We start from the raw sequence: 144,179 nt of genomic DNA, 5'->3' as shown, positions 1-144,179 counted from the left end.
CAAGGCCCTTCTCCCCCGATTGCTCAGTTTGGCCGGGCGGCCAACTCTAGGAAGAGTCTTGGTGGTTCCAAACTTAGTCCATTTAAGAATGCCTTAGGCCATTGTGTTCTTGGGGGCCTTCAATGCTACAGAAATGTTTTGGTACCCTTCCCCAGATCTGTGCCTCGACACAATTTTGTCTTGGAGCTCTACGGACAATTCCTTCAACCTCATGGCTTCGTTTTTGCTCTGACATGCACTGTCAACTGCGGGACCTTATATAGACAGGTGTGTGTGCCTTTTCCAAATCATGCCCAATCAATTGAATTTACAACAGGTGGACTCCAATCAAGTTGTAGAAACATCTCAAGGATGATCGATGGAAACAGGATGAGCCTGAGCTCAATTTCAAGCTTATGTAACTTATGTAAATAAGGTATGTTTTTGTTATTTTATTTTATTTTGTCATTATGTGGTATTGTGTGTAGATTGATGAGGAAAAAAAATATTTCATCCATTTTAGAATAAGGTCGTAACGTAATAAAATGTGGAAAAAAGGGAAGGGGTCTGAATACTTTCCGAATGCACTGTATTTCGGGGAATTACCAAGACTGTGAACACCACACAGTTTTGAATGTATATATTTGTTATGTTCTCAGTCCTTTTAATTTGTATAAAATATGCCCTCTGCTGCTCCCACTGTTTACAACTTTTTGGAAACCCACCATCGTGTGAAGTCTGGTTATTCTGCTTCACCGTGTTGAACTTTAGAGCAACCCCCAATCAACAGACAACAGACACGAGTTCTTGCTCACAAAAACACAAGTTGTTGTGTTGTTATACCAGCTTCATTGCATAGGATTGATTGCAACACTTTTCTCATCACATCTCAGTATATTACCAAATCAGCTGTACCAAACACAGTGATGTAAGAATAGGTTACAAATCTAATGGCATTAACAATCATGTTTCGAATTTAACTTTACCCCCATTGGTCTGTTTAATATCACTTTATTTTAACCCTTTGTCATACGGTCTACATAAAACTATCATAATGACGGCATAACAGATGTTATAAACAGTCAAGTTGGTTTCAGCTCATGGCAACTGGCTTTACACTCTCAGGACACAAACTGTTATCTATGTATTTGTATTTATTATGGATCCCCATTAGCTACTGCCAAGGCAGCAGCTACTCTTCCTGGGTTCCAACAAAATTAAGGCAGTTATACATTTTAAAAACATTACGATACATTCATAACAGATTTCACAACATATTAAGTGGGTGCCCTCGGGCCTCAAATCTACTACTACTTATCTATAACACAAAATACATGTGTACATGTGTAGTTCATATGTTATCGTGTGTTTGTATGCATGTGTCTGTGTTTGTGTTTGTCATCTGTATACATGGACACACTGGCTTTACTCAAAGCATGTCGTTAGTAAAGATTGTAAAAAGTAAGGGGCCTAGACAACTGCCCTGGGGAATTCCTGATTCTACCTGGATTTTGTTGGAGAGGCTTCCGTTAAAGAACACCCTCTGTGTTCTGTAAGACAGGCAGCTCTTTATCCACATTATAGCAGGGGTTGGAAAGCCATAACACATACGTTTTTCTAGCAACAGACTATGATCGATAATGTCAAAAGCAGCACTGAAGTCTAACAAAACAGCCCCACTATCTTTTTATCATAAATTTCTCTCAGCCAATCATCAGTCATTTGTGTACGTGCTGTGCTTGTTGAATGTCCTTCCCTATAAGCGTGCTGAAAGTCTGTTGTCAATTTGTTTACTGAAAAATAGCATTGTATCTAGTCAAACACCATTTTTTACAAAAGTTTACTATGGGTTGGTAACAGGCTGATTGGTTGGCTATTTGAGCCAGTTAAGGGGACTTTACTATTCTTAGGTACAATAGGGGAATTACTTTTGCTTCCCTCCAGGCCTGAGAGCACACTCTTTTTAGTAGGCTTGAATTGAAGATTGAAGGTAAGCTATTGAAAATTAAAGGTAGCTATTGGTTAGCAAGTTTGCTAGTCTAAACACTGTTTCGTGTCTTTACAGTGGTTGTAGGCTTTATCATCATTATAAGCAGTCCCTTATGATGAAGAGTTCAAGTAAAGTTTAGAAAGATATCTTATTACAGTGCAACGTACACACACACTGAGACACACACACACACACACACACTGAGACACACACACACACACACACACACACACACACACACACACACACACACTGAGAGACACACACACACACACACACACACACACACACACACACACACACACACACACAGAGAGACACACACAGAGACACACACACAGAGACACACACACAGAGAGACACACACAGAGAGACACACACAGAGAGACACACACACACACACACTGAGACACACACACACACTGAGACACACACACACACTGAGACACACACACACACACACACACACACACACACACACACACACTGAGACACACACACACTGAGACACACACACACTGCGACAAACACACACTGAGACAAACACACACTGAGACAAACACACACTAAGACACACACACACTGAGAAACACACACTGTGACACACACACACTGAGAAACACACACTGTGACACACACACACTGAGAAACACACACTGTGACACACACACACTGAGAATGTCTAATTTCCATTCCTGCCCATGTTTTTCAGTATGTCTTGGCCCTAAAGGATGTGCAGATTGATATGAGAGACAGGTGATATATCACTAGTTGTTACGACGGAGGCCTAAAAGGCCAGTCAAGGCAAGCATGACAGTGTCGAATCACCATATAACGTACAGCTGGTAGCATCCAGGGGTTATCCAGGCAGAACCAATTAGAGATGTGAGCCGAGACGGGATGATATTACTAGACTAGGCATTTTTTAAATGACTTCACAAAGAAAGGAGGACCAAGGCACTCTTCATATAATTAATTTAAAAAAACGCCTTTATTTATATGACATGTTCAACGGAAACAAAGATGAAAAAAAAACTCTTCGTCAGGGAGTACAATGATATGATAATACATTGTCCTCTTCTGAACAGCTTTTTCCAATCAACCCTGATTTGAAGAGGGAGTGGTTACATAATTAATGTTCATAGGCCCCATGTACATTACGAAATTCAAGTGTTGTAACGCAAACACATACAACTGTTTGGAACCATGCCTACAACTAAATATACCCTCAGTGCGCTGTCTTGTCTTCAATTCATCTGGTTGTTTAACGACTCGTATCGTCACATGACAAGCATGCCTGACACTGTGGCAACTCTTGAACGGTAAGAAAACAACAAAAGTACGGTAAACACCTTGAGCAAATCTTAACTTGACAGCATCTGGTTGGAGTGTATCACCTTACTCATCTGCTCCAGTGTCGACCCCGGCGCCTTGACAAGTAGAGACAGATATCTAGTAAATCACCATATCATATATATAATAACATATAATAAGGATCCAGGAGATAGCACAATAGGATTCTACCACCACCCATGTTGTAGCCATATGTTACAGTGTCTTTTGAAAACACCTACTGCTTCGACAGCTCTTTATGCAATGCTGGTTTGCATCCTTCCCCTCTAATCAGGGAATGATTTAGACCTGGGACACCAGGTGATGAGTGGACTCTCTGGCCAAGGTGTGTGGGTTCTAGTCAATCAACTACAGTAATATAATGAAATGGTAACCATTGTAACCATGGTGCCTGAAGTAACAAACCTAAGTAATTTATCACAGTATAGGCTTTCATTCCTAACAGGAGGGAAGAGATTGTGTGTGTGTGTGTGTGTGTGTGTGTGTGTGTGTGTGTGTGTGTGTGTGTGTGTGTGTGTGTGTGTGTGTGTGTGTGCCCTTGTCAAAAAAAGCATAATCCACCTTCTTATGTTTATACTACAGTCAAAAAATCCAAAGTACATGGCTGTCATCCTGGAGATTTTGGGGGATCTCTGAAATGAACTGTAAAATCAGTATATGAACAAAGGTGTCCTGAGAAAGTGTTCTTTTGGCATAGATCTCAGATGAATGGAGACTTCTGCTGAGAATAAAAGGGATTTCCTATGACTCATCCATTGTATACAGGTAGCTACATATACATCTTCATATATGACTAAAATCCCTGAGAAGTTGCATGAGGTTGTACGCACGCTGCAGGTTCAGCGAGACGCGGCAAAACACGCAAATGAGCACAATAGAATATCACCCTGCTTTGCAACCTGACGTCAACTGTGGTTTAACTGAAACCTTTATAAGCCTCTGGAGAGCAAACCGTTGCCAGACAGTTCTCTAAAACTACTCAGTGATAAGGAAGAAAACAACAAGCATCTTGAATTTAAGCGCCTGTTTGACATCTCACTAACAGAGAACAACTGTAAGTAAAATTGTCTGAACAGTTGGTCTTGTGTAGTGTTCTCAAAATGTATTAACATTTAAGATAGCAGATTTGAAATGTAAGTATTTTTGCATGTATTACTATAAAGTATCTACTTCATCATGCTGTAATATTTTATTTTTAATATTTAGTCAACATTACACCATGACCTATACTGTACTGTGTGTTATTTTCCTGACTAATTTGTTGTTTCTCTCCCATCTCTTTTCAGATGCCAGTTATAGGTGACATGGTGACTTCACCAATGGATTCAGAGGTAAACAACTTGTACACTATATATATATATATATATATTTAATTTTTTGTACTTTTTTATACCATATGTGTAAAATATTGGGTGTGTGTGTGTGTTATATCTGTATTAAATAGCAACAACCAAAAAATCACAACAAATTTTTCTTATTTTAATTCATAACAGTTAAATTACATGTATATCGTTTTTTTTTACGTGCTCTTATGAGATAACATGTTGGAGACCCCTGGTCTATATAAGTATGTGTACAGTATATTGGCACCCTTGCAATTTTCTTAAATAATTCCCGATTTCTTCTAAAAGTACTTGAAATTGAAAAAAACAAACATTTTGGTCTCCCCCCTTATTGGATGTTAAACATTGTAAACTTAAGTTTACCATTTTAATTTAGAAAATAAAGACACAATTATTGGCACTTCAGAGCTAGTACTTGGTTGCGCAGCCATTGGCCAAGATAACTGCCAACAAATGCTTCTTGTAGCCATCAATGAGCTTGCTGAACCTTTCTATTTTCAATTTGGCCCACTCTTCGGCAGAAAACTGCTCTAAATCTTCAATGTTTAAGGGGTCCCATTCACCAACTGCTGTGTTCATCTCTCGCCATAGATTATGGATGTGATTCAGATCTGGACTCTTCACTGGCCACTCCAGGACAGTCCAGTGTTTCTTCTAGAACCATTCCAGGGTGCTTTGGGGTTGTTGTCCAATGGAAGACCCAAAACCTTCAACAGAAACACCATTTTTTTGGACACTGGGTTGAACATTGCACTCCAAAATAACCTGCTGATTTCCTGACGTGTTGCACACATTCAAAGCCCCTAGTACCAGAGGAAGCAAAGCAAACCGTTAGCAGTATCAAACCTGATTGTAGAGGAAGGTGTTATTTTCTTTGAACGCTTCATTTGGTCGTTGGTAAACATAGGAAGACCACAATGCTGAAAGAAACTGATTGAACTTCTCAAAAACCCACTTAAACAAGCTTACATCCCACAAAAAAAAGTGTGGACCAATTAAACAAAATTAGAGCGCTTTGGCAATACAGATCAGCACTGTGTTTGTTGATGGCCAAACGAAGCATTCAATGAAAAGAACACCCTGCCTACAATCAAAGATGGGGGAGATTTAATAATGCTTTGGGGTTGCTTTGCTGCCTCTGGTATTGTTGGCCTTGAATGTGCACAAGGCATCATGAAATCAGCAGATTATAAGGTGTTTTGTAGTCTGATGTTCAACCCAGTGACCAAAAACTGGGTCTCCATTGACGTTTGTGGGTCTTCCAGCAGGACAACGACACCAAACACACATAAAAAAGCCCCTAGGAATGGTTAAGAAAAGATGCTGGACTGTTCTGGTGTGGCCAGGGAAGAGTCCAGATCTGAATCATATCCAAAAAGAGATCTGAAAACAACAGTTGGTGGAGGGCACCCTTCAAATATTGATGAATTAGAGCAATTTGCTGCTGAAAAGTGGGCCACATTTTCAGTAGAAAGGTGCAGCATGCTCATTGACAGCTACCAGAAGAGTTTGTCTGCAGTTTTGTCCAAAGGCTGTCTAACCAAGTACTAGCTCTGGGGTGCCAATAATTTTGTCGGACTACCGCATTCCTTTTTTAGGAAAACTGATTTCGCCATAGTGCAGAGAGAAACATTTTGAGTTTTATAATGCTATTCTACACATTTTGTCATGAGTCTAAGAAAACATTTATCATTTTCAAAGCTAATTTCCTGCAATGAAACATAGTTTGTTATCATATGCTATTTGGTGGCCCCCCTACCTCCAGGGGAGCCCCAACCCCCCTGCGTGCCTGTTCGGTAATCTGGCCCTGATTTAAAATTGCCAAGTTTGCGAAAATAAAATGTATTTTGCAATTTGAGAATCTGACAAAGTTATTATAATTAAAAAATATATATTTTACAATAAATAGGAAATTATTTAAGAAAAGTGTTCCGATATTTCTGTCCGCAACCGTATATTCTGCTCATATCATTTACTGGCACAATTTGTCCACATGTCCAACAAGCTATGTTGTCCTGTCTTACACACAGGTGTACGACTACGACTCCAGCTTCACCCCCACGGTTGGTGAGGATGGTCTGGATGACTTTATGTGCGACAAATCTGCCGTTAGGGCTTTCAGAGGCCAGTATGAACCACCTCTCTACTGGTCCATCGTCATCCTGGGAGGCCTGGGTAACCTGACCGTGGTGTGGATCTACCTGCACTTCCACCAGCGTCTCAAGACCATGACCGATGTCTACCTGTTGAACCTAGCTGTGGCCGACCTCTTCTTCCTGGGCACTTTACCCTTTTGGGCTGTGGAGGGCAACCAGGGATGGAGCTTCGGCTTGGGCCTCTGCAAGATCACCTCTGCCCTCTACAAGATCAACTTCTTCAGCAGCATGCTGCTGCTCACCTGCATCAGTGTCGATCGTTACGTGGTCATCGTCCAGACCACCAAGGCCCAGAATTCCAAGAGACAGCGGCTGAGCTGCAGCAAGTTGGTGTGCACCTGCGTCTGGCTCCTGGCCGTGGTGTTGGCCCTGCCCGAGTTCATGTTCGCCAACGTCAAGGAGCTGGATGGCCGGTTCTACTGCACCATGGTCTACTGGAGTAACCAGGACAACCGCACCAAGATCCTGGTCCTGGTGCTTCAGATCTGCATGGGCTTCTGCCTGCCTCTCCTGGTGATGGTGTTCTGCTACGCCGGCATCATCCGCACCCTGCTCAAAACCCGCAACTTCAAGAAGCACAAGGCACTGCGCGTGATCATGGTGGTGGTGGTTGTGTTTGTCCTCTCCCAGTTGCCATACAACAGCGTGCTGGTGGTGGAGGCCACCAAGGCGGTCAACAGCACCGGAATGGACTGCGATGCGGAAAAGCGTTTCGACGTGGTCGGCCAGGTGCTGAAGAGCCTGGCCTACATGCATGCCTCCCTCAACCCCTTCCTGTATGTATTTGTGGGCGAACGCTTCCGCAGAGACATCCTCAAGCTTATCCGCATCTACCACTGCTGGCCGGCCCAGGGGGTACTCAGCAAGATCCAGGGAGGACCTGGGCGCTCATCGGTCATGTCCGACACGGACACCACACAGGCACTCTCGCTTTGAAGGCACAGTCATAGTACAACCTTTTGCGTGCGACCAGAAGTCCCTCATAACAATTGAGTGGCTGTGCAACTACGCTCTGTTCCACAATGCAAGGTCTGGCAACGGAAAGACAAACCAATATGGCTAACAGTCCCAGTGAGAGAGGTTGTACTGTTGTCGTTGCCCCCCCCCCCCCTCCCCAGGTTGCCCAATCTTGCATCAGACTTAGACTTCTTTGGTTATCTGACCATGGCTGAGGCTGAGGCAGTGACATGGGGAGAAGAGGTCCCTTTCTGAGAGCTGGAGAAACTCTTGGCTCTTGTGTACGTTGCTAGAAGCATTGGTCATGATAGGACTCTTCTTTGGCTGGTCTATAAAGACCTTCTCAGTTTTAGCTGATGACCACAAAGGATGGACAGTCGAAGTCTGGTTTGGGGGTTTGTGTTTGACGATTCCCAAGTGATGGGAAAAGAGCTAACCATGACAGCATTGGGTCTGTACTGGTACAATGCATTTTCATTGGTCTTTATGGTTCTGTAAATTCAGCCAAGCTGTTTTGTGCCTTTTTTTTTGGTTGCATTTGTTTAGAAAGTATAGAGATGGGAAAGAGGAAACAAGTATTTTCTTTACAATGATGGATTCTGTGACAGCATAAGTATCTCCATTGTGATCAAGTGCGCCCTCTATCCATCTCTATATTATAAAGTTAATTGGCAATATTAACTAATATTAATATTATTTCATCAATCTCTTTGGTCGAACCGTATCAATAAGCTGATCAATTATTTGAGACACTTTCTAAGTAGGAAAGCACTTATTTGTAATGAGTATGTTTAGCTTTCACAGTGAGAGTGAACAAGTGTCATAAACAAAAAGTTGTATAAAATATCTATGATTGTGACTGCCCTGTTCACAATGACAATTGTGACTGTAATGACTGTAAATAAACAATGCATTTAAAAAATATATTTTTTAGGTCACTATTATTGAATTTTCCAAATTTGGTAACGATATACTTTGACTACATATCCACGTTTTAAATTGTGTATAATTGTATTTTCTGTATTGTTCCCAGGACACATTTGCAAATGAGACCTAGGTCTCAATGTGTTTTTCCTTGGTACATTTTTTAATGCGCTATTAGATATGCTTTGGATATAACTCATTAACCTGTAATAATGCAGTTACACATCTATAAGCGTCTCATGAACGTGTTATAACAGGTCCTAACTGCATTATTACAGGTATAACGTGCTTGGGTAGGGAAGGAGAGGAATTTCCACGCTTTAGCGCCTTAACTGTTTTCCAAAATGTAGATTAATTTATGTCATGCTATGCAAGAGCTCATATTTAGTTATCTTAATAGATGTATTAGTACAGTGACATAGTAGTTTTATCGTTATGGCTGTTTTCAAAATGTGTTTATGCCATACCAGTGTTAGTGAATATTCCAAAAGACCAAAGTCTGTTTTGAAAATGATGCTGATATATAGCCTGTACCAGCCCCATTTCCCGCCACCGGACTGTATAGGCCCGTGATTTACCTTCTTCTTCTTCTTCTTCTCATTGAGGTCAATGGTGCATGAAGATCCCCACAGGGTTCAAATCCTCAGGGTAAATATTACGGATCAAATGGTGGAGTTGAGGGTCACGTCGTAACTAATTAACAGCCCTCCTCCAAATAATCTACAAGATTAGAGTATTCGGTCTTCCCTGTGGCTCAGTTGCTAGAGCATGGTGTTTGCAGCACCAGCATGGTGTGTGCAATGCCAGGGTTGTGGGTTCAATTCCCACGGGGGGCCAGTACAACAACAAAAAAATGCATGAAATGTATGTATTCACTACTATAAGTCGCTCTGGAAAAGAGCGTCTGCTAAATGTATTTTTTGTATTTACGAGTTGGTGCTGAAATGGAGACGAGGATGCATTGATGGAATTCTTTCATTGATCCCTATATTCTGAACCCGTTCTCTACATGTATTCTATTGAGTCTGTCGACAAAATTATAACTTAAGGGGCTATGTGGGACGCTAGCGTGCCACCCGTGGTGCACCCTATCAACAGCAGGTGCATTTCAAGAGCGGCAAATTTGAAACCAAATAAATGTCAAAATTCACATTTTTCAAACATACAACTATCTTACACCCTTTGAAAGATAAACATCTCCTTAATCTAACCACGTTGTCCGATTTCAAAAAGGTTTTACGGCGAAAGCATAAAGTTAGATTATGTTAGGAGAGTACATTGACAATAGCTGTGTGTAATGTTTTGTCAATTCAAAGACGGGCGTCACCAAACCATAAAACCAGCTAAAATGATGCACTAACCTTTTACAATCTCCATCAGATGACACTCCTAGGACATTATGTTAGACAATGCATGCATTTTTAGTTCTATCAAGTTCATATTTATATCCAAAAACAGCGTTTTACTATGGCATTGATGTTGAGGAAATCGTTTCCCTCCAATAACCGGCAGTCAAGTCAGCACCACAAATTAAATAATTAAAATTAGAAAACATTGGTAAAATATTATATTGTCATTTAAAGAATTATAGATTTACATCTCTTGAACGCAATCAACTTGCCAGATTTAAAAATAACCTTACTGGGAAATCACACTTTGCAATAATCTGAGCTCTGCGCCCAGAAAAATATGCTTTGCTATACAGACAAACGGCCATGTTGGAGAGATCTAAAATCGAAAATACTATGTAAATAATCCATTACCTTTGATTCTCTTCATCGGATGTCACTTCCAGGAATCCCAGGTCCATAACGAATGTAGTTTTGTTCAAAAAAGCTCATCATTTATATCCAAAAAGCTCCGTGTTGTTAGCACATGATCTAAGCCAGCCGGACTTCTCGTCATGAACGTCAGGGGAAAAAATATATTTACGTTCGTTCAAACATGTCAAACGTTATATAGCATAAATCATTAGTGCCTTTTTTAACCAGAACATGAATAATATTCAAGGTGGACGAATGCATTCTCTTTTATAACGTATTGGAACGAGGGTACCCAACATGAACTCGCGCGCCAGAGTCTAATCGGCCATCACCGTTCCATGGCTCTTGTTCGGTCAGATCTCACAGTAAAAGACTCAAAACACTTTGTAAAGGCTGGTGACATCTAGTGGAAGCAATAGGAAGTGCCAAAACATGAATCAACCCCTGTGTGTTTCAATGGCATAGGCTTAAAGGTAATTCAACACATCAGGTATCCACTTCCTGTCAGAAAATGTCTCAGGGTTTTGCCTGCCAAATGAGTTCTGTTATACTCACAGACACCATTCAAACAGTTTTAGAAACTTTAGGGTGTTTTCTATCCATATATAATAAGTATATGCATATTCTAGTTACTGGGTAGGATTAGTAACCAGATGAAATCGGGTACGTTTTTTTATCCAGCCGTGAAAATACTGCCCCCTAGCCCCAACAGGTTAAAGGTACACCGTATTTAAAGGGATGGCTTAAGATAAATGTACTGAAAATCATATTGAATGAAAACACCTCAGCAAAATCTGTTGGCCAGCAAGTGGGAGGGTTTTCAGCGGTTGAATGAAATGTATTTAGAGAGCGCAAGATATCCACACCGGCAGAGCGTGTTACGTGACTGAATAAGGTAAGTCTGAATACCAAATACTGAGAAGTGCGTAGGAAAGGCGTGCGTAGGAAAACCCACCTTACTATATGCATATTTGTCTCAGTTTCAGTAAAAATTGGTAGATTAAAAAAATTCTCTGACCTTGTAGATTATTTAGGGTTAGGAAAATATTTATGAATCCATAAAAAAAACTGGTTTGGAGAGCCTTTACTCACAAAAGAAAGAAAACGGTGGTTTGATTCATTCTGAAAATTGACACATTAAGTTTTTTATTCCATGATAATATTGGAAGATTGGTGTACATAGAATTCTAATAGGGAGGATAGTGTACAATAGTGGGCTATACCCTCGTCTATTACCTACACTAACCATGGAACTGTGTGATGTCACAGCCAAGTATTTCACTACGCGTCGGGTTCCAAACTGTTACTGCTTGGTCTGTGTTCCCCTCCATAACAATTTATTTAGTTTACATGTTTTCTTTTTTATATTATCAACTGTTACAAATGACCCTCAGTACCAGCCACATGGCCGTGATGGCGTTTACAGAGGAAGCAAATGAAGGTAATTGAAGCGATGTAATTAAATGGATAATGGAGGCTATACCAACTCAAGGGAACTAACAGTAAATTGGCAGTTGAATAGGTGTTATTATTAAGCCTACTGTTGTTTGCTACTGATAGTGGTTAATATTTAACATGATAGAATTAGGAAACAGAGAAAGTCGGGTAGAATATAATTAAGACATTCTAGAGTGCCCGTCCCTGCAAGTTAAAAGGCTGTACAATTAAATTCTGCATAATGGCACAACATTTCATAAACTTTTCTGTGGGAAAGTAGATATGTTGATATGCTTCAGTTTGCTGCTGTATGACTGGTTTCACATTTTGTCTCCACTGGTTAGAAGGTCAAATATATCTAAAACAAGTGTCATTTACAGTTGAAGTCAGAAGTTTACATAGACCTTAGCCAATTACATTTAAACTCAGTTTTTCACAATTCATATTTAATTGCCTTAATTGCCACAATTCATATTTAATTGCCTTTAAATTGTTTAACTTGGGTCAAACATTTCGGGTAGCCTTCCATAAGCTTCCCACAATAAGTTGGGTGAATTTTGGCCCATTCCTCCTGACAGAGCTGGTGTAACTGAGTCAGGTTTGTAGGCCTCCTTGCTCGCACACTCTTTTTCAGTTCTGCCCACAAATTTTCTATAGATTTGAGGTCAGGGCTTTGTGATGGCCACTCCAATACCTTGACTTTGTTGTCCTTAAGCCATTTTGCCACAACTTTGGAAGTATGCTTGGGGTCATTGTCCATTTGGAAGACCCATTTGCGACCAAGCCTTAACTTCCTGACTGATGTCTTGAGATGTTGCTTCAATATATCCACATAATTTTCCATCCTCATGATGCCATCTATTTTGTGAAGTGCACCAGTCCCTCCTGCAGCAAAGCACCCCCACAACATGATGCTGCCACCCCCGTGCTTCACGGTTGGGATGGTGTTCTTCGGCTTGAAAGCCTCCCCCTTTTCCTCCAAGCATAACGATGGTCATTACGGCCAAACAGTTCTATTTTTGTTTCATCAGACCAGAGGACATTTCTCCAAAAAGTACAAGCTTTGTCCCCATGTGCAGTTGCAAACTGTAGTCTGGCTTTTTTTATGGCGGTTTTGGAGCAGTGGCTTCTTCCTTGCTGAGCGGCCTTTCAGGTTATGTCGATATAGGACTCATTTTACTGTGGATATAGATACTTTTGTACCTGTTTCCTCCAGCATGTTCACAAGGTCTTTTGCTGTTGTTCTGGGATTGATTTGCACTTTTCGCACCAAAGTACGTTCATCTCTAGGAGACACAATTCCCTTATCCAAATAAATAACTAATTACTTAGGTCTTATCATGTGCTCTTATGAAGTTGTAAATTACAGTGCATAGAGAAGGGTGTATTTCTAAACAGTAGGTTTGCTCAATGTTCTTCATGCAGTGGTAGAATATTTTTTATTTATTTAGTCAGTTAAGAACAAATTCTTATTTTCAATGACAGCCTCGGAACAGTGGGTTAACTGCTGTCACGTCCTGACCAGTTAAGGGTTATTTGTTGTTGGAGTTTGGTCAGGATGTGGCAGAGGGTATTTGTTTTATATGGTTCGGGGTGGTGGTGTAGGTAGTAGGTTGTTTTATTTATGTATTCCGGGGGTTTTGGGCACTGCTCTGTGTTTATGTATTTCTAGGTTTAGTTAGTTAGTTGTGGGTATAGGTTCTAGGTTTGTTTTCTATGTAGAGTTAATTGGGATTGGACTCCCAATTGAAGGCAGGTGTGTTGAGTTGCCTTTGATTGGGAGTCCTATATTAGTAGGGTGTGTTTGTCTGTGTGTTTGTGGGTAATTGTTTGTGAGCACTGCTTGTTTAGCCTGCCACACTGTTTGGTCATGAGTATCGTTTATTGTTTGGTTTTTCCTGTGGATGCTTTGTGTTTTTTTTCATTAAGAGAATGAGTATCCACATACCTGCTGCAGTTTGGTCAATTCAACATGGCACCTTTTGTGACAACTGCCTTGTTCAGGGGCAGAAAGACAGATGTTTCACCTTGTCAGCTCTGGGATTAGATGTCGCAACATTTCGGTTATTAGTCCAACGCTCTAACCACTAGGCTACCTGCCGCCCAGTTAAGGTAGACACACCTCCACTACACCTACATGTTTTTGATCTCCACCCAAAATGAATAGCAGGGGAATAGTGCGCTATTCGCATGTTTAAGTTTAAGGTAAGAATACGCATAGAGAATGACGTTCCATTTAGCTCGCTTAACTCTGGTCGGAATTCGGGCCCTAATGTAGCTAGCAGCTAGTTTAGCCCCTGGCGATGTCAACACGTTTCACAAGTCAATAAAATGTACAAATCAAAGCTATTGGTCACGTATACAGTTTAGCAGATGTTACAGCGGGTGTTACTAGCGCCTAACAATGCAGTAAATGTCAAACAGTTACACAAATAATAATTATTTTTCAAAGTACAACAACAAATCAAGACATTTCGGAATGAATACACCTAACAACCCAATAGCACTGTAACAGTAATCCAATCTATACGCATTTACACCAGATTAATTTACATAAAATATACTAGGAATGATATGTACAACAGTATATATATTAGAGTGAGCTATGTCAAGAATCCAGTCTTTAAATAAATATGTGGTGTGTATAAACGAGTGTAACTAAAATGCAATGTACAGTAGTAGACATATTAGAATGAGTTATGTCAAGAATACAGTACATTAAAACACAGTTGCTATCTCACGATTTTAAGACTTCCAATGTTTTTTCTTCTTCTTCTTCTTCACATTACGAACCTTTAACACGGACAAATGACGTTCTTTCCACTTTGGCTGCACCCAGATATGGGTAACTGCATACTTGGAGTGTGTCTGAAAGTGGGCGTTGAAAAAGATGTGGGTGGATCAACAGCAATGGGTGTAGCATCAGTGCTCGATTAGATTGGTTAGACCGTCCATAGCCAGGTGCACCGTGGGTCAGCTTAATGTTTACATAGCAGGTTAAGAGAATTAACATAGCAGGTTAGGATAATTAACAAGGCAGGTTAGGATAATTAACGTAGCAGGTTAGGAGAATTAACAGGGCAGGTTAGGAGAATTAACATAGCAGGTTAGGATAATTAACAAGGCAGGTTAGGATAATTAACAAGGCAGGTTAGGAGAATGAATATAGCAGGTTAGGATAATTAACAAGGCATGTTAGGATAATTAACAAGGCAGGTTAGGATAATTACCGTAGCAGGTTAGGAGAATTAACAAGGCAGGTTAGGAGAATGAGGTTAAGGTTAGGAAAAGGGTTAGGCTTAGCTAAACTGCTACAGTTGTCAACAATCGACTCATTGTGCAGCCCAATCAGCCACGCAAAACGGTCTTGAGTGGCAACAAAACGGCCCAATTAGATGATTTGCTTTCCATACACCCACTTCTGTTGATACGCCCACTTTCAGACACACTCCATGAAATCAGTTAACCATGCCTCCACCTATAGGAGGAGCATGTGAGAGGTGAGAGGATGTGTCACTTCCCGGTGACCTCTCGCTTATACAAAAATTGCCCACAAAACATTGTTAAACATTTTGTTCACCATTTCATGACTGAAAGTGTACATTTGTACATAAAAAAAGCTAATAAGAAGCCAGAAGAACGCTGGGCTGTCACCCGGAGGGATGCCACACTGACCTCTCGTCTGCCGTCAAACGGAGAGGAAGAGGCGAAGCATGAGGATTTACTCCGCTCCTAAATCTGTCCACATGAGATTAGCCCTTTTTTTTGTTGAATGGAGGTATATGAGAGAGCGTAGAATTACATGAGGCTTATTTGATTGAATAGAAGTTGTGTAATGTTTAGGCTGTTACAAATGGACTGATTAAAGGGAAGGAAGGAAGCATTCCGTCAACTTTGAGACAAATGACTTAGTTGTGCCTGTTGTTCACACGTGTATCTGCCCTCTCATTGGCTACAATGGTCCCACTTCATCTCGCCTGCCTTCAATCATTGAGGACATGTATTTCCATTGTTAGAGCGGTCACTTGGCTATCTTGTTGTCAATATAATAGATAATCTTCGAGTCAAAATGAAAGCAACTGGTTTCTGTCTGTCTCTTAATTTTGTCCTGGGTCATAACGTACAAATAGTGTAAATAGTGAAATTTAACTAAAGGATTTTGTTTTTGTAACGTATACTGACCGAGTTGTGAAATTTGTTGACAATGTCCAAGGGGCTTAGCTAATGTAGCTAGCTAGCTAACGTTGCATTACTGAATACTGAATAAGGGAGAAACGCTAGCTAACTTTAGTACTGTAAAGACCTGACTAGATCATAAAGGAACAATTGTCCAAACAGAGGATTGAGTTAACAAATTTACGGTTTATTAACCAAACTTAGCCCACGCCAAATAAATTAAGGATAAGTGAGGGTAGTTTAAAAATGCTTCATAAATGCAGAAATTACAGTTATATCGAGTATAGGCTTAACTGAATGAACAATAGAGACAGAATGCAATATGGCATTTTGTTAAATAGTTTGGTGTATGGCCTCCTCTCTGAGGAATACTCCTCAGAGCCAGATGCTGAGGACAGGTAGCCTTTTGCTGGGCGGCTGGCATCGAACCCCCCCCCCCCCCCCCTCCAAAATAAATACCTTACTCATCAGGGAGAAGGTACACAGCGGAGCAATGGTTAGATCTAAAGATTGAAAACAATAATCATTAGATGTGAAAGAGATACATGTGAAGAATAGAACAAAAGTGCAACTGTGCTGTAATGGAAAATATTTTATGAAATGTTTATTAATACGTCCAACGTTTCGACAGACAAGCTGTCTTCATCAGGGTATAATGACAAACACTGCGAGATGACTCATTTATATAGTGTCAAAAGACACACACGGGTGTCTGTAATCATGGCCGGGTGTGGCCTGATATCATTGGTTAATTCTCATATATTAAAATAGCATACAAAAAACATAAATGGATAGAGTACGATCATAGATACAATTTTGGCAACATAAGCCTACAAACATTTATAATAGCAAAATCACAATAATCACAAGAATGGCTTCAGATCAAAGTCTACGTTGAGACCGAAGGGAGCAGGGGTCTTTAAATTAAAGATCCAGGCAGCCTCTTGTTTTAACAATAAATTGTCGAGGTCACCCCCTCTCCTAGGGAGGGTGACATGTTCGATGCCAATATCGAGTGGTTTTCTTTCGAAAAGTGGGCCGCAACTGGGTAAGTTGAGTTTTTGCACCTAATGGTGCTACGATGCTCTGAGATACGTACTTTAAATTTGCGCTTTGTTTTACCCACATCATTTTTTACCACAAGGACAAGTTATAAGATAAATAACTGCCTTAGTGGAGCACTTGATAACAACATTGTTTGGGATCTGTTTCCCTGTTTGGGGGTGTTTGAAGGATCTACATTTATAAGTGCCATTGCATTGAGCACATGTAACAGTGTAGGTTCCGTCCCTCTCTTCGCCCCGACCTGGGCTCGAACCAGGGACCACACACAGCTGTTACACTTTTAGTTTCCATCCAGTAGAGGCGTAAATAGACGTTGTGCAGGGATATCTTTGGGTGGTAAATCGGAGTTTACCAATTGATTTCTGAGGTTTCTGCCCAGTGAGAATACAACCAAAGGAAGGTCCGAAAACATTACCGATACTATCATTGGATCTTAGAATGTGCCAATGTTTGAACGATTCCTTTAATATTTTTTTATTATTATTATTATTGATTATTTATTGAATATTCGAAACATACAATATACTTTCAGTGAAGCCGCTCAATAACTGCATCATACCAGTCATCCAACAGATTCCCATTCAGAGAGACACACAGAAGCATCCAGGGTCAATGCCCTGCTCAAGGGCATGTTGACAGATCTACCACCAGGCCAAAAAACGTGAACCCAAAACCTCCAAGATACCCCCCTCAGTTCCCCAATAGCTGTCCCTCAACCAATCGAAACCCCTACCACAGTCCCCCCCCAAGAATAAAAATTAAAAATACAATTCATTCCATTCCCCAACCCCAAGAACCCCCCCCCCCCCAATGCACCAACAACCAAGAGAATGAACTAAAGAGAAAAAAGGAAAAGACAGAAGAAAACAGCAAACAACAATGCAAAAAAAAATAACAAATTTACAAACAAAGGACATCAAGGACAACTAAAATCATAACCGCAAAGCCAACTGTATATGTTTGTGTGCATGTCTGGCACTATTACATGTATGTGTGTGTTCTTGTATGTGTTTATTTGAATGAGAGTGTGTGTATGTGCATGTGTACAAACAGCTGCACAGCATCAGCCTCAGGCAAACCGGCATTAGTTGTAGAAATACTGCCACTTCAAATGTACTTTTTATTATGATTTATTTTGACTTTATTTGACATTTTTTACTTTTATTTTTGACCATCATTCTATCTCTCACACAGCAACTCCACGCCCACTTGTCTCCAATTCCACATCCCAACCCTCAGCTTCCCTCAGCCCATCCCATCTATCTCTGCTGGCCACCCACTTCGGGTTTCTACGCACCATATATCTTTCAACTATACTGTGATGTTTAATGTACAATTTCAATCTATCTAATCGAATAGAATCCACAGATTGCGAGTTGAAGAGAAGTACTTTTACTAAGAGTGTTAGTATATTAGTAATCTCCTAACAGTACTATTTCTAGGGTCAATTTTAGATCAATGTTATGCATTTTGAGCCATTCCTGAACCTGAGACCAGAAACAGGCTACCTGAAGGCAACACCAAAATAAATGGTCTATTGATTCTGTATCCTCACAACAAAATCTGCAGAGCTTTGATGATTTTATGCCACAAATATTCAACATTTTGTTGGTGGCAAGAGTTCTATATAATAATTTTAGCTGATTCCCTTAATTTGTTCAGAGCACTTTGAATAGCTGGTAGTTAGAACGCAAGCATGCTTATTTTTTGCGAGACTGGCCTTGAAAAAGGTCATGTCTCGTTTCGTTTTGAATTTTCTCAATGGCAGGATTAATCTGACTGTTTTCGTACCCCCTCTTCTTGAATTTTCTTTGAGTCAGCCATATTTCTGTCGAAATCTGATTGTTTTTTTACAAATTCTTTTGATTCGACAGAATTGGCTGTAGGGCAACTGTTTTTCAAGGGAAGTGGTTGACAACTATCAGCCCTCAACAAACTGTTACGATCAGTGTACTGTAAACTGTAAAGATCAGTGTATAGAACATTATCTTCACACAAGATCAGAAGATCAAGAAAACTGATTTGACGTGTATCAGATTGCATAGTAAATCTCAAATGTTCAGAACAGGAGTTAAAAAAAGCATGGAATGCCTGGAGCTGTTCTGCATCACCCCTCCATAGAACAAAAATATCATCAATATACTGTTTCCAAATAATGATGTTAGGCAAGAAAAGTATTGTGACTATTCAAAAAATAAAGCAATTTTTCACTGACCAATGTAAACATTTTCAAATATATGCAACTTAAAAGTTTTACATCATGAAATTTCAACCTGAAAGCTTCTGGACATCACAGCAATTTTGAGGGAATTCTATTTGAGTCAGAAAAAGATACTCATATGACAGGTAAGATTTCCAAAATCTTGCGGAGAGCATATACAACTGACAATCGCTTAGGAAAAAATATTAACTATTGGAACCAAGACTTAAAAAGAACTGATATTTGCACAAATTGGAGGGAGTGTTGGAACATAATAAACTAAATTACAGTTAACTAAAATGTACACTTAATCCAATATAAACTAATATATAGAATTTATTATACAAGAGACAAAATTCACAAATTCTACAGCACAACCGCAGAGTCATGTCCTAAGTGTAAAACTAACAATGACACAATGATTCATGCCTTCTGGGAGTGCTATGAAGTCCTAAAGTTATGGGCAGAGTTAGAAAGATGGCTGTCAGATGTTTTACAATGTAAATTTACTTTTAATCCATCTATCTGCATATTTGAAGACATGGCATATGGGGGTGTGGTAAGATACCCATTGGGTTGGACAATATTATTTACGTCAATTACTGTATATTGAAGAAGCTATTACTTAAATACTGGAAGTCAAATTATAGCCCAAGAATGTAAGGATCAAATGCTTTATTATTTAATATGTAACTTTATGGGCAACCCGACCAAATTCACATAGAAATATGGGTTATAGATCTGTCATTCTCAGTGCTGGAAAAAGTACCTAATGTTCATACTTGAGTAAAAGTAAAGATACCTTAATTGAAAATGACTAAAGTAAAAGTGAAAGTCACCCAGTAAAATACTACTTGAGTAAAAGTCTAAAAGCATTTGGTTTTAAATGTACTTAGGTATCAAAAGTAAATGTAATTGTTAAAATATACTTAAGTATTAAAAGTAAAAGTATAAATAATTTTAAATTCCTTATATTAATCAAACCAGACAGCAACATTTTCATGTTTTTAAAATGTACAGATAGTCAGGGGTACACTCCAACACTCAGACATCATCTACAGATAGTCAGGGGTACACTCCAACACTCAGACATCATCTACAAACCAAGCATTTGTGTTTAGTGAGTCCGCCACATCAGAGTAGGGGTGGCCAGGGATGTTCTTGCTTGTTTTGTCACAAACTGAAATTAGGCGAACTATTCAAATTTTATCAACCAGGAAATGTCAAAGTGATATCTGCATAGTGCATCTTTAAATATTGAAAGAAATCTGGCTACAGACAGAAACGGCTCAACACAATTTGAAGTAAATGTTAAGTTGTCGGTTGTTTTTGTCTAGGTATGTTTTTGTTTATTGTCAAAGGAAGAAAAGGAGGATGTGAAATAAAATATTACAAAAAAATAATACGAGTGGGCAAAGATGGCATGAGACAATGCAACCAGGCTTAATGTTTGCTGAAATAATGTGATTTGCTTGGTGTGCGATGAGTTGAGGCCCACTATAGAATTACCAATGTTATGTAAACCAATGAACTGCAGACTACTGAGCCTGAAAATCCCACAAAAAGTATACGGATGGGAAGCATCCATAGTAAAACACATAATGAGTTCTGAGATCAGGCACTGCTTCGACAACCGTAGTAAAAGTGTTATGGAAACTGGGTGCTAACCAAGAACGTGCAGGTGCCAGATGAACCTTGCACACTAGCAATAAGGGAACCAATGTGGTGAAACCATTGCTGTGTAGCGTAATTTGCAAACAGAAAGTGGTTACCAAACTGTTAATTGGGTAGGATGTTAGAAGCTTGAAGAGAAGCATTTTCTCGAAACAGTTCAGGTAAGATGTAACCCAGTTCTTAGAAACAGAAGCTCCACCTGTAACAATGTACACATTCATTACAATGATGACAAAAACATGAAAGTAGCATTAATAGACTACAATAAGCTGATAGCCCTGGAGAATAGAAACATTACTTGAGATGGAACTGATCGTAAGGACTGGCTCAACATATCAAGTTATTGCAGAAGACATTTGTTTATGACGAGATGAAATACAAATTAAATAAAAATACCTAATGTGATGAGAATTAAGCTGACATTCCCTGAAATCGGGCACTAAAATTATTTAAAAAAATATGTACAGTACCTGTCAAAAGTTTGAACACACCTACTCATTCCAGGGTTTTACTTTATTTTACTATTTTCTACTTTGTAGAATAATAGTGATGACATCAAAACACATATGGAATCATGTAGTAACCCCCCCAAAAAGTGTTAAACAAATCGAAATATATTTTATATTTGAAATTCTTCAAAGTAGCCACCCTTTGCCTTGATGACAGCTTTGCACACTCTTGGCATTCTCTCAAACAGCTTCATGAGGTAGTCACCTGGAAAGCATTTCAATTAACAGGTGTGCTTTGTTAAAAGTTAGTTTGTATCGATCACATTTTTACTAATCCTGTAGAACTTTGTTCTAAAGCTGTATCCGTACGCACTGGATGCAATGATCACAATATAGTGGCTATATCCAGGAAAGCCAAAGTTCCAACAGCTCGGCCTAAAACAGTGTAGAAGAGATCATACAAAAGATGTTGCTGTGACTCTTATGTGGATGATGTTAAAAATATTTGTTGGTCTGATGTGATTAATGAGGAGCATCCAGACGCTGCACTTGATGAATTTATGAAATTGCTTCTTCCAATTTTTGCTAAACATGCACCTGTTAAGAAATTGACTGTTAGAACTGTTAAGGCTCCAGGGATTGATGAGGAATTAAAAAACTGTATGGTTGAAAGAGATGGGGCAAAAAGAGTGGCTAATAAGTCTGGCTGCACATCTGACTGGCTGACTTACTGCAAATTGAGAAATGTGACTAAACTCAACAAAAAGAAGAAGAAACTGTATTATGAAGGCAAGATCAATGATATAAGGAATGATGGAAAAAAACTTTGGAATACTTTAAATGAAATTATGGGCAGAAAGACAAATTCAACTCCATCTTTCATCGAATCAGATGGCTTATTCATCACAAAACCATTTGATGTTGCCAAGTATTTTAATTATTATTTCATTGGCAAAGTGGGCAAACTTACAAAGGAAAAGCCAACAACGAACACTGAGCAATTGTATTCATGCATAAACAAACAAATAATGAAATAAAAGCATTGCAAGTTTGAATTTTGTAGTTACAGTCTTGTTCCATCGCTGCAACTCCCGTACGGACTCAGGAGAGGCAAAGATCGAGAGACGTGCGTCGTCCAAAACACAACCCAGCAGCTTCTTGACATTTACAGCCATTTAGCAGACGCTCTTATCCAGAGCGACTTACAGTAGTGAATAAATACATTTCATGCATACTTAATTTTTTTGTACTGGCCCCCCGTGGGAATCAAACCCACAACCCTGGCATTGCACATACCAGGCTGGCGTTGCAAACACCATGCACTACCAACTGAGCCACAGGGAAGGCTAACACAATGCCCGCTTAACCCAGAAGCCAGCCGCACCAATGTGTCAGAGGAAAGACTGTACACCTGGCAACCATGTCAGCATGCATTGCACCTGGCCCGCCACAAGAGTCCTTAGTGAGCGATGGGACAAGTACATCCCTGCCGGCCAAACCCTCCTCTAACCCAGACGTTGCTGGTCCAATTGTGCACCGCCCCATGGATCTCCCGGTCGCGGTCGGCTGCGACAGAGCCTGGACTCAAACCAGGATCTTTAGTGGCACAGCTAGCACTGAGATGCAGTTTCTTAGACCACTGCGCCACTTGGGAGGCCGCTGTCATATTTTTAATCTGACCCTATAGGAAAGTCTTTGTCCTCGTTCCTGGAGGGAAGCCAAAGTATTTCCGCTACCCAAGAGTGGTAAAGTGGCCTTTACTAGTTCTAACAGCAGACCTATAAGCTTGCTGCCAGCTCTTAGCAAACTGTTGGGAAAAAAGGGTGTTTGACTAAATATGTCACAATTGTCGTAAGGAGTGGACCAAAACGCAGCGGGAAAATGTATACTTATCTTCTTTTTTATTTGAAGAAGGAAAACAAAATAAACACGTATACAAAACAAACGACTCCAAACAGTCCCGTCAGGTGCAATAAACACTAAACCAGGAAATAACTACCCACAAACCCCCATAGAACAAACACCCCTATAAATAGGACCTTCAATCAGAGGCAACGAGAAGCAGCTGCCTCTAATTGAAGGTCAACCCAATAAACACCACATAGAAATAGACTAACTAGAAATAACATAGAAATACACTAAGATAGAACATAACCCAAACAACCCCGAACCACACTAAACAAACACCCCCTGCCACGCCCTGACCAAACTACAATAACAAACAGCCCCTTTACTGGTCAGGACGTGACAAATTATAACATTATTTCTCTGTAAACAAATTAACAACAGACTTTCAGCATGCTTAACATGTACTGCACTGATACAAATGACTGATGATTGTTTGAAAGAAATTGATAATAAGAAGATTGTGGGAGCTGTACTGTTAGATTTCAGTGAAGCTTTTGATATTATTGACCATAACATGTTGTTGAAAAAACATTCATGGTATGGCTTTTCAACCTCTGTCATATCGTGCATTCAGAGCTATCTATCTAATGGAACTCAAAGGGTTTTCTTTAATGGAAGCTTCTCTAATGTCAAACATGTAAAGTGTGGTGTACCGCAAGGCAGCTCTCTAGGCCCTCTACTCATTTCTATTTTTACCAATGACCTGCCACTGGCATTAAACAATGCATGTGTGTCCATGAACTGTATGCTGATGATTCAACCATATACGCATCAGCAACAACATCTAATTAAGTCACTGAAGCCCTTAACAAAGAGTTGCAGCCTGTTTTGGAATGGGTAGCCAGTAATAAACTGGTCCTGAACATCTCTAAAACTAAGAGCATTGTATTTGGTACAAATCATTCCTTAAGTTCTAGACCTCAGCTGAATCTGGTAATGAATGGTGTGTCTTTGAACAAGTTGAGGAGACTAAATTACTTGGCGTTACCTTAGATTGTAAACTGTCATGGTCAAAACATATAGATTCAATGGTTGTAAAGATAGGGAGAGGTCTGGCCGTAATAAAGATATGGTCTGCTTTTTTGACACCACACTCCAAAAAGCAAGTTCGCCAGGCTCTAGTTTTGTCTAATCTTGATTATTGTCCAGTCGTGTGGTCCAGTGCTGCAAGGAAATGCCTAGTTAAGCTGCAGCTGGCCCAAAACAGAGTGGCACATTTTGCTCTGTATTGTAATCAGAGGGCTGATATAAATACTATGCATGACAGTCTCTCTTGGCTAAGAGTTGAGGAGAGACTAACTGCATCAATTCTTCTAGAAGAAACATTAACATGTTGAAAATCCCAACTTGTTTGCATAGTCAACTTACACACAGCTCTGACACACACTTACCCCACCAGACATGCCACCAGGGGTCTTTTTACAGTCCCCAAACCCAGAACAAATTCAAGAAAGCAAACAGTATTATATAGAGCCCTTTATTGCATGGTATTTCCTTCCATCTCATATTGTTCAAATAAACAGCAAACGTGGTTTCAAAAAACAGATAAAGTAACACCTCACGGCACAACTCCTCTCCCCTATTTTACCTAGATAGGTTGTGTGTATGCATTGATATGTAGGCTACGTGTGCCTTTACATTTTTTTTATGTAGTTCTGTCCTTGAGCTGTTCTCGTCTATTGATGTTCTGTATTATGTCATTCTGTATTATGTTTCATGTTTTGTGTGGACCCCAAGAAGAGTAGCTGCTGCTTTTGCAACAGCTAATGGGGATCCTAATAAAATACCAAATACCAAATCTCAGTGCAAGAGGCGTCACTACAGTACCTGGTTCAAATTCAGGCTGTATCACATCCGGTCGTGATTGGAAGTCCCATAGGGCGGTGAACAATTGGCGCAGCGTCGTCCAGGTTTGGCCGGGGTCGGGCATCATTATAAATAAGAATTTGTTCTTAACTGACTTGCCTAGTTAAATAAAGGTCGGATTATATATATTTATATATGTATGTATATGTGTGTGTGTGTGTGTGTGTGTGTGTGTGTGTGTGGGAAGTCATTCAAGATTGTTGGAAAACCATTCCAGGTGAAGCTGTTTGAGAGAATGCCAAGAGTGTGCAAAGCTGTCATCAAGGCAAAAGGTAGCTACTTTGAAGATTCTAAAATATATTTTGATATGTTTAACACTTTTTTGGTTAAAACATGATTCCATATTTGTTATTTCATAGTTTTGATGTCTTCACTATTATTCTACAATGTAGAAAATAGTAAAAATAAAGAAAAACCCTTTTGACTGGTACTGTATATGTTCACATGGCTTATTTTATTGATTTCCCATCGTTTTATAAGTCAGACGACAGCAATCCAGAACTTCCTAGGGCCATGCAAACGTCCTCTGTCGAATAAACTTGTATTTGCCTTCATCTGGTGGTCGGCTGCATCATTACATCGATTTATACAGTATCACTTCACTACAACGTCACGTCAAGAAAAACATTTATCCAGCTCGACTGCTTTATGGCACAGACATGGCAAAGCAATCCCTGAATTTCTCGAGCAGGCGGATCTACGATAAAGAATGTGAACTACACACTTCCTTAAACCTAAAATAAGTAAATAAGTAATTTGGTGTGGAAGTCAACATTGTTTTACGGAAGCAGACACATTGCATATGCTCAGAACGACAAAATCAATCCCTTTACATAGTCCATCTTCTCATGTCTATCGGAGGGATTTAGACGTTCACATATTTAACAGATAATGTCATGCAATATTTGGTAAAGTAATAAAGAAGGTGAAATATTTTGGGTAGATGTTCCTAAAACATAACTATATATGGACATATTATAAAATATGAAAAGGCTTATTCATTCACAATTGTATTTTATCATATCTTCATATTTGTACATGTTTTATTATTTACTTTTATTGTTTACTAGATCATATGGGTTGAAAAGTGTTTTTCTCAGATATACAGTACCAGTGAAATGTTTTTTTATTATTTTTTTTACTATTTTCTACATTGTAGAATAATAGTGAAGACATCAAAACTATGAAATAAGACATATAGCAACCAAAAAAGTCTTAGATCAAATATATTTTGATTTGTTTTTCAGACCAGGGGCGGAAATCCCGGGGGGGACACGACCCCCCCATCCTGGGAAAAATATGATTTGTCCCCCCCCAATATATAACTGAAACATAACTATGTAATTTAAATAATATTAATAATACGCAATGAAAGCAACTGTGCTGATTATAGACACTTAATAGCGCGTTTTTAAGTTTCAAAAGATTGCGACCCCCCCACCCTTTGCCTCACAATGGTTTGATCCACTGCCAGTTCCTTACAATGAACGTAACTGACGTGAGGTTAATCCAGTCAATCGCGCACACACACTAGCTGAATATGCAGAGCTAGCGCGCAAATATTAACTATTAAGCTAGCTAGTACCTATTCCATTTATGTGGCCTCGTCAAAGATGGAATCTTTGCTATCATCAATTTATTCCAAAATCAGCACGCAGACGATGTAAGTTAGTGCTTCAAAGTCCCTGTGATAAGGTTAGCGATAAACTGGAGTCCAAACTGAACAGAACTACACTCTCTTCTACCATTGTCTTAAATATATTTAATGGTCTCGTTGCAAAAGCTAAATTGTCGCAAGGGAACTTTTATTTATTTATTTTATTTCACCTTTATTTAACCCGGGTAGCAAAGATTATAGCAAACACCACTGAAACGGAATTGGTGCTCGCTAGCTTTGCAAATTCAGCTATTGTTGGAAGCCAGCTAATATGAAACTAACTATTAAAATTACAAAAGGTTGCAGCATATGTTGTGTAAATGGTGAACTCATACAGCTGTCAACTCTTGTCATTTTAATCCGTTTCACATTTGCTAGCTACCTTTTAGATCGAAGCCCAAATAGAATGATAAAAGATAAGATGATAGAAGCCCATCTCCTACTGTAAATAACCTACACACTGTGTGTGTGTGTGTAGCGGGCCAGCCAGGTAGAAAAATGGCAGAAAAATAAAAGACGGACATCAGAGTATTTTTCAATACACCAAAACACAAATTAAGAACCCTAGTAGCCTAATATCTCAAAGACTAGTTGATAAAATGTTCATAAGAAAGAAATGAAATTCAAATGGAAATGTTTCACAATGATGTCATTAGGCAGAGCAGGCAACAGATGGCACACAGACAGCAGAGTTGGGGACAGATATGCAGGGACAGACTGGCAGAGACAGGGAGTCTCAGGTAAGTTTGTTGAGTCTTTGTTTGGCAACATTATGAAAGGTTCTCAATTTTTTTTACTTGTAAAATAGGAACATAATTGGAAAATGCCATGGATACCCCCACTCTCAACTTAAACTGGTGACTGAACTAAGATTTGTTAAAGGCAATGGTATTGCTGTTATGATTAGTTGTGTAGTTTTGGGTACCGGTAGTTAGGAGTACGGCAAACACCTTATTTCTTTGGTTCCTCAATATACATTTACCATATTACAATGTAGGCTATGTGTTACAGCACTACTGTTGGTGTCCCCCTCAGGAATTGCTCTTGAGAAAATATCATGTAATTGTCCCCTCCAAAGTTGATATCAGATTTTCGCCCCTGTTTCAGACACTAGCTAAAAAGTTTAATTTGGCTCTATACTCCAGCATTTTGGATATGAGGCCAAATGTTTTATATGCGGCAACAGTACAGAATGTCACCTTTATTTATTTACCAGTACCAGTCAAAGATTGGACACACCTACTCATTCAAGGGTTTTTCTTTATTTTTACTATTTTCTACATTGTAGAATAATAGTGAAGACATCAAAACTATGAAATAACACATATGGAATCATGTAGTAACCAAAAAAACGAATCAAAATATTTAGATTTAGATTCTTCAAAGTAGCCACCCTTTGCTTGATGACAGCTTTGTACACTCTTGGCATTCTCTCAACCAGCTACACCTAGAATGCTTTTCCAACAGTATTGAAGGAATTCCCACATATGCTGAGCACTTGTTGGCTGCTTTTCCTTCACTCTGCGGTCCAACTCTTCCCAAACCATCTCAATTGGGTTGAGGTCAGGTGATTGGGGAGGCCAGGTCATCTGATGCAGCACTCCATCACTCTCCTTCTTGATCAAATAGCCATTACACAGGGTCATTGTCCTGTTGAAAAATAAATGATAGTACCACTAAGCGCAAACCAGATGGGATGGTGTATCGCTGCAGAATGATGTGGTAGCCATGCTGGTTAAGTGTGCCTTGAATTCTAAATAAATCACAGACAGTGTCACCAGCAAAGCACCCCCACACCATCACACCTCCTCCTCCATTCTGCACTGTGGGAACCACACATGCAGAGATCATCCGTTCACCTACTCTGTGTGTCACAATGACTTGGTGGTTGGAACCAAAAATCTCAAATTTGGACTCATCAGACCAAAGGACACATTTCCACCGGTCTAATGTCCATTGCTCGTGTTTCTTGGCCCAAGCAAGTCTCTTCTTCTTATTGGTGGCCTTTAGTAGTGGTTTCTTTGAAGCAATTCAACCATGAAGGCCTGATTCACGCAGCCTCCCCTGAACAGTTGATGTTGAGATGTGTCTGTTAATTGAACTCTGTGAAGCTGTAAGAACCGACGCTGGAGTAGAGAAGCAGGTATGGAGAGTGAACATTTAATTTTGCACAGACATGGAACAAGACAGGAACAGCGTCAGAACCGGGTAACACAACGACCTACAACAATTAATTCTGAATCGGGGAACAGAGTTGGGGATCAGACAGATATAGGGGAGGAAATAACACAGGTGATTGAGTCCAGGTGAGTGCAAAGAATCGCTGATGCACGTGACGAGGGGAGCAGGTGTGCGTAATGATGGCGGCAGGAGTGCATAGTGATGGGCAGCCTGGTGCCCTCGAGCGCCAGGGAGGGAGAGCGGGAGCAGGCGTGACAGAAGCATTTCTTTGGAGTCGCATTTAACTCTAATCAACGTATCCTCTGCAGAGGTAACTCTGGGTTATTATTGACTGACCTTCATGTCTTAAAGTAATGATGGACTGTTGTTTCTCTTTGCTTATTTGAGCTGTTCTTGCCATAATATGGACTTGGTATTTGAACAAATAGGGCTATCTTCTGTATACCACCCCTACCTTGTCACAAGACAACTGATGCAAACACGTTGAGATTGAAAGAAATTCCACAAATTAAATTTTAACAAGGCACACCTGTTAATTGAAATGCATTCCAGGTGACATGAAATGCATTCCAGGTGACATGAAGCTGGTTGAGAGAATGCCAAGAGTGTACAAAGCTGTCATCAAGGCAGTGGGTGGCTACTTTAAAGAATCTCAAATATAAAATATATTTTGATTTGTTTAACACATTTTTGGTTGCTACATGATTCCATATTTGTTATTTTATAGTTTTTTGATGTCTTCACTATTATTCTACAATGTAGAAAATAGTAAAAATAAAGAAAACCCTGCAATGAGTAGGTGTGTCCAAACCTTTGACTGGTATTGTAGATATTCACACCCCTGTGTCAATACATGTTAGAATCACCTTTGGCAGCGATTACAGCAGTGAGTTTTTCTGGATAAGTCTTAAAGAGCTTTGCAGACCGGGATTGTACAATATTTGCACATTACTCTTTTTAAAATTATTCCAGCTCTGTCAAGTTGGTTGTTGATCATTGCAAGACAGACATTTTCAGGTCTTGATGTGCAAGTCAATTTAAGTACAAACGGTAAATAGGCCACTCAGAAACATTCAATGTCATCTTGGTAATCAACTCCAGTGTAGATTTGGCCTTGTGTTTTAGGTTATTATCCTGCTGAAAGGTGAATTCATCTCCCATTGCCTGTTGGAAAGCAGACTGAACCAGGGTTTCCTCTAGGATTCTGCCTGTGCTTAGCTCTATTCCGTTTATTTTTATCCTACAAAACTGCCTAGTCCTTGCCGATGACAAGCATACCCACCTTGTATTCAGGACATAAAGTGAATTTCTTTGCTACATTTTTGGCAGTTTTACTTTAGTGCCTTGTTGCAAAAGGGATGCATGTTTTGGAATATTTGTATTCTGTACAGGCTTCCTTCTTTTCACAATGTCATTTAGGTTAGTATTCTGGAGTAACTACAATGTTGTTGATCCATCTCAGTTTAAAGGCTGTGATAGTTTTATCCTATGTAACTGTTTTAAAGTCACCATTGGAGAAATCCCTGAGCGGTTTCCTTCCTCTCCGGCAACTGAGTTAGGAAGGACACCTGTTTCTTTGTAGTGACTGGGTGTATTGATCCAAAGTGCAACTTCACCTTGCTAAAAGGGATATTCAATGTCTGCTTTTTTATTTTAACCCATCTACCAATAGATGCCATTTTTTGCAAGGCATTGGAAAACCTCGCTGGTCTTTGTGGTTGAATCTGAATTCACTGCTTGACTGAGGGACCTTACAGATAATTGTATATGTTGGCTACAGAGATGAGGTAGTCATTAAAAAATAATGTTAAACTCTATTATTGCACACAGTGAATCCATGCAACTTATTATATGAATTGTTAAGCACATTTTTACTACTGAACGTATTTAGGCTGGCCATAGCAAAGGGGTTGAATACTTATAAACTCAAGACATTTCAGCTTTCCATTTTTAATTCATTTTTAAACATTTAGAATTGACCACACATGACACCACTTACTAAAACATCTGCCCATTTTTTGTTGTTAGGTCTATCAATCCCATTTTTTTCCACGTTTATATTGTTCACATGTTGTGGAAGCCATCTGATGTGTTTCCAGCTCCAGTCATCAATAATTCACTTATTGTCAATGAAAAAACCAAAACTAAATGTAATTTTTTTTTGAAACGGTTACTTTGTGTGTGCTTGATCTTGTGTATTCTAAACCTTGTAACTCCTATCTATCTTCTGATAATTTCCTCACAATCTCCCAGATGTCTTCTTTCCAAAAATACCACGTTTTTGCATTTCAGAATCATGTAATTACACATGAAAAGCGTATGTCTATTTAGACGGAAATCTACATTTTGCCATTACATTTAAGAGAAGTTACCAACCTGCTCTGGACACTATTATGGCCAGTCTTTCATCAATACTTTTTACCATAGATAGCGAAGGTATCACAAATTATTTGTTTGAGCTTTGCATGGTAACAGAGGACAACGTTTCCAATCTACTATGCTTAATGAGCACAAAAAAAGCAACTGGGCTGGATAACCTTCCTGCAAGATTCATAAAGGATAGTGCCTTGTGTCACCGCTAAAATGATAACACATATTGTAAACCTTTCTATTAGTAGTGGTCCATTTCCCAAGGATCTCAAAACATCCCGGATGGTTCCACTCCACAAGAAGAGCAGTAAAACAAATGTAGGAAGCTACAGGCCAGTGTCAATCCTCAGCACCTTATCTGAAGTTGTTGAGAGATTTTTTATTTTTTTTTATCAACTTGGGGGTTACCTTCTTGAGCACAAACTTCTTTATGAACTACAATCTGGCTTGAGAACAGCTCATTCCACTGATACTTGCCTTATACACTTTTTTGACAACATCAAGCAGGAAAGTGGGAAGGGGAACTATACAGGTATGGTCATGTTAGACTTGCAAAAAGCTTTTGACACTGTGGACCATGATATTCTCCTGATGAAAGTGAAATGCATGTTTCTAAATGATGTAGGAAATCAAATCAATTTTTTTTGGTCACGTACACGTGATTATCAGATGTTATTGTGGATGTAGCGAAATGCTTGTGCTTCTAGCTCTGACAGTACAGTAATATCTAACAAGTAATATCTAACAAATTACACAACACACAAATCTAAGTAGGAATGAATTAAGACTACATACATATGGACGAGCGATGTCAGAGCGGAACGGACTAAGATACAGTAGAATAGTATAGAAAATAGTATAGAAAACAGTATATACATATGAGAAGAGTAATGCAAGATAAATGTAAACATTATTAAGTGAATGAGATACCGTAGAATAGTATAGAAAACAGTATATACATATGAGATGAGTAATGCAAGATAAATGTAAACATTAAGTGACTAAGATACCGTAGAATAGTATAGAATACAGTATATACACTACCGTTCAAAGGTTTTGGCTCACTTAGAAATGTCCTTGTTTTTTAAAGAAAAGCAATTTTTTTGTCCATTAAAATAACATCAAATTGATCAGAAATACAGTGTAGATATTGTTAATGTTGTAAATGACTATGGTAGCTGGAAACGGCAGGTTTTTTATGGAATATCTACATAGGCGTACAGAGGCCCATTTATCAGCAACCATCACTCCTGTGTTCCAGTGGCACGTTGCATTAGCTAATCCAAGTTTATTATTTTAAAAGGCTAATTGATCATTAGAAAACCCTTTTGCAATTATGTTAGCACAGCTGAAAACTGTTGTACTGATTTAAAGAAGCAATAAAACTGACCTTTAGACTAGTCAAGGTAGAGATATGATCCTTGACTAGTCTCTCAAAGCACTTCATAACGACAGAGGTGAGTGCTATGGGGCGATAGTCATTAAGTTCAATTACCTTTGCCTTCTTGGGTACAGGAACAATGGTGGACATCTTGAAGCATGTGGGAACAGCAGACTGGGATAGGGAGAGATTGAATATGCCCGTAAACACACCAGCCAGCTGGTCTGCGCATGCTCTGAGGACGCTGCTAGGGATTTTAGTCTGGGCCGGCAGACTTGCAAGGGTTAACATGTTTAAAAGTTTTACTCACGTCGGCCACGGAGAAGGAGAGCCCACAGTCCTTGGTAGCAGGCCTCGTCGGTGGCACTGTGTTATCCTCAAAGGATGTGAAGAATGTGTTTAGCCTTTCCGGAAGCAAGACGTCGGTCTCGGCAACGTGGCTGGTTTTCCTTTTGTAGTCCGTGATTATCTGTAGTCCATGCCACATACGTCTCGTATCTGATTCGTTGAATTGGGACTCCACTTTATCTCTATACTGACGTTTAGCTTGTTTGATTGCCTTGCGGAGTGAATAACTACACTGTTTATATTCTGCCATATTACCAGTCGCCTTGCCATGGTTAAATGCGGTGGTTTGCGCTTTCAGTTTTGCGCGAATGCTACCATTTATCCACGGTTTCTGGTTACGGAAGGTTTTAATAGTCACAGTGGGTACTACATCTCCTACACACTTCCTTATAAACTCAGTCACTGTATCAGTGTACGCGTCTTGATTATTTTCGCAAGCTACACGAAACATATCTCAGTCCACGTGATCAAAACAATCCTGAAACGTGGATTCCGATTGGTCAGACCAGCATTGAATAGTACGAAGCATGGGCACTTCCTGTTTGAGTTTCTGTCTATAGGACGGGAGGAGCAAGATGGAGTCGTGGTCAGATTTGCCGAAAGGAGGGCGGGGGAGGGCATTCCGGAAGTTTGAATAGCAACGGTTGAGAGTTAATAGCGCGAGGAGGACAGTGAATATGTTGATAGAACTTCGGCAGCTTAGTCCTCAGATTTGCTCTGTTAAAATCCCTAGATACAATAAATGCAGCCTCAGGATATGTGGTTTCCAGTTTGCATAAAGTCCAGTAAAGTTCTTTGAGGGCCGTCGAGGTTTCGGCTTGAGGTGGGATGTAAATGGCCGGAGGAGAATTCTCTTGGGAGATAATATGGTTGGCATTTAGCAGTGAATTGGTTTAGGTCTTATCTGACCAACAGAACACAAGTATGTAATGTTGGTGATGTTCTGTCAGAGGCCAAAGAAATATCCTGTGGAGTACCGCAGGGATCAATTTTAGGGCCTTTTATTTCTTATACACGTTAATATGCCAGATATTTTATTTTATTTTTTATTTTACCTTTATTTAACCAGGTAGGCTAGTTGAGAACAAGTTCTCATTTACAATTGCGACCTGGCCAAGATAAAGCAAAGCAGCGCGACACAAACAACACAAACATACAATCAATAATACAGTAAAGTGCAAACTCCTGCTTTATGCTGATGACCCAGTCGTACTGGTATCAGGGAAGGATACAGATAACAGAGAAGATCCTGAGTAAGGAATTGCATTTTGTTTGAGATTGGTTGACACAACAAATTGTTGCTACATTTGGGAAAAACTGATTTTAATTGGAACAAAACGTAGATTGCTTAGGGCTGACAAGACAAAGGCAAACTGTGCAGGGAAGGAAGGATATTGAATCTAAAACAAGTGTAAGTTATCTTGGTGTGTCCCTAGATCAATCCCTTTCTGGAGACCTGATTGCTGCTAAAATTCATTCTAAAATGGCGAACAAATCGTAACACTGGATATTTTAACATCAAAGTTAAGAAACTGCTTGTCTCAACCTTGATTGTGTCATTTTGATTATGCCTGCTCTGCTTTGTATATTGGGCTATCAAAAAAGCTGAAAAAGAGAATGCAGGTTATGCAAAATAATGTTATCAGGTATATGCTGAATGTCTCCACTAGGACCCTCATAGGGGTACCGGAGTTCCGGGAGGTGGGCTTGTTGCCTTTGGAGTCCAGAGTGGACCAACTTATACCTAATCATATGTTTGACATCTTAAATGATTGTGCCCCAGGTTATATGAAAAACCAAATTGATATTGTCTATAACCAACACAGATACAATACCAGAGATAGTGTTATGTCAAGGAAAATCCCAAGAGGAAACATGCATTTGTCTGTGGAATAGCCTACCTTTGGAGATCAAGCAAATAAAAAGTAGAAATAGCTTTTATAAAGCAGGCAAAGGTTTTCATTTGGAAAAGGTTGTCTAAGTAAGGGAAACCACTCCACTGACCCTTGTGCCCCCTACTGCTGGTAAGGTGTATTATTTGAAGGATCGGTATGATGTGCAATGAATATTGTTTTAACGTAAAATTAATGGTAGATTTTTAAGGTTAGAGAGAAGTGCAGCGAATAGTGCCACTTTTTAGGATGTCAATATAAACAAATGTATTTATGGTTGTTTGTAATTTTGTCTTGCCTATGTGTTATTGTTTTTACCATCGAGGACCACTTTGGAAACAAGCTTTTAATACCTTCAAGTGATATCCTCTGGGTCGACATTGTACAATTTGTTGTCTGTTACCCAAAATAAATTGATTCTTAAAGAAATGCCTCATGAGCTTAGTTCAACTGTAGTATCCCATCAGAACTGAAAATACAAGCTTTATTTTTTACTCCAATGTTTGTAAACAATATAAATGTCAATAAACACTGTAGGCTATAGCCTCAACACATGGTTAAAACTATCATTTTGATATCATGGATGGTCAGTTCTTGCATCCATAGCAGTCTATGAATTTGAGTGGCAAGTATCCTAGCAGTTAGGGCCAATAACTGAAAGGTTGATGGTTTGAATCCTGTTACGTACATCTCTTGGAGGGAACGCAACACCCTGCTACACTCAACTCCCATTTGGACTGAAAGAGGTATGTGACTGTATGTGGGGTAAAGATGACAGAGGCAGAGAATATTACCGTTAACAGGGAATTTATTCTTCCTTCGCACGGTAATTTGGGGGAAAAGGGGCTGGACGGAACCAAAGCAAAGAAAGTAAAAGTTAAAGAGGCCCCTTCTCCTTCCTTACCTATCCACTACTTATTCTTAACGCCACCTGGCCCGCTAACCAAAATACAGGGGGTGGTCAGCCCAGGTCTTACCTAGTGTGCATAGAGTACATACTACGGGTATATGTATGCCCGCAGGCCTCTTGCCTAAGCACTCCTAAGGTGCCTTCCCCTCCCCCCTGGGAACTGTGGTGGCTAATTTCTGCATTACCAAATGAGGAGAGTTACAAACTTTACACACACACACACACGTCAGTTATACTTAAAACTACATCTTTAATAATTAAGATGCTTTTGCAAAAGCTTTTGACCTTCAATGAACCATTGAAAAGTGATTACACAAAAGTACAAAGATCTTTTATACCCAAGACCCACCCCTCTCAACGTACATGACGAACAACAGATCTTAGGAACAGTTCAAAGGTTAAGTTTTGTATGAAAGATATCTATAAAACATAGCAGAGAGCAACTGCTGTATCAACAGTGTTCATTGTATAGACCAGTGTCTGGTCCTCCTACCCCAAACTGGAACTGTCTCTTCCTGGTACAGTATAGAACAGAACCATTAGCTCATCCAATGGCATAAATCAATTGACAACTCTAGATACTCCCATCTCAAGTAAACCCCCTCTTGACTCCACTCCTGGACAAGCTCACTGAGGGGAGTGACTTGCGCACAGACATTGTGGAGACAATTGGTTCCGCATTAATCACACCATCCCTTCACATGGTTTAACAGATACATTCACATATGAAGACAATGTTCCATTTTGTCCTCCCTGTCTGATATTCTGCATAGCAACAGAGATATGTCAAAGACAAGTCTGACCTCTCCCCTCTCTGGGCCCCAAGTGACTGAGCCCCAGCTAAGGGAAAAGTACAACTGTCAACACCAGAGTCCAAAGGGCACGCCATCCTAATGACAAGTATCTCACATAAGCATATTATACAAATAAAACATCTTAATTATCTATGTTACCCAACTAATTCTGATTCATCCGCCACAGAACAAAAACAGAATAATTACTAACGTAAAATGAGCAATTTCAATAATCAACAGTCCTTTTGACATTAACATACTTTACAACAAATTATACAGAGCCACAACAAAACACAGGACATACAAAGAAGCGATCTCTCCTAACAAAGGAACACTGGCTTTTCAAGCTGAAGAAGGAGTTTGTAATTGAAAACAGCTGTTTCCCCTGGTGAGAGGGAGGGTTCAGAGCTCCAATTGTCAAGGGGCCGACAAATCAGCTGCTTAGAATCCAGAAAGCCATTTCCTGAAATACACACATACAAACACATACAAACCCAAAACAACACAGAAACTGGGGAACGTAACACATTTTTTAAATAACAAAAAATCATCATGAAACTAATCAAAAATGTTTGATTAGGCTATTGCGTTTAGCCACACAACTATCTTTATATTTTTATTTAAACCTTATTTTACCAGGTACATTGACTGAGAACACATTCTCATTTACAGCAACGACCTGGGGAACAGTTACAGGGGGGATGAATGAGCCAATTGTAAACTGGGGATGATTAGGTGACCGTGATGATATGGAGGGCCAGATTTGGGAATTTAGCCAGGACACTGGGGTTAACACACCTACTCTTACTATAAGTGCCATGGGCTCTTTAGTGACCACAGAGAGTCAGGACACCCGTTTAACATCTCATCCCGAAAGACAGAACCCTACACAGGGCAATCATTGCCCTGGGGCATTGGGATATATATATATTTTTTTAGACCAGAGGAATGGGTGGCTCCTACTTACCCTCCAACACCACCAATGGGTTTTAGTCTATTTGAGGCGGATGTAAAACAGGCTACATTTCTAGTACTGGGAAGTTACCATAGTTCATGTGTTACCATGGTTTCAGTCACCATTTTCGTTTTGAGTCATGTAGCTAGCTAATGGAGCCCATTATCATGTTGTTGTAGAAGATCTGTCATGATCATATTGTAGAAGATCTGTGTCGCAATGACAGAAAGACAAACACAAATCTTAGATATTTTATTTTAAGATAACTTTTGGGCACGCGTTGTAACATTTGTATCTGGCTAAATCTTTCGGGGGGGGGGGGGGGGGAAATACAAGTCAATAGGCTACCTATGAAGCTACGAGGACAGAGAGTGTAGAAGAGAAAACGAACTCGTATTGTTACAGGTAGAGAGGTATGAATTGATATACTGTAGCTAACGTGTGCTGAAAATGATTAACGGAGAGAAAGAGGGATATCTGATCATGTCCAAATATTAACGACGTCTGGAATCCAACAGTTTCACTTGAATGATCAAAACGGCAAGAGTCAGACAAACGGCAACCCTCAACATGTCCAACCGGTACATGTCAACAGCTCGTAGACACGGTTTAGCTGAGGTGCATCTCTCGACGCCAGGTAGGTTAGCCTATCTTTTTTTAAATATATAATGAAATCATTATTTTCACCCGACTTATGCCCGTCATAACTGAAATGTTGCTCTTTCATTTTTTTTCTAGGAGCTGTATCTGGCCAAATAAACCAGGTGAGTGACAAAACAGGCTCATCACACCGCTTTTTCAATAAAGCAAATTAAAGGCAGTGTAAGCGTGTGACGTTAATCTTATACAATTAAATCTTAATTATGATTAGCATTTTCTAAGTGTGCTAACAATTAGGGTGCAAAATTAGGGTGCAAATTGGTAGCCAAAATGTTGCCAGTAATAAAAATAAAAAAGGTATGGAATGCTCCACAAACAATTAAATGGATCTCACAAATGTTTAGATCCAAAGACCAATAAAGGTCTATTGACTGAAACGTTGGTGTGCCATCTAAGTTTGTGGAGCATCCAACATCAGTGTGATGGACTTTCCATTTTATTTATACATTTGTTCTCTCTCTGTGCACCTGTAAACATAAGAGCTGTTTGTAGCCTATGTATACTTTCCATTGACCTACTGGTAAAGGCTACCAAAAGAAAAACGAATTATGGCATACTTTCTGTGTAATTACAATTTGACTATGTCATTATACCTACCATATAGGTTAATGAAGTGCTACTAAAGTCTGATTATAGCTTTCCATAACCTATATAGGTACATTGCCTTGAGAAACAGCTAAATGGGGAAAAAAGATCACATGGTTTAATTAATTAGAGAAAAACTAATTGGAGACCTTAATTAAAACTTGTATAATACATCAGTCTTTACTTAACATGTTTTTTCTATCGTCCAAACTTATCTAATGCTAATCTCATATTTAAAGTAGGGCTTTATAACATAATAAGAATGAATAGTTATTATTTCTCAGATCTTGCTCCTGAATTCAAATGGACAAAGTCTACCAAATGTCAGCTTTAAGAAAAGAATGAATGAACCGTTTATTGCCCACAGGACTTCTATATCTCTCATCTGATTCGTCAACTTGAAGACTTGGACATGTCAAGTGGCGTCAGAGCACAGAAGGTGATAACTGTAAAAGTACTTACTATAGTTTAGAGCATTTAGATGTACAGCGTGTATGAGCAAGTCTAATCCATTTTACGGTTCTGGAAGTTTCCAGACAAGGAATGGTTACCGGTTGTGTATGACCATTTTCAACAAATTCCTTTGCCTTTAGCATACTGTTTTTAATGCCTTTAATACATATTACTTTAAAATGCATTTAATACAGTCATCTTTTTAATTTCTTAGATATTTCCATCAACACTCAATTCAAGTATCTACCTGACCACCTGCCGTAGCCCATCAGAGTCTGTGTAAGTAGATAAATATTTTAAAATGCCTGCTTACTACCCTAACTTGGTGACAGCTGGGCTATTCACAGGCTGAATGAGATCTTCAGTGTGGGAATATTACCCTCTGTATACCAGTCACCTGTATAGAGGACAATGGGATATTAAACAATGGGCCAGCCATTACCTTGATGGAGGGAAAATCAATCAGAAATGTATGCCAGCCCGTCTGACAGCATTTGGTGTCATGTTTGTTCTGCCGTCGCCAAAATGCCGAACTTTAAATTGACTAGCTTTTCATTGGAATCCATTAAAAAAAAATGTTGTGTATCCAAACTCAAATATTAGGTTACTTCACCCCCATTTCTTGATTATCAAAAAGGAATATTCCACTGAAAATATAACCAAACATGATTTACCATTTACCTTGGCTGTAGTCAATTCACTAGGACAGTTTTTAGGTATCTGTTTTGCTTAGATAAGCTACTTAAAACACTACATTTGGTTGTCAGTATTACCAAAGGTGTAAATTAAAACACCTTTCAGGTTTATGGACTTCGAAATTAAAATACATGTTTTATGTAATTATTTATTAAGATCGCCATACTACTTAGCTCTATGCTATTTTTATGCCCTCTATCTTTAGCCAGAGCCAACCACAGAGAGCCCAGTTCAGGATGATCCACAGACGACCAACGATCAACATCCATCATCTCAACAGCAGGCTACGGCACCCGAGTTTCACCAAACATAACCAAGGGGAGGGCCGGGACACAAGCTCCAGTGAGTCTCTGAAAATCACACCTGTCCAGGCGGCTTACACTGTCAATTCGAGGGACAGGAGAAAGGGCAATGCAGAGAGGAGGGTAAAGACATTCTACTGTTGGGGCCCAATGAATGACAGAACAGGGCTTTGGTCAGGAACCAGCACTGATGGCTCAAAGCGAAACGGTAGCAGCACACCGGCGGACATCCACTCTGATGCCAGCGATCTATCCGACCAAGAGAAAGGGGGTGCCCAGGCCCACGAGTGGGTCACGCCCGAAGTGGAGCTCCGGTTGAGGCCTGAACCTTTCGACTTAGACCTGGACTCTGACTTGCACTTCTCGGAGTCGTCGGAGGCCCAGTCGCCATTTGCAGAGGTGCTCCCTGCATCTCTGAAAGTGTTGGATCTGACCCGGAGTCTGCCCAGCACGGCCGATTGGGAAAGTCGCCAGAGCCTGCACATGCGAGAGCCTTCATTGGTTGCCATCGTAAGCAGACTATCTGAGATGGAGGATCTGCAGGCGGCCACAGTACAGCGAGAGCTGACCAAAACGGGCCGGTGTCGGCCGGCTACGGCCGTCAGCTTGACCAGGAGCACTTCTCGCTTGAGGAAAGCAGATTCAGTTGTGTCCAGTGTAACGGAACTGAGCCTGTCTCGCGACTCACGCACTAGGCCGACTTGTGCTCCTTACAAACAGAATTGCATCAGGGTGGGCGCAAGGCCACATACAGTCTTTAAGAGGCCCTGTTCCAGCTCAGCCAAACTAAACAGAACAGAGACCCTTGTCCAGGTCCAGTCTTGGGGTGAGGGATCGACACCAAAACCTACAGGTTGCACCAAAATCAGAAAAGCCAAAGCGAGCAAGAAAGGCACATTGACCTCCTACAGAGTGTCACCACCAAGCTCTGCAAAAAATAAAACTAAAGCCAGGGACTTGAGAAAGGCTTAACAATTTGGAGACAGGGATTACACAGACTGTGCATTTAGAAAGCCTTTTCCTTTGACAGGGTGTTTCCTGATCACTGCACAATGTTCTCGAAGTAGAACATGACAGCTGAGTGAACTAGTGTACCAGTCAATGAATGTACAAAATATCTCGTCAGACCTTACCTGAACCCTTTGGTGTCATAACGATATAACATGTCAAAGTCAGGCAATGTTATCTATGTAGGTACTGGAAGCTAGTTGACTAGTGGGAATTAGAATGCCTAAATAACACTTTTTTGTTCAGGGTCCAAATTATACAAACTCTTAGGTGTGTCAAAATCTTGACTATTTTGAGTGTGTCCACACTGATGTTTAAGTTCATATTCTAGCACCCCTTAAATTCAAACCATGGTTGAGCCATGTTTATTTTAAGTCAGTTGTCATTAAGCAGACAGGCTAAGTCATGATTGTTTTGTGACAGCTTGTCATTAAGGCAACACGATTATGTAGACTATGACAGCATCCAAGTAAACTTTTATCAAAGAAACTCAAAATCTTCTGGTAGTCTGTGCCTGTTTTTATTATATTAATACACAAAGGAAAATGAACACAAGGTGTTACGTTCTCAATAAAGGACAGAATATGCACATTGATGTTATATCATAACGAAACAGTAGTGTACAGTCATTTGGGTTGGATTACATTGAAAAAAGTGAAGGATGTAGACAAATGTCTTACATACATTTAAAATAAAAATTAATAAAAAAAAAATATATATATATATTTCTGTTTTAACATTTTCTATCTGAGAAATATCCACTGGGCTCATTCATTGAACATCTCTCTGGTCTCGAGTCTTACATGGGCACCAAAGCAGAAAGAGGAGACTGAGGGAACCAAGGCAGTGAAGAGAAGTTCTGACTTACCCTGAAAAACAAAAACACAAAATTGCAATGTTACCAGTGATAACATGAATCTGGCCATATTTATCAATAACAAGAAAAAGTATTACCTTATTGTTGGTCACTTTGGCATAGATTTAGGCACATTATAACAAAAGTTCAATCGAACTAATACAATTTATCATGATTGCCATATACTTTCTCAGAATCCATAAGGAAAAACATTGAGTTCATGAACAAATCTCAAAAGTCTAATGGGTCCAAAATCTCACCCAACGTGTCTAACACTGACTCATTATTGTAACAACGTGTCTAACACAGACTCATTACGGTAACAATGACTCATTACGGTAACAACGTGTCTAACACTGACTCATTACGGTAACAACGACTCATTATGGTAACAACGTGTAATAGTAACTCATTACGGTAACAACGTGTCCAACACAGACTCATTACGGTAACAACGTGTCCAACACAGACTCATTACGGTAACAACGTGTCTAACACTGACTCATTACGGTAACAACGTGTAATAGTGACTCATTACGGTAACAACGTGTAATAGTGACTCATTACGGTAACAACGTGTAATAGTGACTCATTACGGTAACAACGTGTCTAATACTGACTCATTACGGTAACAACGTGTAATACTGACTCATTACGGTAACAACGTGTCTAATACTGACTCATTCAATAACAACGTGTAATACTGACTCATTACGGTAACAACGTGTAATACTGACTCATTACGGTAACAACGTGTCTAATACTGACTCATTACGGTAACGTGTCTAACACTGACTCATTATGGTAACAACGTGTAATAGTGACTCATTATGGTAACAACGTGTAATAGTGACTCATTACGGTAACAACGTGTCTAACAGTGACTCATTACGGTAACAACGTGTAATAGTGACTCATTACGGTAACAACGTGTAATAGTGACTCATTACGGTAACAACGTGTCTAATACTGACTCATTACGGTAACAACGTGTAATACTGACTCATTACGGTAACAACGTGTCTAATACTGACTCATTCAATAACAACGTGTAATACTGACTCATTACGGTAACAACGTGTAATACTGACTCATTACGGTAACAACGTGTCTAATACTGACTCATTACGGTAACGTGTCTAACACTGACTCATTATGGTAACAACGTGTAATAGTGACTCATTATGGTAACAACGTGTAATAGTGACTCATTACGGTAACAACGTGTCTAACAGTGACTCATTACGGTAACAACGTGTCTAACAGTGACTCATTACGGTAACAACATGTCTAACAGTGACTCATTACGGTAACAACGTGTCTAACAGTGACTCATTACGGTAACAACGTGTCTAACTGACTCATTATGGTAATAACGTGTCTAACTGACTCATTATGGTAACAACGTGTCTAATACTGACTCATTATGGTAACAACGTGTAATAGTGACTCATTATGGTAACAATGTGTCTAATACTGACTCATTATGGTAACAACGTGTCTAATACTGACTCATTATGGTAACAACGTGTCTAATACTGACTCATTATGGTAACAACGTGTCTAATACTGACTCATTATGGTAACAACGTGTCTAATACTGACTCATTATGGTAACAACGTGTCTAATACTGACTCATTATGGTAACAACGTGTCTAATACTGACTCATTATGGTAACAACGTGTCTAATACTGACTCATTATGGTAACAACGTGTCTAATACTGACTCATTATGGTAACAACGTGTCTAATACTGACTCATTATGGTAACAACGTGTCTAATACTGACTCATTATGGTAACAACGTGTCTAATACTGACTCATTATAATAACTGAAGTAGTTACTGATAGTATATTTGAAAATGTCAGGTCATGACATGTCTACTAATAATTGACATCATCATACATGCCCCGTCTTCCTGCTTACAGACATCAACGATGGAATAAAAATCTGCCAGGACTGCCACATTTGCCTCTTCCTAATTTGCACCCTCCCTTGAGCTTTGCCCACAAAGGGAAAAGCCACAAGTGTCAGTCTCAGAAGATTTGAATGCTGCTGTTGATTTCTGTATGCAGGAATTTCCCCTGCTTTGTATGATGATGTCATATTGATGAGTCCACCTTTGCAAATACAGTAACTCTCCAGAACAGAAACCTTTGTCCAGAGGAGGTTCCTTGCGAGACTCTTCTCTAAAAGGGCAGCACCTAGAACATATAGAGAACAAATGAACAAGTATCTTGGTTCAACTTTGACAGTTACAAGTCAAGCTACCGGATGCCTGGTGGTTCAACTTTGACAGTTACAAGTCAAGCTACCGGATGCCTGGTGGTTCAACTTTGACAGTTACAAGTCAAGCTACCGGATGCCTGGTGGGTCAACTTTGACAGTTACAAGTCAAGCTACCGGATGCCTGGTGGGTCAACTTTGACAGTTACAAGTCAAGCTACCGGATGCCTGGTGGTTCAACTTTGACAGTTACAAGTCAAGCTACCGGATGCCTGGTGGTTCAACTTTGACAGTTACAAGTCAAGCTACCGGATGCCTGGTGGTTCAACTTTGACAGTTACAAGTCAAGCTACCGGATGCCTGGTGGTTCAACTTTGACAGTTACAAGTCAAGCTACCGGATGCCTGGTGGGTCAACTTTGACAGTTACAAGTCAAGCTACCGGATGCCTGGTGGGTCAACTTTGACAGTTACAAGTCAAGCTACCTGATGCCTGGTGGTTCAACTTTGACAGTTACAAGTCAAGCTACCTGACGCCTGGTGGTTCAACTTTGACAGTTACAAGTCAAGCTACCTGACACCTCGTGGCAATCTGGAACCAGTTTAGAGCCATATGCGTAACCAAAACACACTCAGGTACATGTGCAGCTTGGAATGACACTTTGTTAACCAGAAAGTGTCTGTCATGTGTAGACGAATACAAGGATCAAGCCTTAACATCTTGTGAGAGGAAATATTTGGAACCACAACTTTTTAATGGTTGAGTGTGGGTGATAAATGCCTTCCCGGAAAACAGTAGGCAAAATTAATTCCCCATATTGTATTTTACATCACCCCCAGTGTTGTTGGCTTTTAGTATGTAATAAAAAGCTGGAGCATCCCCAGAGAACATTTGTGTAGAGGTGGTGACTAAGGGTGAATTAACTGGAAGCTATACAACTAAATAGAGTCGCTGGGAGTTATATATGAGTTTGCGACTATTTATTTCTATAGCTTACGGCTTTTAGTATCTACACATGCCATCAGAAATGACCTTGATAAGTGGCCTTGTGGAGGTCTTGTCTCTCTGAAAGTGGAGCCCGGGCTGGAGAAGGAAGTGCTGGACTGTCTCGCTCTCAGCCACCACAGGAAACATCATTGTGGGGAAAAACAGCACAAACATCAGCGTCAGTGAAACAGCACACAAAATGATGTCTTCTGCTCCTTTGGTTTGAACTAAATCTAGCATGTAAGGGCCAAATCCTAACTTTCGATCTGTACGCGTCAAGTTTTGGCGCACAGATCTCAAGTTTGGATTCCAGCCTAAAAGTTGCTGAACACCAAAGTATTCTTAGTTTAAGTTTGGTGGATTAGCTTTAAAAAGAACGCATTTCAGTTCATTGTTGACACTTTAAGGGGCCTGAACATTGGCATTTGTATGTAGGGAAGACATTTTATGGAAAAGGCATACATACTGCATTAGCTACTCATTTAGGCTGTTTTATTTCTGCTTTGGTCCTATAAGAACATATATAACACCAAATAAAGTAGAGGCAATTACCGCTCATAACAAGCAGACTCAAAGCTCAGTGCAGGAATATCCCTGTATCAAAAGACAACATGGTCATACAAAACATGAATACCAATGACAGATAGCATAGGGAAACAAAACACTTACATAGCCTTTTTTTTTTTTTTTGAGAACACACCGAGAAACAATTTCAACACATGCTTTTGTGTACATAGCAAGACTGCTATCCTCACAGTTTCTAACATCTTAACACCGTAAAGGGAGCGCAGGGGAAAAAAAAAAAAGGTATTCATTACACAGTAGAGCAAATAAAACGTAGCTGTTGCATTAAGAGAAGTACACTGAAGGTGACAGCTTGTTGGATAAAGCCCCCCCCCACCGATACAATTTTCTCTCTACAAATTTGGATGCGTGACTGATTTTTGATTTTTTTAAATCCAATATTTGCCATAGTGATTTGTTTTATGCTTAAGAAATATATAGTTGTCTTATAGAAACCATGTTTCAAGACATGTAAGAGATACCCTGGAGGAAGGTAAACCATGTCTACAGGGACATCTGGCTAAAACCATGTGTAATACAAAATAAACATATATGAGGTAATGACCAGTTGAAGTTGATGAGTTTAGTTTTTTTTCTAGGGGAGGGGGGGATAGCTTACCTTCAATGTACTGAAAGTGGTATACAACCTGCTTTAAACATGAGGGGCCATCCCTGCAGGTGTGCTCAAGTAGAACCCAAGGCCCCCTCAACCGTTTGGGTTTTCGGCACTGACAGACCTACAGGCAGCAGCAGAACGGGCATGCGGACCAGGGCCTGCACAGACACCAGGATGTGGGGACAGGGTGGGTGGGGGAGCGCTCTGGGCTTTCAAAACCTGGGGGAGACGCGGATATAGACATATATTTATGCTGGCCCTGCACCACATCACAGGTAACTGTAAGTCAATGGAGCTGCCAAGGTTGCAGGAGTTTAGTCTACTCACTGTACAAACATCCCATTGAAAAGGGTAAGGGCATTGGGTTACTCTCCCTGCTTGTCACAGCCTTGGCAACTCATGAATGACCGTTAACTCAAAAACCCCCAACAACCAGAATTAACATTTGACTAACCCAATCAGAATTAACATTTGACTAACCCAATCAGAATTAACATTTGACTAACCATTCCCAACAAATCAGAACTAACATTTTACTTAACCCAATCAGAATGTTTAAAAAAAATTAAAAATTACAGCAAAAAATATCATCCACCTTCAGTCACCTGCAAGGGGCCAATCAAAAAACGGAAGATCTGATTGGATGAAAGTCCAACTCTAGTGGCTTACTGTCCATGAGATAGTTCTGTCTCATTATAAGCCCTCTATCTGACTTACAGGTAGGCTGAGACTGAACATATGCTGTGCAGCAGGCATTCTGCTTGGAGCCCTACTACGGTTATTTAATACAATCCAGAAGACCGATGAAAAACGGGAGAGTGTGTGGTTCAAACGGGGGAAGAAAGATAATACTACTTCCTCTCCATCAGCAGTGCCAGATGGGATGTGGGTCCAACCACAGTCAAACTAAGGACTCAGTACTGGTTGCGGCAATCAATGCGTGACTGTGAGTGGATACAGTACAAAGTGGTCAGAAGATCTTCTCCTGGATGTAGGGGTGCTGCAGGGCCTGGTTGATGCTGATCCTCTTGGCCGGGTCCAGCATAAGGGTCTGGTCCAGCAGGTCCTTGAGCTGGGTCACCTTCTTGCGTTGGTCCTCGGGCAGACGCTGGCAGCCTACCATGTCAGCCAGCAGCTCCTTGGTGGGGTTGATGGTGCTCATCACTGTCACCTTCTCCTGTGAATGGGTGGGACAGAAGAAAAACAAGTGGGGGAGGGGGAAGAGCGAGGGAGGGAGGGCAGGAGGGAGAGAGCGATAAAGAGATGGGATGAGAAGCGGAACAGATAAGTGGTGTGGAGTTGTGTGGGGCGGGGCAAGAGATCAGAGTCGAAAAAGACCCAGGGAGGAAAACAAAACAGTTTTAAAAGAAGGAGAGAGAAAAGGAGAGAGGAAAACAAAACAGTTTTAAAAGAAGAAGAGAGAAATGAGTGAACAAAACAAAGATGGTAGAGAGAAAATTAGCAGAGATACGGAAGGGGGGTTGGAATAGGAGGAAAAGGAGAATGAAGAGGGGGAGAGAAAGAGGGAGAAAAAGAGTGGGAGAAAGAGGGGGGGAGAGATGTGGAAAAGGAGTAAGAGGACAGAAGGCAAGAGCAATGACACCATAGAGATGAGATGGAGATAAATCGATACATGACATCATTTGAGGTTCGTTTGACTTTTTTGCAGATCACAAGGTTTTAGAGTCATCCTCAGGAAAGTAGGGTCCTTAAAAATATAGACACATGACTTAGCTTACTATCTATCCTTCATTAACATTCCCACTGAGACAATATGAGAGAAAACAACAACCTCCTACCCTTTCAGTAACTCTGTCTACTTCGGTGTACAGGAAGTTGAGGTTCTGGTCAAAGTGCTGGTCCTTGAACACGCCTTTCCTGATCATCTGTGCAGGATAGAAAGATACTAGTTGGGGGTCAATTCCATTTCAAATTATTCCATTCAGGAAATAACCGGAAACTCAGATTTTAGATTCCTCCGATTTTTTTGAATTGGAATTTCAATAACACTTCCGAATAAATAGTTTTTCTGCTGTAAAATATCCATTAGTAGGGTGAAGGGAGAGTTTATGGATGGACCCTACACTACAGTTAAATATCCATTAGTAGGGTGAAGGGAGAGTTTATGGATGGACCCTACACTACAGTTAAATATCCATTAGTAGGGTGAAGGGAGAGTTTATGGATGGACCCTACACTACAGTTAAATATCCATTAGTAGGGTGAAGGGAGAGTTTATGGATGGACCCTACACTACAGTTAAATATCCATTAGTAGGGTGAAGGGAGAGTTTATGGATGGACCCTACACTACAGTTAAATATCCATTAGTAGGGTGAAGGGAGAGTTTATGGATGGACCCTACACTACAGTTAAATATCCATTAGTAGGGTGAAGGGAGAGTTTATGGATGGACCCTACACTACAGTTAAATATCCATTAGTAGGGTGAAGGGAGAGTTTATGGATGGACCCTACACTACAGTTAAATATCCATTAGTAGGGTGAAGGGAGAGTTTATGGATGGACCCTACACTACAGTTAAATATCCATTAGTAGGGTGAAGGGAGAGTTTATGGATGGACCCTACACTACAGTTAAATATCCATTAGTAGGGTGAAGGGAGAGTTTATGGATGGACCCTACACTACAGTTAAATATCCATTAGTAGGGTGAAGGGAGAGTTTATGGATGGACCCTACACTACAGTTAAATATCCATTAGTAGGGTGAAGGGAGAGTTTATGGATGGACCCTACACTACAGTTAAATATCCATTAGTAGGGTGAAGGGAGAGTTTATGGATGGACCCTACACTACAGTTAAATATCCATTAGTAGGGTGAAGGGAGAGTTTATGGATGGACCCTACACTACAGTTAAATATCCATTAGTAGGGTGAAGGGAGAGTTTATGGATGGACCCTACACTACAGTTAAATATCCATTAGTAGGGTGAAGGGAGAGTTTATGGATGGACCCTACACTACAGTTAAATATCCATTAGTAGGGTGAAGGGAGAGTTTATGGATGGACCCTACACTACAGTTAAATATCCATTAGTAGGGTGAAGGGAGAGTTTATGGATGGACCCTACACTACAGTTAAATATCCATTAGTAGGGTGAAGGGAGAGTTTATGGATGGACCCTACACTACAGTTAAATATCCATTAGTAGGGTGAAGGGAGAGTTTATGGATGGACCCTACACTACAGTTAAATATCCATTAGTAGGGTGAAGGGAGAGTTTATGGATGGACCCTACACTACAGTTAAATATCCATTAGTAGGGTGAAGGGAGAGTTTATGGATGGACCCTACACTACAGTTAAATATCCATTAGTAGGGTGAAGGGAGAGTTTATGGATGGACCCTACACTACAGTTAAATATCCATTAGTAGGGTGAAGGGAGAGTTTATGGATGGACCCTACACTACAGTTAAATATCCATTAGTAGGGTGAAGGGAGAGTTTATGGATGGACCCTACACTACAGTTAAATATCCATTAGTAGGGTGAAGGGAGAGTTTATGGATGGACCCTACACTACAGTTAAATATCCATTAGTAGGGTGAAGGGAGAGTTTATGGATGGACCCTACAGTTAAATATCCATTAGTAGGGTGAAGGGAGAGTTTCTGTGGTTGGTGGATTTTGGTCTGACCTTGTTGGGCATCTTGCCCTTGAGGTCCATGGCGAGCTTAATCATGTGGTTGTTGGTTTTCCCTGGGAAAAGGATCTTGCCCGTGTACAGCTCATACAGAGTGCAGCCAACGGACCACATGTCGATGCCGTAGTCGTAAGGCTTCCCGATGACTGCAAGGACAGATACAGGCTTTAGGGGACTTGGGACAAAACTATGGAAAATTAGTATGTTTGATGAGCATTGTGTTCATAAGGGTACACCATTTCAAAAATATTCTAAATGTTTTATAAACGGGGGAAAAAAGTTTTTCCCTTCCGTTTGGTGCGTACGAAACACGACAGTTGAATATTTTCCCTACAAGTTAAGACCTACAGCAGTGTTCAACAACTGGTCGTGGAGAGCTGCTGAATTCCACTAATTTAACCAATCAAGGACTTGATGAGCAGGTGATTAGTTGAATATAGCTAGGCTGGAGGAAAAAACCTGAACCCAGTAGCTCTCAAGGTCAAGGGTCGTGACAGGATAAAAAAAAAAAGAACAGAGGAAAAGAACACAAAAGAGAAGAGTAGGAAAAGACAAGAAAAGAGGAGTCTCACTAATCTCCGGCGCCCTGTAGAACCGGCTAACCAGGTAGGGAGTGATGTCATTCTCTGCCACGTGCGACGCTGAACCAAAGTCGCAGAGCTTGAGGATGGTTTTCGACTCGTTCACCTGTTGAAAACAAACCAATAAAAAAAATAAAAAAATATGCCACATGACCTATATAAAACTCCAGCCAACAGTTTTAAAAAGGTCAAAGGTGACATCAAAGCCCCGTCAGACAGCACATTATTCACACTGGGTGGGTTCAATTAGCCCCGTCAAACAGCACATTGTTCACACTGGGTGGGTTCAATTAGACAACCGTGGTCCATTGGGCTATGGCCCGTCATGTGACCGGGAGAAACTGGTAGGAGTAGAGTGCCCTGATCAGTGGGTTAGAGGTGACTGTGTCTCTCTGGGGACTATGGTGGGTTAGAGGACTGTCTCTCTGGGGACTATGGTGGGTTAGAGGACTGTCTCTCTGGGGACTATGGTGGGTTAGAGGTGACTGTGTCTCTCTGGGGACTATGGTGGGTTAGAGGACTGTCTCTCTCTGGGGACTATGGTGGGTTAGAGGACTGTCTCTCTGGGGACTATGGTGGGTTAGAGGACTGTCTCTCTGGGGACTATGGTGGGTTAGAGGTGACTGTGTCTCTCTGGGGACTATGGTGGGTTAGAGGACTGTCTCTCTGGGGACTATGGTGGGTTAGAGGACTGTCTCTCTGGGGACTATGGTGGGTTAGAGGACTGTCTCTCTGGGGACTATGGTGGGTTAGAGGACTGTCTCTCTGGGGACTATGGTGGGTTAGAGGACTATGGTGGGTTAGAGGACTGTCTCTCTGGGGACTATGGTGGGTTAGAGGACTGTCTCTCTGGGGACTATGGTGGGTTAGAGGATTATGGTGGGTTAGAGGACTGTCTCTCTGGGGACTATGGTGGGTTAGAGGACTGTCTCTCTCTGGGGACTATGGTGGGTTAGAGGACTGTCTCTCTCTGGGGACTATGGTGGGTTAGAGGACTGTCTCTCTCTGGGGACTATGGTGGGTTAGAGGTGACTGTGTCTCTCTGGGGACTATGGTGGGTTAGAGGACTGTCTCTCTGGGGACTATGGTGGGTTAGAGGACTGTCTCTCTCTGGGGACTATGGTGGGTTAGAGGACTGTCTCTCTGGGGACTATGGTGGGTTAGAGGACTGTCTCTCTGGGGACTATGGTGGGTTAGAGGACTATGGTGGGTTAGAGGACTGTCTCTCTGGGGACTATGGTGGGTTAGAGGTGACGCACCAGGATATTGTCAGGTTTGATGTCGGCGTGAAGGATGTTGCAGCGTTTGAGCAGCTTCAGGGCCAGAAAGAGCTGCTGGCTGTAGGAGCGCACTGCCTTGATGTGGAGGCCCACGTCTTTGCCATACTTCTTCAGCACCTCGCGCAGGTTCATACTGAGGAGGAGAGAGAGTAGACACCACATACAATATAGGGGTGAGTCACAAAATGGCACCCTATTCACTAAATAGTGCCGACATTGCTCGTCCAAATATGTATATATATTCTTAATTCCATTCTTTTAGATGTGTGTATTGTTGTGAAATTGTTAGATATTACTGCACTGTTGGAGCTAGAAACACAAGCATTTTGTAACCACAGAAGAAGAGGAAGTAGTGCACTACTTGTAACCACAGAAGAAGAAGACGTAGTGCACTACTTGTAACCACAGAAGAAGAAGTAGTGCACTATGTAGGGAATATGGAGCCATTTCAGACAGTTTGGTAACCCGTCTGCGCTAAAACCAATTGAGATCCTGGTTAGAATGAAAACAATATCTACTCAGCGCTAAAACATGGGACAGAGTTGGGCTGGAAATTGCCAGGGACCTCACGATACGTTTGTATTTTACATTACTCCATTGTCTGAATTAAAAAAATTACAAATAGAAAAGTATTGAGCCTTTTTACCTAATTTTACCCAAGACAACGCGCTGTGGGATGTTGGTACTCAGCCACGCGCTAATGTGTCTCTCTCTCTCTCCTCACTGAAAGAATGACAAATGGATGAACGGGAGATAATTGTGCACCTTACTTCACACAATTGATTTTAAATGAGGCCCGACTGAACGATGAGGGTGAAGAGGTTGATTTAATTTAGAACAACATTAGTGTAATGATGAGTGTGTGTTATGACTATTTATCAGCGTTGGCACTCAAGTTAATAATTTGAACGCGCACCTTGAGGCTTGATACCGTTCTCTTTTATGTAAAAAAATAAATAAAAAGCTGTTACAAGACTGTTTTATTTACTATAACTCTATTACTAATCAAATTAATTGTAAGGAAACGAAAACATGCTGTTTGTTACAGTGGGCCTTTAGAATAATGCTAAACATATCCTTGCCTCTAAGTTGATGAGCAGGAAACCAACGATGCCAGTCAGACGGCACAGCTGGCCCATCGAAACGACACCTCAACGATACCGAAACTAATTTCACACATAACCGTTATCCTATAGACAACATTCATTTGACAATAATCTGATGAGTGACAATATTAGGCCTATCAGCTGTCAAATTGTACATGAAGAAATGGACGAATCTTGTAATTTACAAATGCATGGAATGGAGAATCACAAATCCTCCTTCAGAGTCACATGCAGGATAAACATTTTTGATTTCTATACAGTATCAGAAAGAGCCTATTCTGCAGTTTCTATGACACATACATCTGTCAAATAACTCATCATTCAAGAGGTGCGACTCTATTTCCAAATGTCACATTTTCCAAGAATATATGTGCATTCAGCACATGACCACCCACGCAGCAGCATTGCTCTGGCTAACTAAGCAAAAACAAATAAACATTATAAACTTAAAAATATGCTATTTATTTAGGCAATTCATCCTTTACAATTGTTCATGCACTGGTGCCTTTTGTTTAGGAATATATAGCAAATAATTTCACCTGTGCACCTGGCTGGTTATATTATCTTTTTTTGTTTTATACTTTGTCAAAAGAAGCTTTAACTGGACTTTATTAATTACTATAACTCTACTACTAATTTAATCTACAAATAAAGTTGATACAATTAAAAACATTAGTGTAATCCATTTTAAGGGAAACTAAACTAGGCTATAGGCCTACATTTTTTTCCTAGGACAAAACATATCCTTGACTATCTAAACAAATAACTATTGTTGTTATTTTTGTTTGAAATTGATATAGTTCCACAAATATTTCTTCATGCAACTAATCCTTTACAATAGTTGATGAACTATTTATCAAGCGTTGGTGCTTATGTTTCAGCACCTTGTGGGTTGATATGCATCTGATGCTAAACGAGATGACCGGCAACATTCTCTAGCGGGTACCTGTAGGCTGAAAGGCTAGGCAGTTCTAGTGTTTAAAAAGAACAAGCTACAGGATGAGAAATACTGGGAGGTATTTTGCAGGTACAGCCGACTAGCGCTAGCTAACGTTAACTGCCTAGCAAAAATAATTTAATTTAATTTAAAAATTAAAAATAGATACTTGGGAGTCACAGTATTGATATAAAATGGGAAAAAAATAATATCACCATTCCATATCGATTTCCCCCATCCCTAAGACAGAGAGCAGCAGACTTCCTCAGACTTCAAACAGCCTCTTTGCATCAATAAGACCACCTCTTTTCAGACTCCATCTCCAGCAAAATGATCAATTGAAACCACATTCTTTAACACAGGGAGAGCAAACCTACGCGCAAGGGGCCCACCTAGGGGTGTTACGGTGACCGTATTACCGCCACACCGTCAGTAATTACCTTGTTTAGTCAAGGTAATTAGGCTTCTCCAAGCTCTGATGCCACTGCTGGTCATTAGTAGCCTACCAAACTTGCTAACTGCCTGGTACTCAGCACTCTACTGTCCCTCTAATCACTCTGACATCAATGCAAATGTAATCGAAACTCTAATTAAACACTTAAGAGCCCATGAGCTTATGTTGCGGAACATCGCTATAGGCTATGCAATTGTGCAAGAAAACAGAGTGATGGCCTCTACTAAAAAGAGGAGGATCATGCAGCATTAAAAATCAAAACATATAGCCCGACGTTTGTAGAACAACTAAATGTATGGTTAATTTAGAGTTAATGTATAAGAATACCTATTTCTTTGTTAACCGCTCAACACAACTCAGCACTCCCTCAAACCATTTGGAGAAAATATCCTTTATTTTATTCAATTTTATTCTTAATTACTATTAAAAAAAATAATGCTGAAATTCTAAGCAAATCTTGTCTGCTAAATGAACTAGTGTAGCCCACAGCCATTTGGCATAGCCACATCAGGACAACACAGAGTAGACCACATGTTCTTCAAATCATGCTTCTTTAAACCGGTCTAAAATAAATAATGGCTTTATTGTGAAGGTGTAGGCTATATTAAATGAATTTATTAGACTTTTTAAAATGTAGATGTTCAAAAGGTCTGCATCAATGGCTTGAAGCCAGGAGATGCTAAATGTGTTCATTAATTAAGCCAATTACCGTGAAACCGACAGTTACTTGCTTGACAATCACCGGCTGACAACATTTCGTGACCGTAACAGCCCTAGGCCCACCCTGCCTATACAATGAGAAGAGAAACACTGTTCTCAATCTAAGGGTGCCAGTAACCTGGAGGGTGTACCTGAGAGGCTCGAAAACCAGGCAGAGGTGCTGCTTGTGGTAGAAGTGTCGGAAGAGGCGCAGGCAGTGGAACTTGTCGTCAGGGTCGGCATCGTTGAGTTTCTTCAGGAACTCCAGCTCCTTGAGCCCAGTCTTCTGCCTTTTTGGGACAGAGAGACCACTTCGATGAGTCTAAAGTCATGGACACACTGGTGTGCCAGTAGGACAGGTCCCCCTGGAGAGCTATTGGGTGGACAGGCTTTTGGTTCCAGCCCTGTTATGACACACTTGACTCAGATAATCAAGTACAGGTTAGTGGAATCCGGCGTGTTCGAGCAGGGCTAAAACAAAAAGCCTGTACACCCAATATCTACCCACAATAGTAACTGACGTAGATATGTAACTAGGAATACAGTGACAGATAATACAGTAACAGCAGTGTATGTGATGAGTCAAAAAAAAAGAAAAGGGTCAACGCAGATAGTTAAATAGTTAACCAAACCGGACTAACTATTAACCATTAACTATTAACCAGTCTTATGGCTTGGGGGTAGAGAAGCTGTTCAGGGTACAGTTGGTTCCAGACTTGGTGCATCGGTACTACTTGCCGTGCGGTAGCAGAGAGAATAGTCTAGGACATGGGTGGCTGGAGTCTGACCATTTTTAGGGCCTTCCCCTGGTATTGGAGGTCCTTGATGGCAGGGAGCGCTGTACTGGGCTGTACACACTACCCTCTGTAGCGCCTTGTGGTCGCTACAACTGCCAAGCAGTTGCCATACCAAGCGGTGATGCAGCCAGTCAAGATGCTCTGAATGGCGCAGCTGTAGAACCTTTTGAGGATCTGAGGGCCAAAAGCCAAATCTTCTCATCCTCCTGAGGGGGAAGAGGCGTTGTCATGCCCTCTTCACAACTGTTGGCGTATGTGGACCATGATACAGTGAGGGTAGAAAGTATTTGATCCCCTGCTGATTTTGTACATATGCCCATTGACAAAGAAATGATCAGTCTATAATTTAAATGGTAGGTTTATTTGAACAGTGAGAAACAGAATACCAAAAAAAAATCTAGAAAAACGCATGTTAAAAATTGTATAAAATGATGAGCATTTTAATGAGGGAAATAAGTATTTGACCCCTCTGCAAAACATGACTTAGTACTTGGTGGCAAAACCCTTGTTGGCAATCACAGAGGTCAGACGTTTCTTGTAGTTGGCCACCAGGTTTGCACACATCTCCGGCCGGATTTTGTCCCACTCCTCTTTGCAGATCTTCTCCAAGTCATTAAGGTTTCGAGGCTGACGTTTGGCAACTCAAACCTTCAGCTCCCTCCACAGATTTTCTATGGGATTAAGGTCTGGAGACTGGCTAGGCCACTCCAGGACCTTAATGTGCTTCTTCTTGAGCCACTCCTTTGTTGCCTTGGCCGTGTGTTTTGGGTCATTGTCATGCTGGAATACCCATCCACGACCCATTTTCAATGCCCTGGCTGAGGGAAGGAGGTTCTCACCCAAGATTTGACGGTACATGGCCCCGTCCATCATCCCTTTGATGCGGTGAAGTTGTCCTGTACCCTTAGATGAAAAACACCCCCAAAGCATAATGTTTCCACCTCCATGTTTGAGGGTGGGGATGGTTTTCTTGGGGTCATAGGCAGCATTCCTCCTTCTCCAAACATGGCGAGTTGAGTTGATGCCAAAGAGCTCCATTTTGGTCTCATCTGACCACAACACTTTCACCCAGTTGTCCTCTGAATCATTCAGATGTTCATTGGCAAACTTCAGACGGGCATGTATATGTGCTTTCTTGAGCAGGGGGACCTTGCGGGCGCTGCAGGATTTCAGTCCACGGTGTAGTGTGTTACCAATTGTTTTCTTGGTGACTATGGTCCCAGCTGCCTTGAGATCATTAACAAGATCCTCCCGTGTAGTTCTGGGCTGATTCCTCACCGTTCTCATGATCATTGCAACTCCTCGAGGTGAGATCTTGCATGGAGCCCCAGGCCGAGGGATATTGACAGTTCTTTGTGTTTCTTCCATTTGCGAATAATCGCACCAACTGTTGTCACCTTCTCACCAAGCTGCTTGGCGATGGTCTTGTTGCCCATTCCAACCTTGTGTAGGTCTACAATCTTGTCCCTGACATCCTTGGAGAGCTCTTTGGTCTCGGCCATGGTGGAGAGTTTGGAATCTGATTGATTGCTTCTGTGGACAGGTGTCTTTTATACAGGTAACAAACAGAGATTAGGAGCACTCCCTTTAAGAGTGTGCTCCTAATCTCAGCTCGTTACCTGTATAAAAGACACCTGGGAGCCAGAAATCTTTCTGATTGAGAGGGGGGTCAAATACTTATTTTCCTCATTAAAATGCAAATCAATTTATAACATTTTTGACATGCGTTTTTCTGGACTTTTTTGTTGTTATTCTGTCTCTCACTGTTCAAATAAACCTACCATTAAAATTATAGACTGATCATTTCTTTGTCAGTGGGCAAACGTACAAAATCAGCAGGGGATCAAATACTTTTTTCCCCCTCACTGTAGATCCTTCGTGATGTGGACACAGAGTAACTTGAAGCTCTCGACCCGCTCCACTACAGCCACGTTGATGTAAATGGGAGCGTGCTCCATTTCCTGTAGTCCACGATCAGCTCCTTTGTCTTGCTGGCATTGAGGGAGAGGTTGTTGTCCAGGCACCACACTGCCAGGTCTCTGACCTCCTCCCTATAGGCCAGCTCATCCTCTGATCAGGCCCACCATTATCGTGTCGTCGGCAAACTTAGTGCTGGAGTTTTGCGTGGCCATGCAATCGTGGGTGAACAGGGAGTACAGGAGGGGACTAAGCATGCACCCCTGAGGGGCCCCCGTGGTGGATGTGTTGTTGCCTACCCTCACCACTTCTTCTAATGTATTTTTCGGAATGTGTCAGACCCCAGGAAGATAGCTGTCGCCATTGGCTTCAGCTAATTGGGATCCTAAAAAAATAATCAACCTAGGGGCAGCCCGTCAGGAAGTCCAGAATCCAGTTGCAGAGGGAGGTGTTTTAATCTAAGGGTCCTTAGCTTAGTGATGAGCTTGGTGTTGAACGCTGAGCTGTAGTCAATCTCTCCAGTTTCAAAAAATGTTCTGCCTACTGAACCGGGTGCAAGACTAGCTATTGGTAAACGACACTCACATGAGCTCGTTGTTCCGAATGATCTTAATAGCAACCTCCTGGCTGGCGCGGGCCACGTCACGGGCTCGGATGACGTTGCTGAACACGCCCTGCCCCGTGTAGCCGTACACACTATACCGCTTGTCCAGTTTCTCCCCGATATTGAGTCCTGTCAAATAGCAAAAAGACATTGAATGTATTAGCTAATTGGTTATGAATAAGTAGGGATTGACCTTAAGCGTTTGCCCTGTTGCAAGTAAACAAAAAACTACAAAGAATTCCAGTAGGCCTAAAACAGATCTTTATGGTTCATTCCCAATGTTTAAGTGAAAGGACTGACAATTTATGGGATTCATGGCAGCCGGGCAAGTGAGCTTGCTCTATGGTTGCACCATTAGGAAGAAAATAAATAAAAAATGTAATAAAAACACAATTCCTAACACACTTTATTTTTTGCTACACTGGAAGAGTAACTTTTGGTCTGTGCGAGCAGAACGCTAGCCACAATATCCTTTTGCTCTCAGGCATGAGCTGCGTGTCGAAATCTTGAAAATAGAACCAGAACTGAATATTATGCTCAAACAGAGCCGGCATGGTTATGCTCAGGACTTGTTGAAATTAACTGGAGCGTCTCACGCTAAGCAAAAGTTACGCGTCCGATGTAGCAGGTGAGTAAAACAGATTTTCTGATTCCTCCTTGTTTGATTTAGCGACCAACAAGAAATGGCAATTTTGCATGTAAACAACCATCTTCACATTTTCGGGCAAATCAAAGTTTATTGGTCACGTCATGTGCAGATGTTATAGCAGCTGCAGCGAAATGCTTGTTCCTCTAGCTCTAAAAGTAATATCTAGCAGTAAAAATGTAAAAAAAAATACACAGACATTAAGAAATATCAGAACACGCAATGTCAGAGACCGGAATATAAATAAACATCCAACATAAAATATAAAAACGCAACATGTAAAGGGTTAGTTCCATGTTTAATGAGCTGAAATAAAAGATCCCAGAAATATTCCATCCACACAAAAATCTTATTTGGGTGGAGCGCTGAGGAGTATTTCTGTCCGTAATAAAGCCCTCTTGTAAGGGTAGTCTCATTCTGATTGGCAGAGTCTGGCCCCTCAGTGGGTGCCCTCCAAGGCCCACCCATGGCTACACCCCTGCCCAGTCATGTGAAATCCATAGATTAGGGCCTAAGGAATTCATCTCAATTGACTGATTTCCTTATACGAAATGTAACTCAGTAAAGTCTTTGAAATTGTTGCATGTTGCGTTTTATATGTATTGTTCAGTAGTGATTAAATGAATGAATAAGCAAACATATAAATGAACAGAATAAGGAAGGAGCTTTAATGCCAAATGGACTTACGGTAGTATCCCTCTGCGTCTGTCCAGTTGTCTCGGAGGTTGGGGTTCTCCTTAAAGTCCTTCCCGATACCTGCTGCTCGAAACCTTGCACTCTGCAGTGGCCACAAATCACTTAAGTGTTAGTATGACGGGAGACCAAAATGGTTTTTCCAATGTTAGTTTTTTTTTTTCCTTTCAAGAAATCAGTTATCATTATTCTGATGGGAATCTGTGCTTGATTGAGCTTGCCTAGTGCAATGGAACCAAAGGAACAGTCCCAAATGTGCAAATGCTGTCCATCTGGCACCCCATGCAGGCTCATTTAAACGCTCAAAGTAGTTTAAAGAAAAAACAAATACTATTTGAACCAAGGTCTGACTGTCAGGCTACAATACAAAACCACAGCTGAGGTGGTATTCTGACTTGAGATTGACGCGGTAAACCTTTGGTCCCGCACTGACATCAACAAATGATTTACGCGAAAGTCCCAACTTGCGCGCTTATCTCGACTCAAATCGGACTAGCAGTTCTCAGTCGCCTCACAGAAAGGTCACCAGAGAAAACAGCTGTGGCTCGGTCTAAAGTTACCCGCTGACAGACGCGTGTTTGGACAGTAATAATACAAGGGCGACCCGAGACACGGACACCACTCTTAGCAACCCTATCTGACAGGATCCTATTCCATAGACAACTTCATTTAAAAAAAAAAAAAAGTTGAAGACACATTGGCACAAGTCATGGTGGTCAGAGTCCAAACAACGCAATGGAATCAAAGCAACAGGAGGAGTACTCACGTCAAAGTAGGCGGCGAACATGTCATCCGATTCGGTAAACATGTCGGGGGCGGAAGGTTTTTTGGGGTTGGTTCCTTTTAGGAAAGAAAGGGGGTAGAGTTTAATCTGAAGCACTGTTAAAACTGTAAAAGCACTTTGACATAACTGCTGATGTCAATATGACTTAAAAAAAAAATCTATTTCATTGATTAAGAAGTCAGAGTACATGAGAAATGAACATCATAATAAGTAATTGCGTAATAGACTATATTTGAAATCGATCAACGTCCAAGTAGCCTGGTGGGTAGGCGCATTGGGCCAGTAACCGAAAGGTTGCTGGATTGAATCCCCGAGCTGACAAGGTAAAAAAAAAAAAAAAAAAACGATCTGCCCCTGAGCAAGGCAGTTAACCCAGTGTTCCCCAGGCGCTGAAGACGTAGATGTCGATTCAGAGGGGTTGGGTTAAATGCTTAAGACACATTTCAGTTGAATGCATTCAGTCGTACAACTGACTAGGTATCCCCTTTCCACTTCTGAATCACTACTACTAGCCTGACGACTATTACTGAGCCTGCTTTTGCTGCTACTACTGCATCAGACAAACAAACATGCCGAGTGCTGCTGTGGCTGTTACTACTGCATCAGACAAACACCCACCTGGGTTAGACACTTCATGGTATTAACAACAGAGTAATCTATGGTTTCCATAATGTACCAAGCATAGATTAATTAGTTGAAAGTATTTCACATAGGTCTATGTCTTAGTTGACAGGTCTGATGTACACACACACACTTAAAGTTGAAGTCGGAAGTTTACATACACATAGGTTGGAGACATTAAAGCTCGTTTTTCAACCACCACAAATTTCTTGTTAACAAACTATAGTTCTGCCAAGTCCGTTAGGACATCTACTTTGTGCATGACACAAGTAATTTTTCCAACAATTGTTTACAGACAGATTATTTCACTTATAATTCACTGTATCACAATTCCAGTGGGTCAGAAGTTACACACACTAACCTAACTATGCCTTTAAACAGCTTGGAAAATTCCAGAAAATGGTGTCATGGCTTTAGAAGTTTCTGATAGGCTAGTCGACATCATTTGAGTCAATTGGAGGTGTACCTGTGGATGTATTTCAAGACCTACCTTCAAACTCAGTGCCTCTTTGCTTGACATCATGGGAAAATCAAAAGATACCAGCCAAGACCTCGGGGAAAAAAATTGTAGACCTCCATAAGTCTGGTTCATCCATGGGAGCAATTTCCAAATGCCTGAGGTTACCACATTCATCTGTACAAACAATAGTACGCAAGTATAAACACCATGGGACCACGCAGCCGTCATACCGCTCAGGACGGAGACACTTTGTCTCCTAGAGATGAACGTACTTTGGTGCGAAAAGTGCAAATCAATCCCAGAACAACAGCAAAGGACCTTGTAAAGATGCTGGAGGAAACAGGCACAAAAGTATCTATATCCACAGTAAAACGAGTCCTATATCAACATAACCTGAAAGGCCGCTCAGCAAGGAAGAAGCCACTGCTCCAAAACCGCCATAAAAAAGCCAGATTATAGTTTGCAACTGCACATGGAGACAAAGATCATACTTTTTGGAGAAATATCCTCTGGTATGATGAAACAAAAATAGAACTGTTGGCCATAATGACCATCGTTATGTTTGGAGGAAAAAGGGGGAGGCTTGCAAGCCGAAGAATACCATCCCAACCCTGAAGCACAGGGTGGCAGCATCATGTTGTGGGGGTGCTTTGCTACAGGAGGGACTGGTGCACTTCACAAAATATATGGCATCATGAGAAAGGGAAATTATGTGGCTATATTGAAGCAACATCTCAAGACCTCAGTCAGGAAGTTAAAGCTTAGGCGCAAATGGAACTTCCAAATGGACAACGACCCCAAGCATACTTCCAAAGTTGTGGCAAAATGGCTTAAGGACAACAAAGTCAAGGTATCGGAGTGGCCATCACAAAGCCCTGACCTCAAAATTTGTGGGCAGAACTGAAAAAGCGTGTGAGCAAGGAGGCCGACAAACCTGACTCAGTTATACCAGCTCTGTCAGAAGGAATGGGCCAAAATTCACTCAACTTATTGTGGGAAGCTTGCGGAAAGCTACCCGAAACGTTTGACCCAAGTTAAACAATTTAAAGGCAATGCTACCAAATACTAATTGAGTGTATGTAAACTTCTGACCCACTGGGAATGTGATGAAAAAAATAAAAGCTGAAAAATAATTCTCTGCTATTATTCTGACATTTCAAATCCTTAAAATAAAAGTGGTGGTCCTAATTGACCTAAGACAGGGATTTTTTTATGAGGATTAAATGTCAGGAATTGTGAAAAACTGAGTTTAAATGTAATTGGCTAAGGTGTATGTAAACGTACGACTTCAACTGTATATACAGCACATATGTTTACCATCTTTCTCCTGTTCGATGAGGTTGTGCTTAGCCTTGATGTTTTCTTCAAAGGTGTCCATGTTTTCCCGCTCGTACTCTTTGACGTCGGCCGTCACACGCTCCAGGATGTCGTCTGGCGAGGGAGAGCGGCTGCGCTGGCTGCTCTGCGGGCTGCCGGGCTCCGACATGTTACTGTCCTCGTTCCCTCCCTTGTACTTCTGTTCACAGAAAGAAAAAAAACACACACACACACACGTCAGCAAAAATATGCAAGCACAGGCACGAGAATATGTATAAAAACAGACACAAATACATACGCACACAATGCACATGTCAAATCAAAATCAAATTTTATTTGTCACATGCACTGAATACAACCGGTGTAGACTTTACCGTGAAATGCTTACGAGCCCTTAACCAACAGTGTTTAAAAGAAAGAAAAAAAGTAGCACATACAAAAAAAAAATGGTAACACAAAATAACAATAAAGAGGCGTACCGATATGGAGTCAATGTGCTGGGGTACAAGGTAGTAGAGGTGATTGATGTAATATGTACATGTAGCTTGGGGTAAAAGTGACATAGGATATTACAGTACTTCAGATCACGTTGATAGGATAGTTGCAATCGGAGCACAAGAAGTTTATTCTCCAGTGATTATAAACATGAAACACTTCAAAATTTGCACCCTTTTCTAAATCATAAAAAAATAAAATTGTGCATACAAAATCATCTCTATATGGTCATAATTATTGGTATTCTTAGTGGTGTGCTGGGAGGGAAGGGCCTACAGGAATTATGGTTGTTGGTGGACAGGGAGAGAGAGCGAGAGAGGGAGGTTTGTGGATAGGCAGAGAGAGGGAGGTTGGTGGACAGGGTGAGTGAGGTTGGTGGACAGGGAGAGCGAGAGAGGGGGAGGTTGTATTTTCCAGGAATACAGAATACACTGCCCTCCCCTCTGTCGCTCAGCCCAGCCATCTTCCTGCCTACCGGTGTAGTCCTCTTACACAACAACCAGAAACTAATGTGATCAACAGACCAGGACCCGATCGGCTAATGAAAAGGTGGGCGTGCCATTAAGCATTTTGATTGACTCCCTTGGCACTAAGCAACACAAAACCTGGGATTAGGGGTGTTGCCAGAGTATGTGTGTCTGTGTGTGTCTGTTCAAATTGTTAAACTAACAATCAAACAGCTGTGTGTGTCATGTTTGCATGCTGTGCATGACAATAGCCAATAAAGAAAGGTTAAAATACATATTGTAGCAACATGGCTGTGTGGCTCTGGTTAAGTTAGGTCGGTACAGAGGGGATGATGATGATGATGTCATACGTCTTTTTACCCACCTGGACGATGGCCAGACGCTGTAGCCTCCTCTGTTCGATGAGAGCCTCCTCGTCGTCCTCATCCACGTCGTAATCTTCCAGCCTATTACAGGACAAACCACGTCAACACACACACACACACACACACACGTGGTCGTCCACCCCACACCCATAGACAAAAGCTTACATTGCTAAAAATGGTGCGTCATTTAATTAATGACAATGAAATGGATTCATGTTGTATCATTTGTGTATGAACCATCCATTCAACACATCTGGAGGTAAACAGTAAACAACTCAAATTAAATCCCAAGTGAACTGCCTACACTTCATCTTCAGAGTCCTCCTTGTCAACCTTCATTCCCTCCGAGAGGCTGCCCTTGAACTTGTCCTCTCTGTCCCGGCTCAGTCTCTGCCTCCCCTCCTGGGATCTGGAACCCCACTGCGGCCTCCGTCCCAGCCTGTCCCGATCCAATGACCTACGTAGAAGAGTCACAGTAAAGAAAAGCAAAAGTCAGATGCAATATGTAAGATTTCCCGATGTTCAATGGGCATTTCAATTAATGATATACAGTGCATTCGGAAAGTATTCAGACCCCTTCCCCTTTTCCATATTTTGTTACAATACAGCCTTATTCTAAAATGTATATATACAAAAAATCCTCATCAATCTACACAAAATACCCCATAATAACAAAGTGAAAACAGGTTCACACATTTTAGCAAACTTTTTAAATAAAAAACAGAAATACCTTATTTACATAAGTATTCAGACCCTTTGCTATGAGACACGAAATTGAGCTCAGGTGCATCCTGTTTTCACAACTTGATTGGAGTCCACCTGTGGTAAATTCAATTGATTGGACATGATTTGGAAATGCACACACACTACGAGTCAAAAGTAAGGACATACCGACTCATTTTTACAATTTTCGACATTGTATAATAATAGTGAAGACATCAAAACTATGAAATAACACATATGGAATCAAGTACAAACCAAAAAAAGTGTTATTTAAAAAAAAAAGTATATATTTGAGATTCTTCAAAGTAAACAGCTTTGCACCCTCTTGGCATTCTCTCCACCAGCTTCATAAGAAAGTCACCTGGAATGCTTTTCCAACAAGGAGTTTCCACATATGCTGAGCACTTGTTGGCTGCTTTTCCTTAACTCTGCGGTCCAACTCATCCCAAACCATCTCAATTGGGTTGAGGTCGGGTGATTGTGGAGGCCAGGTAATCCGATGCAGCAATCCTTCTTGGTCAAATAGCCCTTACACAGCCTGGAGGTGTGTTTTGGGTCATTGTACTGCTGAAAAACAAATGATATAGTTTCACCAAGCGCAAACCAGATTGGATGGCGTATCGCTGCAGAATGCTATGGTAGCCATGCTGGTTAAGTGTGCCTTGAATTCTAAAACACCAAGTGGTGGACAAGGCGGTTGGAACCAAAAATGGCAAATTTGGACTCATCAGACCAAAGAACAGATTTCTACTGCCATAATATCCATTGCTTGTGTTTTTTTGGCCCAAGCAAGTCTCTTCTTCTTATTGGTGTCCTTTAGTAGTGGTTTCTTTGCAGCAATTCGACCATGAAGCCCTGATTCACGCAGTCTCCTCTGAACAGTTGATGTTGAGATGTGTCTGTTACTTGAACTCTGTGAAGCATTTATTTGGGCTGCAATCTGAGGTGCAGTTAATTGCCGATTTCTGAGGCTGGTAAGTATAAATTAACTTGTCCTCTGCAACAGAGGTAACTCTGGGTCTTCCTTTCCTGTGGCGGTCCTCATGAGAGCTAGTTTCATCATAGCGCTTGATGGTTTTTGCGACTGCACTTGAAGAAACTTTAAAAGTTATTGGCTTTTTCCGTATTGACTGACCTTCATGTCTTAAAGTAATGATGGACTGTTGTTTCTCTTTGCTTTTTTGAGCTGTTCTTGCCATAATATGGACTTGGTACTTTTACCAAATAGGGCTATCTTCTGTATACCCCCCTACCTTGTCCCAACACAACTGATAGGCTCAAACACATTAAGAAGGAAAGAAATTCCACAAATTAACAAGACACATGTTAATTGAAATGCATTCCAGGTGACTACCTCATGAAGCTGGTTGAGAGAATGCCAAGAGTGTGCAAAGCTGTCATCTAGGCAAAGGGTGGCTACTTTAAAGAACCGTAAATATAAAGTGCGGCTTGGCTGGGTTGTGTTTCGGAGGACGTACGGCTCTCGACCTTCGCCTCCCCCGAGTCCATACGGGAGTTGCAGCGATGGGACAATTGGATACCACGAAATTGGGGAGAAAAAGGGGTAAAGTAATAAAAAATAATTAAAAATATATATTTTATTTGTTTAACACTCCCTGGTGGCAGGGTAGCCTAGTAACCGAAAGGTTGCAAGTTCGAATCCCCGAGCTGACAAGGTACAAATCTGTCGTTCTGCCCCTGAACAAGGCAGTTAACCCACTGTTCCTAGGCCGTCATTGAAAATAAGAATTTGTTCTTAACTGACTTGCCTAGTTAAATAAAAGGTAAAATAAAAAATGTAAAAAATCTATGTGTTATTTCATAGTTGATGTCTTCACTATTATTCTACAATGTAGAAAACTGTAAAAATAAAGATAAACTCTGGAATGAGTGTGTTCAAACTTTTGACTGGTACAAATATACAAGGTCCCACAGTTGACAGTGCATGTCAGAGCAAAAACCAATCCAATGAGGTCGAAGGAATTGTCTGTAGAGCTCCGAGACAGGATTGTGTCAAGGCACAGATCTGGGGAAGGGTACCAAACAATTTCTGCAACATTGAAGGTCCCTCAGAACACAGTGGCCTCCATCATTCTTAAAAGGAAAAAGTTTGGAACCACCAAGACTCTTCCTAGAGCCGGTCACCTGGCCAAACTGAGAAATCAGGGGAGAAGGGCCTTGGTCAGGGAGGTGACCAAGAACCCGATGGTCACTCTGACAGAGCTCCAGAGTTCCTCTGTGGAGATAGTAGAACATTCCAGAAGGACAACCATCTCTGCAGCACTCCACCAATCAGGTCTTTATGGTAGAGTGGCCAGACGGAAGCCACTCCTCAGTAAGAGGCACAGGACATCCCGCTTGGAGTTTGTCAAAAGGCACCTAAAGGACTCTTAAGACCATGAGAAACAAGATTCTCTGGTCTGATGAAACCAAGATTGAATTATTTGGCCTGAATGCCAAGCATCACGTCTGGAGGAAACCAGGCACCATCCCTACGGTGAAGCATTGTGGTGGCAGCATCATGCTGTGGGGATGTTTTTCAGCGGGAGGGACTGGGAGACTAGCCAGGATTGAGGGAAAGACGAACAGAGCAACATACAGAGACATCCTTGATGAAAAGCTCTCTGGAACAGGTGGCTTCAGGACAAGTCTCCGAATGTCCTTGAGCCCAGGCACTGCCTGGACTTGAACCCAATTGAACATCTATGGAGAGACCTGAAAATAGCTGTGCAACGACACTCCCCATCCAACCTGACAAAGCTTGAGAGGATCTGCAGAGAAGAATGAGAGAAACAGGGGTGTGCCAAGGTTGTAGCATCATACCCAAGAAGATTTGAGGATGTAATCGCTGCCAAAGGTGCTTCAACAAAATACTGAGTGTAAGGGTCTGAATATTTATATAAATGTGCAAACATTTCTAAAAACCTGTTTTTGCTTTGTCATTATGGGGTATTGTGTGTAGATTGATCATTTGTATTTTATTAATTGTAGAATAAGGCTGTAACGTAACAAGATGTGGAAAAAGTCAATGGGTCTGAATACTTTCCGAATGCACAGTATAAACTATTGAATCTTGAAGAAAAACATGATAGGGCGGCAGGTAAACTAGCGGTTAGAGCGTTGGGCCAGTAACCGAATGGTAGCTGGTGCGAATCCCCGAGCCAACAAGGTGAACAATCTGTCAATGTGCCCTTGAGCAAGGCCCTTAACCCTAACTTGCTCCAGGGGCGTCGTACTACTATGGCTGATCCTGTAAAACATCACATTTCACTGAACTGATCCTGGTAAAACGACACATTTCACTGAACTGATCCTGTAAAACGACACATTTCACTGAACTGATCCTGTAAAACAACACATTTCACTGAACTGATCCTGTAAAACAACACTTCACTGCACCTATCCGGTTACGTGACAATACAATTAGAAGAACTACGATAACCTCAAAATAGGCAAATTGCAACACTCCCCATTATTTATTTATTTAATATTTATTTATTTAATATATATATATTTATTTATTTAATATATATTTATTTATTTAATATATATATATATTATATATATATATATATATTTTTTTTTTTTTGTGTAAGTAAAGATTAAAATAAAGAATGACGTTTCGGTCTAAGTAGACCATCGGACAGAGAATTGGGATAGAATGACTTGTGTATTTTTAGACTCTCACAGACATATACACAACACAGGTGCGGCCAGTACAGTTATCAGACATATACACACAACACAGGTGGGGATAGTACAGTTATCAGACATATACACACAACACAGGTGGGGATAGTACAGTTATCAGACATATACACACAACACAGGTGGGGATAGTACAGTTATCAGACATATACACACAACACAGGTGGGGATAGTACAGTTATCAGACATATGGGGACAAAAGTACCTCCACCCACCTCCTTCTGAATGGAGACCTGCTGCGTCTCCTGGGAGAGCAACACCTCCTCCTGAATGGTGAGCGGCTAAGCCGTCGCCGGGCACCTAGAGCTGCGCTGGCATCCCTGCGGCCCCCTGCCTCGTCCTGGCTCCGAATCCTGAAGGTCACGCAGCAACAGGACAAGGGGTTACACATTCAATGTTCTCCATGTATTACCTAAAAAAGGGGGGGGGGGGGGGGTGATTTAATTTGGACACGAATTCAATGTGTGGGTGAAGTAAACTGGACTATGTGTGGATGGGAATATTGCGGCATGATGACACATGCCATCTTCCACGTGGCAATTAAGTGCTGGTCTTACGTCAACACTCCTTTCTTCTTCGTGGCTTTTATCTGCTTCAGATTCTGCTGATAGACCCTTACAAAGATTCAATCATGGACACGCTTACTGACAGTTGTGGCTGCTTTGTATGATGTATTGTTGTCTCTACCTTCTTGACCTTTGTGCTGTTGACTTTGCCCAATAATGTTTGTACCATGTTTTTGTGCTGCTACCATGTCATGTTGCTACCATGCTGTGTTATGTTGTTGTCTTAGGTCTCTCTTTATGTAGTGTTGTGATGTGTGTTTTGCCCTATATTTTTATTGTATTTTTATTATTAATCCCAGGCCCCCATCCCCGCAGGAGGCCTTTTGGTAGGCTGTCATTGTAAATAAGAATTTGTTCTTAACCGACTTGCCTAGTTAAATAAAGGTTAAATAAATCAAATAAAATACTGGATAAAGCAGCTGTCTACTTGCAATTAGAGCGTTGGGCTAGTAACTGAAAAGTCACCATTTCGAATACCCGAGTAGACAAGGTGAAAGATCTGTCGAGGTGCCCTTGAGCATAGAACTTAACCCTAATTTGCTCCAGGGGCGCTGTACTACTGAGGCTGACCCTTTAAAACAACACATTTCACTGCATCTATCACACTGCTACGGCTGACCCTGTAAAACAACACATTTCACTGCATCTATCACACTGCTACGGCTGACCCTGTAAAACAACACATTTCACTGCATCTATCCGGTGTATGTGACGATATAATATCTTATTATTATTTTAACTGAGATGTAGTTTTAAAATGTGAGCTCGGCTCCTTAACCATCCTCGGTGTGGTGTCTAACACCATCGTATTCACTAGAAACCAAACGGAAGCAACCAGCTGAAACGGAAAGGGACTAAGCTACATTTGCCCCATAAGAAACACTACTATTCATTGTAAACCGTTTCGCTACAGTGTGAACTAATGAATACAACCCCCCCAATGCTCATGGTCTATCCCAACGGGAGAGTGACAACCCGAACCTAATGGTTTGTCACAATGTTACCAGTAAATTAATTTGTGGAGCCTTTACATGGTTGTGAGAAGATGCATCTCCTCCTTGAAAACAAAATTGCCTGTTTATCTGTATTAAACACAAAAGGCCACATTTCTTAACTCATCAACTTGGATGATTTTTTTGTTGTTGTGATGTGGTGTGTGTGTGTGTGTGTGTGTGTGTGTGTGTGTGTGTGTGTGTGTGTGTGTGTGTGTGTGTGTGTGTGTGTGTGTGTGTGTGTGGGGGGGGGGAATCGACATGAGGCCAAACAATGTTCTGACCTGCCAGGTGAGAGTCTCAGTCGGTCCACCTCTCTCCTTTGACTCTCCGGGGAGCTTGGGTGGCCCCCTCTGGGTGGTGGCGGTGACCTGGCCCGTCGCTCGGCTTCGGAGGAGGCCCGGGGGTCCCGGCACTGTGATGGGGACTTGCTGCGCTGCAGCTGGGAGGCGGGGCCTGGCGGCCTCCTTCGTAGGCCAGGAGAGCAGTTCTCATTCCCAGAGGAAGCATCCTTGGCGGGGGACTTGATCGGCTTCTTGTGTTTGTCCTGGTTTTGGGCCTCTCTGCTTTGAGCCGGCAGGGAAGGCTTGCTAGTGCCAGGAGGAGACTTGGATACCCGTGCCCTTTCCTTGAAGCAATCTGCACTCCTGGAATGTCTCCTGTTGTCTCTATCCCTGGACGTGCTCAGTCCTCTCATCTGATCCTTGGTCTTGCCGTCCATCTTTCTCTTCCTGCCGTTTTTATTGGGATTGTTCTGCTTAGCTTTGCCGGCATCTGTCGACTCTCGCTGGACTCTACCGGTGTCTTTAGCAGTCTGCGAGCCTGAGCCAGCCACGGGCCCCGTTGCCCCTCTCCGCAAGTGCTGCCCGTTGCACATCCTCTCCCCCTGAATCTCCCCATCCTCCTCCTCCCCAGAGTGGTATCCCTGGAGTATGAGCCCCATGCCCGACTGTACCCCCCTGCCCCCCTCAGTCAGTTCACTGTCCAGCTCGGCTTGGATCAGGGCCCTCTGTTTCTCCAGCTCCTCCAGAAGCGCCATCTCATCGTCTTCCAGTCTCGGCGGCTTGGCGGAGGAAGAGTATGGGAAAGCGTTGTTGTCGCCACCGGTGGGGAAGCCGTCAGTCAAGGGGCTGTCTTTACGCTTGTGCTTTTTGCGCTTGTGCCGGTGCTTGTGGCGTCGCTCCTTGTCCTGAGGTGAAGACTGCTTGTGTCTCTTGTGTTTGCTGCGGTGCCTGTGTTTCTTTTTCTTGGTCTTGGCTGAGGTCGCGGCGACCATGCGCTTCGACGAACTGGCGTCTGCCTTCCTGGTGCCTCCTTCCTCCTCTGACAGGTCCTGGTTTTCCTCTTCATTGCCACTCTCTGCTTTCTCTCCCCTGCACACGACAGGATATGGGAAGGAGTAATGTAATAATTAATCAACTGGAATGCTCCATGATAATCGGTTCATTTGACAACTATTGCTGGTTTATTCTACAACAACTAGTTGTGCAACTTGAGTGTTTCTCAGACCTTTCCTTGGGGACCCCCCAGTCGTTACACAATTTTGTTGCAGTTTAAACAAGCCCAACTGATTAAATTAGCTAGTCAGGGGCTTGAGGATTGGCAAGTTGAATCAGATGATCTAGCTCTTGAATATAGTAAACGGCTGGGGGTCTTGGCTAACCTTGTCCAGTATTTATCCGAGTTGCATTACTATGACATAGGCTTGTAAGCTAGCTAGCTAGCTAGCTAGAAGCGATACAGGCTCTGGCTAACGACGCGTATATAACACGATTTTTTTTTTTTAAACAATAACTGGTTATGACCATGCGCAGAATAACCCATATGAAAAACTATACATTATAGCTACCTAAAACACAATCAAAAAAAATTGCTTACGCTTGTTTTTTCTCGCTGTCACCAGTTAACATTATAAAGTCAACGGCAGCCATTTTCAGTGAGGGGATTCGATTAATCTCGTCCAGGCGCCCGTGTTTGCGTGTTTCGCATTAGTTAAAAGTTGGTTGCATTCGATGTGGAACTGGCTGCCTCCCGGGCGTGAGGCAGGTGCCCCGTTCAATGCCCATGACGAAGTCGGCTAAAAACAAATATGTTGTAATTTAGCACGTGTTGTAATTAGTAGGACTCTGTGTTTTCCCACGCAAAATTGATTGCATGGGAAATTCCCCCCAAAATGTATGGAAAATATATGTTTTATGTTTCTTGACGATGCACTATGTTACTTTGTTGATAAAATGAGCGAGCGACACAGATTACTTTTCGAGTTGAAGGAGCTCCTACTCGGTGCCCCGGAGTTCAGCGTAATCGAATCCGCCCATCGTTTACTTTGGACATGCGCAATGGATAGGAAAGCGAGACAAACAAAAGCGTTGTCTTTAAAGTTTTTTTGTTTGTATCCCCTATATGAGATTTCGAAATAATGAATCTTCTTTTTGCGTATACTTTGATTTTACAAACTATTATACGCTGACTTATTACATAAAATGTTTCAATAAGACAATAAGTAATTTACTGCACAGAAACTAAGCATACTATTGACAGTGGTCCCTAAAAGGTCAGCATGGGTTGGCTCATTTGTATGCTTGGATCCAGTTTGTTTCGGAATCGGATGTGTTTACATTTCATACTGTACGCATGTACTCATGGCTGACATAACGGGGACATCATTGTCGGATAGTCTAACAAGCTATGGACTGTAAGTCTATGTTAACATTAGCTGGCTAGCTAGCTACCTGAAACTTCTGGTGATGACTGACAAGATGTTTTAACAAATGTAATGTTAGTGGTGAGTAGATAAACCATTTTTAGAAAAATGGTATATTCCAGCACATTCAGTGTTTACAGCCCTTAGCCGTGCATATTGGCCATACAGTATAGCACAAACCCCGAAGGTGCATTATTGCTATTATAAACTGGTTATAACGTAATTAGAGGATACCCTTGGTATATGATCTGTTATAAACTGAGTGGTTCAAGTCCTGAAGGCTGAATGGCTGAAATCCGTGGTATATCAGACCGTATACCACGGGTATGACAAAAACAATTATTTTTACACCTCTAATTACGTTGGTAACCAGTAAATAATAGCAATAAGGCACCTCTGGGGTTTGTTGTATATGGCCAATATACCACGGCTAAGGACTGTATCCAGGCACTCCGCCCTGTGTCGTGCTTAAGAACAGCCCTTAGCCGTGGTATATTGGCCATATACCACACCCCGTAAGGCATTATTGCTTACATATTTCAGCCAATCAGCATTCAGGACTCGAACCACCCATTTTGTGTGAGTTGTAGCATATAAAACATTTTACTGCCGCAGACAAATAATGAGTACAGGGATTTTGGTGTGAATTCAGGTATTATATTTATTGTCAAACATCACAATTTGTTCTTACAGTGCACTCATATATAAATGTTCTTATTTTATCAGGAATTTCATTTTCTTTCTTCGTTAAAATAAAGACAATTATTTGCTCCTCATTTGCATAAATACACTGGGTGTATTTGCAAACGTTAATATATTAACATAAAGTGGAATAAGGCTGCAATCACAAAACACTTGCTCTGTCTACTCTACCTGAACTCACCTGCTCTGTCTACCCTACCTGTACTCACCTGCTCTGTCTACTCTACCTGAACTCACCTGCTCTGTCAACCCTACCTGCACTCACCTGCTCTGTCTACTCTACCTGAACTCACCTGCTCTGTCTACCCTACCTGTACTCACCTGCTCTGTCTACCCTACCTGTACTCACCTGCTCTGTCAACCCTACCTGAACTCACCTGCTCTGTCTACCCTACCTGCACTCACCTGCTCTGTTTACCCTACCTGCACTCACCTGCTCTGTCTACCCTACCTGTACTCACCTGCTCTGTTTACCCTACCTGAACTCACCTGCTCTGTGTACTCTACCTGTACTCACCTGCTCTGTCTACCCTACCTGTACTCACCTGCTCTGTCTACCCTACCTGAACTCACCTGCTCTGTCTACCCTACCTGCACTCACCTGCTCTGTCTACCCTACCTGCACTCACCTGCTCTGTCTACCCTACCTGAACTCACCTTCTCTGTCTACCCTACCTGTACTCACCTGCTCTGTTTACCCTACCTGAACTCACCTGCTCTGTGTACTCTACCTGTACTCACCTGCTCTGTCTACCCTACCTGTACTCACCTGCTCTGTCTACCCTACCTGAACTCACCTGCTCTGTCTACCCTACCTGCACTCACTTGCTCTGTCTACCCTACCTGCACTCACCTGCTCTGTATACCCTACCTGAACTCACCTGCTCTGTCTACCCTACCTGTACTCACCTGCTCTGTCTACCCTACCTGAACTTACCTGCTCTGTCTACCCTACCTGCACTCACCTGCTCTGTCTACCCTACCTGAACTTACCTGCTCTGTCTACCCTACCTGCACTCACCTGCTCTGTCTACCCTACCTGCACTCACCTGCTCTGTCCACCCTACCTGCACTCACCTGCTCTGTCTACCCTACCTGAACTCACCTGCTCTGTCTACCCTACCTGAACTCACCTGCTCTGTCTACCCTACCTGAACTCACCTGCTCTGTCTACCCTACCTATACTCACCTGCTCTGTCTACCCTACCTGAACTCACCTGCTCTGTCTAGCCTACCTGAACTCACCTGCTCTGTCTACCCTACCTGAACTCACCTGCTCTGTCTACCCTACCTGAACTCACCTGCTCTGTCTACCCTACCTGAACTCACCTGCTCTGTCTACCCTACCTGCACTCACCTGCCCTGTTTAGACTGCCCATAGAGAATGATAGAGAAAGTATCCCTGTGTAGTTCCTATTATGACGTCTGTGAGCTCATGGGCAACGCTGTCTAGACTGTCCATAGAGAATGATAGAGAAAGCATCCCTATGTAGTTCCCATTATGACGTCTGTGAGCGCATGGGCAACGCTGTCTAGACTGTCCATAGAGAATGATAGAGAAAGCATCCCTATGTAATTCCCTTTATGGCGTCTGTGAGCGCTTGGGCAGCGTCATCGAGGCAATCTCCATTTTGAAGTGTCACATCTGCTCCTGCCACACCCCCTAGTGGTCATCCAGTGTCTGCTTGACCTGCAGCCATTCCTCCAGTACTCTCTCTCTCTCTCTCTCTCTCTCTCTCTCTCTCTCTCTCTCTCTCTCTCTCTCTCTCTCTCTCTCTCTCTCTCTCCCCCTCCCTCCCTCCCTCCCTCCCTCCCTTTCTGTGGTTGGAGGCTGGAGTCAGATCAACATGACCAAGCTCTTAGTCTCCAGAAGGGTTTTATCAATGAGTTTTCACGGAACCTGTCTGTCCTACAGAATCAAACCTTCGCCCAAAGCTCACAACCTGTCCCTCCTCCGTTTGTTCCTACTCCAAAGTGCTACGATAGTAATCTTGGAACCTGCAGAGCCTTTTTTGGTACAATGTTCACTAGTATTTGAGCAACAGCCCAACTCTTATGCTAGTGAACGAGCCAAGATTTAGTTTTTGATTGGTTGCCTCTGTGGAGCAGCGCTTTCCTGGGCCACTGCTGTGTGGGAGATATAGTCACCCATTTGCTTCTCCTATAGTAGATTTACAGAGGAGATTAAGGTTTTTCGACCACCCGGTTTGCAGAAAGGACGCTGCTAAACGACGTCAAGGCTCCCAGAGTGTTGCTGAAATGGCATGTGAGTTCCGCACTCCCGCCGCAGAGAGCGGCTGGGATGAGGAGGCTCTTCAGGGAGCATTCCGGAACTCACTCACTAAGACACTAAAGGACGAGTTGGTGTCCAGGGATGATCTTGATGAAGTCATTTCTCTCACTATCCGCATTGACAACTGTCTCCGGGAGCGTCGGAGAGAGAAGCTAGTTAAGGTTGCAAATTCCTTAACATCTGCTTCAGTGCCTTGTTATTCTCCTCCGACTGTATCCCAACTCCAGGCATGTTCTGAACCTGAACCCATGCAGCTCGGCCGGACCCATCTATCTCCAGAGGAGAGGCAGCGACGTGTCGATACTAGGAGCTGTCTATACTGTGGCCAGGTTGGTCACCTGATTTCCACTTGTTCCCTGCGTCCAGTAAGAAGAGGCTCGGGTGATATGGGGAAAATACTATTGGGTCAAATCGCCTGCCCATCTTCCCCGAGACCCCTGTTAGAGGCCAACCTTGTGTGGCAGAGTCAGGCTTTTCCTCTAGCTGCTCTTATAGATTCCGGTTGCCGACGAGAGCTTTCTGGACCGAGGTGTTGTCAACCAGTTGGACCTGGACACTGTTCCACTTAATTCCCCTCTCGATGCCTATGTTCTCAATGGTAAGCTTCTCTCCCGTGTCTGTGAGAACAGTTCCAGTCATCCTGCTTCTCTCTGGCAATCACCAAGAAGAGATACGTTTCCACATAATCGACAGTCCCTATTCTCCTCTGGTTCTGGGCCATCCATGGTTAAAACTACACAACCCACAGATTGATTGGACCAGATTGATTGGGTTACTACTTGGAGTACATTTTGCCATTCCAATTGTCTACATTCTGTCCTTCCACCTGCCTTGTCTGCACCCCAGTCCATTCCAGAACCCCCGGACCTGTCTTCTGTTCCTCCAGTGTATCACAGTTTAGCTCCTGTGTTCAGTAAGCACCACACCCCGTCTCAGCCGCCTCATCGCTCGTACGATTGTGCTATTGACCTCTAGCCTGGAGCTCCCCTCCCCAGTAGCAGGTTGTATAACCTTTCTCGCCCCAGATCTAAGAATACCAAGCCAGACGCCTTCTCCCGTCAGTTCACCGCAGACAACACAGGTACCAAGCCAGAAACCATTAAGCCATTCTCCTGCATCATTGCTGCTGTCTCCTGGGAGATCGTGTCCCGTGTTCGTCAGCCTCAGCTGAACCAGCCTGATCCAGGAAACGGTCCTTGTAAGGCTCTGTTTGTGCCAGATTCAGTTTGCTCTGAAATTCTTCAGTGGGTTCATGCTACTCACCTCACCTGTCACCCTGGTATGAACTGGACTGTCGCCTTCCTGCGGCAGTGATTTTGGTGGCCCACCATGGAGAGAGACACTCTGGAATTCATCTCAGCTTGCTCGGTCTGTGCCCGGAACAAAACCTCCATCAAACCTACGTCCGGACGGCTTCGCCCTCTTCCCATACCCAGTTGCCCCTGGTCACACCTAGCTCAGGACTTCGTCACTGGCCTTCCTCCATCTAATGGTAACTCAGTCCACAGGCGCCATTGTCATTGCACCTGGAGGAAGGACTGGTCTGTTCTTCGTGCCTCCGCCAGGACCCAATCCCAAGCTAACCGTTGCCGTGCTTCAGCTCCAGTCTACACTCCAGGTCAAAAGGATTTCCATACCTTACACCTTACACCCTAACAAGCCGGGTTGTGTGCCAAGTGGCGCCCGTGGGGGGGGGGGGGGGGGGGGGGGGGGGGGTACTGTCACATCTGCTCCTGCCTCTACAAGTACTCAGTTCTGCCACTTCCACTCTGCCAGATCCTAATCTCTGCTCAGTCAGTTTATGCTTCTAGCCATTATTATTCAAGATCCTGTTACCCTGCTGTACCTGTTTCCCTGCTTGACGCTGTTTATCCTCTCACTGCAGTTTTGCTGCCCTGACTCTGGCTAATGTCTCCTGTTCCACATCACAATAAAATTGGAAGTCCTGCCCATGCTAATAAGACCTGGTCAACGTGTACAGCTGCAGAGTGTGCCAGTTCACCAGCATCCACACACACATACTGGAGAGGCACGACTTAGGAGACCCTGTCTTGAGAAGGTCCATGGCCTAGAGGTGGATGTAGGGATTGGAGTTGAACTGGTCCAAAATGGCTCCCAAAGCTAAAACCTGGAGGATGACCTCCATTCTGGCTCAAAGGATGCTGATGATGACCAGATAGATCATATGGGCTTGGAGCACATGTCCTTCATGCTGTCCATGTATGGCATACTGCCCAATATCAATCCCGGGTCATGTGACATGGCCCTGAGCTCCAACTCGGATATGAGCCTACACGTTGCATAGACCTGTGAGGTAAAATAAATGTTTTCTAGGGGGGGAGGGGGGGGACTTCTGTTTCAGATACAGTGAAAATTATGGTCAAGAGGATAGAATGGTGGACTAGTAAGGAGAGCGTGTTCCTATTGGACGCTGCCGGCTCCATCAACCTGTCCTGTCCAATTGGCTCGGTGGTGGTGAATGAGCCTGAGGCCAAGGATGAATAAATGGCCCAGTCAGCTCACGTCATGACCAGGGCCTCTTTCGCATCTCCACAGCCAACAAGGGCCTCTCAGGCCGAGTGCGTACCCAACTTGCCTCAACTCCCATCGGACAAAAGGGCATGGAGTCGGACACCTCCCTGGATGACAAAGTGCTCCAGCCCCAGGAGCAGCAGTCACCACCTCTTCACAGCCCCAAGCAGTTAAGAAAACTGTTCTGCGTCCTCTGCCGCTCCACACTGACCTCCAAACACTTGCTTGAGGGCCACCTGAAATGCCACGATGGGGATTGGGGCTTCCAAGTGCATTCAGCCGGCTGGAGGAGATGGAGCGCCACTGGAGGGCCCATGGGAAGAGGAGGAGGCGGCGGGTGGGAGAGAAGGTGACGTGTGGGAGAGGGGCTCCAGGCCCCATTCCTGACAGGTTTGTCCCTCGGAGGTTCCGTAGTGTCAAAGGATGCCTACAAGCGGAGGCACCACAGTCGACAGCGGAGACCTCAACAATGCTTCATGTGCCTACACTGTCACTACAGTGCTGAGAGCCTGCACCAGTTTCATCCCAATTCTACCCCACTGTCTATATTCCACCTGACATTGTTCAGAGGAACACATATACATTTACACTAATATAGATTCTATAAATGTTTTAGTTTTACCCCCTTGTCCCATGTCTCTCTACCGGCTCTGCTGCACAAACATATTCTTTCAGAACTTAAAGCCTTTGGGGACAGACTGACTGACAGACGCGGGTGGACTGAGTACCGATGTTGTCTAGGTGGTTTACTTGTTCCCTCCCTGCACCATAGCCCCTCCCTGCACCATATCCCCAAAGCACCAAACCAACCTTCTCATTGTGTGCACCCAAAATATTTATAAGCATTTGGTCTGGACATAGGCCCTATTTGAATTCAGTAAAAATCCTTCTGTGAAGTCATCACTGATTAGACGACACAAGGGCTCCACCACATGGCTTTCAGGAAAGATGCACTTCTAAATAATTTGAACAGGGCTCCTGTTAGCTACTGTATCAAATCTATTCTGATTAATTTTCACAAGTTGGTGTTTGAACACAGTTGAGTCAGTTAATTATATCAACCATACGTTTTTGAATATTAAAGGGGCAATCTGCGATTGGTACTTCCATTTTGGACTTTTAAGGTAGTAATATACCCATTGATTCTTAAAGAATATAATTTATAAAAATGCCTCATGAGCTTAGCATCTGTCATATCCAATCAACAACCAACAATTTTTATTTCCCATTTTTTTTGTAGACAATGTAATTGTAAACAAACATTTTATAGCCAAATTCTTTTTTAACCATATATTTAATGTAATGAGTGGTCAGTCCTTGCATTAATGGCTCTGCTCATGAATTTGAGATTGGTTATATTTCTCCCATTCATCCCTCAGCTGTTTACCAAAACAATGGCAGGGTATCCGATTTGTTGTTTGAACTGCAGATTGCCAATTTAACGTACCCTTCTCCAACTCAAAGGCGCGCTTCAAGGAAGTTCACCCACGAAAGCAATTACCCACAAGACCGACAAGGAGTGGAGCCAGAAAAGTGGTCCCAACCGAGGAAGAAGAGGAGGCTGAAGCAGACAAGAAGAAGGAACGTAGAGGAGGGGCAGAAAAGAGTTCTGCTGCTCCCTTTGCAACAGGTAGTCAGTCACTCAGAGGTGTCAGTAACCAATTTTACCACAAGGGGTCAGAGTTCAGTTTTTTTTGTGGAAGATCATTACAAGAGCAACAACTTACAGTTGTGTGAGTGCATACATTTTTTTTCATTCGTACTGTTCCCCCGTGGGAATCAAACCCACAGCCCTGGCATTGCAAGTGCAATGCTCTACCAACTGAGCCACACAGGACTTTTATGACCTTTATGGCCCTCAAACCTCAAGCCTATTACAGATGCTTTGTCTGTTGACTCGTCTTTTGATTTTGTCAGACCATACAGTATACACTTTCAAAAATAAAATTTGTCACAAAAAAATGGTCTGTAAAACTCAACCGGAATGACACGTAACACACTGTAGGACCATCTGGTGATATAATGGGAGCACATATCAAGTAAACGCTACAGTGTTGAGAGAGGCGTACATAGAGAAAAACCCATGGTATACAAAACTATAACCTTTTAGGCCTAATCTATCTATACACAATTGGTGAAGCATTGATGTACAGTAGTGCTTAAAAAGCCTTCATCATTTGGAGTTCATTTAAAGTATGACCATGTTATGAATACATCTCAATGAGCCATGACAGGAAGTTGTCCACCACATGGACATGCAACAAGCTACGTTGAGTGTCCCCATTGCCGCTTCAAGCACCCGGCTCAAGGCCTCACTGGTACAGCACCTCCGTGTTCACACAGGTCATGTTTTCAGACCATGTCCAATCATCCTACAGTAACTGGTACTGTAGTCAGCACAAGGATACATACACGTACACACACATTTTTACATTTTGTGTAATTTAGCAGAAGCTCTTATCCAGAGTGATACACATATACACACACACACACACACACACACACACACACACACACACACACACACTCACTGGTACTAGTGTTATTCATGACATGTGTAGTAGTAAGGCACATTACTGTGTGTGTGGCTTGTAGATATCAGACATGTCTGTTTAACAAATTATAAGTGTTAGACGTTTAATGTAGTTTTATTAATTTTTTTACAGAAAAGCTGGACATGCAAAAACCAGTGAACACCGTCGGAGGAGTAACTGGACCCTCAAACATTTTCCCATTGTTTGCTGGTTCTTACCAAAGGGGGGGGGAGGAGGAATGTCGCTGTGGCCCAATTTTATTACAGAACCTTTCCCACACATTCTGTCTCAGCAAGTGCTTTGAGAGCTGTGTGGCCATGGTAACACCAGTGAGGTTACATAATATGCCATGGGGTTGAAGACTGGAATGTTCATCCCATATAGGCCAATGTTCCATTCCACTGACATGATATGTACATAAAAAAACACAATATTTAGTAGAATGCATTGTTTTTCCTAGATATTTTCCTAAAGTGGGGCCAGGCCCCATCGAGAAACTTGCAGGAAAGCAGACACCAATATTTACAATATATTGTAGACATTTCTTTTAGGAATTGGGATGCACTGGGCAACAGAGCAAGTAATATGAGATACGCAGTTTGTTTCTGAACAAACGTGTTTGTCGTTGATTGTTGGAAAGCTACTGAACCCAATAATAGGTGCCCGTTTTATACACTACTTATCATGTGACCAAGAGGGTCATAGCAGCATTTTTATGTTATTTATTTAACCAGGCAAGTCAATTAAGAACAAATTGTTATTTACAATGACGGCCTACCCAGACGACCCTGGGCCAATTGTGTACTACCCTATGGGACTCCCAATCACGGCTAGTTGTGATACAGCCTGGATTCAAACCAGGGTGTCTATAGTGATGCCTCAAGCACTGATATGCAGTGCCTTAGACCGTTGCTCCGCTCGGGAGCAGCCAAGTCTGGCATTGAAACCCCATTATTAAGTAGCTACCTACTCTGGTCAAATAAAGTTATCGACAGTAGCTTTTGGTTTAAAAAGGGTTTTCCTACTATTCCAGGAGTGTAGAGTTTCCAACCCATCCTTGAGGGCCACAGTCACATTGTTGTACTTGGCTTTAAAGACCCCCGGTGGAGACTAGTAAAAAACTAACATGTTCAACTGTTCTGCCTGTGGCTATGGAAACCTGACCTGTTCACCGGACGTGCTACTGTACCTTGTCCCGGACTTGCTGTTTTCGACTCTCTCTCTCTACCGGACCTGTTGTCTCGAACTCTGAATGATCGGCTATGAAAAGCCAATTGACATTTACTCCTGAGGTGCTGACCTGTTGCACCCTCGACAACCACAGTGATTATTATTATTTTACCCTGCTGGTCATCTATGAACGATTGAACATCTTGGCCATGTACTACAACAGGTAGCCTACACACAGGTAAACTACACACACACACACACACACACACACACACACACACACACACACACACACACACACACACACACACACACACACACACACACACACACACACACACACACACACACACACACACACACACACACACACACACACACACACACACACAGGAGAGGCTCTACTGGTGCCAGTAGTGTCCCTACAGCAGGTTAATACACACACAAACACACACACACACACACACAAATAGCTCTTTAGAGTTCATGTTAATCGTTTGCAAAGTCTCTCTACTCCTCAATGGCAGCCTCTGTCTACCGCACCAGTCTCCCACACACTAGCTCACTGTAAGAAAGCTCTCGCTCTCTCTCCACTCTCTCTCTCTTCCTCTCTCTTTCTTGCTCTCTCTCCACTCTCTCTCTCTTTCTCTCTTTCTTTCTCTCTTTCTGTAGCATCCAGAAAAAGAGCTTGGACCTCCACGCACGGCGCCACCTCAAAGGCGAGTCTTTCCCCTGCCACCTCTGTCCGTACGCTACGCCGGACCACCAGCTGCTACGCCACGTGCGTAATGCACCACCACTCTAGATCGTCCCCCGTATTAGGACCAAGGACACCCAAACGCTCCAAATCCTCTACCTTGGCAGGAAGGGCCCAGCAATCCTGACAAAGGCCTTTCTTTGAGCTGTTTTCAGTAGGCACCAAACCAAAGAAAATTGACTGATGTAGGGAGGGACTACCGGGACGTGTCCGATAAGAAACACTTATTTTCCTTTTCTGTTGCGTGGCCTAATGAACATGACCTTGGTCTTATATGTAAATATGTAATGAATCTTATTAAACAAGCACATTTATATTACGACACCACATACTACTTGATACTACTTTTATTAAGAAATGACATGGTAAAATGGTCATTACACAGTATTAACCTATTCATTTTCTATGAAGGTTCTTTCAGATTCATTAAATCAAAGCAGGCACCACTAAGTAACATCTGGTACCAGGTAGTTACATAGGAGTAAATCATTGGTAGTTACCAATTGCATCATTCCCGATTTACTCTGTCTTTCTCTTCAGTGGTATGGTTGTGCATCGAGAAGTGCGTATAATAAAATTTTGCCCCCCAAAAATTCAAACTGCCTGCCCGGCGAAAAATTCTATGACAAACAGTGACATACACTCTGAATGATCTAAAATTATGAATCCCATACTGGTCTTTCACAGTCAGGCCAACTCAAGCTGTACTGTGCAAGTAGACTAATAGTAGGCCTACTATTGAAACAGATAAACGAGTCAACTGAGTCAAAAAAAAAATCCTGTCTTTGCTTTGTGTCTTTGCTTTCAAAGTGACGCTTTATGAATAAATAAACAAAAAACTAAAATGGATGTTCAAAGTCTACAATGCCCAAACCACATCAGGAGACCACTTTTGAGGTCTGAGAAAAATCGAATCTAAGAAATGTAGATTTTTTGGTGTAGTTACCTTTTAATTAAACTGGTCCGGCACTTAGCACTGTTTGGTTAGTGTGTTTCTGTAGCGCACATGAGATGGAGTTTGCAAAACAAATGTCCATTGGATTGATGCAAATAATTATGATATCATTCTGCCAGGTAGGCATATAGGCTACGTTGTAGTTAACATTTAATTGAGAAGGTTTTAGCGAAAGCCTTTCCATCTACCAGTAGAAGGTTAGGCCAGTCATTAGCATCGCTATATTTTTCCTTAATTGTTCCTTAATTGTTTGAAACCTGGACGTTTTATCAAATCAAATCAAAGTTTATTTGTCACGTGTGCCGAATACAACAGGTGTAGACCTTACAGTGAAATGCTTACTTACAAGCCCTAACCAACAATGCAAGTTTTAAGTAAAAAATAGGTATTAGGTGAACAATAAATAAGTAAAGAAATAAAAACAACAGTAAAAAGACAGTGAAAATAACAGTAGCGAGGCTATAACAGTAGAGAGGCTACATACAGTAGGGAAGCTATAGACAGGCACCGGTTAGTCGGGCTAATTGAGGTAGTATGTACATGTAGATATGGTTAAAGTGACTATGCATATATGACGAACAGAGAGTAGCAATAGCGTAAAAGAGGGGTTGGAGGGTGGCTGGACACAATGCAGATAGTCGTGGGTAGCCAATGTGCGGGGGCACCAGTTAGTCAGACTAATTGAGGTAGTATGTATGTACATGAATGTATAGTTAAAGTGACTATGTAGATATGATACACAGTTCATAATACGAGGCATGTCTTACTAGCTTCAAAGTAGCCTATTGACAAAATCCCGCCATAGAAACGTGGAGGCAATTATTTTCTATTGTTTTTCAAATGAACTCTTTCATTGCCACCAGCCAAAGCCAGTATCCTAGTCATAATAGCAACCCGTGATAGTTGTTGCATCTTAAGGTTGCATCTAAATTCCTAATGGATTTATTCCATCTCTGTCCATGAAAACCGTTCGCATGTGTAGCGCACATTTTAGAATGGTGTTTTCCCTCAAATTTGATCAACGTTTTAAGCTAAACGTTCTGATCTGTTCCATCAGCCTCATTAATTGATATGGCGTATAGCCTAACTCTACTACACTACTTTGATACGCATCGTGGGGATTAAGAAGTGAGTATACCCAATGCCCATCAAAAGAGTGGCTATAAGGTGTATAACTGTGTATACCTTCCATCACACCACTGCTTACAGTTACAAGAGAGATGAGCAGTACCTTTGACATTATAAACAGAATTCAAAATATTAGAAAATGCATTACTTTTTTTATAACTGCCCTGTGTGTGCATACTTTTCTCTGAAAACTCTAAGCCTCTACCTGAAGAGAGCGACAAAGCCAGAGGTACTGTGGTAGTCCTAGTGTAGTAGTTTATCAAGTACTGTGGAAGTACTAGTAGTAGTAGTAGTAGTTTACCAGGTACTGTGGTAGTCCTAGTAGTAGTTTATCAGGTACAGTGGTAGTACTAGTAGTAGTAGTTGTTTACCAGGTACTGTGATAGTACTAGTAGTATTTTATCAGGTACTGTGGTAGTACTAGTGGTAGTAGTAGTTTACCAGGTACTGTGGTAGTACAAGTACTGTAGTAGTTTACCAAGTACTGTGGTAGTAGTAGTAGTAGTAGTAGTAGTTTACCAGGTACTGTGGTAGTACTAGTAGTACTACTAGTATTAGTTTAACAGGTACTGTGGTAGTACTAGTAGTACTAGTAATAGTAGTTTACCAGGTACTGTGGCAGTACTACTACTAGTAGTACAGCATGTACTGTGGTAGTACTAGTGGTACTAGTAGTAGTAGTTTAACAGGTACTGTGGTAGTACTACTAGTAGTAGTAGTTTACAGGTACTGTGGTAGTACAAGTACTGTAGTAGTTTACCAAGTACTGTGGTAGTACTAGTAGTACTAGTAGTAGTAGTTTAACAGGTACTGTGGTAGTACTACTAGTAGTAGTAGTTTACAGGTACTGTGATAGTACAAGTACTGTAGTAGTTTACCAAGTACTGTGGTAGTACTAGTAGTAGTAGTAGTAGTTTAACAGGTACTGTGGTAGTACTAGTAGTACTACTAGTAGTAGTTTAACAGGTACTGTGGTAGTACTAGTAGTAGTAGTTTACCAGGTACTGTGGTAGTACTAGTAGTACTAGTAATAGTAGTTTACCAGGTACTGTGGTAGTACTACTAGTAGTAGTAGTTTAACAGGTACTGTGGTAGTACTACTAGTAGTAGTAGTTTACAGGTACTGTGGTAGTACAAGTACTGTAGTAGTTTACCAAGTACTGTGGTAGTACTAGTAGTACTACATTTACATTTACATTTAAGTCATTTAGCAGACGCTCTTATCCAGAGCGACTTACAAAATGGTGCATTCACCTTATGATATCCAGTGGAACAACCACTTTACAATAGTGCATCTAAATCTTTTAAGGGGGGGGGGGGGGGGGGGGTTAGAAGGATTACTTTATCCTATCCTAGGTATTCCTTAAAGAGGTGGGGTTTCAGGTGTCTCCGGAAGGTGGTGATTGACTCCGCTGTCCTGGCGTCGTGAGGGAGCTTGTTCCACCATTGGGGTGCCAGAGCAGCGAACAGTTTTGACTGGGCTGAGCGGGAACTGTGCTTCCTCAGAGGTAGGGGGGCCAGCAGGCCAGTGGTGGATGAACGCAGTGCCCTTGTTTGGGTGTAGGGCCTGATCAGAGCCTGAAGGTATGGAGGTGCCGTTCCCTTCACAGCTCCGTAGGCAATCACCATGGTCTTGTAGCGGATGCGAGCTTCAACTGGAAGCCAGTGGAGAGAGCGGAGGAGCGGGGTGACGTGAGAGAACTTGGGAAGGTTGAACACCAGACGGGCTGCGGCGTTCTGGATGAGTTGTAGGGGTTTAATGGCACAGGCAGGGAGCCCAGCCAACAGCGAGTTGCAGTAATCCAGACGGGAGATGACAAGTGCCTGGATTAGGACCTGCGCCGCTTCCTGTGTGAGGCAGGGTCGTACTCTGCGAATGTTGTAGAGCATGAACCTACAGGATCGGGTCACCGCCTTGATGTTAGTGGAGAACGACAGGGTGTTGTCCAGGATCACGCCAAGGTTCTTAGCACTCTGGGAGGAGGACACAAGGGAGTTGTCAACCGTGATGGCGAGATCATGGAACGGGCAGTCCTTCCCCGGGAGGAAGAGCAGCTCCGTCTTGCCGAGGTTCAGCTTGAGCTGGTGATCCGTCATCCACACTGATATGTCTGACAGACATGCAGAGATGCGATTCGCCGCCTGGTTATCAGAAGGGGGAAAGGAGAAGATGAATTGTAGTACTACTAGTAGTAGTAGTTTAACAGGTACTGTGGTAGTACTACTAGTAGTAGTAGTTTACAGGTACTGTGATAGTACAAGTACTGTAGTAGTTTACCAAGTACTGTGGTAGTACTAGTAGTAGTAGTAGTAGTTTAACAGGTACTGTGGTAGTACTAGTAGTACTACTAGTAGTAGTTTAACAGGTACTGTGGTAGTACTAGTAGTAGTAGTTTACCAGGTACTGTGGTAGTACTAGTAGTACTAGTAATAGTAGTTTACCAGGTACTGTGGCAGTACTACTACTAGTAGTATAGCATGTACTGTGGTAGTACTAGTGGTACTAGTAGTAGTAGTTTAACAGGTACTGTGGTAGTACTACTAGTAGTAGTAGTTTACAGGTACTGTGGTAGTACAAGTACTGTAGTAGTTTACCAAGTACTGTGGTAGTACTAGTAGTACTAGTAGTAGTAGTTTAACAGGTACTGTGGTAGTACTACTAGTAGTAGTAGTTTACAGGTACTGTGATAGTACAAGTACTGTAGTAGTTTACCAAGTACTGTGGTAGTACTAGTAGTAGTTTAACAGGTACTGTGGTAGTATGAGTAGTAGTTTACCAGGTACTGTGGTAGCACTACTAGTAGTAGTTTACCAGGTACTGTGGTAGTACTAGTAGTACTAGTAGTAGTAGTTTAACAGGTACTGTGGTAGTACTAGTAGTTGTTTACCAGGTACTGTGGTAGAACTAGTAGTAGTAGTTTACCAGATACTGAGGTAGTACTAGTAGTACTAGTAGTAGTAGTTTACCATGTACTGTGGTAGTACTAGTAGTAGTATAGCAGGTACTGTGGTAGTACTAGTAGTACTAGTGGTAGTAGTTTACCAGGTACTGTGGTAGAACTAGTAGTAGTAGTTTACCAGGTACTGTGGTAGTACTAGTAGTAGTAGTTTAACAGGTACTGTGGTAGTACTAGTAGTAGTTTACCAGGTACTGTGGTAGAACTAGTAGTAGTAGTTTACCAGATACTGAGGTAGTACTAGTAGTACTAGTAGTAGTAGTTTACCATGTACTGTGGTAGTACTAGTAGTAGTATAGCAGGTACTGTGGTAGTACTAGTAGTACTAGTGGTAGTAGTTTACCAGGTACTGTGGTAGAACTAGTAGTAGTAGTTTACCAGGTACTGTGGTAGTACTAGTAGTAGTAGTTTAACAGGTACTGTGGTAGTACTAGTAGTAGTTTACCAGGTACTGTGGTAGAACTAGTACTAGTACTAGTAGTTTACTAGGTACTGTGGTAGAACTAGTAGTAATAGTTTACCAGGTACTGCGTAGTACTAGTAGTACTAGTAGTTTACCAGGTTCTGTGGTAGTACTAGTAGTAGTAGTTTACCAGGTACTGTGGTAGTACTAGTAGTAGTTTACCAGGTACTGTGGTAGAACTAGTAGTAGTAGTTTACCAGGTACTGAGGTAGTACTAGTAGTACTAGTAGTAGTAGTTTACCATGTACTGTGGTAGTACTAGTAGTAGTATAGCAGGTACTGTGGTAGTACTAGTAGTACTAGTGGTAGTAGTTTACCAGGTACTGTGGTAGAACTAGTAGTAGTAGTTTACCAGGTACTGTGGTAGTACTAGTAGTACTAGTAGTAGTAGTTTAACAGGTACTGTGGTAGTACTAGTAGTAGTTTAACAGGTACTGTGGTAGACCTAGTACTAGTACTAGTAGTTTACCAGGTACTGTGGTAGTACTAGTAGTAGTTTACCAGGTACTGTGGTAGAACTAGTAGTAATAGTTTACCAGGTACTGTGGTAGAACTAGTACTAGTACTAGTAGTTTACTAGGTACTGTGGTAGAACTAGTAGTAATAGTTTACCAGGTACTGCGTAGTACTAGTAGTACTAGTAGTTTACCAGGTTCTGTGGTAGTACTAGTAGTAGTAGTTTACCAGGTACTGTGGTAGTACTAGTAGTAGTTTACCAGGTACTGTGGTAGAACTAGTAGTAGTAGTTTACCAGGTACTGAGGTAGTACTAGTAGTACTAGTAGTAGTAGTTTACCATGTACTGTGGTAGTACTAGTAGTAGTATAGCAGGTACTGTGGTAGTACTAGTAGTACTAGTGGTAGTAGTTTACCAGGTACTGTGGTAGAACTAGTAGTAGTAGTTTACCAGGTACTGTGGTAGTACTAGTAGTACTAGTAGTAGTAGTTTAACAGGTACTGTGGTAGTACTAGTAGTAGTTTAACAGGTACTGTGGTAGACCTAGTACTAGTACTAGTAGTTTACCAGGTACTGTGGTAGTACTAGTAGTAGTTTACCAGGTACTGTGGTAGAACTAGTAGTAATAGTTTACCAGGTACTGTGTAGTACTAGTAGTACTAGTAGTAGTAGTTTACCAGGTACTGTGGTAGTACTAGTAGTAGTTTACCAGGTACTGTGATAGCACTAGTGGTAGTAGTAGTTTACCAGTTACTGTGGTAGAATTACTACTAGTAGTAGTAGTAGTAGTAGTTTACCAGTTACTGTGGTAGATTTACTAGTAGTAGTAGTTTACCAGGGACTGTGGTAGTACTAGTAATAGCAGTAGTAGTAGTTTACCAGGTACTGTGGTAGTACTAGTAATAGCAGTAGTAGTAGTTTACTAGGTACTGTGGTAGTACTAGTAGTAGTAGTAGTAGTTTACCAGTTACTGTGGTAGAATTACTAGTAGTGGTAGTTTACCAGGGACTGTGGTAGTACTAGTAATAGCAGTAGTAGTAGTTTACCAGGTACTGTGGTAGTACTACTGCAGTAGTTTACCAGGTACTGTGGTAGTACTACTACAGTAGTTTACCAGGTACTGTGGTAGTACTACTGCAGTAGTTTACCAGGTACTGTTGTAGTACAAGTAGTGGTAGGATTTACCAGTACCCAAAACCATTATGTGGTTTTATAGTATACTGTTGGTATAACGATGGCAAACAACCAATAACACGGGGGACCAAATATTTCCCCCGTAGTTTTCTGTGCTTCTTCTAACAGAGAGAAATGCTGCCATTGCCAAAATGATTTGGAAACGATTCCAACACACTCTCTCATTAGAGCTAGTATCCAAGGGGACGCTGGTCGTGTTACATAATAATGTGGGGTTGAGGGACTGACTGTGGCTGGAATTTTCCCCCATTCCATAAGTTTCTCTTTAACCACTGTTATTTATACCTCAGCATCAGCACAGCATGGGGAATGGTTGTCTGTCTGTGTAGATTCATGTAGAAATTCAAGTCTTTGTTGTTCAGCACAGGGAGCTTCAGAGAACTCATTTGCATGTAAAGTATATTAGGCTATGTTGAAGTTGTATGCGTTATGCTTTTGGATGTAAACTCTTTTGCAAATCATGTCAAATGCTCTCTTTAGTTATGCTTGACTGTTGCAATGGAACCAATAGAAAAGTCCCAAAGTGCAAACAACAGGGGCGGACTGGGACAATAATTCGGCCATGGAATTTTACCCACACTAGCCCATATCACTGTGCGAGAGGCCAACTCAGCCCCGTACATACCCTACTTAGACACAGGCAATAGTGCTGACACCACTCTACAGTAACTGTTCCTCTGTCTGGCGATACAAATCACCCCTATAACTGATCCTCTGTCTGGAGATACAACTCACCCCTATAACTGATCCTCTGTCTGGAGATACAACTCACCACTATAACTGTTCCTCTGTCTGGCGATACAACTCACCACTATAACTGTTCCTCTGTCTGGCGATACAACTCACCACTATAACTGTTCCTCTGTCTGGCGATACAACTCACCACTATAACTGTTCCTCTGTCTGGCGATACAACTCACCACTATAACTGTTCCTCTGGAGATACAACTCACCACTATAACTGTTCCTCTGGAGATACAACTCACCACTATAACTGTTCCTCTGTCTGGAGATACAACTCACCACTATAACTGTTCCTCTGTCTGGCGATACAACTCACCACTATAACTGTTCCTCTGGAGATACAACTCACCACTATAACTGTTCCTCTGTCTGGAGATACAACTCACCACTATAACTGTTCCTCTGTCTGGAGATACAACTCACCACTATAACTGTTCCTCTGTCTGGAGATACAACTCACCACTATAACTGTTCCTCTGGAGATACAACTCACCACTATAACTGTTCCTCTGGAGATACAACTCACCACTATAACTGTTCCTCTGGAGATACAACTCACCACTATAACTGTTCCTCTGGAGATACAACTCACCTCTATAATAGTTCCTCTGACTGGAGATACAACTCACCTCTATAATAGTTCCTCTGACTGGAGATACAACTCACCAATATAACTGTTCCTCTGGAGATACAACTCACCACTATAACTGTTCCTCTGTCTGGAGATACAACTCACCACTATAACTGTTCCTCTGGAGATACAACTCACCACTATAACTGTTCCTCTGGAGATACAACTCACCACTATAACTGTTCCTCTGTCTGGAGATACAACTCACCACTATAACTGTTCCTCTGGAGATACAACTCACCACTATAACTGTTCCTCTGGAGATACAACTCACCACTATAACTGTTCCTCTGTCTGGAGATACAACTCACCACTATAACTGTTCCTCTGGAGATACAACTCACCACTATAACTGTTCCTCTGTCTGGAGATACAACTCACCACTATAACTTTTCCTCTGGAGATACAACTCACCACTATAACTGTTCCTCTGGAGATACAACTCACCACTATAACTGTTCCTCTGTCTGGAGATACAACTCACCACTATAACTGTTCCTCTGGAGATACAACTCACCACTATAACTGTTCCTTTGTCTGGAGATACAACTCACCACTATAACTGTTCCCCTGGAGATACAACTCACCACTATAACTGTTCCTCTGTCTGGAGATACAACTCACCACTATAACTGTTCCTCTGGAGATACAACTCACCACTATAACTGTTCCTCTGGAGATACAACTCACCACTATAAATGTTCCTCTGGAGGTACAATTCACCACTATAACTGTTCCTCTGTCTGGAGATACAACTCACCACTATAACTGTTCCTCTGGAGATACAACTCACCACTATAACTGTTCCTTTGTCTGGAGATACAACTCACCACTATAACTGTTCCCCTGGAGATACAACTCACCACTATAACTGTTCCTCTGTCTGGAGATACAACTCACCACTATAACTGTTCCTCTGGAGATACAACTCACCACTATAACTGTTCCTCTGGAGATACAACTCACCACTATAAATGTTCCTCTGGAGATACAATTCACCACTATAACTGTTCCTCTGTCTGGAGATACAACTCACCACTATAACTGTTCCTCTGGAGATACAACTCACCACTATAACTGTTCCTCTGGAGATACAACTCACCACTATAACTGTTCCTCTGTCTGGAGATACAACTCACCACTATAACTGTTCCTCTGTCTGGAGATTAGCCAGCTAATCTTTATATTTAAAACAGTTGAACTGTTATGAATACACCCTCCTCTCCGTCGCCAACTGTTTGAACAACATGGCTTGTTCATTTTGTTTAAATGTTGAAATCAAGTGGCCTACCTGCATAAGAAGATACTTATTTCTCAGAATGAGCGCGAGTTGCCAATTCCTTATACATATGTATATTTTTATGCTCATTGCACATTTATAAATCACAGACTAGACCGCTAGCACATAAATGCTGCTAGCGGTACATGGTACCGCAATGCCGGGCGTGACAAAGACGGAGCATGAATTTTCCGCAATCATGTTCATTGATACTCCCGTCTGAGTAGGGTCTGCTCTGTTCTACATTTTGGGAGTCGAGACATAAAAAGGGTATCGTTACAAATGTTAAGTTCTCTTAATACAGTAAAATAATGTTTCAATGTGTTTCGGTGTCCATATGACATGATTACGTCGGACCAAACCTCAACTGTAAATAGCGATTTGAAACTGCTTGTTGTCAATGAGGAAGAAGTGATCTTTCACCTCTTTGTAGTTGTGAGTGGCAGGAAGAGGGGCTTGGTGTCTGTGGAGTGGGAAGGTGCACAGTGCACACAGCATAGAAGGAGGAGGGGCTTGGTGTCTGTGGAGTGGGAAGGTGCACAGTGCACACAGCATAGGAGGAGGAGGGGCTTGGTGTCTGTGGAGTGGGAAGGTGCACAGTGCACACAGCATAGGAGGAGGAGGGGCTTAGTGTCTGTGGAGTGGGAAGGTGCACAGTGCACACAGCATAGGAGGAGGAGGGGCTTGGTGTCTGTGGAGTGGGAAGGTGCACAGTGCACACAGCATAGGAGGAGGAGGGGCTTGGTGTCTGTGGAGTGGGAAGGTGCACAGTGCACACAGCATAGGAGGAGGAGGGGCTTGGTGTCTGTGGAGTGGGAAGGTGCACAGTGCACACAGCATAGAAGGAGGAGGGGCTTGGTGTCTGTGGAGTGGGAAGGTGCACAGTGCACACAGCATAGGAGGAGGAGGGGCTTGGTGTCTGTGGAGTGGGAAGGTGCACAGTGCACACAGCATAGGAGGAGGAGGGGCTTGGTGTCTGTGGAGTGGGAAGGTGCACAGTGCACACAGCATAGGAGGAGGGGCTTGGTGTCTGTGGAGTGGGAAGGAGACGAGACCAAAAAGACACAAACGCTCAAAAACGGAACAAAAATAAAAACCTTGATTCTTGCAATACAGGCATTTGGAACATTGCTAAAAAGTGAATTCAAATTAATCGAATTAATTTGATATATTGCCCAGCCCTAGGCCTATGCCCTCACAATAGCTGGTGTGCATTTTGCGTGCACGCCGCTCAATATCTCAAAGCCATATCAAATATATATTATACCTACAGAATGCTGAGACCCTCCTCTCCTCGACAGGGACAAGGGGACGAAGCTTCCAAAGCTGTGTTTTTTACACAATTGCATTTTGAAATGTTATACAATGAGAACACATTTTTCCCTTGAGCGCATGGGTGGAGAGGAGAGTGGCTCACTCATCACAGCAGCAGGCCCCAGCGAGGGCACAGGCACAGGGGCAGGGCAGACACTTTAATTTCAGGAATCATGAGGATGATGCACTTCACTTGTTTGTAGGCACCATTTCCATTGATTTACAATCTAACTGATGACAGAGTGAGAGTCAGAGCAGGACTCTTTGCTTGTTCAGCATATGACTTTGAATGTGAGTTTGCGTGACCTCGAAAACCAGGCCGGCATTGCCCACTGATCAGCTAAAGGATCATTATAGACTAGAATAACAGAGAAATTAACAGGCCAATGGGCCACTGGCCATGTCATATTTTCATTGTTTTAAACATTTTTTTTTTTACATTTTTTTTTTTGTATGTCAATTTTGACCAACCCACCCAACAAAAAATGGTCCAGCCCATCTGGCATTTGCCAGAATTGCCAGATGTCCAATCCGCATCTGCAAACAACGCCCATTTTTCAGGGACCATGAACAACATGCAATTGCACCAGATTTAGCTAGATAGTGCATATATTTTTTCAAATCTCTAGTCCCTGATTTGAGTGGGACTCGTCAGGTAGCATAGTGGTTAGAGCCTTGGGATAGTAACAAAAAGGTTGCTAGATCAAATCCCAGAGCTGACTAGGTAAATATCTGTCATTCTACTTTTGAACAAGGCACTGTTCCTAGGCTGTCATTGTAAATAAAAATGTTATAGTTAAATATATAAAAAAAAAAATAACCCAGGTTGGATGTGCTGTGTACTGACCATACCTTGGTTAACAACCCTAGCCTACAAGACTAACCTGTGCCTCAATTGACATAGCATAGCATAGCACCGTGCTGTGAAGCAAATCCCACCTCTCAATCCCCCGATTGGATTATCCCACCTTTGTTAAAAATAAACACAGCACCAGTTCCGCTAGCATCCACTAGCCTGAAAGGACCATCAACTAAATGGCAGGAATTGAATTGCCAGTACATCAACATTTATTTGAAATCACTGGCTTTCTTAGCTCTAAATAGTTTTCTAGGTTTGCAAAACTTGCTGTTGCAGATGGTTTGGTATCATGCTATATTGCGTCGTTAGTGTGATTTGGGGTTTGGGCATCTCCGGCTGCATAGCATCAAGTGGTGTGCGAGAGCGGAGCATAATTAATCAGCAAACTTCCAACCTGGCAACCTTCTCCTTCAAATCACTTCCATCAGCGGGTATGATACTTGTGGAATTTTGATCCAATTGGACATCATACAAGCCATTTAGGTTAATCGAAACGGCACTTAATATTTCTGAAAACGTTTGAGAAAAAAATTAACTTTCCCCGACCGTTAGCCTATGCATGATGAAGATTGGGGAAAGGAATCAAATTGCAGATATTTAGGCGCCCCGAAGTCAAACTAACAATTATAGCCTGTCATCGAATGGGAATAAAGCAGTGAAAATGGCAACTGTTGCTTTTGAGGGAACTTCGCTCATGAACATGTTTGTACAAAACTGTTGGGTTGTTGGCACACAGCGAATCATCAGTCACCGCGGAGAGGAAGAATTCATTGAAGTCCGGACCGAATTGTCGGACAGGAGCGTTCTCTATTTGCACAGAACGGACCGCGATCTTGGAAGCCTTCTAAAGAGACTCATGGATGCTTTCCCAGAGGATATAGCAACTCCTACACGGTCAGCGCTCCTAGATGGTAGGTAGCCCGTTATAAATACATGACCCATGATAAACAACTCACAGAATCAGAACTACATTATTCTATGACCTATGTGGATGAAAAGTTGAATAGATCATTTCATGTGGAGATAAGCCTAAAATGTACAGGCCCACAATAATAATTCAAAGTACAGCCTACATTGTACAGCCTACATTGACCTTCATGTGAAAGTGTACAAACCTCGTTTATATAAAAACATCAAGATGACATGTCGTTCTTACATGGACAAAATCTTGCAAAGACATTAAAAATGCATAATTGAAAGCCTATACCAATTGTAAACATATAGTCTACAGTATAAATACGGTATTTAAAATAACTTGACTGTATTTATATTCTGATATACTTTAAAATATGACTTGTACTGAAATAGTTCCTGTCTATGTTTTTCTCCACCAGGACTTGTGCGAATAAGAGATGCTGCAGAGGCCAATGATATTGAGATTCGATTGCAGGAGGTGGAAAAACTACTCAGGAGGGTCTTCACCTTGCCAATTAAGGTAGAGTGGCCTATAGTTATTTACATCTAGAAATGCATATCAATATACAGTTATCCTCTTACATCTAGACGTTCCGCTAGCGGAACACCTGCTCCAATATCCAATGATAGGCGTGGCGCGAATTACAAATTCCTCAAAAATACAAAAACTTCAATTTTTCAAACATATGACTATTTTACAGCATTTTAAAGACAAGACTCTCCTTTATCTAACCACACTGTCCGATTTCAAAAAGGCTTTACAGCGAAAGCAAAACATTACATTATGTCAGTAGAGTACCCAGCCAGAAATAATCAGACACCCATTTTTCAAGCTAGCATATAATGTCACAAAAAACTAAACCACAGCTAAATGCAGCACTAACCTTTGATGATCTTCATCAGATGACACACCTAGGACATTATGTTATACAATACATGCATGTTTTGTTCAATCAAGTTCATATTTATATCAAAAAACAGCTTTTTACATTAGCATGTGACGTTCAGAACTAGCATACCCCCGCAAACCTCCGGTGAATTTACTAAATTACTCACGATAAACGTTCACAAAAAACATAACAATTATTTTAAGAATTATAGATACAGAACTCCTTTGTGCAATCGAGGTGTCCGATTTTAAAATAGCTTTTCGGTGAAAGCACATTTTGCAATATTCTGAGTAGATAGCCCAGCCATCACGGCTAGCTATTTAGACACCCACCAAGTTTAGCCCTGACCAAACTCCGATTTACTATTAGAAAAGTTTGATTACCTTTGGTGTTCTTCGTCAGAATGCACTCCCAGGACTGCTACTTCAATAACAAATGTTGGTTTGGTTCAAAATAATCCATTGTTATATCCAAATAGCGGCGTTTTGTTCGTGCGTTCAAGACACTATCCGAAGTGTAAATAAGGGTCATGAGCATGGCGCATTTCGTGACAAAAGAATTCGAAATATTCCATTACCGTACTTCGAAGCATGTCAACCGCTGTTTAAAATAAATTTTTATGCCATTTTTCTCGTAAAAAAGCGATAATATTCCGACCGGGAATCTGCGTTTAGGTAAAAAGACGAAAGAAAATAAAGCATGGGGTCGACTCGGGCACGCTCCTGAGTCTCACAGTACTGTGAGCAGCCACTATCCAAACGCGCTACTTTTTTTCAGCCAGAGCCTGCAAAGCCACGATTCAGCTTTTTGCCGCCTTCTGAGAGCCCATGGGAGCCGTAGGAAGTGTCACGTAACAGCAGAGATCCCCTGTATTGGACGGAGATAATCAAGAAGGGCAAGAAATTGTTAGACAGGGCACTTCCTGCATGGAATCTTCTCAGGTTTTGGCCTGCCAAATGAGTTCTGTTATACTCACAGACACCATTCAAACAGTTTTAGGAACTTTGGAGTGTTTTCTATCCAAAGCTAATAATTATATGCATATTCTAGTTTCTGGGCAGGAGTAATAATCAGATTAAATCGGGTACGTTTTTTTATCCGGCCGTGAAAATACTGCCCCCTAGCCATAACAGGTTATGTCTCTTCATAATAACAATCTGGGTATTTCAACAGGCCACTAGTTGACGTGGTATTAAATAATACAGTGTCGACTCAAAATGACAATTTATGTGTCTCCTTCAAGATTGTTGGAAAAGCATTCCAGGTGAAGCTGGTTGAGAGAATGCCAAGAGTGTGCAAAGCTGTTATCAAGGCAAAGGGTGGCTACTTTGAAGAATCTCAAATCTCAATATATATTTTGATTTATTTAACACTGTTTTGGTTACTACATGATTCTGTATGTGTTATTTCATAGTTTTGATGTCTTCACCATTATTCTACAATGTAGAAAATAGTAAAAATAAAGAATGAGTAGGTGTGTCCACAATTTTGACTGGTACTGTATCTTATACTTATCCCTTCTGATGTTGAATAATATTGCTTATGAAGTCATTTATTTCTGAGCCTTGAAAGGGTCACCCAATGTACTTGGGCTGTATTCCCTGAAAATGTTTCCCCTAGACAGGGTGAAGTCGGGGTGATTCCTTACATCCTTTCTCCTCGACCTCCTCAAAACTTCAGAGAGAAGCGAGGAGAGCATTGGAGATTTTCTCCTGGGTTATTTTCTTCCAACACTTTCCTCCTTTCCTTAGAGAAGGTGGCGAGGAGAGAGGAAACAAGCAATCGAGGAAAATACTTTTGAGATTCACCCAAGGTTGTTGTGTTCCACTCTCATCTTCAACCTTTTCGTCCACAGTATTCACGGTCAGAAGCAGTGCTTACGTTCTTTGAGCAATCTCCGCTGGACCTGATGATAAGAGAAAACAACATCAACAATATGGAGCCATACTACCAGAGTCCAGTAACAATATCAGGTCTGAATGTATCTAGCAATTTATTTAATGAACATGTTTCACTGTAAACAAGTGTCTGATTTATTGTTTAGCTAATTTCCCAGTCCACATTCCAGTTTCTGGAGGGCAAACGAATGTGCTGCCCAATTAAAGCAACATCAAGTGCACTGAGCAAAAATATAAATGCAACATGCAACAATTTCAAAGATTTTACTGAGTTAAAGTTCAAAAAAGGAAATCAGTCAATTAAAAGAAATGCATTAGGCCATAATCTATGGATTTCACATGACTGGGCAGGGTTGCAGTCATAGGTGTGCCTTGGAGGGCATAGGCCCACCCACTTGGCAGCCAGGCCCAGCCAATCAGAATGAGTTTTTAACCACAAATAGGCTTTATTACAGACAGAAATACTTCTCAGCACCCCTCCTTAGACGATCCCGCTGGTGAAGAAGTCGGATGTGGAGGTCCTGAGCTGGCGTGGTAACACGTAGTCTGCGGTTGTGAAGCCGGTTGGATGTACTGCCAAATTCTCTAAAACAACGTTGGAGAAGGCTTATGGTAGAGAAATGAACATTAAATTATCCGGCAACAGCTCTGGTGGACATTCCTGCAGTCAGAATTCCAATTGCACGCTCAGTCAAAACGTGAGACGTGGCATTGTGTTGTGTGAAAAACAGTACATTTTAAAAGTGGCCTTTTATTGTCCCCAGTACAAGGTGCACCTGTGTAATGATCATGCTGTTTAATCAGCTTCTTGATATGTGACACCTGTCAGGTGGATGGATTGTCTTGGCAAAGGAAAAATGCTCACTTAACAAGGATGTAAACAAATTTGTGCCCAAAATTTGAGAGAAACAAGCTTTTTCTGCATATGGAACATTTCTGGGGACTTTTATTTTTTTTTGCTCATGAAACACGGGACCAACACTTTACATCTTGCATTTTATATTTTTGTTCAGTGTAGTTTAATTGACAACATACTATGGGGAGTTGCACTCTTGCGACTTCAGTTGAAAGATCTACAGTCAAGCTTGACAAGGCCAATGAAATCCATGTCTATCTGGAAGCCCCGCCTTGCACAGGTATTCTGTTAATATATTCTATTAATATTCTTCAATTATTCCATTATTCACCTAGGTGTGAATGGGAACGATACACGCTACTGAAAACAAACAACTGGAAAATGAGACTTTCTTATGTTGCGCCAAACTAAACTCTACCATAGTGGTAGAGCGTACTCACCCCCTGGACATTGTGTGCGGAAGGTTGTACTTGTACCTAATCACAAACAATTAGTTATTCTTCAATTTGCTGGTGCAATGTGTAAAATGGCTAAGAAAACAACTGAAACGGTTATGGCTAAGCCAGGTTCGGGGTTGAAATCAGGTTCCCAGGTCATACAGTTATAACATTTTTCTGAAAGGTCTTGGTTTGGAACACGCTGAGGTGACACTCGCACGTACTGCGTACAAACTCTGTGGAAAGACGTGCAGCATTCTTGAGGAAGCTTGGAATTACCGATGGCTACTTTCCTATCCTGGATGCAGGTACCTCATCTGGGACCTGAAGAGCAGGATACGGAGAGGGATTAAGTGGTCGGAGAAAATGTCTTGTCTGCGTGGGGTATGTGGTGGCTGCCTGCGCCCAACCTGGCTTCTGTGCACTCTGTCGTCTGCTTGCCTCTCTTGCCAGACTTGTTGATGAGGGGTCCGGTCCCACCTCCGTGATCTGGTCCTACATGATCTTTCGAGATCGGGCTAGCTAAACTAGCGCTGCATAGCGTGCTAGCCAGGTTGGCTAACTCGCCAAGGCGAGCTAGCTATTACTAGCTATTCTTGCGTCCCCACGGTCAAGTTTTTTTTGTAGCTCTCATTTAGCATTAAGTCACTTGGTTATTCTGAACCGACCGTGCTATTGGCTAGCATGCTTAAGGGAGTGAAGGAAACTGGGTTTGCGTGATTCTCCGATGAAGAAGCAGCCCCCCGAGCACTTGGATGGGCTAACCCCCGGAGCGAGGGGCATTGGCACGGGTCTGAGTGACTCGTGCACCCATCTGCAAAAACATTACTGTGACAACACCTGGGTCTTGTTCAGTAGGCACAAAACAGAAGAGAACCTTTCGAAACGAAGGAGGTGCCACAGGAAATGCTACAACAAAGATTTTAGTTTTGTTTGTTGCAAAGCGCTTCGCTGCGGTGTACCCTACTGAACATGACCCCAGTATTGTACATTATCAGAATATTTTCAAACATATTATGCATATTTTGCTTTACAGATATCATGAGGTGCAATGGATTTTGTCTGGCTAACACAGAGACCATTTTCTATGACTACAGTGCACCACAGGATAGACACAGAGCCCTGTCAGTGTCCACATGTACAGAGTCTGCAGGTTTTGGGTGAGTTTATCATCCTTTCCTTCATCATTCAACTTACTAATTTTATTTCATACTGTGTGTGTAAATCACGCTGAAAATTTCCCTAGTGGACAGTCATGTTTATTGTATCTTGTATCTCATGCTACTATCCATTGTTATGACATACAGTCTTGGTTGTGGTTTAGAAAATTATGATGCATATATTATGTTCTTTTTAAAGAGTTAGTTCACTCAAAATAAAGTGTCCCTCTTTTTTTTGACTCAATTCGTTTAGACAGTTGCCCTATGAGCAAAAGACTTTGAAAATACACATTTTTGGTTGAAAAGGTAATCTTTTTGGTTTTTAACGTCTTCAGCTCACTGGGTCATTATTTAGCTAATAACGTCCAGCATTTCCTGGTTAGCATTTTCAGAGCATGTAGCAATGCTAATAGAAATGGATGGACTCAGGTAGCGGTACATTCAAAAGCATGGGGAAAGAGCATCCACTTTCAAGATAACAGATCCTTTTCCCTCGCTCCACATGTCTTTCCCCATGCTTATGAGTACACCGATAGCGGGGTCTATGCGTTTCCATTAACATTGTTTTGCTTCAAATATTCTAGCCTTGGGATGCTGGACATTTCTAAAAAAAAAAATTAAAAAAAATTTAAAAAACGGTTGAAATAACTTTACAACAGTCAGGCTGTGGTGGGTTCATCCAAAGTCGGAAAGAAATGTCTACATTTAAGGTGAACTTCCCCTTTAATGAAAGGCAGATTGCACTGCATTTGTCATTATCATGATTATGTGGCCAGTGACACTTTGCTTCTTTAAAGTCCAATATCTTGAAAACTTGACTGCTGACATGCAAAACATTTCGGGACTGTATCAACAGTGGACGAATGAAGAAGGAAAAAAAAAACGTAATATTGTTTTTAAGTCTATTCTTCCATTTTGTCTTCTTTACTATTTTCTGTTTCTTTGTCTCACCAGCCATCAACATGCCTGCAACTTTCTTACACTACATTTTCCAATGCCTTGTCATTGGAGTATTTTCATATTTTTCCATTGTTTTTCAGGTACGATACCCAATCTGGGTTTAAGGAGACCCTGGACCTCGTTGAGACAGCATCAACGGCTGGTAGCGCCGAAGACCAAGAAACGTCTTTCCCTAATCTGACGTACTACCAACTACTGACCTACGAGACTGATATTCTGGAATGAACGACAGTGGTGGACATATTGTTTGAGTCTGTATGGTTCTCACTTGTTTACCTACACTTTCACTGGTTCCTGTCCAAATGATGTAGGTTACAGACAGGGTTGGGGAGTAACTGATTACAGTAGTCTGTTATGTGTAATCTGATTACCCCCCCCTAAAAAACTGTACCTGTAACAAGTTACGTTACCAGCAAAAATATTGAAATCGGATTACAGATACTTTTGGAAAAACTAGATGATTACTTAGTTGGATTACTTTTAAATTCAGAAATTATGTTTGAAAAAAATACATTATGATACCTTTCTGTTTTCTCAATGACATTCAATTCAGCATAAAAAAAGATGCAAGTATAAGTTTGTTCCACCTGAGTGAGTTTGACCACAAGACCACTATGACGACTCACCAAATGTGTTTGAATCCATTTTGTCTTCTAATGCCTCTTAAGAGGAAAGTAACTAAAAGTAATCAGATTACATTAATGAGTTTGGGTAATCCAAAGGTTACGTTACTGATAACAATTTTGGACAGGTACAATACTTTTGGCCATATAGTGTAACTAGTAACTGTAACAGATTACATTTAGAAAGTAACCTACCCAACTCCTGGTTACAGACTGATGCTGCTAGACTCACTGGTCCGGTCTAAATTATGTAGGTTACAAACTGTTGCTGCTAGATTCAAATGATTTCACATTTGTGCCACGAAGATAGAGTTAAAAAATACTTGTTCTCCAAACTGATTAACCAATATACTGACTTGCCTAGTTTAAATAAAGGTTAAATAAAATAAATCAATATATTGCATTGTAATGAGAACTGGTGTCATTCTCTTCCAGGTTAAATCACTAGATTGTGTTTTCTCACATGCAGGGAAAAGGTTCGCTCAACTTATTCTAGGGTTTTCACATTCTGGAATTTGCTATGTTAAAGTTTTGTTGATAAATACGGGTTGTGGATGGGGAGATAGATCAGAGGGATGTAGCACAGAAAGTGAGTGGTGGGGCAATGTGTGGTCTGGGGGGCGGCAGCACTACCACCAGACCAGACCCCACCACATTTCCATGGATCTCTACCCCTATCGCATATCTTGTTGGAGCCCACATTGCCGTAGGATTAAATCTGTCGTCATAATGCACAGTGAGAAAAGTGCACATGTGTATCTCATGCCTGAATGGGGCCCACATTGGAATTGGTTCCCCAGTCTAGAATGTAAGCTGCACAACACTGCCATCAATTGGCAAATAAGGATAAAACACATTCCAGATATCGTGCAGTTCTTTGGGTGCATCTCGATAGTGGCTTTCTCCTCGTCTCCTCTCCTTCATCTGCATTGATCTGGTGGTTTAGAGTTTTGATCTGTAACAAACTGGTGAAAGAACATTGAGAAGCCTATACTAGAGCTAGTCCAATCCAGTTCTTTACCTAGTCCAATCCAGTTCGTTACGACAGCTAGTCCAATCCAGTTCTTTACCTAATCCAATCCAGTTCTTTATCTAGGCCAATCCAGTTATTTATACCAGCTAGTCCAATCCAGTTCTTTATCTATTCCAATCCAGTTCTTTACACCAGCTACTCCAATCCAGTTCATTACACCAGCTACTCCAATCCAGTTCTTTACACCAGCTAATCCAATCCAGTTCATTACACCAGATACTCCAATCCAGTTCTGCACGACAGCAAATCCAATCCAGTTCTTTATCTAGTCAAATCCAGTTCTCTAGTAGTCCAATCCAGTTCTTTACCTGGTCCAATTCAGTTCCTAACGCTAGCTAGTCCAATCCAGTTCTTTACGCCAGCTAGTCCAATCCAGTTCTTTACCTAATCCAATCCAGTTCTTTATCTAGTCCAATCCAGTTCCTTACGCTAGTTAGTCCAATCCAGTTCTTTACCTAATCCAATCCAGTTCTTTATCTAGTCCAATCCAGTTCTTTACGACAGCTAGTCCAATCCAATTATTTATCCAGTCCAATCCAGTTCTTTACGACAGCTAGTCCAATCCAGTTCATTTCGCCAGCAAATCCAATCAAGTTCTTTACGCCAGCTAGTCCAATCCAGTTCTTTACGCCAGCTAGTCACATCCAGTTCTTTACGCCAGCTAGTCACATCCAGTTCTTTACGCCAGCTAGTCACATCCAGTTCTTTACGCCAGCTAGTCCAATCTAGTTCTTTACGACAGCTAGTCCAATCTAGTTCTTTACGACAGCTAGTCCAATCTAGTTCTTTACGACAGCTAGTCCAATCTAGTTCTTTACGACAGCTAGTCACATCCAGTTCTTTACGACAGCTAGTCCAATCTAGTTCTTTACGACAGCCTAGTCCAATCCAGTTCTTTACGACAGCTAGTCACATCCAGTTTTTTAAGTAAATCCAATCTAGTTATTTACGTAAATCCAATCCAGTTCTTTACGACCAGTCCAATACAGTTATTTTACACCAGTGTAAATGAAGAAAAGTAGACAAGTAGAGGAAGCCATTTTAGACTATTCATATACAATTAAATTGTATTTGTCACATACACCATTTACAGCAAGTGTAAAAGGTGCAGTGAAATGCTTGTATGCTAGCTCACTCAACATTGCAGTACAATAATCAATATCAAAGTGAGATACAGCCTGTGTATTTTCATCTTGCATCCGTTGGTTCCCTAATCATTATGCAATTGAGTTAATATCATACCATCTAATTCCTTTATTGGAGTAACAGTGCAGTATTTTGGTTTAGGAGTTGTTATGAAAAGAGTTGCCTAATGTCTCGATCGTCAAGGATGGAAAAGGAAAAACAAGGGACTGGTATTCATTTATTGACCGGATCTTTTGTTGGCTTTTAACATTCATGTAAATGTTATATAAATCCACAAAAAAATAAAAGAGTGTAATGTAATGGCATGACTTACATTAGTGATTTACCTCAATAGTTAATGATTTAACTACAGCTTCATATAGGTGATGAGTCTAAGACTTGACCTCATTGACCACTTCTCCCAAGCCTTACCACTCCTCCCAGTGTGCAAAGCATTTGCCCATTTAGTAAGCCTGAAAGAACACATGAGGCTCGTAAGCATTCTCCTCTGCGTGCAGCCTCATGTGTTCTTTCAGGCTTACTAAATGGGCAAATGCTTTGCACACTGGGAGGAGTGGTAAGGCTTGGGAGAAGTGGTCAATGAGGTCAAGTCTTAGACTCATCACCTATATGAAGCTGTAGTTAAATCATTAACTATTGAGGTAAATCACTAATGTAAGTCTCAATTGACTTTGAAAGTGCCAAGTACCCCTGTGTAGATACCTCAAGGCATATATTAAGAAATACACTATTGTCTATAAAGGGCTAATACTTATCTCAATGATACCAAAGAAAATGTCCAAAGGCTCTTCATTGAAGATCTGTATGGAAGTGTCCTCACTGTGAACTAGCTATATGATTCGTTCATAAATCATTCATCTAGCACATAGAATAAAAAAAATAACAGGCCTATTTGAACAATCCTAAAGTAAAGATCTTAAAGTTCAACAGATTAGCATTTTGTGAAAGTGCAATATGCTCTGTGGCCTATAGCTGACTGGGAGTCAGACCTAGGGTTCAAATAGTATTTAAAATTGTTTCTATAAAGTATTGCCAAATGTGTCTATCCTTAATGATGGAAATGTAATGAAAAAAAATAAAAAGTACTTTTAATTATTTATTTTTTACCTGATCTGTTCTTGGCTGTTAATGTTAATGTTGTATAATCTACTGAAAATAAAGATTAGAATGTTAAGAGTTCAGGTCAGTAAACGCTGCAGGGAAGGGAGAGCTAATAGACCTGTTTATACACAGCGGTCGGAAAATAAACACCCTGCTCTAAATTTTAGCCTGCTTCTGTATTGATTAGACACATTACAAGCACTCAACCGATCCATTGCTGCGATTTTGAGGACAAAAAAAAGTTGCTTTTCTCTCAGAGCCTTCGAAAGACCCCAGAAAGGGAGACCAGTGACCATGTTACAATTGATCATTTTAATGATTTGTTGTTATTTTTGTAAGGTTTCTTAATATTTTTTACAGTACAAAAACCTACACATGTAAACGACAGCACACAAACATCCACAACATCTCCCCTGCCCAGACCCACCTGCTCACACCCACATCTCCTGCGCCCGAATCACTGCACCATTTTGATTCTCTCCGTCGCCCACGCACTTACAACATTTAGATAATAAAGCACGTTATCTTTCCATTGTGTTAACGATGGAGGTTTGGTTGATTTCCTGTTTATAAGTATATACAGAGCCTTCAGAAAGTATTCACACCCCTTGATTTTTTTCCTTTTTTTGTTTTTTACAGTATGCATTTAAAATGGCCTACACACAATACCCCATAATGTCAAAGTGGAATGATGTTATTTTTTTTTTTTTAAATTTTTTTTACAAATTCATTCAAAATTAAAATCTGAAATGTCTTAAGTCAATAAGTATTCAACCCCTTTCTTATGGAAAGCCTACTGTAAATAAGTTCAGGAGTAAAATATTTGCTTAACAAGTCAGATAATAAGTAGCATTGTCAATGGTCTCCATTTGCAATAATAGTGTTTAACATGATTTTTTAATGACTACCTCATCTCTGTACCCCACACATACAATTATCTGTAAGGTCCCTCAGTCGAGCAGGGAATTTCAAACACAGATTCAACCACAAACACCAGTGAGGTTTTCCAATGCCCTTCAAACAAGGTCACCTATTGGTTAATGATTTAATAAAAACTGACATTGAATATCTGTTTGACCATGGTGAAGTTATTAATTACACTTTGGATGGTGTATCAATACACCCACTCATGAAAAAGATACAGGCATAATTCCTAACTCAGTTGCCAGAGAGGAAGGAAATCGCTCAGGGATTTCATCATGAGGCCAATGGTGACTTTAATGGCTGTGATAGGAGAAAACAGAGGATGGATCAACAACATTGTACTTACTCCACAATACTAACCTAAATGAGAGTGAAAAGAAAGAAGCCTGTACAGAGTACAAATATTCCAAAACATGCAATAAGGCATTAAAGTAATACTGCAAAAAAGCTATTCACTTTTTTTCCAGAATACAAAGTGTTATGTTTGTGACAAATCCAATAAAACACATTACAGAGTACCGCTCTCAATATTTTCAAGCATAATGGTGGCTGCATCATGTTATGGGTATGCTTGTAATCGTTAAGGACTGGGGAGTTTCTTTGGATACAAATAGAGCTAAGCACTTGCAAAATCCTAGAGGAAAACCTGGTTTCGTCAGCTTTCCACCAGACAACGGGAGATGACAGTTATCTGTAAGGTCCAACACCTACTTTGGCCGCCTTTCCTTCCAAGTCTCTGCTGCCAATGACTGGAACGAATTGCAAAAATCGCTGAAGCTGGAGACATATTTCCCTCACTAACTTTAAACATCAGCTATCTGAGCAGCTAACCGATCGCTGCAGCTGTACATAGCCCATCTGTAAATAGCCCATCCAATCTACCTACCTCATCCCCATATTGTTTTTATTTACTTTTCTGCCCTTTTGCACACCAGTATTTCTACTTGCACATCATCATCTGCACATCACTCGAGTGTTAATTTGCTGAATTGTAATTACTTCGCCTCTATGGCCTATTATTTATTGCCTTACCTCCTCATGCCATTTGCACACAATGTATATATACTTTCTTTTTTCTATTGTGTTATTAACTGAACGCTTGTTTATTCCATGTGAAACTCTGTGTTGTTGTTTGTGTCGCACTGCTTTGCTTTATCTTGGCCAGGTCGCAGTTGTAAATGAGAATGTCACGGCTGTTGTAAGGATTGGACCAAAATGCAGTGGGAATGTGAATACTCATCTTCTTTAATGAAGGAAACCGTAAACACTTAACAAACATCGATGAGAAACAGTCCTGTCAGGTGCAACAAACACTAAACAGGAAACAACTACCCACAAATCCCACAGAAAAAACACCCATCTTAAATAGGACCTTCAATTAAAAGCAACGAGGAGCAGCTGCTTCCAATTGAAGGTCAACCCAATAAACACCACATAGAAATAGACATACTAAAACTAACATAGAAATAGATAAGGGCTGATTTCAAGGTTTTACTGCTAACCTACAAAGCATTACGTGGGCTTGCTCCTACCTATCTTTCCGATTTGGTCCTGCCGTACATACCTACACGTACGCTACGGTCACAAGACGCAGGCCTCCTAATTGTCCCTAGAGGTAGGGCTTTCTCCTATAGAGCTCCATTTTTATGGAATGGTCTGCCTACCAATGTGAGAGACGCAGACTCAGTCTCAACCTTTAAGTCTTTACTGAAGACTTATCTCTTCAGTAGGTCCTATGATTAAGTATAGTCTGGCCCAGGAGTGTGAAGGTGAACGGAAAGGCTGGAGCAACGAACCGCCCTTGCTGTCTCTGCCTTGCCGGTTCCCCTCTTTCCACTGGGATTCTCTGCCTCTAACCCTTTTACAGGGGCTGAGTCACTGGCCTACTGGTGTTCTTCCATGCCGTCCATGGGAGGGGTGCGTCACTTGAGTGAGTTGAGTCACTGACGTGGTCTTCCTGTCTGGGTTGGCGCCCCCCCCCTTGGGTTGTGCCATGGCGGAGATCGTTGTGGGCTATACTCGGCCTTGTCTTAGGACGGTAAGTTGGTGGTTGGAGACATCCCTCTAGTGGTGTGGGGGCTGTGCTTTGGCAAAGTGGGTAGGGTTATATCCTGCCTGTTTGGCCCTGTCCGGGGGTATCATCGGATGGGGCCACAGTGTCTTCTGATCCCTCCTGTCTCAGCCTCCAGTATTTATGCTGCAGTAGTTTATGTGTCGGGGGGCTAGGGTCAGTCTGTTACATCTGGAGTATTTCTCTTGTCTTATCCGGTGTCCTGTGTGTATTTAAATATGCTCTCTCTAATTCTCTCTTTCTCTCTTTCTGTCTTTCTCTCGGAGGACCTGAGCCCTAGGACCATGCCTCAGGACTACCTGGTATGATGACTCCTTGCTGTCCCCAGTCCACCTGGCCGTGCTGCTGCTCCAGTTTCAACTGTTCTGCCTGCGGCTATGGAACCCTGACCTGTTCACCGGACGTGCTTGTTGCACCCTCGACAACTACTATGATTATTATTATTTGACCATGCTGGTCATTTATGAACATTTTAACATTTTAACATTTTGACCATGTTCTGTTATAATATCCACCCTGCACAGCCAGAAGAGGACTGGCCACCCCTCATAGCCTGGTTCCTCTCTAGGTTTCTTCCTAGGTTTTTGGCCTTTCTAGGGAGTTTTTCCTAGGGAGTTTTTCCTAGCCACCGTGCTTCTTTCACATGCTTTGCTTGCTGTTTGGGGTTTTAGGCTGGGTTTCTGTACAGCACTTTGAGAATATCAGCTGATGTACGAAGGGCTATATAAAAATAAATTTGAAATTTGACTAACATAGAACATAGCCCAACAAACCCCGAAACACTCTAAACAAACACCCCCTGCCACACCCTGACCAAACTACAATAACAAACAACCTCTTTTACTGGTCAGAACGTGACAGAGAACTTGTTCTAGCCTACCTGGTTAAATAAAGGTAAAAAAATTAATAAAAATGATTTCACCTTTCAGCAGGACAATAACCTAAAACACAAAATAATATATTTCATCCATTTTGAATTCGGGCTGTAAACAACAAAATGTGGAATAGGTCAAGGTGTATGAATACATTCTGAAGGCTCTGTATGTTTTTTCAAGATGATTGACGAGAAAAGTATCGTCCAACTCATCGGGTATCTCATTGCTGTCATGATGTTGGCCTGTGGGTGAGGTTTATGGCCCCCCCATAAATACTTTTCTCCCTTTCCTCTCTCTTGACTCTACAGAAGGACTCGTGAGTAGCCTTTGTTAAACATAGAGAGTCTGGGAACATCAAAAGGTGGGGGGAAAGGAACCATATTTCGGTAATCTATGAATATGATGCCAGATCAGTTGGCGTCTGAGACATTATGACTGATGACAGGACGACATAAACTGTATCTTTGAAAGTCTACACATTCTAGTTATCAGATTCACATGGAATTGTTGTGCAATTTAAATGTTTAAATATGAAACTATTTGTGAAAAGATGAAATGTAATTTTAGCTTCCAAATGAGAGAATTGGGTTTTCATAAGGTTAAAGCTCTGCTCACTCAGTGGCCCGTCCATGTGAAGATACATTGGTTATAAACTATGAAACACGCCCTTCTCTCCCCTCCTATATAAAGCTCTTGACGAAAATGTAACTTTCTGTTCCGAGGACGATAGTCCATACGTTAAAAGGACAAACATGTCAACTACAGAACTAAGCCAACCTCAGCGTGAGCTTTGGTTGCGAATGGTATGAACTTTGAACTCTTATTCACTAAAGAAGTGAGATATCCTAGCCGTTGAGTTAGCAACAGCAGCTGTAAACGTGGGCCAGGAAAGGACGGACGACGTATCCAGTCTACCACACAACGACGATACTACAACGTATCCAGTTTACCACCAGAGACACTCTTCAAAGGACAAGGAAGATCTCTGTTGGGCAACCCGGCCTTCCATCTACAACCAACCTATTGAAGCGCAGCTCAGAGTAAATGTTTATTGCATTTTCCTTTTCCAAATGGGCGGTTATTTAGAATGCATAAGATTCTGTATTTACGATAGCATAGCTTCTCCCTTTGTTACTCAAGTCTTCCCGCTCTTTCACTCAAACCCAATCCCCTCTCTTTGTGTAACCAGCCGTTGTATCTGTTCCGTCCACCAGGGACGTTTTCTTTATGACATAATTTGTAATCAATGTATGATCCATTCTGTGTGATTATTTAGGTATTTAGCAAATAAATAATTAAACCCAATTTTATATTGCTGATTCAACTTGTTAGCCAGGGTTCGTGAAGATAACCAAGAATTTACCCCTTTCAGATGAGACTAAACAAGGTGAGGATTAAATATTGACTGCTATTGATGTAAAAAATTACCAGGTCTTTAAGTGTTTATTCGGAAGATAACAGCTCTATAAACATTCTTTCATGCTGCCCCGACTTTCTAGTTAATTATCTACCTGACTAGCTTAATCAGGTAATATTAATTACAGAGAAATTATTTTATAGAATAGCATGTCATATCACTTAATCCGGCATAGCCAAAGACACGACACTGCACACTCATATAGAGCTAAACAGAGGGGCGGCAGGTAGTTTAGTGGTTAGTGCGTTGGGTCAGTAACCGAAAAGTTGCTGGATCCAATCCCTGAGCTGACAAGATGAAAAAATATCTTGTTCTGCTCCTGAACAAGGCAGTTAACCCACTGTTCCCCGGTAGGCTGTCATTGTAACTAAGAATTTGTTCTTAACTGACTTGCTGAGTAAAATAAAAATATGAAGATAGACAGATTAAAAGTAAATTCCCTTGAAGGCATGGATTGTTTAACCATAGTTAATTTTACACTTAAGACATGACTGCTGAATTTGTGAATATTGTCTCTTGTGTAATACATTCTATACGTTAGTTTATACTGGATTAATCGTACATTTTCATTAACTGTAATTTAGTTATGTTCCATCATTCCTTCCATCTTATGCCAATATCAATTATTTTTAAGTCTTGGTTCCAATAGTTTATATATTTTTTCTAAGATTTGTCAGTTGGATATGCTCTCTGCAGAGTTGTGTACAGTGGGGGGGAAAAGTATTTGATCCCCTGCTGATTTTGTGCGTTTGCCCACTTACAAAGAAATGATCAGTCTATAATTTTAATGGTAGGTTTATTTGAACAGTGAGAGACAGAATAACAACATAAAAATCCAGAAAAACGCATGTCAAAAAATTTTATACAATTATTAGCATTTTAATGAGAGAAATAAGTATTGGCATCATTCGACCAGAAAAGGGGTCTTTTGCCCACCGGGGGAGTTCAACTGCACAAAGGTTTTTAAGGAGTACTTCTCAACCTCCAGGAACTATAAACTTGATCATGTGCTCGGCCATGGGCCAACCCACCTGCCCTTTCACCCGGTGCCACCGCATCCCTTCCCCACCGTGGATGTTCCCGACCATGCGCACTACATCATCGGCTCGGTCATCCTCATGGTGGGCATCATGGGCATGCTGGGTAATGCTCTTGGTCATCTATGTCTTCTGTCGCAGCCGCACCCTCCACATACCGGGCAACCTGTTTGTGGTCAACCTGGCCGTGGCTGACTTCCTCATGGCGCTTACCCAGTCCCCCGTCTTCTTCGTGGCCTCGCTGCACCGCCGCTGGGTGTTTGGTGAGCGCGCCTGTGAGCTCTACGCGTTCTGTGGCGCCCTCTTCGGCATGTGCTCCATGATGACGCTGACAGCCATCGCCGTTGAACGCTGCCTGGCCATCACCTGGCCGCTGGCCTCGCTGGGCAGCATGAGCTGGCGGCAGGCCATTGTCATTGCCTGTTGGCTCTGGAGCCTGGGGTGGAGCCTGCCGCCGTTCTTCGGCTGGAGCGCATACGTGCCCGAGGGCCTGCAGACGTCGTGCAGCTGGGACTACACCACCTTCACCCTATCGGTGCATGCCTACACCATCCTCCTCATCACCTTCGTCTTCTTCATCCCGCTGGGGGTGATCAGCGGCTGCTATGTAGCCATCTTCCGCACCATCCACCGGGCAGGCCGAGATGTGCGGTGGCTGGACTGCGGCGAGAAGTACAAGGCATACGAGCGGCTTCGCGTTGAGTGGCGCATGTCCAAAGTGGTGCTGGTGGTCATCCTACTCTTCGTCGTGTCTTGGTCGCCCTACTCGTGGTGGCGCTGGTTGCCACGGCAGGCTATGCCCACCTGCTGACACCCTACATGAACTCAGTGCCCACTGTCATCACCAAGGCCTCGGCCATCCACAACCCCATCATCTACGCCATCACGCACCCCAAGTACCGCATCGCAATCGCCAGCTACGTGCCCATGCTACGCTCGCTGCTGCGTGTGGGTGACAAGGACCTGCTTTCATCCTTCAGCTCCAACAGTGGTGCCTCCCTTGGCTCTCGACGGCCCACCTTCACCAGGCATTGCTCCCAGGTGCGGGAGCGGGCATGGTTGTCGCGGGCATGTGCCAACGAACACTGGGGCAAGAGCCGCCTCTCGTCGGCCTCCGACACTGACTCTTGCTGGATGGAGAACGAGGCCGACAGCTCCAGCGTTAACTCACTGCCCTTCGACCGACGTGTCTCCACGGAGATCTCCACAGATACGGCTATCCCCAATCAGCAGTCAGCAGGCGTGGTCGCCGCGCAGAAAGTGGGAGTGTTGTCTGACAGCCTCAGGGTTAGCAGCATTTCAAGCACCTTAATGGTGTTTGAAGGAGATGTGCCCGATGCAGGCCCATCTGATGTTAAAGATCGTTTATACTCGTTTTGTCCGACTACTCGGTACACCTCCAGTAAATATCTCCTGCTCCGTGTTAACTGATCTTCGGCTCCTTTTCAATCTGATGGTAAAGGTGTCCTGCTTCCTGGTAACTGAATATAGGCTCGTTTTCAATCTGATGGTAAAGGTGTCCTGCTTCCTGGTAACTGAATATAGGCTCGTTTTCAATCTGATGGTAAAGGTGTCCTGCTTCCTGGTAACTGAATTTAGGCTCGTTTTCAATTGTCTAACAAGTATATCCTCTCCTCACCTCCTCTCATTGCATTGATCTGAAAGAACTGTTTCGGATTTAAAAGCCAGACATTGAGGATCTTCCAGCATATTGTTTTTCCCTGTCAAATCTTTCCCAAATCAATACAGGTGAAAGGGAAAGGAATGAGGAGGGGACAGATTTTTAAATCAACTGAGGTAAGCCTTTGTTCTTATTCACTCACCTGGCCACGTGCAGGCTCTAACCTGAAGAAATGTTTACTGAGATTGATACTTGCTGATTTTCAAGCATTAATAGTAGCCTAAAGCATTTGCATTATGTATTGTGTAGAGATTTATATATTGCTTGTTGTATTGCCTGTTTTTAATATGTCACTTTTAGGCATTTGTAAAGCTGCTGTCTTGGCAAGGTCTCCATTGAAAGAGAGTACTCCTCTCAAGGGACTTCCTGATTTAAATAAAGGTTAAATAAATATATACTATATTTTACCACAGGTTTACTAAGTTGTTCTGTATTTCTTATAGGCCCATGAACTGTATTTCTAATATAACGAACATCCAGAATGATTATTGTAAAATAAATTGTATTTTTAGGTGTTTTCTTAACAATTTGCATATTTTATCATTGCTATTTTTGTCATTAAGCTAAAAGTCTAAATTCTGTGGTGTAAAGTACTTAAGTAAAAATACTTTAAAGTACTACTTAAGGAGTTTTTTGGGAGGTATCTGTACCTTACTATTTTTATTTTTGACAATTTGTACTTTTACTTCACTACATTCCTACACAAAATAATATACTTTTTTACTCCATACATTTTCCCTGACACCCAAAAGTCCTCCTTACATTTTGAATGCTTAGCAGAACATCCCTGGTCATCTTTACTGCCTCTGATCTGGGGACTCACTAAACACACGTGCTTCATTTGTAAATTGGAATGCGCCCCTGGCTATCAATACATGAAAAAAAATAGATATAATAATAATTGTGCCATCTGGTTTGCTTAATAACATTTATTTAAAAAAATTATACTTTTGATACTTGAGCAATTACATTTACTTTTGATATTTCAGTATATTAAAACCAAATACGGCTGTGGCAGAAGGCGTGGACGACCAGAGCGTTACCCAACATGAGGATGACGGAGCGGATGATTTAGAGCGCATGTCAAATGTATATATTTTTTTCTGTAATTGTGTGGTGAACATTAGATTGATATAAAATGTTTTCAATCTAAATATGTATTGAAAAAGTGTGTGTTCTTTTAAAAATGTTTTGTTTTGTTTCAATGATAGTTTTCAGAAAGCTATTTCAAATAAATTACAATGCCTACATTTCAATAAAGAGAACGTATATCATTCTTTGTGTCACAGCTTCATATCCAAATGCAGCAGGGTGGCAAGGTTGTACAACAGTTCGTTTTGGCTCCCACTTACTGTAGGCCGACATCACATTACAAGTCTTGGTGTGAAAGCCATTGCCGCTCTCTAAGCCTGTTTACCATGCATGAGTGGACCCAACGATACAAATGTTAACATCTACCATAGCCTAAAATGCCATTATTGCAGCTTATGTCATGTCATACCCGATACACAGGTCTTATACATTCGAGTTCGATTCCCTCATCCAATAACTTTCTATTTTAAAAGGGTCATTTATCATAGAATTTGGAATAGAATACTAGAATAAACATTAACCTTCATTAATAAGATCTCTATGGCTTTTACTTTGAAAACCTCGTGGCCTTACTGCTTAAAGTTCTTAGCTGTTGCATAGAAACCGAGAAACACCGATTTAGAGCATCTTCACTCGCGTGAATTTGCGGATTGATTATTGGATAAATCATTGAGGGAAAATGATGGCGAATAATAAGTTCATTGTCATGTGCACAGGTAAGCTATTAAAAAGGTCAATACACATTTTCGATGGCACTGTTGATTATAGTGAAATTTGAACTCGAATTTCTCACGTTGGTCTGGTTAATAGTTTAATGTTCTTAACGAGCAATGATAGTCTGTTTTAATGTGTCCACTTGGATTGTGTCTCTTGCGTCCTTATATAATCATATTTCCTCTGTATGTCTCTAGTTTCTCTGACTGTTTTGTTTAGTATAGCTACGGTATCAGCCTTCGTTGAAGAGCTCGATGACACGTAAGTTATTTCTATTAATTCGAAAGAAGTCGCTAGATGAATTGCTTTGATAATACTACTGAATGGCTACTGTACATTTTGCACTGTGAATGCCATAAAACAAAACAGAAAATCCACGGAAATACGGAATATCAAAATAGACCCTTTCATTCCACACAACCTTAATAACTACTGCCATTCTCTGTCCATGGCCCTATCAAGGTGACATACTAGTAGGCAACGTAATACATTTCCATTGTATAGATTTACCAATGGTTGTTGATTTCTCTTACTAATTTGTAGGTTTAAAGACACAAGAAAGCCTGATGAGATATGGCTGATAGGAGTAAGTATGTATGGGATTTTATAAGAAAGGCCCTTTATAATGATTGTGTGAAGAAGCAATGTATAAGTTAGGCCTACATCAGGAGAATGCAAGAGGGCAAATGTAAATACATGTTCATCACTCTAGTGTGGTGTCACGCAGGCGCACACACACCACACACACACACACACACACACACTCTTAGCTGAGTAATGCTAGGGCAAAAAACAAAATGTGTGGTCCCCAGGACCGAGTTCTGCTTGTCCCAGGACCGAGTTCTGCTGGCCCCAGGCTCCAGTTCTGCTGGCCCCAGGCTCCAGTTCTGCTGGCCCCAGGCTCCAGTTTTACTGGCCCCAGGCTCCAGTTTTACTGGCCCCAGGACCGAGTTCTGCTGGCCCCAGGACCGAGTTCTGCTGGCCCCAGGATCGAGTTCTGCTGGCCACAGGATCGAGTTCTGATTGGCCCAGGACTGAGTTCTGCTGGCCCCAGGACTGAATTCTGCTGGCCCCAGAATCGAGTTCTGCTTGTCCCAGGACCGAGTTCTGCTGGCCCCAGGCTCCAGTTCTGCTGGCCCCAGGCTCCAGTTCTGCTGGCCCGAGGCTCCAGTTCTGCTGACCCCAGGCTCCAGTTTTACTGGCCCCAGGCTCCAGTTTTACTGGCCCCAGGATCGAGTTCTGCTGGCCCCAGGACCGAGTTCTGCTGGCCACAGGATCGAGTTCTGCTGGCCCCAGGACCGAGTTCTGCTGGCCACAGGATCGAGTTCTGCTGGCCACAGGATCGAGTTCTGATTGGCCCAGGACTGAGTTCTGCTGGCCCCAGGACTGAATTCTGCTGGCCCCAGAATCGAATTCTGATTGGCCCAGGACTGAGTTTTGCTGGCTTGAGGACCGAGTTTGGGAAACCCTGAGCTAAAGCACAAACAGACTGGAACACCAGCCTAGTGCAATTTTGATGTGTACACTAGTATCACATATTGGTTTTCATAGTTAGTGTGACCTTTTATCATGTATATTGTGTGTGTGTGTGTTTGTTTCAAATATGTTATATTGGAGAGCAGTGATAGAAAGGCATTACATTACGGTGATTGTGCTCCATTTGATTTGTGTCAGTTCTACGCACCCTGGTGTACTTATTGCAAGCAGTTGGACCCAGTGTGGTATGAAATCGGGGCGGAGCTGAAAAATATAGGCTCTCCAGTCAACGTGGGCAAGGTCGACGCAGACATCCACACCAGTGAGTCCAATGATCTAATTGGCACATTAAGTTAAAAGACAGAACAAGACGAAACTTAAGACGGAACAAAAGTACATAACAGTTAAAAAAACAACAAGAAACAGTACGACGTCAATATAACGTGAACACAAACAGAATACAACAATGACTGCCTGGTGGAATCAGTATTGTAATAAGTATTATATTGATGAGAAAGATGCTTTAAAACCAGGAAGTGGAATAGTGTATTGAAAAATAGAGGACTACACTCCAAATAATACTGGGTTTAAAAAAAACAAAAAAACAATTTTAGTTCTTTGTTAACCCAGCGCTGGGTAAATACTGGACAGAACACACACTGGGTTATTTTGACCCAGCTAGTTGGGTTGAGTGAATAGTATAATAATCTGTATAGCACATTTTTTATAGGCTGTGTAGTTATTCTTAAGGCCGAGGTAAATAAATCGCAATCCCACATCATTGTCACTTAGCCCCACTTGAACCATACTATACAATGATATAAAGGGTCTCTGAAAAAGGTTTCTTCTTATGTTCGCCATAGAGCAAGGCTTTACCAAATGTGCAATAAGGCAACCAGCCTAGTCAAACTTAGGCCCACAGGTCCAGAATTAGGCCAGTCTGTTCGGCACTAATAGGCTTAGCGAAGATTTAAAAGCCTTGCAGCCAATTCCACGGTGCGGGTGTGTACTTGTGTGTGTGTGTGTGTGTGTAGATATGTGTGTTTTGTGCAACATATGGTAAGCCATACCAACCAGATGGGATAACAGCGTAGTGAGTTATTACGTCTTCAAATCCCCTATTATATGGTCCTGTATGCAAGTTAGTCTCTCTCTCGCTCTCTCGCTCTCTCGCTCTCTCTCTTGTGAGGCTATTTTTCAGTAGTGGGATTAAATGTTAAAGAATCATCTCTCTGTCCACCATGTTGGCCTTAAACTGTCAGCCATTTCTCTTACCTGTACATGGACTTAACTATATCAAAATGTTTGAGTTATTTAGTCATATAGAACTATAACTTCAATGATGGCATTATGAAGATGGGCAGGTAACTCATATTTGTAATACGCGATGAAAGTGATGCAGCATTTTCTAGGAAGTAGCCTAGTTTTTTAAAACTTTTGTAGGCTTTTTAAATGGTCTTCAATGGGGGGAAAAAAACACAGCGTAATGGTCTATAATGCAAAAAAACAGAGGGTTTTCAGAGGGTGAATGGGCAACACAAAAAATTTAAGTGCCTTTGAACAGGGTATGGTAGTACATGCCAGAACTGCAACGCTGCTGGGTTTTTCACAGTCAACATTTTCCTGTGTGTATCAATAATGGTCCAGCACCCAAAGGGGGGGGGGGGGGGGGGTGCAAGTCAATATTAGGAATGTGTTCTTAATGGTTTTTTACGCTCAGTGTATATTTGGGAACATATAACAGCAGGATTACTTTGGATCATTCAGTGCTGAAATTGACAGCAGGAATATTGTTTGACATATCTTTTACATTTGTGTTTCAGGTTTCGCAAAAGAGTTTCGAGTTACTGACTATCCCGCTATAAAGTTGTGAGTTGTGTACTTCTCTGCTCTATTTTCTGAAACATTGATGGTAAATGTAGATGTGGAACTGAAATGTGCCCTACGGAACACACAAACCAGTTCTTCCTGTTATTATAACAAACCTATCTCTGTTGGATAGGTTGAAGGATGACTTGAAATACACCTACAGAGGTCCTAGAACCAAAGATGGCATCTTGGAGTTTGCAGACAGAGTATCTGGGTAAGACTGTGGATAGCATCATAGAGTATCTGGGTAAGACTGGGGATAGCATCATAGAGTATCTGGGTAAGACTGAGGATAGCATCATAGAGTATCTGGGTAAGACTGTGGATAGCATCATAGAGTATCTGGGTAAGACTGGGGATAGCATCATAGAGTATCTGGGTAAGACTGTGGATAGCATCATAGAGTATCTGGGTAAGACTGGGGATAGCATCATAGAGTATCTGGGTAAGACTGGGGATAGCATCATAGAGTATCTGGGTAAGACTGGGGATAGCATCATAGAGTATCTGGGTAAGACTGTGGATAGCATCATAGAGTATCTGGGTAAGACTGTGGATAGCATCATAGAGTATCTGGGTAAGACTGGGGATAGCATCATAGAGTATCTGGGTAAGACTGTGGATAGCATCATAGAGTATCTGGGTAAGACTGGGGATAGCATCATAGAGTATCTGGGTAAGACTGGGGATAGCATCATAGAGTATCTGGGTAAGACTGGGGATAGCATCATAGAGTATCTGGGTAAGACTGGGGATAGCATCATAGAGTATCTGGGTAAGACTGGGGATAGCATCATAGAGTATCTGGGTAAGACTGTGGATAGCATCATAGAGTATCTGGGTAAGACTGGGGATAGCATCATAGAGTATCTGGGTAAGACTGAGGATAGCATCATAGAGTATCTGGGTAAGACTGTGGATAGCATCATAGAGTATCTGGGTAAGACTGGGGATAGCATCATAGAGTATCTGGGTAAGACTGTGGATAGCATCATAGAGTATCTGGGTAAGACTGGGGATAGCATCATAGAGTATCTGGGTAAGACTGGGGATAGCATCATAGAGTATCTGGGTAAGACTGGGGATAGCATCATAGAGTATCTGGGTAAGACTGTGGATAGCATCATAGAGTATCTGGGTAAGACTGGGGATAGCATCATAGAGTATCTGGGTAAGACTGTGGATAGCATCATAGAGTATCTGGGTAAGACTGGGGATAGCATCATAGAGTATCTGGGTAAGACTGGGGATAGCATCATAGAGTATCTGGGTAAGACTGGGGATAGCATCATAGAGTATCTGGGTAAGACTGGGGATAGCATCATAGAGTATCTGGGTAAGACTGGGGATAGCATCATAGAGTATCTGGGTAAGACTGTGGATAGCATCATAGAGTATCTGGGTAAGACTGGGGATAGCATCATAGAGTATCTGGGTAAGACTGGGGATGGCATCATAGAGTATCTGGGTAAGACTGGGGATGGCATCATAGAGTATCTGGGGATAGCATCATAGAGTATCTGGGTAAGACTGAGGATGGCAGTTGATGCTCCTTGTCTGGAAACAGATAATATTGTAGTTCTTAAAAGGCCTGCTCTGTGATATTTGATTACATTTCTCCAGTCGTATCCCTCATCTTTATAGCAAACCAAGTGGCGGACTTGTTCATTTCACGCTTATATTCCCCTGCCCCTATCACGGTAAACACATATATATTTACAGTTAGAATACAGTGGAAAATAACAGAATAAAATAGAAAGTATCCGCTGGGCACACACTGGTTGAATCAACATTGTTTCCATGTCGTTTCAATGAATTTACATTGAAGAAAAGTGGAATAGACGATGAATTGATGTCTGTGCCCTGTAGGTAGGCTATATTTTCCCCAAAACAAACTATTATTGCTGAGTGTCGCAAGTACTCACGTGTGGAACGTTATTCTACAAAAAAATAGTATTTTGAAACAGTTATATTTTTTTAGCATTGTTTTTACTAGGCCAGCAGCTTCAGCATCTTTACTGAGTTGTATTGCTATGATTTCTTCATATTTTAGCTAATTTGCAGCATTCTAATTAGCTATCTTTTTGTCCCTGGTGACTGTCAGATTGATCGCAATGGATGGCACAATTTACAGTAGCTTATCGTCTTATTTTAGTATTTACAGTCTATGCCCAGCTAGCAATGAGGAATCGGCCCTGATTGAATTGGAATCTGGTGTCGGACTCGGCCCGGAATCAAAATGAATGACTGCCCAGAATCGGCCCAAGAACATCGGGCTGTTTCCGTCTACCAGTGAGGAGATGGGAGAGGCAGGACTTACACCGTATTCAGCGTCACAAATAGAACAGACTTCTATTTTAGCGCTTGGCAATGCAGCGGTGTGACATGTATGTGTACATTTATTTTGCAACGCTCGCACACACGACGCAAGCTATGTGGTCAGCATGTTAGACCGCTGTGCCACTCGGGAGGCTCCATCCACAAAGTTTTTAATGCTTATCAATTGCCTTGCACACAGTATCAAAATACTAAAATACTACACAGGACTCTTAAAGAATTTCATCTAAATGTTAATTGTATTTTTTGATCACAGAAACAATGAGAAAATATGGAAAAATTAATAAGGAAATGTTAATTATATAAAGCAGCCCGTGTAATCATCTGACAGAGAGTAGCCCCAATCGGCCAGAGCCCCAAGTAATACATTTGGGCCAGATAACTCACACCGGAATCGCCCCGAGCTCAATCCCCGCATCCTAGCCATAAGTAATACTGCCGAATGCGGCCCAGACTCGGACCACATGACGTCGGCCGAGTCTGACTCTCAGCTGGAATCAGCCCAGATCCACTGTGCTAGCTGGGTGGCTTTTGGATAAATCAACTGACTGTTTACAATTTACATTTGGTGTCCTGAGATTTCGTATTACTTATTTTAACATAACAAATGCATTCATTAAGCAATTTATTATGTGTTATGGAATATTTACACAAATTGAAATATCAACGGTCTGAATGACCGTCATGGAATTCCGGCGTTCCGAGCGTTAACAGTAAGGGCAGGATTGACTAAGCATGTGAAAAGTTTGGACCAATTATTTTCAGGGTGAAATTAAACTGATAAAAACCAAAAGAATGTTCACCATGAAATTGTCTTTATTTACACTTTGTCATGGTCTTACCCTTGAACGTTTGTAAATCTGGCCAGAAGTTTGTAAACATGATTTGGGTATGAGTTGACAGATTATGAGCTTTAAAAAAAAAAAAAAACGATTTTCATTGAACAGTTACTTTATGATATACTGTCTCCATCTCCGCCCATCTGTCTCTCACTCCATCCATCAGTCCCTCTCTCTCCTTCTCTCTCCCTATCCCTCCTTTGTTTCAGACCTCTGGTGAGATCACTGCCAAGCCAGCAGGTGTTTCAGAATGTTATGAGCAGACATGGCGTTCTCTTTGTCTACGTTGGTGGGCCGTCGGACTTGAAGGTAATGTGTACACCTGCGCATTAAACACACAAGCACACACAGACCCAGGCACACACACGAACGCATGGACACACATCAAATTATTATTGTGGTTTCTTTGTCATATAGCCTGTCTGAGGTTTCTTCCTTTTCTACCCCCCCCCCCCCTCAGGAGAAGTACATATCTGTAGCCAAGGAAATGATTGTTCATACTTACTTCTTCTCTGCTGCAAGGAACATTTTACCCAAGGTACATTTTGGAAATGGTATATACACGTACAGTACCAGTCAAAAGTTTGGACACACCTACTCATTCAAGGTTCTTTTTATTTTTTCTATTTTATACATTGAAATAACACATTTGGAATCATGTAGTAACCAAAAAAGTCTTAAACAAATCAACATTTATTATATTTTTTATATTCTTCAAATATTCTCCCTTTGCTTTGATGACAGCATTGCACACTATTGGCATTCTCTCAACCAGCTTCACCTGGAATGCTTTCCAACAATCTTGAAGGAGTTCCCAAATATGTCGAGTACTTGTTGGCTGCTTTTCCTTCACTCTGTGGTCCAACTCATCCCAAACCATCTCAATTGGGTTGAGGTCGGGTGATTGTGGAGGCCAGGTCATCTGATGCAGCACACTATCACTCTCCTTCTTGGTCAAATATCTCTTACACAGCCTGGAGGTGTGTTGGGTCATTGTCCTGTTGAAAAATAAATGATAGTCCCACCAAACGCAAACCAGATGGGATGGCGTATCACTGCAGAATGCTGTGGTAGCCATGCTGGTTAAGTGTGCCTTGAATTCTAAATAAATCACTGACAGTGTCACCAGCAAAGCACCCCCACACCATCACACCTCCTCCTCCATTCTCACGTGGGAACCACACATACGGAGATCATCCGTTCACCTACTCTGCGTCTCACAAAGACGCGGCGGTTGGAACCAAAAATCACAAATGTGGACAGATTTTCACTGGTCTAATGTCTATTGCTTGTGTTTCTTGGCCCAAGCAAGTCTCTTCTTCTTATTGGTGTCCTTTAGTAGTGGTTAATTTGCAGCAATTCGACCATGAAGGCCTGATTCAAGCAGTCTCCACTGAACAGTTGATATTGAGATGTGTCTGTTAGTTGAACTCTGTGAAGCATTTATTTGGGCTGAATTTTCTGAGGCTGGTAACTCTAATGAACTTATCTTCTGCAGCAGAGGTAACTCTGGGTCTTCCATTCATGTGGCGGTCCTCATGAGAGCCAGTTTCATCATAGCGCTTGATGGTTTTTGCTACTGCACTTGAAGAAACTTCAAAAGTTCTTGAACTTTCCGTATTGACTGACCTTAATGTCTTAAAGTAAGGATGGACTGTCATTTCTCTTTTCTTATTTGAGCTGTTCTTGCCATAATATGGACTTGGTCTTTTACCAAAATGGGGCTATCTTCTGTATACCATCCCTACCTTGTCACAACACAACTGATTGCCTCAAAAGCATTAAGAAGGAAAGAAATTCCACAAATTAACTTTTAACAAGGCACACCTGTTAATTGAAATGCATTCCAGGTGACTACCTCATGAAACTGGTTGAGAGAATGCAAAGAGTGTGCAAAGCTGTCATCAAGGCAAAGGCTGGGTACTTTGAAGAATCTGAAAGATAAAATATATTTTGATTTGTAAAGACTTTTTTTGGTTGCTACGTGATTCCATATGTGTTATTTCATAGTTTTGATATCTTCACTATTATTCTACAATGTAGAAAATAGAAACAATTAAGAAAACCCCTGAAATGAGTAGGTCTGTCCAAACTTTTGACTGGTATATATATATGAGGGCAGGGTTTCCAATACATGACCCCAGGACCGAGTTTGGGAAACCCTGTATTAGGGTATTTTGTAGTTTAATTGACAGGTATAGGAGAATATGGGTAGATAAACGATACAGGGCAGAAAGTGAGTGGTGGAATGGGGGATTGAACCGCTACCTCCAGGGGCCTTGACATTGTGCTTTAATCATATCTTCCCAAAGTGAATGAGGTATTGTTTCTCTTTTCTGTTCATTCTCAGACGGTTACTCTCGAGGATTACCCGGCTGTGGCAGTGTTCAAGGACGGCACTTACTTCCTTTATGATGGTAAGAGACCATAGTTGAATTACAGTCCCAAGCGGGAAAAAATACTTTATTAATATATTAGTAATTTATAGAAGTATGTCAGTGATAAATATTTTTTTTGTATATTTAAAATGATCTAAATTGGAACAAATGTAAATATATTTAATATGTTTAATGTCCACTTTATAAGTGTTTTATTAGCATTTGAGTATATTAAATGTATTTTAAATCTCAATTGGGACACTTATTTTGTACTTAAGTACATTCTTAGTATATTAGATAAAGAGCGAAACAAATATTATTTGAATAAACTTTTGATATGTTTTATGTATATTTCTCATAAATTAGTAATATACAAAAATTATAATTCACTATAAATGTAAGATTGATGTAGATGGTCAATCAGCGTCGTTATATTATAAGTATACTGGCATGATCAATTAAATAGTATTTGAAAATATAGTTTCTATATTCGTTATGAAGAAAGTGTAGTTTTAGCGTGTTACAAGTATACTTTTATTCATTAACCATTGGCTATTGTAATTAGCAACATAAAGGTTACATTGATTGAGCAAGACATCCTGTTACCCACGGTTACAACAGGCCACTCACAAAGTAGTTGTGGCAATTTCAAACTAAAATAATTGATAACTGTGCACCAGTGTCATTTCACACTTTTGTTGTTTACATTACGGTGATAAATTAGCATAAAAAATATTGTAATATGCAATTAAATAACTCAATATTTACAAGGTGTTCTTAATGTTTTGTACACTCACTGAATACTTATAGTGTACTTGATCACGAACAGAATTTCAGAAAAAAAATTATGCTTCAACTTAAAAAAAACTTATTTTGAACGAATATACAAAATTAAAATGAAAGCGTATGAAATTTAAGTGAAATTATAGTATATTTATAGTATACTTAAAGATATACTGGAGTAGTACACGTATTTGAAAAAAAGTACTCGTATTTGAAGTATATTTAAGCAATAAGGCCCGAGGGTGTGTGGTATATTTGTAAGTCGCTCTGGATAAGAACGTCTGCTAAATGACGTAAATGTAAATGTATATGGCCAATATACCACGGCCAAGGGCTGTTTATATTGGCCATATATCACAAACCCCAGAGGTGCTTTATTGCTATTATAAACTGGTTACCAACGCAATTAGAGCAGTAACAATAAATATTTTGTCATACCTGTGGTATACCACAGCGTTCAGCCAATCAGCATTCAGGGCTCGAACCACCCAGTTTATAATATATGAATTTGTTTTTCGCTTGTGATTCTTTTCCATTCACCCAGACCATTCATTCGCTCCCCCCTCATTGCATTTAAAAGCATTGGATTGGTGCAACCATGGCCGGAGGTTTTTCACCATATTCCTTACCTCAATCTAATCATTTTAAATCCATGAAGGAAAGTGTGTGACTGCACACTTCCGAATAAGAAGGGTATAGGATTGGACCACAGCCCTAGTACATAGTCATCTACAATTTTGTTGAAGGGATCGTTCACAAATAAAATGGTTCATTGTAGACCGGTTGGTTGCATAGCAACAACACCGACACGCGCACAACTATAGGGCAAAACAGACGGGGTTGGCTTAGATTGTTGACAACATGTAAACAATATTTAGTCTCCGATATTTATTGAAAACATAAATACATTTGTACAAAGGGCACTCGTTGTCTCTCAAATACATCGTTACAGTTGTTGATTAGCTAGATTTGCCATATTAGCATTGACATGAAATCAGTCAAAACGCCTCAAAACAAGACATGGTATCAAGAACAAGATGAAAGTAGCTGAAACGAGTCATGATTTCCCCCACCTGGCAGTTTCTTGTCATTGCTGGTAGCTATCCAGATTCACAACAATTTATGGACGCCCCATGGATGCGCGCACATCGGTTCGACCGACAACGTCACGAAAGCTATCTATACCTCGGCTGTTGTTTGATCAATAAATAACGTTTTTTTTAAAGTTGTTTATTCACTCTCTGGTTAACATTAGTATTCTCAGACTAGAAAGTCTCTGTTATACTGTATATTCTTTCTCTTGTCTTTTAGAACAACAGGATGGGGACCTGACGTCGTGGATCAATAGAGAAAGATTCCTCAATTACCTCCCGATTGACAGCTACACCTTGTATGCAATGGGAGATACAGGTTTGTTACACTCTCTCATGGACACGCACGCATGCCACAGACACACACACGCACACACACACACACACACACGCCTGCCACAGACACACACACACACTGCGAACATGGTAGAGGATGTGCTTTACTAGTAAATAACTTTTCAGGAATTAGAAGAATTATAGAATAGATGTCTCTGTGTGTCTACCACAAGGTGGCAGGCAACAGTGTCCAATATTCAGTGAGTGTAATGACTAGTGCATTACATTGCTAATACATTCTTACAGTGTGTGGCTTTAATGAGTCAAGCTGAAATAAAAGTATCTGTGAATGATGCGTATGACGTGATGTTAAATGAGTGTTCCTCCGTGTCTGGAAATGTTTTGGTGTTTTATGTGCCTTCCTCACTGTAAGAAATGTTTTGGTGTTTTATGTGCCTTCCTCACTGTTAGAAATGTTTTGGTGTTTTATGTGCCTTCCTCACTGTTAGAAATGTTTTGGTGTTTTATGTGCCTTCCTCACTGTTAGAAATGTTTTGGTGTTTTATGTGCCTTCCTCACTGTTAGAAATGTTTTGGTGTTTTATGTGCCTTCCTCACTGTTAGAAATGTTTTGGTGTTTTATGTGCCTTCCTCACTGTTAGAAATGTTTTGGTGTTTTATGTGCCTTCCTCACTGTTAGAAATGTTTTGGTGTTTTATGTGCCTTCCTCACTGTAAGAAATGTTTTGGTGTTTTATGTGCCTTCCTCACTGTAAGAAATGTTTTGGTGTTTTATGTGCCTTCCTCACTGTTAGAAATGTTTTGGTGTTTTATGTGCCTTCCTCACTGTTAGAAATGTTTTGGTGTTTTATGTGCCTTCCTCACTGTAAGAAATGTTTTGGTGTTTTATGTGCCTTCCTCACTGTTAGAAATGTTTTGGTGTTTTATGTGCCTTCCTCACTGTTAGAAATGTTTTGGTGTTTTATGTGCCTTCCTCACTGTTAGAAATGTTTTGGTGTTTTATGTGCCTTCCTCACTGTTAGAAATGTTTTGGTGTTTTATGTGCCTTCCTCACTGTTAGAAATGTTTTGGTGTTTTATGTGCCTTCCTCACTGTTAGAAATGTTTTGGTGTTTTATGTGCCTTCCTCACTGTAAGAAATGTTTTGGTGTTTTATGTGCCTTCCTCACTGTAAGAAATGTTTTGGTGTTTTATGTGCCTTCCTCACTGTAAGAAATGTTTTGGTGTTTTATGTGCCTTCCTCACTGTAAGAAATGTTTTGGTGTTTTATGTGCCTTCCTCACCATAGACAAACTGGTGGTTCTGGCTGTAGTGGAGGAGAAAACCCCTACTAAGGAGAGCATCCAGTATGAGTATCTCTTTTAACCCAATATAATGTTAGGGGTAGTTCACCTGAATTACACATGTACCTCATATCTGTGCTACATTTAAAGTTACACATTTAATGTAGATCTCAAGTTTGTATATGGCCAAGTTCACCCTTACAAATCAGCTGTTGTTCCTGTGGCAAATATTGTCCTCAAAACATTATATTAATAGTCTATCCTTATTAATCAAATACTCCACCCTACCCAGTTACAAGACCATGGTGAAAAGAGTGGCCACTGAATACAAAGACTTCTATAGCAGGTGAGTTGGTTTGAAACAACAGAGTGAAACGGTACAGGTAATATCTGAACTTGTCCAATAAGAAATTCTCATTTTTTTTTTTTTTCTTTTGTAACATGTTTTGCTACGTTATACCCTAACGAACATGATCCTGGTGTTCTCAAGAGAATTCCAGTTTGGTCATATGGACGGAAACGAGTACATCAATGGCCTCATAATGGAGTGAGTGATCATTTCTCTATTCTCCCCTTCTTTAATTTTTTAGAAGAAGCCAGAGGTTTTGGCACAAATCTGCCATTGGTGTCAATTAATGATATTCGCAAATGTCGAGTTAAGCGTAATTAGGATCTTTATTTCTGGGGAAATATGGTTCTCCAGCACCTGGGCAGCCTAGTAGTACCTTCAGTACACATGGTGTGTTGACAACTAACCCTAAAAACCCAATGTGTGTGTGTGTGTGTTGCCAGGGAAGTGTCCATGCCCTTTATCATCGTGCTCAACATGTCTAACGATGGATATTTCTTGCCGCCCAACAAAGTGGAGACAAAGGACCAGCTGTTGAAGTTCATCGATGGCGTGTTGAAGGGCCGGATTAAGGTCAGTCTAAACTAAACCTGAGCTAAGTCTGACCTGAGCTAAAATAGTATTTAAAATATATATTTTTTATATAATTTACCTGGTGCAATAGAACCATTGGAATAGTTCCCCCCAAAAAATCAGGCCCTGTTATTTTTTTAGGGAGGCTCAAACAAACATTCAAAGGTTTCAAATCCAGAGAATGTTCAAATATGATATGTCTGATGCAATGCGTAAGTGTCCAGTGAAACATTGTGTTTCACCCAACAACATTTGAATATTCCATGTATTGCTTTATAATAGCCAACGTTCATCTTGTTTCAATAGTCCCAGGGGGGGAATGGATTCTATCAACGCTTTATAAGGATGGCGTTCAACACCAAAACGACTCTTACCGTAAGTCACAGAACATGTTGACACTCAAGAAATGCTTACACTTTTGCTTTGACATATACTTTTTTTTTTATTACTGCAGTTGTGCAATGCATTTGTTTTTTTTGTATCTCAAAGTACGGCTTTGCCTTCGCCCCTGACCAATGTATAGTATTCAATGTTTGGTTTGCTCTCTCTCGCCCTCTCCTCTCTCTCGCTCTCTACTCCTCCTCTCTCCCCCCTCTCCCTCTCTCTCCCCCTCTCAATTCAATTCAAGGGGCTTTATTGACATGTGAAACATATGTTTACATTGCCAAAGCAAGTGAAATAGATAATAATCTAAAGTAAAATAAACAATAAAAAGTGAACAGTAAACAGTTCCAAAAGAATAAAGACATTTAAAATGTTATATTATGTCTATATACAGTGTTGTAACAATGTGCAAATAGTTAAAATACAAAAATAGTTAAAATAAAAGGTCACAAATGCTGCTGGGATTGCACACTGTAGTATTTCACCTCTCTTTCTCTCTTTCTCTCTTTCTCTTCTCCTCCTCAGATTATATTTACCAAAGCACCCCTTCTGGGCATCTTCCTCGTCTTTGTTTTTGGCTTTGTGGGGAGTACCTTCTGTTACGTCCTGTACAAGACCTGCCATATCGTCAGATCGGGAATGAAGGATGAGGAACCAATCACTGGAGAGAGGGAGGAACCAAACCAAGTCAAAGGTCCCGGGAGAGACAAGAAGACGAAAAAGAAAAATCCTGCAGAAAAGAAGGCAGATTAAGTATGAAACAGACAGCTGACCTTCTGTCCTTTTTCTATTGAGCTGCCCTCCTGGCCAGGTTTCCCTAATAAAATAGGTATTCTGACCTCAAAGGGACTACCTGGATAAATAAAGATTACATCTAAATAAATATTCTACAGATGAGTGACCGAATCAGTGGATTCAGAGGAAAGAATTCTTATCGGAAAGTCTTTCAAAAGCGAACCATTCCCCCTTCCCTCGGATGTGCATGTTTCCAACAAAAAATTGCATCAGTAATTGTCCCATACGAGTGATGACTGTTCACCTCCAACGCTTGGAAGAACACTTTGGGACCTACTTCCCAATTTGTTTGACTGTGATCCTGGCTCCGTTGACATGCCAGTAAGTGAAATCGAACAGCTGATCGAAGCTGTCATGTGACCGAATGCTGCAGACAACGCATTCACAGGTCACTACGGAGGAGTTTTGGTTCCTGACTCAAAGGGAATACCCTGCTGTCTCCATCTGAGCATTAATGCCACATTCAAAACAACTGGGAACTCGTACCTGGGAACTCGTTAATCTCAGAATTTCGACTTCAGTGCGTTCACGATAACTGGAAACTTCTGAAAAAAATTAGCTCTGACTGGGAAAAAAATAGTTTTGAACGGTCAGCCAACTCGGAATTCCTCTTTCTAGAACCCCGACTTTCTGACCTGAAGATCACTGACGTCATGATTTGACCTCGTATTTTTCAGGTTTTCCCAGTTGTCTTGAATGCACCATAAAACTCATGGTACCTTTCGCCAGCTCATAGCTGTGGGAAGCTAGATAGAGTGCTCTCGTCTACATTAAAACCAAATATCCATCCAGGTTGGATGTGACAGCAGAGATGAGGTGCGCACTGTCGACCACGCCCCCTGACTTTGAGAAACTCTGACGAGACATGCATCAAACACACCCATCTCATTAGTGGTGGTGAGATAAGATACATTATGTCAGAGTAATTTGCAATTGACTGTCATAGCCCCACATTAACAGTAGGCCTACGATGTGATGGTGAGTTGAGAAGACAATCAGAAATAATGTTAGAATGTTTTCCAATTGACTGTCATAGTTCCAAATAAAAAAGTAAACATTGGCTGTTTATTTCATAATTGTTTTTACATGGTTGGCGTCGCGAGAATTTTCAGATATCAAAATGGGGTTCGTGGCCCAAAATCGTTTAGGAACCCCTGTCATAGCCGTTGTAGATCTTAGAGAATCTAAGAGAATTGGATAGGTTTAAGCCAGGGATGGGCAACTTTGATGGGGGATGGGGGCAACAAAAAAATCTGAGCTCATCATGAGTTGGTTGCAGGTCTGCGTACCACCCCCCACATTACGAGCAAAACAATTTAATGGCACCCTCTTGACAGTGGAAATAATGTATTTACGTTTTAGAGTACAATTTGAGCAATGCTACACCTTTTGCCATGGGGTGTAGAGAAAATGTTGCAGTTTTAAAGCAAGTTTTATGCAATTCTACACATTTTGCCATGTGGCGGAAAGAAGATTTAGCAATTTTATAAAAAATGCCATGCAATTCTACTCATTTTTCCATGGTGCGGAGAGGAAAATGTGCTTATTACAGCTCATTTCCTGCAATTCTACACATTTTGCCATATGGTGTAGAGAAATCTTTGCAGTTTTTAATATGATATCTGAGTGAGACATCCTAACAAAACTAATGGGGGCCCCCCAGCTGGTATTTCGACCATGGTAACAATTTTAGATAGCTGGCCGCTAAAGTAACTTACTGTTGCCATCTAATTGGTTGACTATCAGTGATTGAAAACTGCTGATGCACAACCAAGTTTAGAAATTACACCTTGTGTATTATACTATTTTAACTCGCAACAGGAAGTTGAGACCCTGACTGAGATCGCCCTAAAAATAAAAATGTGAAAAATAAAATCCGATAACCTGCAAAAGGGGGCGGCCCGTGGGCCACTTGCCCATCCTTGGTTTAAGCAATATTGTAATGACTTGAATTGCCTTCTGATAGGCTGGGTGGTGTGCCTAGGGAGGAGGTCAATTCGTGATTCAGGTTGAGTGGTTACCTTAGTATGTTCAGCGGTACTTTAATTCAGGGGCGCAACTTTCATTGGGGACGGGGGGACATTATATACAGTTGAAGTCAGAAGTTTACATACACTTAGGTTGGAGTCATTAAAACTTGTTTTTCAACCACTCCACAAATGTCTTGTTAACAAACTATAGTTTTGGTAAGTCGGTTAGGACATCTACTTTGTCCATGACACAAGTAACTTTTCACAAGTAATATGTATAGATCTACTATTATTGTTATTATTTTGTATTATTATAATGTTTTATCTGTATATATCAGGTCTCCCAAGTGGCGCAGTGGTCAAAGTCACTGCATCTCAGTGAACGAAGTGTCACTACAATACCTTGTTCAAATCCAGGCTGCATCACATCTGTCTGTGACTGGAAGTCCCATAGTGCATCACAAAATTGGCACAGTGTCAGCCAGGGTAGGATGTCATTGTAAATTAGAATTTGTTTGTAACTGACTTGCCTGGTTAAATAAAAAAAATCAACAACAATTATTTTTGGGGGGCGGGGGGAATGTGATACAAAACGAGGCAACAGTGTTCTTCAGGACCATGCGGAATCCTCCAAGCGGTCGGGTAGGACAGTTTATCCGACTGGATAAACATTTTTAAAATAAAAAAATATATGTCCCCCCACTTCTAAAACCAAAGTTGCGCCCCTGCTTTAATTTCTACATCATGGATCCTTTTCTGAGAAATTATTGGGGTTTTGCCCCTTCACTCCAAACTCTTTTATTTGTTTTATTTTATATCTTATAAATGTTTTCTTTAAAACATTTTTATGAATGAATTAGTATCAATTCAGTTTTGTAGAAGAGAATTAGTAGGGCCGATATAAACTGGAATTTTCCTCACAGCGAGTTATAACCTGGAGGGGTTAACAGTTGAAATGTTCTAATTTGTTCTGCTATGGTGTTAGTGTTTTAGGGTCATCATTAAAGCGCTGTGAAACACTGTATGAATGTATCTACAGCAGTAACACTTCTGACTTTCTATACCTCAACATTCCCTGAACACGAATTTTAGGAGATATTGAACCTTTGATCATTTTTAAACAATATTTGTTTTTAAAAGTAATTAGTTTCATTCATCCTTCCATCCAACATTCATTCATCCTTCCATTTAACCACTTCAGCTTTTTTCATTGAACATTGTGGTTTGTGTATCTCAGGTCAGAATGTGGCCCTTTATGTACTGACTGTACCTCTCTCTGTACCTCTCAGTATGTTTTCCTCTGATCTAAGGGATCTAATGCATAATGTCTTAGAATTTATCTTGTTGCAATAAACACTTAAAGAAAAACGTTACTGATTGGGATTATTTTACACTGATGCCTGTTTTTGTTTCACGTTTCACACTAAAGATTATCAAAGGTTTTCTTAGTGAAAACACCAATCTCTTTCTTCACTTCTTTAAACAATAAAAGGTAATTCACCAACATTTCTGAAAATGGCTATACCTTACTCTTCACGATGCTAAAAACAGTCACACTTTCAACTAAGAAACTACATTTGCATTTGTACTTTTGCATTCAAATATGTACTACTACTTGTGGGAAAATATGCAAAAACAAACAACCAGGGGCCACAGGAAATATCAGAGTGCCTTATTTGCACAAGAGGTCAACTTTGCATATGACCTGGTTGACAAGGCCTGAAAGCTATATCCTGAGGATATTTACCCTCAGCCTGAAGTTGACGATTCTGTTGAGCTTGACGATCAAGCAGGGTTTTCCTTCCTTGAAGCCGAAGTCTCTGTGCTCGACACCGGAGCAGGGCCCAAGCCAGGATCTTAGGAAGTGACAGGCCTTCCTGACCCCAATACACATTATCTCTGAAGAAGCCAATACACAATTCCTTAAGTAGTGCTCCGCCAGGCTAAATAGAGCTCCATCAGGTTAAGTAAAGCTCCATCAGGCTAAGTAGAGCTCCATCAGGCTAAATAGAGCTCCACCAGGCTAAATAAAGCTCCATCAGGTTAAGTAAAGCTCCATCAGGTTAAGTAAAGCTCCATCAGGCTAAGTAGAGCTCCATCAGGTTAAGTAAAGCTCCATCAGGCTAAGTAGAGCACCATCAGGTTAAGTAGAGCTCCATCAGGTTAAGTTGAGCTCCATCAGGCTAAATAGAGCTCCATCAGGTTAAGTAAAGCTCCATCAGGCTAAGTAGAGCTCCATCAGGTTAAGTAGAGCTCCATCAGATTAAGTAGAGCTCCATCAGGTTAAGTAAAGCTCCATCAGGCTAAGTAGTGCTCCATCAGGCTAAGTTGAGCTCCATCATATTAAGTAGAGCTCCATCAGGTTAAGTAGAGCTCCACCAGGCTAAATAGAGCTCCATCAGGTTAAGTAGAGCTCCATCAGGTTAAGTAAAGCTCCATCAGGTTAAGTAAAGCTCCATCAGGCTAAGTTGAGCTCCATCAGATTAAGTAGAGCTCCATCAGGCTAAGTAGAGCTCCATCAGGCTATGTAGAGCTTCCTCCACATTGAGCACTAGCCACCATCCTTTCAGGTCTGTGCTCATGGGAGGTGGTAGGAACTAGCATCTTTGTATCTCTAAGATTATTTTCAGGTGTGGTTTTCCTTCGTCGCCCAGTGTAGTCATGCTGACCTCAGTAACAGGGACAGGGATCACTGAGGTTATTGTCATGCGGATAAATTAGAGAAGATCAGTGGTGGAAAAAGTACTCAGTTATCATACTTGAGTAAAAGTAAAGGTACCTTAATAGATAATTACTCAAGTAAAAGTGAAAGTCACCCAGTAAAATACAACTTGAGTAAAAGTCTAAAAGTATTTGGTTTTAAATATACTTGAAATTGCTAAAATGTACTTAAGTAGAACAAGTAAAAGTGTAAACCATTTAAAATTCCTTATATTAAGCAAACCAGACAGCACAATTTAATTTTGTATTTTTATTGACGGATAGCCAGGGGACACTCAAACACTCAGACATAATTTACAAATTAAGCATTTGTGTTTAGAGTCCTTCAGATCAGAGGCAGTAGGGACGACCAGCGATGTTCTTTTGATAAGTGTGTGAATTGGACCATTTTCCTGTCAAAATGTAACGAGTACTTTTGGGTGTCAGGGAAATTGCATGGAGTAAAAAGTACATTATTTTCTTTAGGAATGCAGTGAAGTAAAAGTAAAAGTTGGCAAAATTATAAATAGTAAAGTCAAGTACAGATACCCCAAAAAACTACTTAAGTAGTACTTTTCAAGTATTATTACTTAAGTACTTTACACCACTGGAGATGACCATGAAGCATTGTTGTTCTGGGGTACTGACATGAACAGAGACCTGCCACCTCTCAGACAGTACACCTTTGAACTTCAGAGTTCTGTGGGAGATGTTAATATGAAGTCTCACAGTTTCATTGCATTGTAAAATGACACCACATTAGGCATGACGTTCTGAGGTCTGGGGGAGCATGGAAAGATGCCAGCATTCCAATCTTGTGAGATAGCTAATGGATGATGAATGTAGAATTGTTGGCTCAGTTGAAGTGATCTTATCTGTCTGAATAATTAAGAGCAGAGCTCAGCACAGTGCAGAAGGGTTGTCTCACGTTGTCTCACATTCTTTTAAACTTTCTCTTCTCTCGACCAAATTATTGCCGTAAATGTGGAGTCATGTTGAAGGAATCTTTTTCAAGCAATACATGACTACATTGCACATCTGCTACCACATCTGCTGCAGGTCCCATTTCAACATCCTTAGTTTGCAGACGTGTTTCATTGAAGCAAGAAGAACTGAAGCTTGGATTTATCAATCTGTATGGAGATGGACTGCAATCATGGAAGTACTTATCATTTCTTATAAAGGCTCTCTGGATAACGTACTGTGGTACTTTCTTGATGATGAGAAGTCGGGAAGGACGGTAAACAGAGCTGTGTTGATAGCTCAAGAGACACATGCAGTTATGTTCAAACGATTCTCCATCCAAGCAATATTAAGCACTGTTTCACATTCCTGAGGATTTAATAGGTGGTCAAACTGACTTTCTTTGTCTATATCAGCTTGATGTCCCTTTTTCGTCTACTAAGTTACATGACGCACGTTACAGTTGATGTTACTATGACAGAATTTCTCCCCCCAAAAACTAAGAACAAACAAACTTTTTTTCCAATAACAGAACACATGGGAAAGAGTGAAGGAATGGAATGTAACCCAAGATGAACTGCAACGGAAAAGCGACGGATAGCAGGGGAGTAGTAACTTGGAAAAGACAAACAGTGTTTCAGATTAGACTTAGAAAAGAGTTTAAAAAGGGAAAATAAACTAAAAACACATCTGGTTTTTGAATCATGGCTGGAAAATGCGCAGGACGGTCTATGGTTTTATTCTCACTCTTGGCTGTTGTAGTTTCCTTCTCAGGAATTACTGACGGTTTAGGCAAAAATAATATTGATGATGAGTTGGAGAAAATCACATTTCAAGGAGATGGAAGCACCAATGAGCATCCGGAAAACTGGCCGGCGAACCTTCACCCTAACCTGTATTTTCACCAGGTGGACATACGTTTACTGCAGCAGAGATCTGCCACGACGCACAGACATATTTTTAAAGTTATCCGGCTTGCTGTTGGGACAATGCTTGCCTATACTGCACTCTATCTACCCCCGGTTAAGCATGAGGAATTTTCTAGCAAATGGAATGAAATTTACGGCAACAATCTCCCCTCTCTCGCTCTGTACTGTTTGCTCTGCCCCAAAGATACAGCTGCCCATCAATTCTTAATGAGATACATGGACCAGATGGCAGTGTACCCTAACTGGACAGTGACCAGCGCCCCCAACGACGAGGTTCCCATGGCTCACTCCCTCACAGGATTTGCCACAGCCTATGACTTCATCTACCCTCTCCTGGACACATCGCGAAAGGCACGCTACATGAAGAAAATACGTGCCGCCACAGAGGAGCTGTACGAACTCTCCAAACACAGGGGATGGGGGAAGCAGTTTTTACAGAATCATCAGACTACCAACATCTTGGCCATCCTGACCGGCGCCCTCGTGGTGGGAGCACACAGTGACCCGGAGACAATGATGTGGAAGCAGGTGGCCGTTAACTACATGGAAAAGACCATGTTCCTCCTCAGTCATGTAGTGGATGGCTCGCTAGACGAGGGTGTGGCCTATGGGAGTTACACCGCAAAGTCCATCACTCAGTATGTTTTCCTGGCGCGTCGCCACTTCGACATCGACAACACCCAGAACAACTGGTTGCGGGCGCACTTCTGGTTCTACCACTCCACACTTCTGCCAGGTTTCCAGAGGACAGTGGGCATCGCTGACTCCAACTACAACTGGTTCTACGGACCGGAGAGTCAGCTGGTGTTCCTCGATGCATTTGTGCTCCGGGACGGCACCGGAAACTGGCTGGCCCAGCAGATCAGGAAACATCGTCCCAAAGATGGCCCCATGGAGCAGTCGGCAGCCCAGCGCTGGGCCACCTTACACACTGAGTTCCTGTGGTATGACAGTGAGCTCTCCAAGCAACCACCAGCCGGGTTTGGCAAAGCAGTACTGCACATGTTCTCAAACTGGGGTGTGGTGACTTACGGGGCTGGTTCATCATACGGTCAAGGCAACACATTTGTCTCCTTCAAATCGGGGAAGCTGGGCGGTAGGGCGGTGTATGATATCGTCCATTCCAAGCCCTACTCCTGGCTGGAGGGCTGGAGCAATTTCAATCCGGGCCATGAGCACCCAGATCAGAATTCCTTCACCTTTGCCCCTAATGGACAGGTATTTGTTTCAGAGGCACTGTACGGCCCCAAATACAGCTACCTCAACAATGTCTTGACGTTCGCCCCGTCTCCCACAAGCAAGTGCAATCAGCCCTGGGAGGGCCAGCTTGGAGAATGCGGCAAGTGGCTGCGGTGGGCGGAGCCTGAGGTCGGCAACACAGCCGGTGAGGTCATTGTAGCTGCATCCCACGGGGACTCTCTGTTCGTTAGTGGAGAAGCGGCGTCGGCCTACTCCTCTGTGATGGGGCTGAAGAGCGTATACCGTGCCCTTGTCTTGCTCAACTCTCAGACTCTGCTGGTGTTTGACCATGTGGAAAAAAGCAAGGAGTCTCCGTTGAGTGTTCTGAGTGCTTTCTTTCACAACTTGGACATTGATTTTAAATATGTCCCTCACAGGGCTTTAGACAGGTACAATGGGGCACTGATGGACGTTTGGGATGCTCACTACCAAATGTTTTGGTTTGACAGTCAGGGGACTAGTCCAGTGGCGAGAATACAGGAGGCAGAGCAGGCTGCTGAGTTTAAGAAACGATGGACCCAGTTTGTCAACGTGACCTTTCCAATGGAGGGCACGGTCACCAGAGTGGCCTATTTGATGCACAGTCCCAATGTCAAAATCTCCAACTGCAGATTCATCGACAATAGTAAAAATGGAGTACGACTCTCGGTTGTCGTCAACGGCACAGAATCCATTGTGTCCATCGTAACAAACTACAATGACATTGGTGCCAGATACAGCTACTTGGGCTTTGGGGGATATGCAAAGATGCAAAGCAGACATCAGATAATCCACTTTGGTCTGGGAGTTCAAACGGTGACTGAACAAAACACTGTGGATCCAGTCTATGACTTTGGGTTTATGGTTAATATAGTGGGAGGGCTGACACTGTGTCTCGCCATTGGGTTTTTAATCCTGCAACGCACGTTTTATTTCTGCTTCCGTAAGATCATGCGCTATACTTTAACATTTGTTCTCCTGCTGTGGGTTGTTGAGTTTCTGTTTGTCTCCAATAGCTGTGATTGGCTTGTCTGTGAACAATCAGTGTCCGATCTGTCCCCGAACCCTCTCCCCACAGTCGTCGTTACATCGCTGCCAGGGTCTGGGGCTGAAGTTCTCAAGCCCCTTTTCTATAACAGCTCTGACTTTGTTTATCTCCAAGTCCCCACAGAGCACCTAGTCATCCCGGACACCGAGTTCAACTTTGACCCCCTGGTGGATGCCTGCGTGTGGTCCAGACTAGATGCGGAAAGAGGTCACTACAAGGCCATCCAGGGCTGGTTCCATTCCTTGGTCTATAACCCTAGACTTCACCTGCAGAACATTCGGTTGCACAACGAGGGCAGCTGGAATGAGATTGGGGGCGAGCTTCCTGGCAAGAGGAGGAAGCCAATTCGTAGGCAGTCGGGGTCTACGAAACCGAGGGGGAGTTCAGATAGAGATGGGGAGTATGTTCAGGAGCTAAGGCGGCACATGGAGAGGTACCCTAATGCCCGCCCTGTCCTCAGCCTGAGCAGCGGGAGCTGGACCCTGAAACTCCCGTTTTTCCGAGAGGTCGTCGGTCCCTCATTTCGGGCGGTGCACGTAGTGCGAGATCCTCGCGCTTGGATTTACCTTATGCTCTACAACAGCGAGCCAAGCCTCTACTCTCGCAAGAATGTGCAAAAACATGTTGCCGCAATTTTTAAGCAAGAAAGGAACGGCGGGAGAAGCAAGTGTACAGTAGGGTTCACCCCGGAATTCTTGACATTGCACAGCGTCCTCTCTGATCCAGAGATGGAGCCGGTGCTGCTACTTGCCCATCTGTGGCTGGCCCACACAACCACGGCACTCCAGGTCAACGGCGACCTCACCGCCACTTACCTCCATGTGAAATTTGAGGACATTGTGCAATATCCTGAGGAGACAGCAGGAAAGATACACACGTTTATCGGGGTTCCCGTGGCCCCAGCTGCCCTCAACCAGCTCATGTTCGCCACCTCCACCAACCTGTACAACCTGGTGTACGAGGGAGACATATCGCCAGTCAGCATCAATGTGTGGAGAAAACAAATGCCCATCCACGAGATCAGAATGATAGAGGACACATGCTTAACGGTTATGGAGAGGCTTGGGTACTCAAGGTACTTAAGTTAATAGCTGCTGTATGATATCCTACGATGGACACCGTACTTTTGGTTTGTTGACATGTATACTTTGTTGTTCTATATTTTGCACATTCCACTATTATGTTACTTTTAATTGTCCAGTCCTTGTTTATAGACTGGGATGTATAAAATGGAACAGAGTGATGTGCTCCTTAACACTTTTTTGAAGTTTATGATTTGTCTGACTAACGTGATGTCTTTTCATCCAAACAGTTGAAGTTTGTTGGCTGGTTATTTAGCCACGCCCAGAATCTCCTGGCTAGCATTTTTGGAGCATGTAGCAATGCTAGGGGGACACGAATTGCTGATTCAACATTAAACAAATCAGCAACCACAGCTAGTGAGAAATCTGCAACCCTAAACAAAGAGCTGCAGTTTGTTTTAGAATGGGTGGCCAGTAATAAACTGGTCCTGAACATCTCTAAAACTAAAAGCATTGTATTTGGTACAAATCATTTAGAGATACTCTGCTTTTTTGACACCACACTCCACAAAGCAAGTCCTGCAGGCTCTAGTTTTATATTGTCTTGATTATTGTCCAGTTATATGGTTAAGTGCTGCAATTAAGGACCTAAAAAAACTGCAGCTGGCCCAGAACAGAGCGACACGTCTTGCTCTTCACTTGCTCTTCATCAGAGGGCTAATATCAATATTTTGCATGCCAGTCTTGGCTAAAAATAGAGGAGAGACTGACTGCATCGCTTCTTGTTTTTTTTAAAGAAACATTTATGTGCTGAAAATTCCAAATTGTTTGCATAGTCAACTTACACACAGCACTGACACACACACTTACCCCACCAGACATGACGCCAGGGGTCTTTTCACAGTCCCCAAATCCAGAACGAATTCAAGGAAACATACATTATTATATAGAACCATGATCGCATGGAACACCCTTCCATCTTAAATAGCTCAAGTGAACAGCAAACCTGGCTTGAACGCCTCTCCCTTATTTGACCTAATTATGTTGTGTGTATGTACTGATAGATGCTACTGACTGTAAATTGAATTTATCAACATGTAAATTATAAATGTAGGCCTAGAATAGTAGGTCTCTCTAGATATTTTTTCTCAGTATTGAGTCAGTACAGAACCTTTTAGTTATATTTTTTCTTGTAAATGTATGCACTTCTGTCCTTGAGCTGCTCTTGTCTATTAATGTTCTCTATTATGTCATGTTTTGTGTGGGACCCAAGGAAAAGTAGCTGCTGCTATCGCAACAACTAATGGGGATCCTGATAAAATACCAAGAAAAACACTAACAATTGTAATATTGGTGCATTCAGTCGATAATAATTTAAAACATATATTTTTTGGGGGTGAAATATCCCTTTAAAGTAATTGGAATACTGGATTGGATTTAACAGTGTTATGTACATATTTTGCTACAGTATATCATAAAGCTTTTGTAGACTATTGTCAATCACTTGATTTCAAACCTCACTCTTATTTATAGTTGATTGCAAAATGTTAATTTTTTTTCAGTGGTAAGGGGTAAAACCCTGCTTGTAAATTCAGTGCAGTACTTTTGTCAGAGCATTGGGGTATACAACAACCCAGCAGGCTTCTCTTACTGATAGTAAATGCATTTTGCGGAAGAAAAACATTTTCTCAGCCAGGATGTGAATACAGTTATAGAAAACTTTTTGAAGCATGCAAAATATGCAATTGTGTAAATTGAGAAATTATTTACATTCACTGCAAAGAAAGAGCCTTGCCTCAAATTGCTTTAGACAAGTTAGCATAATTTTTGTTGTTACTGTCATGTAAGTCATGTCCGAAACACTGCACTACGCATAGGACATTAAATATCCTTTTTCCGAAGACTGTCTTCATCAGATATTTAACAAAGTCACTTTATTCCAATACAATTTGTGTGTGTGCTTCATGCTGTGATGTCACAATAATTAAAAAGGGGATTATCACAAACTAACAAGACTTTTAAAATAATCTAATACAGTTCTTCAGAAATGGGATACCTTTGTAGAATGCGTTGGATTGTGTTTGTAAGGAGCTTTAGACATCTTTCTGAAAGATGTGGATGTATTGTAGGCTCATAGCTTGAGTGCAGCTTAAAGTGAAACTACATGCATAATGCATCTACAGTATCGTCACCTGCTGCTTTCGTCCCTTACAAAAAAAGATAGCATTTTCGAAATTGCAATAAAAGCGCAGTAACTGCAGTCAACTGTGGTATTTTGGACGCAGTAATTGCAGAATAACTGCAGTGACCTCTCAAAAGTACTGCAGTAAAAAAATAAAACTGTTATTTTGGATGCAGTCTTTGTAGCGTATTGCAGTTATACTGCACTCTGACTGCAGATATGCTGCACTCTAACTGCAGTTATACTTCACTCTGACTGCAATCTTTTTTCGTAAGTGTTCAAATGCAGAAAGCAATTAAAGGTAAAATCTTGCAGCATTAAACTTAAAGATGCACTATGCAGAAATCTCTGCGCCATTTCCTGGTTGCTAAAATTTGAATAGTTTGCCTAATTTCAGTTTACGTGACAAAACAAGCAAGTATAGTGTAGAGAATCATTCCACCATCTAAACCGCTGTGAAATACATTTTCCATAACCCCAAATACTTGTTTTTTCAGCTGTTTGAAGCTTGTGTACAAAACCGAAAGTAAACAAGGCAAAACTTAAGAACGGAAAGCATAGAAATAGCACATGTAAAACAGATCTGCCACTTCTTAGACTTGCTTTCAATGAGAATGACAGATCTATAACACATATTTCTATGTGTATCTGCGGCTTGCCAAAATAGTTATGTATTGCAGCTTTAAGAGGGGAGTGGCTTATTTATAAAGCTGTGTATATGTGTTTTCGTAAATAAAAAAGCCTCAAGAACTTGTAGCAGGAGGAAGGTAGGAGAAGTTGAGCGTTGACTGTGTTTGCCAGCAAACTCATCGAGGAAGAATCGTGATGAAAGACACTTTTATTTACAGATGGAAATGATTACAAAACCAGCAGAGCTCTGGAGCTATGGGCATGTGGTTTATTGCAGCTTGCTGTTTCGAGGTCACCAGTATGTTAACTCTGTCATAATATAAACACTGTACATCTAGGGTTCAACAGGACATTCAGCCTTGCAGTGGGATACGAGTTTCTGGAAGAATGGGTGATTGACAGCAAAAGTGTATTGGGAAGTTTACAGCTGCTTACAGTTTTCTTGAAACCTTATAGCCCAAGAAAAGAGCAATATGTCCATCTAGTGTACACATTATGAATTGCTATTTGTACAAAGCTCCATGTGTCACATTTAAATAAAAACATGTTTCAGTCATTCTTCTCCAGAGCAAAACTTACAGGCCAAGTAGGTTTAAGGACCTTGCTCAAGGGCACATTGACAGATTTTCCACCAAGTCGGCTTGGGGATTAAAACCAGCCACTCTTGATTACTAGCCCAACACTCTTAACCACTGGTCTACTGTACATGCCACCTGCTTGAAAGGCTCAATTGTTTTGTAAATGTTGCTGAAGGATGCAATAAATGATATCATCAGTGAATGAGCCCCCAATACAATGGAAACTATAGAGCAAATTCATTTCTTAATAACACTTCTATATTTGTATTGACACCACGAGAGCAACATTTCTTAATAACAGTTCTATATTTGTATTGACACCACGAGAGCAACATTTCTTAATAACAGTTCTATATTTGTATTGACACCACGAGAGCAACATTTCTTAATAACAGTTCTATATTTGTATTGACACCACGAGAGCAA

General features: G+C 41.6%; 7 protein-coding genes across 21 annotated transcripts; 6 read left to right on the top strand and 1 right to left on the bottom strand.

The window, feature by feature from the left end:
• Positions 1-4,242: 4,242 nt before the first annotated feature.
• Positions 4,243-8,702, top strand: ccr9a (chemokine (C-C motif) receptor 9a). Its single transcript, XM_014188520.3, has 3 exons — positions 4,243-4,376; positions 4,609-4,653; positions 6,696-8,702. Exons 2-3 carry the CDS (start codon positions 4,609-4,611, stop codon positions 7,755-7,757), a joined length of 1,107 nt encoding a protein of 368 aa, XP_014043995.3. The 5' UTR covers positions 4,243-4,376; the 3' UTR covers positions 7,758-8,702.
• Positions 8,703-37,692: 28,990 nt separating this feature from the next.
• LOC106597339 (uncharacterized) lies at positions 37,693-41,456 on the top strand. Its single transcript, XM_082973234.1, has 5 exons — positions 37,693-38,365; positions 38,467-38,492; positions 39,341-39,412; positions 39,641-39,705; positions 40,328-41,456. The coding sequence occupies exons 1-5, from the start codon at positions 38,257-38,259 to the stop codon at positions 41,394-41,396; spliced, it is 1,341 nt and encodes a 446-aa protein (XP_082829360.1). The 5' UTR covers positions 37,693-38,256; the 3' UTR covers positions 41,397-41,456.
• Positions 41,457-41,936: 480 nt separating this feature from the next.
• prpf4ba (pre-mRNA processing factor 4Ba) lies at positions 41,937-72,578 on the bottom strand. 13 transcript variants are annotated; one of them, XR_006769046.2, is made up of 17 exons: positions 72,439-72,578; positions 70,845-71,933; positions 69,218-69,355; positions 64,876-65,028; positions 64,571-64,652; positions 63,245-63,443; positions 60,829-60,902; positions 60,057-60,147; positions 58,705-58,852; positions 55,558-55,695; positions 52,189-52,342; positions 50,921-51,035; positions 50,343-50,494; positions 48,484-48,570; positions 45,515-47,861; positions 44,412-44,495; positions 41,937-42,301 (listed from the first exon to the last, which is right to left on the bottom strand). XR_006769046.2 is itself a non-coding variant. In XM_014188527.3 (15 exons), the coding sequence occupies exons 1-15, from the start codon at positions 72,489-72,491 to the stop codon at positions 47,655-47,657; spliced, it is 2,880 nt and encodes a 959-aa protein (XP_014044002.1). In that variant the 5' UTR covers positions 72,492-72,578; the 3' UTR covers positions 41,937-47,654. The 13 variants fall into 13 exon arrangements, 1 of the variants encoding a protein (XP_014044002.1); XR_014391824.1 differs by having other exon boundaries at positions 44,446-44,495; XR_006769047.2 differs by having other exon boundaries at positions 45,550-47,861.
• Positions 72,579-95,352: 22,774 nt separating this feature from the next.
• LOC106597346 (PX domain-containing protein 1) lies at positions 95,353-103,380 on the top strand. Of its 3 annotated transcripts, XR_014391822.1 has the most exons (6): positions 95,353-96,143; positions 96,567-96,667; positions 98,893-99,010; positions 101,265-101,388; positions 102,186-102,272; positions 102,429-102,541. XR_014391822.1 is itself a non-coding variant. In XM_014188554.3 (5 exons), the coding sequence occupies exons 1-5, from the start codon at positions 95,894-95,896 to the stop codon at positions 102,527-102,529; spliced, it is 633 nt and encodes a 210-aa protein (XP_014044029.1). In that variant the 5' UTR covers positions 95,353-95,893; the 3' UTR covers positions 102,530-103,380. The 3 variants fall into 3 exon arrangements, 2 of the variants coding, with proteins under 2 accessions (XP_014044029.1, XP_014044023.1); XM_014188554.3 differs by lacking the exon at positions 102,186-102,272 and having other exon boundaries at positions 101,326-101,388; positions 102,429-103,380; XM_014188548.3 differs by lacking the exon at positions 102,186-102,272 and having other exon boundaries at positions 95,354-96,143; positions 102,429-103,380.
• Positions 103,381-111,493: 8,113 nt separating this feature from the next.
• Positions 111,494-114,006, top strand: opn4.1 (opsin 4.1). The gene is given in 4 exon segments (XM_082973037.1): positions 111,494-111,508; positions 112,414-112,689; positions 112,691-113,339; positions 113,342-114,006. Coding segments are annotated over 4 exon segments (1,605 nt in total).
• A 2,238-nt stretch (positions 114,007-116,244) lies between these two features.
• On the top strand, positions 116,245-131,573 carry LOC106597366 (protein disulfide-isomerase tmx3a). Its single transcript, XM_014188564.3, has 15 exons — positions 116,245-116,323; positions 116,606-116,648; positions 117,737-117,860; positions 119,362-119,407; positions 119,541-119,621; positions 122,793-122,892; positions 123,044-123,121; positions 124,934-125,000; positions 127,056-127,154; positions 128,418-128,475; positions 128,705-128,758; positions 128,903-128,959; positions 129,205-129,334; positions 129,641-129,709; positions 130,244-131,573. Exons 1-15 carry the CDS (start codon positions 116,250-116,252, stop codon positions 130,469-130,471), a joined length of 1,308 nt encoding a protein of 435 aa, XP_014044039.2. The 5' UTR covers positions 116,245-116,249; the 3' UTR covers positions 130,472-131,573.
• A 4,466-nt stretch (positions 131,574-136,039) lies between these two features.
• Positions 136,040-143,731, top strand: LOC106597370 (dermatan-sulfate epimerase-like protein). Its single transcript, XM_014188573.3, has one exon. It carries the CDS (start codon positions 136,851-136,853, stop codon positions 140,427-140,429), a length of 3,579 nt encoding a protein of 1,192 aa, XP_014044048.1. The 5' UTR covers positions 136,040-136,850; the 3' UTR covers positions 140,430-143,731.
• The last annotated feature ends 448 nt before the right edge of the window (positions 143,732-144,179 follow it).

This window comes from Salmo salar, chromosome 03 (assembly GCF_965601325.2).
Source record: "Salmo salar chromosome 03, fSalSal1, whole genome shotgun sequence".
Lineage (NCBI taxonomy): Eukaryota > Metazoa > Chordata > Actinopteri > Salmoniformes > Salmonidae > Salmo > Salmo salar.
This window is presented reverse-complemented; position numbering and strand designations above follow the sequence as displayed.

Excerpts from the sequence above, each read along its gene's own strand:
- prpf4ba (XM_014188527.3), bottom strand. The coding sequence starts at position 72,491 with ATGGCTGCCGTTGACTTTATAATGTTAACTGGTGACAGCGAGAAAAAA. Across the intron at positions 63,444-64,570 it reads AGCGTCTGGCCATCGTCCAG|AAGTACAAGGGAGGGAACGA; the intron begins GTGGGTAAAAAG and ends TTCTGTGAACAG. Across the intron at positions 60,903-63,244 it reads CATCGAACAGGAGAAAGATG|GAACCAACCCCAAAAAACCT; the intron begins GTAAACATATGT and ends CTTTCCTAAAAG.
- ccr9a (XM_014188520.3), top strand. The coding sequence starts at position 4,609 with ATGCCAGTTATAGGTGACATGGTGACTTCACCAATGGATTCAGAG. Across the intron at positions 4,654-6,695 it reads CTTCACCAATGGATTCAGAG|GTGTACGACTACGACTCCAG; the intron begins GTAAACAACTTG and ends TCTTACACACAG.
- LOC106597366 (XM_014188564.3), top strand. The coding sequence starts at position 116,250 with ATGTCTCTAGTTTCTCTGACTGTTTTGTTTAGTATAGCTACGGTATCA. Across the intron at positions 119,408-119,540 it reads GACTATCCCGCTATAAAGTT|GTTGAAGGATGACTTGAAAT; the intron begins GTGAGTTGTGTA and ends TCTGTTGGATAG. Across the intron at positions 129,335-129,640 it reads TGTTGAAGGGCCGGATTAAG|TCCCAGGGGGGGAATGGATT; the intron begins GTCAGTCTAAAC and ends TTGTTTCAATAG.
- LOC106597370 (XM_014188573.3), top strand. The coding sequence starts at position 136,851 with ATGGCTGGAAAATGCGCAGGACGGTCTATGGTTTTATTCTCACTCTTG.
- LOC106597346 (XM_014188548.3), top strand. The coding sequence starts at position 95,894 with ATGGCAACTGTTGCTTTTGAGGGAACTTCGCTCATGAACATGTTTGTA. Across the intron at positions 96,144-96,566 it reads ACGGTCAGCGCTCCTAGATG|GACTTGTGCGAATAAGAGAT; the intron begins GTAGGTAGCCCG and ends TTTCTCCACCAG. Across the intron at positions 101,389-102,428 it reads ACAGAGTCTGCAGGTTTTGG|GTACGATACCCAATCTGGGT; the intron begins GTGAGTTTATCA and ends ATTGTTTTTCAG.
- LOC106597339 (XM_082973234.1), top strand. The coding sequence starts at position 38,257 with ATGATCAAAACGGCAAGAGTCAGACAAACGGCAACCCTCAACATGTCC. Across the intron at positions 38,366-38,466 it reads GGTGCATCTCTCGACGCCAG|GAGCTGTATCTGGCCAAATA; the intron begins GTAGGTTAGCCT and ends TTTTTTTTCTAG. Across the intron at positions 39,706-40,327 it reads CGTAGCCCATCAGAGTCTGT|CCAGAGCCAACCACAGAGAG; the intron begins GTAAGTAGATAA and ends CTCTATCTTTAG.